Genomic DNA, 144,179 nt, shown 5'->3' with positions numbered 1-144,179 from the left:
TAAGATAGGCTATGACCATTAACTTAGTCATTACATTTAATGATGAGGATGTAAATTCTCAGTTAATACAAGCCGAGTACCAGAAAGGATTAAGGATTTTATACATGTATTAACTTATTACCCCATTTTACAGATGAGGAAACAGTCATAAAGCATAAAGTTATCCAGAGTCCCATATAGTGCATGACTGGTAGAGCAGAGCTTTGAACCCTGGCACTGTGAGGCCAGGGTCCATGTGTTTAAGTGTCATCCTGCTCTATTACTATGTGTAACCGAGTCCTGGGGGTGGATAGCCCACAGCCATCAACAGCCAAGCCCATTTCTTCTGTCATGTTTCACCAATTTTTTTTTTAATTTCAATGAACACAATATGATATTCTCTAAAACAGATTTTTACAAAGTGTCCTACCATACTGTGCCTTCCACGTAAGATAAGTGTTACAAAGAGTCCTTTGATTGTATCTGTATGAATAAAAGAAAGATTTTTATGATTTTCCTCAAAAGAACACAAACCCTTTAAACCGATTTAGATCTTCCCGGAAGAAGGTTGGCAACTACCAACAATCTTTCCTGAAACGATTCCTATCCTAAATACCCAAATAAGTCACTGTAAAAAGAGAAAAAAAAAAACTGTGGCTAGTTAAACTAGCCTATTTGAGTTGTCTTGAAAGGAAGTTAAGAGGTGGAAAATATAGACAATTTCTTTGTGTTCTCCACGTGGGGGCACAGTTAGTCCTTCACAGATCTTGGGACCAAGCTTCTTATTCTTAGGGAATGTGCCTGGATCAGGCAAAAGGAACACAGTAGCCAGAAATGAGAACACACAGCCAGAGCAGAAGACCCCACAGAGGCATCCACTCTATCTCCGGGGGGTTCGATGATGTCCATTACCAGCTCCCGAGTCCTTCTGTCCATCCTCTCAGGCCTGGAAGACCGTCCCCGGGGCTAACGTTGGTTATTGACATTGCCATTCTTGGTTTTTACAGAAGTTCTTGCCTAACAGCCATTTGCACAGAACAAGGATGAGGGTGTGTTTTTCTGTGACTGGAAGAATGTACATTCTGGGTCTCTTCTCCACACTCTAGGTCCCGGTCCTTCAGGAGAAAGCGCGGCGAGCTGACAGAGCGGGCGGGAGACCTCGCACAACGCTTACCTTCTAAAATAGGCAGAGTGACTAACTCCACAGCTCTTTCCCAGGTTGGGGTGGGAAATCTTTCCCAAGAAAGAGAAAGATAAGTAACACCAAAGGGAGGTAGCTGATTTCCAATCTAGAGCAAAGCCCTGGGGCAGAAGAAAGACCAAGGTCAGAGAAGTTCCCGTTCTCCTTTTCTCTCCCTCGCACTCTCTCCAGAGATAGTCAGAAACCCAGCGGCCATATCCACCTTTTCTTCCAAGTACCTGAGACAGAAACAGGAGTGAAACAAAGTGGGAGGTGTGTCAGAGATGACAAAGCCTCAGGAAGACTCCAAGACTCCAGGAGGAGAATTTATCTGCAACACGCTTATCTCAAGACCTGCTAAGCGATTTCCTGGCGGCCTTTTCTGGAGGATGTAGTTTTAGGTGATGCTCTCCCACCCCGCCCCAGCCACTCCCACCCCTGCAGCTCCTGCAGCCCCAGCAGGGCTCCTCGCTCAGGACGGCCTGCGAGAGCAGAATTCACGCTCCAGCTCCAACAGTAGATGTCAGCACTAACCTTGCTCATGGAATTGCAGCATCTGTTGCGGCATCAGCAGCATCCGCACCGTCCAGGGGCGTATATGTTCAATGGTAACATCTTAAGGACAGGAAATATCTAAAAGGTTATTTTTTCAAGAAAGTCGATAATTAGATGTTTACCTTAAAAAAAAAAAAGTTCAGTGTTTCCTCTTGGGAGAAAAAGTTTGGAGAATTTGCCCTCATTCGTGGAGACATGGGAGATGCAAATGGGAACCTTGCCTGCTTTTCTTGCTTATCAAAGTCCCAAATAAATCCATTTGTTATATTCCTGAAGAAAGTAGCAGACAAAGAAGTGAAAAAGAGAATAGTTTAAGAAGTGAAAAAGAAAATAGCTTAATTTTATTATATACAATTTATATCTCAGGATCTGACAGTTTTAATTATGCTTTTTTTTTTTTTTTAAACGTTGACTTTATTTTTTAGATCAGCTTTTGGTTCGTGGAAAAATTGAGAAGGTACAGAGATTCTGCCTCTCCTCCTGCTCAGATATGGCCCAGCTCCCTTCCTAGCAACATTCTGCACAGGAAAGGTACATTTGTTTTTTTTTGTTGTTTTGTTTTGTTTTGTTTTTTGTTTTTTGTTTTTAAATTTTTTATTTTTTATAAACATATATTTTTATCCCCAGGGGTACAGGTCTGTGAATCACCAGGTTTACACACTTCACAGCACTCACCAAAGCACATACCCTCCCCAATGTCCATAATCCCACCCCCCTTCTCCCAAACCCCCTCCCCCCAGCAACCCTCAGTTTGTTTTGTGAGATTAAGAGTCACTTATGGTTTGTCTCCCTCCCAATCCCATCTTGTTTCATTTATTGGACTTCTAAAGGTACATTTGTTTTAATGGATGAACTTAACATCAACATATCATTATTACCCAAAGGGTACAGAGTTCCCTCTTGCTGTTATACATTTTATGGGTTTTGACAAATATATAATGACACATATTCCCCATTACAGTATTGTGCAGAATAGTTTCACTGCCCTAAAAAAATCCCCCATGTTCCCCTTACTCATGCTTCCCTCCCCTAACCCTTTGTAACCTCTGATCCCTTTACTGTCTCCATAGTTTTGCCTTTTTCAGATTGTCATATGGTAGAAACCATACGGTCTCTACCTTTGCAGATTGGTCTCCCTCGCTTAGTAATATGCAGGTAAGTTTTCTCCACGTCTTTTCATGCCTTGATAGCTCTTTTCTTTTTAGCTCTGAACAATAGTCCATTGTCTGGAGGTATCACAGTTTGTCTATTCACCTAGTGAAGGACATTCGGCTTCCAAGTTTGGGCAATTGTGAATAATTACCCAATATTGGTATAAATATTTGTGTGCAGGTTTTTTTTCCCCTAAGATTTTATTCATTTATTTGACAGACAGAGATCACAAGTAGGCAGAGAGGCAGGTAGAGGGAGAGGGGGAAGCAAGCTCCCTGTGAACAGAGAGTCTGATGCGGGGCTTGATTCCAGGACCCTGAGATCATGACCTGAGCTGAAGGCAGATGCTTTAACTCACTGAGCCACCCAGACGCCCCTGTGTGCAGGCCTTTGTATGGGCATATGTTTCCAGCTTATTTGGGTATATAGCAAGGAGCATAATTGCTTGGTCATATATTAAGAATAGGCTTAGTTTTGTAAGAAAACTGAACTGACAAAAGTTTAGTTTTCCAAACTGTCTTCCAAAGTGACTGTACTATTTTGTATTCCTACTGCCAATGAATGAGACTTCCTGCTGTTCCTCATCTTCCCAGCATTCCTGTTGACAGTGTCTTGGATTGGGGCCATTCTCATAGGTATATGACAGCATCTCATTCTTGTTTGAGTTTGCCATTCCCTAGTAGTATAGGATGTCACCCATCTTCTCACATGCTTATGCATGTGGGGCTTTGTTCCAGTAAGTTGTGATTCTCTGTTTCTGCCCATGCAGCAGTTTGCCCTGTGATCTCATTTCTCTGACAGATCTAAGGAGAGTTGTTGGTTTTGAGTTTGTTCAGCCTTTTGCTTGTTAGATGGAGTGATGACTTCTAAGTCCTTAACATGCTGGACCAGAAACCAGAAGTCCTCGTTATGCTATTAAAGAATCTACTTTTCCCTTATTTGGGGTCTAGATTGTTAAGAATTATTTGCTCTGAAAGGCATTCTCACAAATACCAAGTTCTTCAGTTCCTTTATATTTTAGATCTTAGTAAACGGTGATTATAGACTAACAGGCTATTAATGGTGGAGATGATCTTAGAAACCATCCAGTCTACCCTTATGTTTTAGGTGAACAGATAAGTGAGGTCTAGAAAAATTGTTACTTGATCAAGAGCATTCCATGACTTAATCTCAGAGAATTGACTAATTAAGAAGTTACTGTTTCAGATTCTACTGCTTGATTACTTCATGCTCATTTCCCACCTTCACCCGAAGTTTACCAGGTATCCATCCTGCCCTCCGCGTGTCTCAAGGGATGGTGATCCCGTCCTCAAGGCAAATACTCTTTAGTCCAAGCCCAACCTGAAAATTCCATTTTCAAGGTGCCTGAGTGGGTTAAACATCCAACTCTTCATTTCGGCTCAGGTCCTGATCTCAGGGTTGTGAGATCAAGGCCCATATCGGGCTCCACACTGGGTGTGGAGCCTGCTTAAGATTCTCTCTCTCCCTCTGCACCCCCTCTACTTTTGAAAAAATGAAAAGAAAAAGATACCCCGTTTTATTTCCAATGCTCAGCTTAGGAATAAATATGGGATTCTCAGGACGTTAGGACATAGGGGAATCTACTTAAGGCTTTCTGGAACAGATTTATTTGTTCCTAGGAGGTAAAAGCAAAAGAAGATTGTTTCTTGGATGTTGCTACATCTGAATGTGAGGCCCAGAGTTTCTGCTGCCCTTTTGGGACTGTCGCAGGAGCTGGCTGGAAGGCACACATGGGCCCCACTAAAGAAGGTGGAACAGAGAGATGGAAGGAGCCAGATCTTGAAGAACATTAAGCTGCAAGACTTCCTGTTATGTTAAAATGTTAAACCACTTTATTGTTTAAATCTGTTTACATTGAGGTTTTATGTTACTTGCAGCCACAGTTAGCCTAATAGAAACAGTTGAATGCAAATTTCCTTATTTCCAAATTTATCTTAAATATATAATTTGCTGAAATTTAATAAAAACCGAATATGCTTCCACATAGGGTCTGGCCCACAACAGGCATATTCTCAGAGGAACCTAAGGACTGCCAAATTTCTATGTCGACAAGTTGTGACCATCATTCCCTGTGCTTTCAGGTCTGTGTGTTACAACATGATGAGACATTGCCCTAAGATAGTCCTGCCTATTTCAGATTGTTCAGGAGAATATTTTAAAAATCTGAGTTAAATGACTTGGATCCAGACAAGTTGTCACCATTCCATTATCTTGGATTCTGCTGCTTTACACACTTGTGCTCTTGCTGGGCTCTTGGGGGATCTGTATTTAAGACTCTGATAAACTGCTCTTCTCAGAGTTGTTTTTTTTTTTTTAATTCTCTAACATCAATGCTCTTTACTCCAACAAGTTCCGTAAATGATGGGTAGAGAGTCAGTGTGTCTAGACACCAAGGTCTGCGGAGACCAGTGGATCTCAACCCTGGCTGTACCCAGAATCAACTGGAGAGAATGTCAAACCCTGAAGCCCAGGCCAAAACCTTGAATGAAGTAAGAGGACCTCTGGGAGTGAGACCCAGGCATCAATGTCTTTTTTTTTTTTAATTAATTTTTTTAAAAAAATTTTGAAATAAAATAAAGCATACCAGGGCGACTGGGTGGCTCAGTGGGTTAAAGCCTCTGCCTTCAGCTCAGGTCATGATCCCAGGGTTCTGGGATCGAGCCCCGCATCCAGCTCTCTGCTTGCCGGGGAGCCTGCTTCCTCCTCCTCTCTCTCTCTTTGCCTGCTTCTCTGCCTGCTTGTGATCTCTGTCTGTCAGGTGGATGGATAAAATCTTTAAAAAAAATAACAAAGCATACCAAAAAGTTGCAGAATTAGCATAAAGAATTCCTGTTTACCATTAATCCAGACGCTCCACAGTATTTTTATCATTCCTTTCCTCTACCTCACTCTCTTCTTTCTGAATCTCTCTCAAATATACATACTTCCTTTACCTATGCTTTTTTTCTAAAACATTCAAAAGTTGAAGACATGACATCCTTCTTCAAAATATCTTAGTGTGTGTTTCTTAAGAACAAGGACACTCTCTTACATAATCACAGTACAATGATCAAAATCAAGAAATCCACAATGCTAACAATTATGTTATTGAATCTATAAGCCTCACTGGGACTTCTCCAAATGCCCCACTCATGTCGTTTTTCTGGTTCAGTTTCTGGTCTAGGATCCAGTTCAAGGTCACCATTGTATTTAGTTCCCATTTCTCTTTGGTCTCCTTTAAAACAGGTTTGCTCCTTATAGTTTTCATGACCTGAAAAATTTTTAACCAACACTCTAATTATTTTGCAAAATGTCACTCAGTTTGGGTTTTCTGGGTGTTTCCTTATGGCTACAATCAGGTTCTGCATTCCTGGCAGGAACACCCCAGGGGGATGCTATGCCCTCGGTACATCATTACTAGGAGGCAAGGGACAGCCATCTGTATTTTTTTAAATTCCCCCATGTGATTCCAATATGTGCCCGAGGTTGAGAACTACTTGTTTTGGCAAAATATATTTAGGGAGAGAGAGACTCTTACTTTACAAGCTGAAAATACTTTTCACAAGTGGGACCAGGAAGCAACCAGGACAGAATCCTCAAACTCTGCATGGGGCACATCAAACAAATAAGTCAAAGGGTGATGCTGATATGTCAGAAAGGTTGGTGACAAGGCTGCAGGAAAGATAAGGGATGAAGGAGCAATGAGCTGCCTTCACATTCTATCCAATTTCAGGGTGTTTCTTAAACTTCTGCTGAATATGGTACCTGCTTAAAATGAGCTCAAGTACAGATGGGTCTTTCCTTGGTCATCTAACCCTTCCCCACCGATAAAACCCCTTCTCTCCTCTGTGTCCCCACAGGACTCTGTTCTTTTCAGGTTGTACTTATCATACCTTCCCTTGTATTCAATGTATTTCTGTTTCCTCCACTAGATGCAAGTTTCCTGGTTGCAAAACTTTCCTCCTAACAATTTTATCTCCCTGTTCCATACAGATGATCATATATGATTAGGTATCTAAATGAGTGCTTGCTAAGACAGATTATATGAAATTGCTATCTCCCATTTTCTTTTCTTTTCAACTTTTAACAAGAAATTTGCTAAAATACTTGACTTGAAGGGAAAACTATTCAGGATTCATTTCTTTTAACATAATTTACCCCCGATTTAAATACAGATTGCCCTACATATAACAGCTACCTACAAAAAAGTTCTAAAATTGTCCTTGATTTGGGACATCTGGGTGGCCCAGTCAGTTAAGTGTCCAACTCTTGATTTTGGCTCAGGTCATGATGTCAGATTCGTGAGACTGAGCCCAATGTTGGGATCCACACTCAGTGGGGAGTCTGCTTGAGAGTCTCTGTCTCCCTCTCCACTGCCCCTCTGCCCCTCAAGCCCGCTCTCTCTCCCTCTCTAAAACAAATAAATATATCTTTTTTAAAAGATTATCTTTGATCTTAAAATGATAAGTGAAAAACATTAAAAATTTTTAATGGAAAATGGTATGCAAGGATTTTTTATGTTTTGGGATCTGTTGTGGTGGTTGTTGCTGCTGTTAAACTCTGAGGATAAAATTCCTTCCGGGCATATAAAGGTGAGAGCTGAATGAGTATGCCACATAGAGATAAAGGAGGTGATGTCACAGAACAAGCGCTTTTCCCACCCCATCTCTATTTGATATCTATCAAAACTTTGGCCATTTTTAAAAAAGCAATAAACTTGTGCTTATTTTATGCCCAGTAAAAGAACTGGATGGGAGAAAATGAGACAAGAGAGAAGACCATCCAGCAGTCAGGGGGATGTAGCAGAACCAAACTGCAGTTTCTCATTGAGAATGTCTTCTTAGTCTATGAACACAGAGTCCTAGAGTAAAGAAACAGTTTCCCTTTTTAGGAGATGCCTCCTGTTTGCTGCAGGAACAAATCAATTGTACCTTTGTCCTTCACATTCACCTGTGCAAGTGTATCTGTTTCACTGATTGGCTACTGTCCATTTGGAATCTGATCTGTCACATTGCCAAACTCTTGTCATTCACAATAGGCTTTCATTGGTTTATTCCATTTACTAAGTTGTGTGTACCTTGTAACCCTCAACTGTACCACAGAACCATCCTGCCCCACATCACCTTCAAGTTAATGCAAAGACAATTGAGAAGTCTAACAGTAGGCATTCATAGAGTTTCCCTCCCCTTGCTTGGGTTCATAGCAAGAACCCAGGATTATAGTGTTCAAATATCTGTAACTGGAAGCAGAAGAGGGGAGGTAAGATCATTCTCTTCCAGGGGTTGTTTCTTTCTTGTCTAAACCTCACCATTGACATGACAGTTATCTTTGTCCTCATGGTCCACGCAAGTTCAGTGGCTCTCTGTGGCTTCCATGTCATAGGATTTGATGGTAAAGCAAATTACGTCTCTGTATTGTCCTGGAGCCCAGAAGATATGAATTTGGCTCACAAATATTTTAGGGGCAAGCAAAGCTTTTTCAAAAAACAAAACAAAACAAAAAGAAAAGGGCAAAAACAATAACAACAACAACAACAAAACCCCCAAAGCCAAAAGACCATTTTGCATACCTGTAGCCAGGTCACGTGCTCTCTAGTTAGCCGCAGTTGCCACCACTCCTTACTGCGTATGCACATGCTTTACAATTGGCATTACCTTGATGATCCTGAAGACATTTGACTTCCAGTCCTTGGTCTTAGGCTTCACCCCCATCAGCTGTCCTGCTAATTCTCTGGGAGGCATCTCGAGGAGTCAGAGCTTGGTTACCTCTTCTCCTGGAAAGTGCAGACCCTTCTTATCTCCTTTTAGAGGTTGGGAAACCTTCTTATTTTCAAGGAAGTTTCCTTCTTCTAGTCACTCAGTTTCTTCCTACATTCTATCCTCATTCTTCTACCTCACTTCGTAGACCAACATCAGTTACCAGTTACCACTTCTGCATTTCTGCACACTGTTTCCCCCTTCTGTCTTCCATGTCCTGTCACACTCACTTCCATGTCCTGTCACACTCACTTCCCAAGGTAGTGGGATTTAATGCTGCCTTCCTCTTTGAATGTGAGGAAAAGAAAACAGTCACAAAGACCAGGAGAAAAAAACAATATTCCAAAATATGATTCCACTGCCCACATATAGTTATTCCAGGTTCCTATACTGTAGGGTAACAATAAAATGATTATTTTTGTCTCATAGAAGAACTTGCCCACCAATTTATATCTAATAAGTTAAATGGATGAGCAGTTTAAAAAGATAGAATACCTGGAAAATCCACTTAAAATTCAGTCAGCTTTTCCTATTTGTACACATTCATTTCTTTTCAACCTTCAGTAGATAAGACTCAAATTCTGCAGACCATAAATTTAAAACAGTGACCTTGGTTTAAGATAGCTAAACTGAAATTCTCATTAGTCTCTCTAATTCCTAACCAAATTCCTAACCAATACTTTATTTCCTAAGACACAGACTCCCCTTCCAAGGAAAAGCACCATATCATTTCAACTCACCAAACCACATTCCTACCTCTGTATATCTTGTTAGTTTGCATGTTTGGGGGAGACTTACTTACTCTCAACCATTTAAACAACTTATAAATTATACCTTCAACATTATTGCCAATGAACACTTTCTTCTGATTAACTAGAAGATTAGTAACTTAGATTACTTAGATTCCCACCCTGACCTCAGTCCACCTCAAGGTGCTGCTCCCCTAGATTGGAGCACCCTTTAATGATGTTCTGTTTTACTGTTAAGATTTCTTTGCATTCTCTGTGACTCCATCCACCACAACACTGTGTTCCAGAAAGTGGAGCAGGACACAGACACATGTTTAGTTTGCAGTGGTCCCAGGAACTGGGATGGGCAGATATAGCTCTAGCTAGGCTACCCACAGTCTTCAGCACTAAGATCGCTTGCTTTTAAACAATGATTGGGCTTTGGCAATGAATAAATCTTCACAATAGTTGGGATAGTTTCCTGGTTCCAGAAAGTGTAACAAAATACCACTTGAAGACTTACATATGCGGATAAGATTAATTCAAAGAAAGCTGACAAGTTTTACCATAACACACACCTTCATACAAGGCTCAGTCCCTCACTTCTTTGTGTTAATTAATATTTCTGCCTTCTTAGTCTCTGTTGCCAGGTTTACATTTTTTGCAATTTGGTCTACTCAGCTAAAGCTTGTGTCATGAGCAGGTGTAGCTAATTTGCTTTTACCTGCTTCTAAGTTCTTGAAAGTCAATCTTGACAAGATTCCTTTGCCATCACTCATTTTATAGCTAATTGATAGCCTGTCATTTATGGCCAATTATAACAGTTAATTAAGCTTCAGTAAGTTGATTCTTAAAAATCTTTTTCATTAGATGAAAAAGAACTCTATTTAGTAAAAGACACAATTTTTTCTCCTTTTCTTGATGTTGCAATTTTTTTAAATTTTTATTTAAATTTCAGTCAGTTAATGTACAATATCATATTAGTTTCAGGTGTAGACTATAGTGATTCAATGCTTTCATACAGATGGCCAACAGACACATGAAAAGATGTTCAACATCACTGATCTTCAGGGAAATGCAAATCAATACTACAATAAGCTATCACTTCACACTTGTCAGAATATCTAAAATCAACAACACAAGAAACCACAGGTGTTGGGGAGGATGTGGAGAAAGAGGAACCCTCTTGCACTGCTGGTGGGAATGCAAGCTGGTGCAGCCACTCTGGAAGACAGTATGGAGGTTCTTCAAAAAGTTAAGAATAGAACTACCTTATGAACGAGCAATTCTTACCCAAAGGGTAATGCTCGAAGGGATACAAGCACCCCAATGTTTATGGCAGCATTACTGATAATAGTCAAACTATGAAAACAGCCCAAGTGTTCATTCAACGATGAATGGGTAAAGACAATGTGGTATATATATACAATGGAACATTACACAACCATAAAAAGAATGAAACCTTGCCATCTGCAACAGTGTGGATAGAGCTAGAGAGTACTGTGCTAAGTGAAATAAATCAGTCAGAGAAAAACAAATCATAGAAGTTATTCCACTCTTATGTGGAATTTAAGAAACAAAACAAACAAGCAAAGGGAAAAAGAGAGAGAACAAACTGATGATTACCAGAGGGGAGGTGGTTGAGGGGGGTGGGTTAAATAAGTGATAAGGATTATTGACATCTTTCCTTCTTACTATCAGTAGTTTTATTTTAGAAGTTGCTGTGAAATAGCAAAGTTACCTATTTATTCTTTTCTGAAATTGCAAAGAACCATACTTTAAGAGAGTCCTTTTGGATCATTCTCAGATTAGTTATTCACAAATGTTCATTGTTCATATCATGGACCCCTACCAAACATCTAAGCAGGTCCTAACACAATAGTTGCTAACTTTGTAGGTCAGAAGATCATATATACAATTATAATAAAATATAAGATCTATTGAAGGGTAGGAAAACAAAGAACACATGCTGCCAAAGTTGGGCACTGAAGAAAAGTTTCACTCCTGCTGGGGAGGGACTGGTGGGTTTAGGGCAGACTTAGAGACAGAAGTAGAAGGAAGGGCAGACCTTGGCAGGGTGACCTAGGGTTGGGTAGAGAAGGCATGGCAGGCATCTAGAACAGAGTAGGCAAAGAAATGGAGGTGGATGAGTAGACCTGCTCAGAGAGAGCTTGGGAGATCTGAAGGTTGGAACGTTGGGAACGCATCATGACCTCAGTCATGAATGGAGCTGTGCTCCTGTCAAACAGTTGCTACTTCACTACATAAGCTATATGGAGTCAGTGGGAGTTTTTGAAAAGGAATAGGAGCAGATCTGTGCTCAGGGAAGCTTACTTGGATGATATAAATCACAAAGTTGGAGTTTTAGCAGGGTAGGACAAACTGTAACCCATGGGCTAAATCCAGCCTAACAGAGGCAAGAATGGCTTTTATGTTTTTTTAATGGTTGAAAGAAAAGCAATACAGAATAATATTTTGTGATACATGAAAATTATATGAAACTCAGATTTCTGTCTCCGTAAGTAAAGTGTCAGCAGAACACAGCAACACACCCTCATTTATGTATTATCCAAGAGGCTTCAGACTATAATCACAGAGTTGAGTAGTTGGACACAGACCATCTGGTTCACAGAGCCTAAAATATTTACTGTTTGGTCCTTTACAGAAAAAGTTTCTCAGTCCCTCTTCTAGAACTCTAGTTTAAAGAAAATGGACTTTGGACAACTAAATATTGCAGGGGAAAAAGTGTAAAACATGAAGAACTAATACTCATTTAGGCTTAATACCTGAAATTTGCTCACATTAAGACAGAACAAAGTATTTCTTATTATTCCTTCCTTCATTACTCACCCCATACTAATTAGTAACAATTAACCCCTGCAACTCCAAACTCCCAAGTGGAAAAGAAACAAATGAAAAATACATGTTTAGGGACGCCTGGGTGGCTCAGTTGGTTAAGCAGCTGCCTTCGGCTCAGGTCATGATCCCAGCGTCCTGGGATCGAGTCCCACATCGGGCTCCTTGCTCCGCAGGGAGCCTGCTTCTGACTCTGCCTTCCACTCTGTCTGCCTATGCTCGCTCTCCCTCACTCTCTCTCTGACAAATAAATAAATAAAATCTTTAAAAAAAAAAAAAAAGAAAAGAAAAATACATGTTTAGCTTGAATAGACACAGGCAAAAGAAAGCACTGTATCTCTTCTCCTTTGCAAAGCAAGACTAAGTCACACTCTAGCACTAGATCTTGTCTTGGGAAAGCCACAGAACTTTGTTCATTTCTGGTCTCTAAATTGAGTTAATGTAATCTCCCCTTCCTGCCTCACAGAAAATGAGATAACACAGAGGATAGTATTGTGTAAGTTTCACTCAACAAATACCAATCACCAACTATGGGTCAGACAATATTCCAGGCCCCGAGACACATGTATAGCAAAACAAAGATGCCTGCCTTCATGGGGCCTGCCTTCAGTCTTATGAAAACCTCAGTCTTACCATCATTTCTCCCATCTATCCCTGTCCCTCTGCACTGATAGTTCCTATGCTATGAAAAATTGTTATAATTATACTTCATCATAATGATCTTCTATTGAAGTATGCTTTATGCTCAATCCAATGGGTCATTCTCTGACACAATAGCTTTTCCCCCATTACCAGCTCTGAGTTGGAAGGAAACTCCTATAAAGTACTGTTGACATTCAGAGGGAAGAACTGAGCAGTCTTCTTACTCCTGGTGAGGATCAATCTAATTTGTCCAGATCTGTCCAAAGACTTTAGTCATGGTGCAAGAAGAATAAAGATTCTTCCCTAAGTGCAGATAATTTAAATTTCTCTTTGCCAATATCAAATATCCATGGAATGCTTTACAAAAACTCTGGGAATGATCCCAAAAGACATTTTCTAAGATTACAATGCAAAATAAGCTACCTAAACTGTCAATTGAAAGCAACTTAATGAAATTTATACACTAAAGATCACTCTGGTGAAGTCGGTCTTTAGATGTACTCCAAATTCTTAATTTGAAGACTATATTTATTTTATTTACTTTCTCAACTTATTTAAATATGAAAGTTTATCTTTCTTGTTTTGAAATGAACCTGAATTATCCCAGATAGAAATTCATCTCAAAAATATTTTATGCTTTTTTTCTAATAAGGACCTAGGGTAGCACAGTCCAGTAACATCCTCTGTGATGATAAAAAAATATTCTAAATATGTGACACTAGCCACATGTGTCTAATGAGCACTTAAAATATGTCAAGGAGATAGAAAAATCATATTTTAAATTTTATTTAATTTTAATGAATTTAGATGTAAAATTAGATAACCACCTGTGGTTAATGCCTACTGTTTTAGACACTGTGGACCCAGGGCTTCTAAACCCTAAGAGCCATGGATTCTAATTCTCCCTATTTAAATATTAAGTAAGAGTCCAAATGGCTACTACAGTGCTTACTACCTACATAGAAAAGGAGAACCATCAAAAGACATGCAGGGGTGCCTGGGTGGCTCAGTGGGTTAAGCTTCTACCTTCTGCTCAGGTCACGATCTCAGGGTACTGGGATTGAGCCCCGCATTGGGCTCTCTGCTCAGCAGGGAGCCTGCTTCCCCTTCTTCCTCTGCCTGCCTCTCGGCCTACTTGTGATCTCTCTGTGTATGTCAAATAAATAAATAAAATCTTAAAAAAAAAAAAAAGACATGTAGAGGAATCTTTGACTTCTCTTCTGCACCAGGCAGAGGTTGGGTAGAGAGACAGAAATTCTTTGTCTTTATTTGGCTTTATGGGGCCAAAGGGGAAAAGTGTTAAATAGCCACACACTAACATCTTCCTATGAATCTTAATATATAGTCTGTAAAATACAGAGAGAATTATAAGAAAGTACCTCTCTCTCTGATGTGATACAGATGCAAACAATTTCTCATTTTGCTCAGATGGGAGACTTTCCTCTACATCCTTTTCTTACTCCAAGCCAGAGTCTTATTCATTCATTGACCAGACATCAATTAAGCACATTGACTGTGCTTCTGTACAGCTAATCAAGTTATTAAATGCTGCAATCATCTGTGCAAATCTAGTAGGTTTATTGAATCAGCCAGTAGGGCAGAGACTATTGTTCCCCCAAGGACCCTTCATACCTTCTCTGGCTGGTTTTTCCTGCTCCCTGGTACAAATACCAGGGAGATTCCATAGCTTTTCTTGTCTCTCCCAGTCACAAGACCAAATACATTGACTAGGTTTGAAAAGTATCTTCCAGTTTAACTTTGAAATGTCCATCTTTTATCCAGTTTAAAGCCTCTGCCTCTCCATTTCAATCTTCCTTATCTGGTTGGGCAAGCTAAGGGGTTAGGAGACCCAGGTAGGCTTCTCCCTTCCTCTTTCTAGTCTCCTAACTCCTCACCCACACACTAGCACACTAGCTTTGGACCCCTTCAGGTTGGAGAATATGGGAAAAGAGAGAAATAACAGTGGGAGTCTATTCTAACTATACTAGTACAGTTATGATCTGGTATTAGTGCCCTGTGGGTGTGCCAGGTAATGATTGTGGATCTTGTGAGGCAACCTTGCCCCTACCCAATGCCCCCAGCATCATCCCAAAGGATCTCTAACCTACAGTTCTTCACCTTGGATAAAATGCCCCTTTGCTGGCCACTACCACCTCTGCCTCATGGGCCCCCAGGCAGCCCGTGTCTATGTTGGGTCACCTTGACCCTCCAGATCATCCATCCTCGTAGCCAGAGCATTCTCAAGATGATCCAGTAAGCCTCCTTCAGAAGGATTCATTCAGGTCCATGGAAAATATTCTGCACTTTGCTCCTGCAAAACAACTATCTCTTTGCTTCTTGGCAATTTCAGCCATAGACTCTTCCCTTAGAACCCTCACATGTGAGTCTCTATGTCCTTCAAACTCTATGAAACTCACATCAAGTCCTCCAAGTGGTTCTCTTGAAACCTATTCTTTGACCTGAGGTAGGAGAGTAACACTTCGACCCCGAAGGGATGTGTCCTACACACACAGCCCCTCTGAGAAAATGCAGACGCCCAGATTTTCAATCTCCTTGTCACTTAACATTTTATTATCAACTATAGATAGATATCTTGTAGCAACTGGGTTAGAGCTCCATGGCATTGACTGATACTTTCCAAATGAATTATTCAGTGACAATTACCAGGAGCTTTTGACTCAACGTGCATATCAGTAAAGATGTTTTGGCTGTAGCTAGTGATGTGCTGGAATGTGTTTAACAACCACATTTCCAGGGATGGAGACAATAACCTTAATTTGCAGCATTTGTCAATTTCTGGGTTGTAAATGGTTCCATCCTGCCCAGTTTCAAGCTAACAACATGACGTCCCCAAATACAGAGTTGACCAGAGATGCACACTGTTGGTTCTAGTGAGTCACAAATCAAACTGGCCCATGCTATAAGGGAAATATATTGACTTACATTATAGGAAATCTGGAGGTCTTGTAAGCATTAGGCCTTGCTTATTTATTGGTTCATGGAACTCGTAGAACACCCCAGTTCTTTTAGGCTCTCTGTGCTGCCATCAACAATGTTGGCTTGATTCTGAAGCCTTGCTCCCAACTCTTAATAGAGTCAACTCACTCTGAATCTGTTCTCAGTCTGAGCTTTGGAACTTTAACTTGGCATCAAAGACCTTCTAAGTAGATGATTTTTCCTTAGGATTTAATTTCTCCCTTCCTCTTTTATTCTCCATCTAATCTTCAGGTGAAAAACGAAACAAAACAAACAAACAAACAAACAAACAAAAAACCACATTATTCCAGATAATCTATAAGGTCCTATCAACTTTTAAAGAGTTACAACCTGCTCTTTAAACTTGTTTCCATCTATCCTGTTTCTTTGTACTCTTTTCCATGATGATCGAATCTTCTCACACATTTTCAATGAATATCCTCAGAATGATCAAGAACTCTCAAATAATGGTGCTCTAACTCTGAAATCCCTGCCTAACTCCAGGAACTACATTTACAAATGTCCAATCTACATTTTTACCTGGATATCCCAATGACTTCCAATTTAACTTACCTAATCCAAGTAAAATCATTTTTTCTTGTTCTTTCCAAGGAAACAAACAAAATAACCAAAACTTCCCTGAAAGTGCCAGTCACTGTTAAGGGTACCACTGTTCTCCCAGGTGTACAAATTGACTCACCTTTTGAGCATCGGGGATGATGCCCAGGCCAAAACCTGATTTAAGAAACTAGATGGCTGGGATTTTAATTCACTGAAAGAAGGAAGAGTGGAGGATAAAATGGGTTGTGATGGTGAGGGCAAGTGGAAAAGGAATAGAGCAACTGTGATGAGGTTAATTTGGGATATACTATATCTAAACTGTGATTTGGGATCTACTACATTTAAACCATGATTTAGTGTTCAAGGGAGTGTGTCTGGGAGATAATTATTCTTGTCGGTCTAGTATGGAGAAGAGATATCTGGGCTGGAGAGAAAGATGAGCTTGGTGACATTGAGGTGGTTGAGCCCACCCAGGGAGCAGACAGAATGAGAGAAGAAGAAAAGCTAGGCTGGACCATTGAGTGTGGTACTGAAGGGAAGACAGGGAAAAAAAAAATCCCGAGAAGTCAACTGAAAAGAAGCAGAGAGATCTAAAGAAAGCCAGGAAAATGGAATGTTATTTAAGTCAAAAGAATGTTCGAGGCAAAATTGTGGTCTAGAGAGTTATATCTGCTGAAATCTGACACAGGGTAAGAACTGAGAAGTGTTCTCTGGATTAGCGATGAAGAGCAAATAGGAGAGCTTCCACACAGATTTTTCAAGGAGTGCTTTGGGTGCATCAGCCAGAATGTGGTGAGTGGGAAGTGAGGATGTGGATGACCATTTGAGAAATGGCATCCAAAAAAGTGACAACTTTTTGGGAGGACGAATCAACAAATGCTCACTAAGTATCTATTATATGGCCCGACTGTGAAACAAGAAATAAGTTCAAGTGCTTGCTTGCAGAGAAGGATGCATTTGAAATGCAGCCTGAAGTTCACTGGCATTCTTGGGTGAAGACCTGTGAAGGGAACATCTAAAAGACCAGGAAGGTAACGAAGAATGGCATAACCACAGCAGATATGGGGACCTCTGAGGAGCTGGAGGAGATAGTGCAGTGTGCTTCGAGCTGAATTTTAGAAAAATTAACCGAGATTAATATAAGAGAGCAAAGAGAGGGGAAACCTGGAAACAGGAACTTTGGTTAAGAACATCCCTTCCATTAGCCCTTGCTGTTGCAACATCTTCAAGCCCATCCTGTTTGAAAAACAACCACCACCACCACCAGCAGCAATAATCATAAAAACACCTGCCAGCCACTGCACCTTTTTCCCCCCCCAGCTCTAGCCCTATCCCTTTCCTCTTCACAAGAAAACGTTTTTAAATGCTTTTTGCCCACACCTGCTGATCTCCTTAGAGTCCCTGTGAGTCAGAATTTCAAGGTCCTACTGTTGACCCCAGCCACATTTTAAGTTTTGTTTCCAGGTTTTCTTCCATGGAGGGAGGGAGAGAAGAAGGGGTGGCTGTGTGCCAGGCAGGCCTCTGTGTTGCGAGCAAGCAGTGCAATTCTCTTCACTCTCCTTGGCTTCTGCCTCTCCCCTCCACATCCTTTCTTCCCTTGGTTAATGTGTCACTGACCTTCCAGCCTCTGTCAGTCTTCCAGATATATGTTGGAACTTTTGTCCAATGCTTGTCTTTCTGTTCCCTTTGCTGTTATAAATTTATTCCTTTACTATGGGGTCTTAGGAGGACTCAGTTTTATTCTTGAAAATAGTCTAAAAGAAAAGATAAAAAGAAGAAAAAGAAAATTTCCCACCAGATTCCTCTTTGCCCAGATTAAAATGAATTTAATTCCAAAGAGAAGATTCCTAAATTATGGGTTACAGCAGGCTAAGCTGGCCCCTCCCTAGGGCCTTTGCCTCACCCTTCCCTCTAATTGAATGCTCTGACCTTCTCTTGCTTTGTTCTTTCTTCTCATTCAGGACTTTCCTCATAGGTCTCAACTTCAGAGAGCCCTTCCTTAATGATCAGCCTACCCCCTGCCCAGTCACTCTTCCATCACCTGTGTTTGTTGTCTTCAAAGCCATTACTACGATCAAACGATCTTCCAGGGATCTTGCCTCCCTTGGTCATGGTGAAATCCCAGGAGACTTAGAGCAGTGCCTTATCCCCAGTTAATGTGTAAGAAGTATCATCTCCATAATTTATTTATTGATGAGGTACATTCACAATGTTTGTAGTTTTTATATCTGAAATAACAATATCCTTTCCTGGAAAAGTAGCATAAAATGTCACTTAAATCATTAATTTTAGGTCCTAATTATGGTATATAACTCTTTGAAAGCTTCTATCATCATGCCACACTTCAATTCAAGGACTATTGAGTAATTCCCTATTAAGGGTGGATGTGGTAGAAGACAGAGAGAGGTGGGTGACCATCACAGAGTCTTGCTGATCATCTAACATGGTTCTATGTGCCATATGGTATCTGATGGAATGTTCTAATTGCCTACAAGACAACTTGACCACACAGCACTCTTCTTAAGTCAGTCTCCTAAGTTAACCATTTCTTTGCCTCCATTGTTGCTTCCATTATAAAATATTCCCTTTCTCCACAATTGCATCCTGGCCATCTTTCCTGCCCCAACTTAAAACTCCTTTCCCCAGATTCCAAGTCTCCCTTGTTATTCATCACCTTTGAATAGAGTATACAGTCTGTCACAGACCTTAACCTTTTATTGTTCACACTTTCCTGTTGTAAACCCTAACTCCCGGCTAGATTATAAACTCCAAGAGGAGCCTGCAGCCTGTGCTCCCTAAACGCTGATTGTCTAAGCACCACCTAACTAAGAGCCCTGGAACAGATCTGAAGCTCAAAATTATGTTCATGCAATAGAAAGGAAAGAGATCCTGAGAACTCTTCTAGAAAATTCTATTCTATTCTCCACTGAAGCTAGTAACACTCTTCACCATAGTCATAAACAACTCTTATACTATTAGAGACAAATATGTTCCATTTGGGATGATCTGTTGGCTCCGTGTATTTACCAACTCTCTCCTCTCCCCACCCTCCAATATCCTGTGTCTGTAACACCAGAATGATAGACTCTTTAAAAGGATTAAAGTGACAAGGTAGAGGAAGGGTAAGGAGAAAATGGGATGGATAGATTTTTTAAAATTTAAATTCAATTAATTAACATATAGTGTATTATTAGTTTCAGAAGTAGAGTCCAATGATCCATCAGTTGCATATAACACCCAGTGCTCCTTATATCACATACCTTCCTTAATGCCCATCACCCAGTTACCCCACCAGCCCACCCCAATTCCCTCCAGCAACCCTCAGTTTGTTTCCTATGGTTAACAGTCTCTTATGGTTTGTCTCCCTCTCGGATTTCATCTCATTTTATTTTTCCCTCCCTTCCCCTATGATCCTGTTTTGTTTCTTAAATTCAACATATGAGTGAGATCATATGATAATTGTCTTTCTCTGATTGACTTATTTGCTTAGCATAACACCCTCTAGTTTGGATGGACATTTTTTAATGTAGAGAAATGTGGAAATGTATTAATTTATCTGCTCTGTGCCTAGCTTCTGAAAAAGATTTTAGTGGGAAGAGAAATAAATGGCAATACTGCTTGTCTTTCACACTTGAGGCACTGAACCATGTGTGTTTGTGTGCGCGCGCGTGTGTGTGTGTGTTTAGTGGTGAAAAAGAAAGAATTTCAAAGTTGTTGGTGTCAGGATGCCAAAACATCCAGATGAAGAATTCAATCAACTGTGCAGATGTTACAAATACATAATGCCAAATATCCCAATCTGTGGAAACATCAAATGATGGGTTTTTTTCATTAAAAAAAAATATGTTGGCGGGGTATAGTTGCAGTCTGATTTGACAAGCTTAAAAGCCAAAATCACATTTACTATCCAAAGTTATCAGGCTGATACTCTGAAAAAGGTTTTTAGTGCCCCAAAGATTTATCTTCTCTTCTTTTAGGGTGCTCTTCAAGCAGGAATTATTTTTCTGACTTTTATTACTTATTTAACTTAATCAGAAGGGGAGCATAAATGATAAACAAAAATAGACAAATCCTCAGAAACTGCTATAGAAGTAAACACTGTATTTTTTAAGTGGTATACCTCAGAACAAATTTTTTTTAGAGATTTAAATAGTCCTAAGGAAAAAAATGTACAGGATATCGTGAATTATGATTTCTCATATCAACATGTTAAGTCATCATAACACAACCTCTATAAACTCCGATCTGGTATAGGAATGCTCTAATCTGGCCCCAACTATACAGATCCTCAAATATCTGACTCCATAGTCTCATATGTCATAGTTTCATAGTCCACCCTTGTTCTCCTACTCCAGCAACCTGATACAGGAGTTCCATTTAGAATTTTGCATATAGTTAATCCCACCCAGCTCCACACTCCAGTGACACTGGGTCGCTGCCCAGACTACAAGCCTTGTTGTCATCTGTCTTCCTTACTCCACCCCAAACTGCTCTTGCTTTTCTCTCTCTCCACCCAACCTCCCCACAGTCTCCTCCTACCCAAATACTTGATTATTTGGGAATAAGGGGGGCAAGGAACAAAGGTCCTTCACTTTCCGTTTTGGAAAAGCTAAGGTCCTCTTCCATCATACTACCATCAATACTTTTAAATTTTTTAATTAATTATTTTCATTAACATATAATGTATTATTTGCTATAGGGGTACAGGTCTGTGAATTGTCAGGCTTACACACTTCACAGCACTCACCATAGCACATACCATCCCCAATGTCTGTAACCCAACCACCCTCTGATATTTATTTTTTAAAAATGTGTTATATCACTATGATTAAATAGACAATCAAGTGTTATTACTAAGTCACCCATTACTATCTTAACCACATTGCTAATTTACTGATATTCTTAAAAATTTTTGTCTTGTAAAAATTTAATCCCAAACATTAAAAAAATCCTCAAGCTATTTTTACCTAAAACTATCTTTGAAATCACCCAGATGGCCTCTGAAAAATTACAAATATTGGTTCTTTCCGCTTATAAAAAGAGAGGTGCTGGAAATAACTGGGTCTGTTTAGGGAGTTGCATGGGAAAGTTTGTCTAATCAGAAGAGACACTCATTTCCATATTCACTTTGAATAGGGAAAATTTTATTAATATAAATTTATGAGACATTATATGCTTTATGGAACGCATACAGTGATTTTTCAGTATCTTCACTGTCCACAATATATTTCAACTTCCAGGGATAACTTTGCCCAAAACTCTAAGAAATAGTTGTGTTGCATTTTCCTGTTATTTATCAGTCTGAGTGTTGCTCCTCTTGATGACCTGAGGATGTTTGGCAACCTCACAGTGTTATCAGTCGTAATTCTAGTTATTGTTGCAAATTTTACGTGGCTGTAGCTTTACTCCTTTAACTTGAATGTAGCCCCTTCTAGATCAATCACTTTCATTGGGTATCTGCATCAGACCTAGGTATGGAGTTTTATAACAATATAGCTGTCTACACCTTATTCCAGACTGATTGAATCGCTTTTCTTGGTATCCTTGGCACATTATGATTCAGGATTATTGTATATTGTATCTTGAGATTCCCCCCCATGACAATTATGTTCATTTGTCTAAATCGATGTGACATTTATTGACTTCATTGAAAATGGACTTAGTTATTATATTTAAATATTTTATATGACAAAAAAATCTTAATTACCCTGCCATGTACCATAACCTAATCACAGAAGTGAGATCCGTCCTTCTCACAGGTCCTGGCCACACTCAGGGAGGGGATTATAGGGCCTGTACATTATAAGCAGGAATCTTAGGGGCCAACTTGGAATTACGCCCACTCCATCTCTCAATCCATCCTCATCGACATTTAAAGAGCAGAAATTCTTCTTCTTTAGTCCTTACGGTACAACTGGGAGTTTTAATTATTTATTTGGTATTTACTTCTTTTGGTAGCTTCCTATAATCGGAAGCTGGGAGAGGAATAAAAGTGAGGTCAGGCTTGTCCCCTTTGTCTCCTAGAGTACAGACACTCTCCTCTCTCTGCTGCTTCATCTCAGGCTCATCCGCAGGGTCTGCTTTCCTTCCCTTCAAGTGGATACCCTGTAGGGTTCCATCTCTACTCTCTTCACTCTGGACTCACTTTAACAGAATGATTTCATTGGGTGTTACACACGACTGATAAATTACAAAACACTACATCTGAAACTAATGATGTTCTATACGTTGCCTAATTGAATTTACATGAAAAAATTTTTTGAAAAAAAGAATGATTTAATCTATTGCCATTGTGCCAACGCCCATCCATGTGCTAATACTGCTTACAATTTTTATCTCTAGCTCAGCTGTTTCTCCTCTTTTAAACATAATTATTCTCATTTTCCTTCATTTAAGCCCAATTTGTTATCATGTGTGCATGTCAGAGATAAGAACCTGTACTTTTCCTGATATTTCTAAGTCTCGGTTTATTTTATTTTATTTTATTTTATTTTTAAGATTTTATTTATTTATTTGACAGACAGAGATCACAAGTAGGCAGAGAGGCAGGCAGAGAGAGAGGAAGGGAGGCAGGCTCCCCGCTGAGCAGAGAGCCCGACACGGGGCTTGATTCCAGGACCCTGAGATCATGGCCTGAGCTGAAGGCAGAGGCTTAACCCACTGAGTCACCCAGGTGCCCCAGTCTTGGTTTATTTTAAAATCTGTTTTATGTTACGATTGGTTTTATTAATGAAACTTTACAGTTTTAATATGTGTTAGCTCAGGACTGGCAAGTGGGAAAATATCAGCTGAAAGCCCTAGTGCAAATTCAAGGAGATCTTCACCATATTTACAAGTATTTATAAGTGGCCGTCAGGAAAGTCCTAATGGATAGGATAGCTAAGTGACATTTGCATGTGGACTATGTCATTCCTGGGAGCCTCTGGATCCTTCTCAATATGCTATGGCAAGTGTTTCCTATTGTGAATCAAAAGGTCTGAAATAAAAGGTATTTCACAGTAATTTACTATCAATATCATCATTATAACTACATTGTACACAGGTGCAATACATAAGAAACCATTTCTTCTGCGTTGAGAGAGGAGATAGATAGGGGAAGAGAGAAGCGGCAGGCAAGAATGGAAAGGTGAGTGTCAGTACCAAACAGAGGGCATGCAAGGTAGCAAGGGGAAGGGAACGCAGGGTTCCTTCCCCCTGCAACCTTTTGCCTGCTACCCTGCAGGATTTAGCTGGCCAAAGGAGTTGCAATGCAGAAAGGTGTTTAGCAGGCAGCCCTAAAATGCAGTGATTGCAGAACTAGAATTTTCGAACTGTTTGGAAAGAATGAGCTAATTGAGTGGTAGGGGAAGATAAGGAGAGGGGGTCAGGAAGAGACACAGAGAGTCAGAGACAGAGAAAGAAAGGCAGAGGGAGACACCCTCGGAAAGAGGCTCAGAGAACACTTTCCAGGCATAGCCTCTAACAGAGTTACACAAGACAGGAATCTGGTTCAACATTAGGATTCCTGGAATTAGAAAACCATAGGCCAATCAGGCCTTGTCAGAATGACAAGGTGAACTGGGGCTAGGGGTATGCGGGGCAGGCATTGATCTTCCCAGTTTGAGTTAAGTGCAAGATTTTGTCACCACATTTTGTCCAATGTACGGAAAAAGTGAAATAACCATGTTTAATAAAAAGCTTCAGATGCTAAACACAATATTTCTGTCACATGCGACACCATTCCAAGCAGACAGAGGGGACAGCAGAGGTCAAAGCCTCCCTCAGACTCTCAGAGCACCTTTACCGATGGAAGCTTCCACGAAGTTTCCCTCTGTGCAGGTCCTTCTAAGCTTGTCTGTAGTTGTGAAAATAGGCTTGTTAGACCTAACATGAACTGCTGCATCAGAAACCTAAGAAATGAGTTCTCACCTGCATGCAAAAAGTCCATTTTTGAGCGACAGTTTTGAGAAATATTGAATCGTCCTACTGAAACTGGTTTTGGAAGTGTTCTGGCTGTCCCCAGTCGCTAAGCTGGTCAGCACTGACGTTCCTTCCCCAGAATAAGGACAATAATGACAACAGGCAACATTTACTGAGCACTCCTTTCGTGGCAGGTGTTCTAATCGGTCCACACGGACAGTGCATTTAATTCTCACAGAGGCCCACACGCCAGGTTTCCTTTTCATCCCGGGAGCACAGACAGTAGAAAGCAAGAGACAGAGAGGCTGCGTGAGTTGCCTCAAGTTACACATGCGGCCACGAGGCTCTGTGTTGGCATTGCCGCCCATCGGCATCCTGCCTCATTTCCAGGTCTGGTTCGAAAACCAGTATCCTCTACAAAGTTTTTCTTGGCACCTCACTCTTCCTCCCAAGCCCAGGAGAATGAAGCAGCTCCTGTTCTGGGACCTTCCAACGCTTGTTCATGCCTGTGCCACCACTGCCTTTAGGCTCTTGGTGCCCCTAGCAGAGCACCTAGTGAGCACACAGCAGAGCTTTCTGCAGCTGTGAATGACCAAGGAAACTCCACACCTCTGACGAGGTAGACTTTCTCTCTCCTCAAACCACCACAACACTTAGCACCTCTCCTATACAGCTCACTTGAGCTCCTTTTCTACCATTTTACTCTCTCTTCTTGAGATCTTTCCACATTTTATAAATTCCTTCCTGCTAGGGGCCTTCTTTGATAAACAAGACACAAACTCTATATACAAGGACTCACCGAGAAAATATCTGTTGGAGTTGAATGCCGGGAACCACATCTACTCGTGTCAGAACATTTACAATTCTAAGGAGGTGTGTTTTTAAAAATCCATTCCTTCATTATATCCTCCAAGTCTGATTCTTTTTAAAAATATTTTGTTTATTTATTTGACAGAGATTGAGAGAGCACAAGGAAGGGGAGCGGCAGACCCAGAGAGAGGGAGAAGCAGACTCCCTGCAGAGTAGGGAGCCCCATGTGGGGCTCGATCTTAGGGCTTTAGGATCATGACCTGAGCTGAAGGCAGATGCTTAACCGACTGAGCCACCCAGGTCTGCCCCCACCCCCACCAAGTACCCTTCTTAACATCCCTGTGCTCTGCTTAGCTGGAAAATTACATGAATGTTATAATTCTGCCCCTTTCCATGATAGGCAGAGCCATGCTATTAGGTTCTATGGACATAAGAGTTTGGACATCTATCAATTAGGAGTAAACAACTCATCTCAAAGAGGGAAACTGGGAGCCCCAGAAAGTAGAAAGTACTGAGCAGCTCACTCTCCTGATAATAAGAGGCTAATAATTGCATGAGACTAAGGATGTAGGAAGCCCTAAGGAATGACAAGATGGAACCCTGACAGAGATAGGTAGACAGGGGTCTTCAAAGAGTGTGGCATCTAGGGAACCACTGGTCAGGAAAAACTCCCCTCCTTGCTTGGAGCTGTGGAAAACCCCACAACTGGCCATTTGGCCAAGGCAGAATGGACTGGGAGTCTTCAAATGCTAGACCTGTGGAACTGGCCAACTGGGTTTGCCAGAACCAGGCAGGCACGTTAGCCCGTATGAACGCCTATACTCTGTGAAGCTGGATATGGTTTGTCCCACAGAATTCCTTATGTGTAGCAGGGTTGATTGTTTACTCCATATTCTGGGATTTAGAATGAAGGCAGAGGTTGAAAGGATAGAATATGGTTGTTAATCTAAGGTGGTCTCAAAGATTGGGTTTAAAGAGAAGTCTATTGCCCTGTGTCTCTCGGGCCTTGCAAATTTCAGAGGAGATGAATGAGGCCAGCCCCTGAGGCCTTTAACACAGCCCCTGATTTGATTCCCCAGGAGAGCCCCAGGATACTCTCACTCAATCTTGCTCGCCTTTCTACCTGGCAGCCCCAGGCTTTGAGATTAGCACGTGAACAATGTCCTTTTTCCTTGGCTTCCTTCTAAATGCACTGGCTGTTGATGGGAAACCTATTCCTGATCATAAAACATAGCCAAAGAGTCAGCACTGGGCAATGCTTATTTCTCGTAGGATGTCTTTCTTGCAAGGTAGAATGACTGTCCTTGGATGCTAAAGAAATCTGTGAAAGAACTAGACATCCTGGGAGTAAGGAGCGTTTCCCAGACGGTCGAGTGAAAATTTAGCTATGGCACTTTGGCTTTCAGTGTGATGGTGGTCCTTGAAAGAAAAGAACATGTCTTTCCCCCACCCTGTCAAGTTTCTGACAGCCTGTGTCTACACTTCACGTTGGTTTTTCAGTGCTGTCATTTAAAAAAATGGATTAAAAATAGTTTATTCCAATTAATACATGCACATGGTCTGAAAAATCAAGCAGTTTTTCTAGTCAAAATCAGCAGCTGGTAACCCCACCTCTTTTCATCACACCCCTCCCCAATAACTTTTTTTTAAGACTTTATTTATTTATTTGACAGACAGATGACAAGCAGGCAGAGAGCCAGGCAGAGAGAGAGAGGAGGAAGCAGGCTCCCTGCTGAGCAGAGAGCCCCATGCAGGGTTCTATCCTAGGACCCTGAGATCATGACCTGAGCAGAAGGCAGAGACTTAACTCACTGAGCCACCCAGGCGCCCCTCCCCTCAATAACTTTCAATTTAACTGTTTCTTTTGGGGTTTCTTTTTGTGTTTTAAAACTGTGACTTCTCTATTTTGATTTTTTTCAACTTTGGCCAGTATTCACTGTTGAAATTATTTAAACGTCTTGGTGGTCTCATCCCCCTTAGCCACTTCTACCACTTCTCATACAGCTGTATCACACTTTCTAGAATTACATATCAGTTCATGATTACACCATCATAGCTATGTAAACATTGACCACTGCTGAGTCAAACAGTGTTGATATTTTCTTCCTTGTACAAACGGCTCTTTAGTTTTCTTTCCTTTTCCTGTAACTGCTCGTGTATCTATCCAACTGCTCCACGAGATCTGTACAATATTTAACAAATTAATGCCTACATCAGCTATTCATTGACTTCATTCCCCCCCACCTCCAGGTTTCTATCCCTGAGTCTTCTTCCTTTCTGCTCCAGTGGACAGGAATTACTTTCTTTCTTTTTTTAAAAATTCATTTATTTGTGAGTGAGAGAGTGAAAGAGAGAGAGAGAGAGAGAGCGTACAAGCTAGGGCAAAGAGACAGAAGGAGAAGCAGATTTGCATCTGAGTAGAGAGCCCAGTGGGAGGTGGACCCAGGACCTGGAGATCACAACACAAGCTGAAGGCAGACGCCCAACTGACTGAGCCACCCAGGTGTCCCAACACGAATTACTTTCTAGTCCTGAGTAGAGCTCTCCCCTCAGTCCTTCCCTTTGCTGTGTTCCTGTACTGGGCCCTGGGTTCCTGGGTCACATGACTTCTTTCTTCTTGGTTTATTTCTTCATTTTCCAAAGCATATTCTCTAGTACATTCCCCAGGAGGAGTGCATGGGTGGTGATTTTTCTTAATCTGAGCGTATGTGAAAGTGTCTTGCTGTCATACTTGATTGGTAGTTGGGCTGAGTATAGAACTTTTGACTTGAAGTCTTTTTCTCCCCCTCAGATTTTGAAGACATTGATTCCTGTATATGTTCAGGGTATTTAAAACTTCTCTAAGAATTACATACACACACACACACACATACACACATACATATGTGTACATGTATATAAAAATATATGTATCTAAAATAAAGTATATATTCTGGAGTCGTTAAATTTCAAGATGCCTTGAGATAAATTTTTTAAAAATCCATTTTTCAGAGTGTTCAGTGAAGTTTTGTTTTTTAAAAGGTTTTACTTATTTATTTGTCAGAGAGAGAGCACAAGTAAGGAGAGTGGCAGGCAGAGGGAGAATCAGACTCCCTGCCGAGCAGGGAGCCCAATGCAGGGCTCCATCCCACAACCCTGGGATCATGACCTGAGCTGAAGGGAGAGGCTTAACCTACTGAGCCACCCTGGAACCATGTTTTGTTTTGTTGGTTGTTTTTGTTTTTGCTTAATTCTGGAAGCTCATGTCCTTTAGCCATAGGAATTTTTCTTGCTATCCATATCCTCTGCTCATTTTTTCTAGAAAACTTATTGTTGATATTGCTGAGTTGCTCTCCAATTTAGTTATCTTATCTCTATTGGGTTACATCTCTTTATCTTTTGTCTTACTTTATGGGATAGTTCTGACAGCCTGTGTCTGTTTGATTTGGTTGTAATCATATTTGTATTTTCAGGGGCTCTTTCTTTATTTCCCCGGTAGCAGTTTGGTCTGCTATGAAGAGAATGGGATGTAAGAGGGGTTCCTGGGTGGCTCAATCAGTTGAGCATCTGACTCCTGATTTTGGCTCTGGTCATGATCTCAGGGTATTGGGATCAAGCCCCATGTCAGGCTCTGTGCTCAGCAGGGAGTCTGCTTGAGATTCTCTCTCCCTCTCCCTCTGCTCCTTCCCCAACTCATTCACTTTCTCTCTCTAAAATAAATAAATAAAATCTTGAAAAAAAAATGGGATGCAGCACTTTCCCTTATCTCTCTGAGGACACTAATAAAAATATTTTATTTTACCTTTTCTTTTTCCTCTTACATTGTATCTTTTCCCTCCAAGTTCATTTTTTGGTTTTTTTTCATTAGTGTCTCTCATTGGAGGCTTTCCATGGATGTTTGATAACCTGTAGCTGCCCCATTCACATTATTGTAACAGCCTTACTGAAAAGTACTTTATACACCACCCAATTCTCCCATTTAAAGCTAACACAGCAATGGTTTGCACTATTTTTACAGAGTTTTGCATCCATCACCACATTAAACTTGAGAACATTTTTATCACCCCAAAAAGAAACCCCACACCCATTAGTAGTCGTTTCCTATTTCCCCTCAATCAATCTTCTCTCCCTTGCTTCTTCTAACCTAGCTCTGGGAAGACACTCATTTATTCCCCATTTCTGTATATTTGTCCATTCTGGCCATTTCATATAAATGTAATCATAAAATATCTTTTATGACTGATCTCCTTCACTTACAATGTTTTCAAGATTCAACCATGTTGTAATAGGTATAGTATATTATTTTTATTTTTATTTTATTTTTTTTTAAAGATTATTTATTTATTTATTTGACAGAGAGAAATTACAAGTACACTGAGAGGCAGGCAGAGAGAGAGAGAAGGAAGCAGGCTCCCTGCTGAGCCGAGAGCCCGATGCGGGACTCGATCCCAGGACCCTGAGATCATGACCTGAGCCGAAGGCAGCGGCTTAACCCACTGAGCCACCCAGGCGCCCCTAGTATATTATTTTTAATTGCCACATAATATTCCATTGTATTGGATATACCATATTTTGTTTATCCATTCATACATTTGGGGACATTTACGCTGTTTCCGCTTTTTGACTATTATGAATACCTGGTGTGAACATTCATGTACAAGTTTTTATGTGGATATACGTTTTCATTTCTTTTCCATTTATGTCTAGGAGTGGAACTATTGGATCATATTATAACTCTAAGTGTAAGTTTTAAGATTTTATTTATTTATTTATTCTGATAGAGAACATGTAAGCAGAGGAAGCAGCAAGGAGAGGGGGAGAGAGAGTCTCAAGCAGACTCTGTGCTGAGTGTAGAGCCCAACTTGGGGCTTGATCTTAGTACCCTGAGACCACGACCTCAGCTGAAATCAAGAGCCGACACAACTGACTGAGCCACTCAGGCACCCCTCTAAATGTAACTTTTTATGAAACTGTCCGAAACATTTCCAAAGTCCTGTACTATTTTACATTCCTACCTGCAATGTACATATATGGGTTTCAGTTTCCCTACATCCTCATCAATAGTCGTTATCTGTCCTATTGATTATAGGAATCCTTGTGGGTATATAGTGGTAGCTCATGGTTTTGATTTGCATTTCTCTAGTAGCTGATGATATTAAGTAACTGTTCATGTGCTTATTGGCCATGTGTATATTATCTTTGAAGAAACGTATCTTCAGATTCTTTGACCATTTTTAATGGTAATTTGCCTTTTTAAATGTTGAGTTGTAAAATTATTTTTTATGTATCCCAGATGCAAGTCCCTTCTCAGATATATGACTTGCAAGTTTTCTCCCATTCTGTGGTTTATCTTTGCATTTTCTTGAGGCACAAAAGTATTTAATTTTAATGAAGTCCAATGTATCTATTTTTTTTTTCTTTTGTGGCTTGTGCTTTTGCTGTCTTATCTCAGAAGGCTTTGTCTAACCCATGGTCACAAAGATTTAGTCCTGTATTTTCTTCTAAGAGTTTGACAGTTTTAGTCCTCTATTTAAGTCTATGATGCATCTTGAGTTATCTTTTTGTATATGGTGTTTAGAAGAAGCCCAATTTCATTCTCTTGCATGTGAGCATTCAATTGTCCCAACACCATTTGCTGAAAAGACTTGTTTATCCATATTTAAGAGTGAAACACTCAAAGACTAACTGGAACTGCTGTAAATGGGAGGAGCTAATTGATGGAAGGCTTTCCTCTAGGGTTACTGGGCCATGACCTGGCCTTTTCCTGGAGTTCCCTAAAAAGATAGCATTCAAAGATGTGTCACTCTGACCCACTACTTTCCCCAGTTGCACGTGCTGCTTTCAGGTCTAGAACACCTCTTGCATAATTTCTACCAAAAAAAAAATTAGCCTATGGTCACTTGGGAAGAGGTGATGGATGGTGGGTAGCAGAAGGTTGACACCTGTCCAGTGTGAGTTAGAGGAGAAGATCTGCCTGTGTTTAACCATTTCAAATGCAGATTGCCAGCTTATTACCTGGATTTTAACCTTTTGCTATATCAACACCTTGGTGCCTTCAAGTCTTGAGACTTTTTATGAGTTTCAGTGGAGCAAATTGACTGATTCCTCATCAGTGGGCCTTTCAGTGGGCATGTGAATTTCAGCTTATTCCACTCTAAGTCACTCACTATGCCTCTTTGTAATGGCATCATCTGAAAAATCTATTGAAAGACTTTGCTGATGACTCATCTCCCTTTCTTGCTTTGGTCATTTATTATTCTAATGGTGTCCAGGAGCAAAGGAAGATAACAATGTGATAACAATGTCGTGTTTAAAAGGAAGTTTCTCTTCAGTTTGGACTGTGCACAGCTTTCGAAAGAATTTCATTTAAATCAGAATAGAGCTAATTTCAGTAGGAGTATCTGATTTTGTAAATGTGAATTTACAGTTAGAGAGACAGAGAATAATCTTTCTAAATTAGAGTCTATCGTCCATATTAGATGTCATTTCATTGACAAACTTCACCTCCCTTGATGACAGGCAACTTGTCTGTTTCCCCAGTAAGTCCTCAGAGACTAGTACAGTGTTCCGTACATAGGGAAGTCTCAATAAATGTTTTTTAAACAAATGGAAGGGTTAATGAGCAGTCATAGGACACTGATCAAAGTTTCACTTTGATTTTAATCAAAGTGATTTTGATCAAAGTGATTTTGTCAAAGCTTGACACTGATTTTGATCAATTTTTACATCCTGACTTGGGGGAGGTAGATGAAGTACATTAATTTCTCAACTATAGCTCCAAAGCTAAGCTCTATTTTACTCATAGGTGATGAGGCATAAGAATTTACTCCTAGTTCAAACAAATCTGACTTCAAAGCAAGTTAAACGTACTCTTAAATCAATCTTCCCACATCCTTTCTCCCACTAACTCCAGAAGACAAAGTGTCATTGTTCACCAATATGACTCAAACTGGATAAATAAATTCAGTCCATTTTGGTGGTTATAAGAGATAATCAAATTTCTAACAGGACATATTAGTATGTTACCTTGCTGTTTCAAAATTATGACTCTTTTTAAGCCTATTGAAATATATGAGAGGAAATGACTTTTTTTGAGATGAGCTTTGGTTTAGTCATATTGTGAAAATCCCAAGATATTAGGATTCATACCACCAGAACTTTTGTATATATTAATTTTTCTTGTATGAGGTGACAGAGACACCATGATAGTTGTAAATGAAGTATTTGAAGTTGAGGAAGCAAAAGAGAAATAGACAAACAGAACATTATAGTACTATGTGGTTATAAATTTATATGGTTTTACTCATCGTATTTTCCTACACCTTAATTTAATCTGTTAGTAAACTGTGAAAATTGAAAATGCAAAGTAGGAGGTGTTTGTGATTTAACTTCTAAAAGTGGTTAGTTTGCTGAGATAGTTTCAGATAACTTCAGATATAACACCTCTAAATTGTTAAGTTGATCTTAGCCCATTGCCTATGTCTCAGACTGCTATGTAGAAATTTCTCTAGGATTTCTGAAAGATGTTGTTGCTTGTCCTTTGAAGAATAGTTGAGACATGATTGGGAAAGGATATGTTCCCATTATTCTGAAGGAAAAAAAAAAAAAAAAAAAAAAACAGTAGAAGCAAAGTGTTTTCCTCCCCAAAGTGGGAGAGTTGTTTGATCTCAATCAAGTTCTCCTTAACAATTACTATCTGTTTTATTCTTGGGTTTTTTTGTTTGTTTGCTTGTTTTGGCTTAAATCTCCTCAGAGCTAGTGACACTTACTGGTTTTCTTCATTATTCCTTAGGTATTCAAAAATTACATGAACGGGGTGCCTGGGTGGCTCAGTGGGTTAAGCCGCTGCCTTCGGCTCAGGTCATGATCTCAGGGTCCTGGGATGGAGCCCCACATAGGGCTCTCTGCTCAGCAGGGAGCCTGCTTCCCTTCCTCTCTCTCTGCCTGCCTCTCTGCCTACTTGTGATCTCTGTCTGTCAAATAAATAAATAAAATCTTTAAAAAAAAAAACTTACATGAACATCACATTTGAAAATCTCAAATAATAATTTGAAATGTCATTTACGTTACTTACACTGGGGCTACGTAAACATTTTCCTGGTGGAACGAGATACTGAGCTTGGAGTTACAGAGAAGTGAAATATATTACTGTCATTTATATTTTCATAAAGAGAATCTTTCACAAGCTCTGGCCAATGAGTTCATTTTTAATTTTGTTTTTGAGTCTTTCATTTCTGCATTCATAGTCAGCTGCTGATGTTTCCTTTATATCACGTCCTTTTGTTTCTTCGAACCACTTTGTTGTAAATTGAATTTTTATGTCCTCCCCAAATTCATATGTTGAAACCTAATCCCCAGTGTGATGATATTTGGAGTTGGGGCTTTTCGGAGGTGACTTGGCCATGAGGGTGTAACCCACTTGCATGGGATTAGTGCCTTTATAAAGGGACCTCAGAAAGCCCTTACTTCTTCTGCCACATGAGGATGGTAGAAGAAGCTGCTAAGAACCAGGAAGTCTGCTCTCACCAGACACTGAATCTGCCAGCACTTTGATCTTGGACTTCTCAGTCTACAGAGGTGTGAGAAGTGAATGTTTGTTGTTCATAACCCAACCAGCCTATGGAATTCTGTGACAGCAGCCCAAACCGACTAAGATACACTTCATATTTTCTTGGTTTGTCTGTTTGAATAGCAATGAATGCTAGACTTTCTTCATTCTTGTATGTCCAACAACATCTTTATTTTGCCTGCCCACCTCATTACTATTTGTTTGGGTGCAGAAGTCTAAATCCAAAACTTCATAATTTACAAGCCATCATTCCATTGTTATATATAAAATATCCGATGTTAATATGATATAAGTATTCTGTAGCTAGTGATTTTTTTTTCTTTGAAGGATTTTAAGTTTTCTCTTTGTCCTGGAGTTCTAAAATTTCACAAGTAAGCACCTCAATACGTTAATTTTTAAGTTATTATTCTCGACTCTAACTAGGGTCTTTCAAGTCTTTCTTCAGCTCAGTATATTTTCTATTCTTGTTTCTTAATTATTTCCTTCCTCTTATTCATCCTGTTTGCTCCTTTTGGAATTCTAATTAGGTGGTTATTGGACTTCACAAATATGTTTTCCATGTTGTTAAACATCTCTTCTATGTTTTAAATAAGCAACAGGGAATATTTGTTGAAGAGCAAGGTCTCTGGGTCAGAGTCCCTGGATTCCACTTTCAGCTCTGTTGCCCCAGTAGCTGTGTGACTTTGGGCATGTTACTTAACTTCTCTGTAAATCATAATAGTTCTCAGCTCAGAGAGTTGTTATGAAAATTAAATATGTAACAATTAAAGCTCTTAGAACAGTTGGGCACATATTAGGGACTACCACTATTTCCCACTTCATTGGCTCTCTGTTCATATATGCTAAGAGTTCCTTGAATTTACCTTCTGTATCATCAACTCTTATTCAGACCATTTTTTTTTCATCCAAGCAATTGTATTTTTAATTGCAATAATATCTTTCCCATTTCCTGACTGCTCCATTTTCATAGCAGCCTGTTCTCATTTTAGGTGGCAAAAACTTATTTTTTTAAAGTTTTTGTTTAAATTCCAGGTAGTTAACTTACAGTGTCATATTGTTTCAGGTGTATGATATAGTGATTCAATACCTGCATACAACACCCAGTGCTCATCACAACAGGTGCCCTCCTTCAACCCCATCACCCATTCTCCCTCCACCTAAAAGTTTTTAATTCTAGTATAAATTGTTTTTTAAGGTGTAAGTTCTTGTCTGTCCACCAAGCCATCTCCTCGTCTCTAGGGTTAGTCTTTCTTCTGTTCCTCTTGTTTTTTCTCTTTCATGGTGTTGATTTTCTTTTCTTTTTTTTTTTTTAAGATTTTTATTTATCTATTTGATAGACAGAGAGAGATCACAAGGAGGCAGAGAGGCAGGGGGAAGCAGGCTCCCCGCTGAGCAGAGAGCCCGATGTGGGGCTCAATCCCAGGTCCCTGAGATCATGACCTGAGCCGAAGGCAGAGGCCCAAACCACTGAGCCACCCAGGTGCCCCGGTGTTGATTTTCTTTAAGTGCTTGGTGACTATTGATTACCTTTTTATGTTTATGAATACAGGTAAGTCCACATACTGAGCTTGGGTTTCCTTTGTAATTGTGTTCAATCTGGCTCCACATTGGTCAGAGTCCAAACAGTGGAACAAAAACAAAAAAAAACACTAGCTGCTTTAAACACTAATGTAGATCACATTTAATAGAGAGATTCTTTACAAGCTTGTTGGAAATTCTGAAGGAACAAAAGACAATAGAGTCAAGTTACTTTAAGATTAATAACTATAGGAAACTGTGACTATCTCTGAGGCAAAACTTTACCCAAAAGCCAGCTCTGATGTGCTGCTGAGGGTCCTGCTGTTGGAGTCCAGCTGCCTGAACAAGAACCCAGTTATTTGATCTAAGTGATTGGGACTGGGGTCTGCAAACTTAATGCCTTGGGGACGTGGTAAGCCCTGTAATGTGTGAAGCAACTGGGCTAGTGGGCATGGGACAGCAAGGGGTTAGGGACTGTAGCTAGCTGGAGAATACACGCCCAGTCCAAAGGCATTTGCATTAACTGCTACACAATATTATGTTATCTAACCAAACTGATTTTCAGCTAGATTCTATGTCTATTGGTTTCTACTCCCCCCAAAATTTTAAATATTTACGCTAAAGGGAAACTTATTTTCAGAATTCCCAAAGGCCTGATGCACCCACACAGAGTGAGTTTACTATTATCTGTGGAGCTGAATATTAACAACTTGTATCCTACTACATCATTTTGTTAGAATCCTGTATCGTAGTATGATTTGGGTCATCCTGGTGAAAACATTCAGTTGTTTTTTTTCGTTCAGCTCTTTTGAGGGTATAAGAAAACAATTCTGTTCCTTTTAATATTTTATAGTATGCTTTTTGCAGTCCTGTCTGACAAACATGAGCTGGAGTATCATTATGTCTTGGATGCCTTCCAGATATGAATATCACTTTTCAGACCATAAAAGGAGTGACAGGATACTTGGCAAATGAACTAGAACTTACTGAACCTCAGGACTGACTTGAAGCCGACTGAAACAGTGGAGAAAAGAAACCAAGGAAAAGAAAAGTGGACCTGTTATACAGTCATTGGAATTTTTTCCATAAATTATTAAGTTTATGGGGGAGAGACTCACACCAAGACCAAGGGATTCTCCCCAGCACTAGGAGAGATTAACATTGTGTCAAATGCACGCCATGCTCTGTACATTGTCATTTGTTTTTTCTCAAATCAATCACACAAGACAGGCATTTGAGCCCATGTTATGGATGGAAACTTGAGGCTTAGAGAACTTAAGCCCTCGGCCAAACAGCTATGAAGTGACAGTTCTGCTGTTTAAACATGAATCTGTTTTATTTCAACACTCGGGTTCTTTCCTCTACACCATATTATCTCTTCAGGAAGTCAGATGTTAGTGAGAAATTTAAGAAGACCGTGGGGAAGTTCTCAACAAAGGAGCATTTTTGAGAACTGTCAGTTTTCTTCTAACAATGTACTAAAAAAGCGTTACAGGTTTTAGACTACCACTCATTAATTTGCAAGCAGAGCAATAAGTGAGTAAACCTATTCCAAATTAATATCCACTTAGATAGCTGTTGAGCCAAGTCAGGCATTGACGATGACCCGGCGATCTTTGCCCCGTTCCACAAATAGAGCAGCGATGACTCATTTGCACAGAGTCAGTAATAAACCCACTGGCTCACACATGCACCCTGAACTGTGGTCCCCAGGGACTTAACGGGTCTCTGAATGTTGACAGTCAGCCACATCTAAAATCACAGCTAGGAATAGAAGAGGACTGAGAAATCAGATACTGCTCTTTACTTCCAGAAACCTCCTGGCACATTATGGAAAAACTGGAATAGGTTTGCAATAGGTAGCTGAAAGATTAAGTTTGGGGTTGGTGGAATTAACCAACCTGAAATGTAATTGTTCAAGAGGCTATTGATCCTGTGACTTGCAGTAAATAAGAGGCTCTTGAAAGCCTGGCAGCTGATGAACACTGTCTGGTTGTATTCCCTTTTAAGATCAACATGTTGATATGTTTATGAGCATATAATGGGCACTGCCTAATACCACTAATTGCCACTTAGCGTCAATCTTAGGCTTATTCTTTCTGTGGGCTTTATGATCCCTAAATTGGTTAATTAGGCCAGTATTGGCTGTGAAGGCAGTAAGTTATTGTTGCCTTTTGTGTCTACTCGTAAGAGACTAGAGAAGCCAATAATTACAACCCTATGGAGACCACACCTTGATTTTTCCTGTGCCACATCTTGTTTTGGAATTAGATACATCCGGAAAGCCCGTCATATCTGTTAATATTAACTCAAAAGGGCCTAAATAGTGTCCCAGCATCCTCTCTTCTTGCCTCTCTCTAATCCTGGGGTCCTCAAACTTTGGCACATGTCAGAACCATCTGCTAGGCTTGTTAAAGCACAGGTGGCTGGGTCCCACCCTGGGACTTCCTAGTGACTAAATCCAGGGGGAGGCCCCAAACTTCGCAGTTCTAGGAAGTTCCTAGGTGATGCTCAAGGGGCAATCCTTTAAGCACTACTGCCCTAACCAGGGAGTTCACAGCTGCCTTAGAACACAAAGACCTAGCCTTCTATCCAGAAGCCCATGATGAGACTCAACTCTTGGTAAAAAGCAACACTGAGGAAAAGCCAAACTCTGTTTCTCCCCTTAAGTGGGGGAAAGCCACAGTGATCCTCTACTTCAGTAATTCTCAAAGTACAGTTTCCTTACTGGAAGTCTGAGTACCACCTGGGAACTTGGGAGAAATGCAGATTCTGAGGCCCCACCCCAGACTGCCTGTCTCAGAAATTCTGGGGGTAAAGCCCAGTAATCTGTTTGATAAGCCGCCCCAGACACTGAAGTGGGACAGCTTCTGCTTCAAATCCATTCTCTACAAGGCAGTCCGAGTGACTTTTTTTTTTAATTGAATTTTTTAATTGTGATCACTGTAGATTCTTAGGCAATAGTAAGAAATCATATGGGGAGATGTTTTGTACACTTTGTCCAGCTCCCTTAGTAGTAACATTTTGCAAAACTACAGGATAGTGTCCCCTCCAGGATTTTAACATTGCTCTGATGTACCTATTTTATTCATATTTCAGCATTTTACTTGTAGTAGTGTGTGGTTAGTGAATGGACACACATGTGCCTATTAAGCTCCATACAGTTTTCTAATTAAAAACATTTTTTATTAACATACAATGTATTATTTGCCCCAGGGGTACAGGTCTGTGAATCATCAGTCTTACACAATTCACGGCACTCACCATAGCATATACCCTTCCCAGGGTCCATCACCCCGCCACCCTGTCCTTCTCCCCAACCCTCCAGCAACCCTCAGTTTGCTTCCTGAGATTAAGAGTCTCTTACAGTTTGTCTCCCTCCCAATCCCATCTTGTTTCATTTTTCCCTCCCTTCCCCCACAACCCCCTTGCCCTGCCTCTTAAATTCCTCAAATCAGAGAGATCATATGATAATTGTCTTTCTCTGATTGACTTATTTCTTAACTCCATACAGTTTTATTACCTGTGTCTGTTGATGCATACATCAACCATCTCAGACAAGTTCCAACACCACAGAGACCCCTCAGTTTGTCCTTTCTAACTGCATCCGCTTCCCTTTAGCACAGCCTACAACTGGCTTGTCCCTCACCCTCAGCAGCCTCCAATCTGGTCTCCATTCTTAAACTTTTGTCATTTCAAAAATGTTAGAGAACCAAAATCATATAGTAAGTAGCCTTTTGGGATTGGTTTTTTTTTTTTTTTTTTTTTTTTCACTCAACACATTTAGTTGTTGTGTGTCAATAGTTAGTTCTTTTTTTTATGGCTGAGTAGTTCTAGAGTAAGTATGCACCACAGTCTGTGGAATCATTCCTGTGGAAGGACATTTTAGATTGATTCCAGTTTTTTGGCTATAACCAATAAAGTGGCTATGGACATTCATGTAAAGATTTTTGTATAAGCATAAGTTTTCATTTCTCTTGGGGTAAGTACCTAAGAATATAGTTGCTAAGTGGTATGTAGTTGCATGTTTGGTTTTATGAAGAACTCCCAAACTGTTTTTCAGAGTGGTTCTACCAATTACATTCCCACAGCAAATTGTGAATGATGCAGTTTCTCAAGCATCCTCACCAACATTTGGTGTTCTCCTTATCTTTAGTTTTAACTCCTCTGTTAGGCATGGAGTAATAGCTCACCAGAGTTTTCATACACATGTCCCTAATAGCTAATGATATTGAACCTCTTCAGGGTGCTTATTTGCTATCTGTATATCCTCCCCAATAAAATGATGGTGCGTGTCTTTTGTCTATTTTCTAATTGCATTGATTTTTGTTGTTGCTGTTTTTCCTGTTTAATACCTATTAGTGGTTACCTCCTGCCCTTAGGAAAAAGTTTAAACTCTAATGTGGAAGAAAGTCCTCACTACCTCACTGTGAGGCCACTCTTCTCTGCATTTCAGCCAGACAGAGCTACTTTTAGTTCCTCTAAGATTTCTGGCTTTCTCTGTCTTCCCGCCTCTGGGACCATATTTTCCTACCTTCTTCTCCCCTTTGCTAATTCTCTCAGGTTCTAGCTGTTCTCTGAGGGTTCTCCTTCTATTTCACAACACTCGCATCTGTGCTCTCAAAGCACTTGTCACAAGGACATACTGTGCATCTTTCTCTGCTTTCCCATTTGTGAAGCTCCTTGAAGGCAAGAACTACTTATTCACTGCTGTCTTTCCTTGGCTTGTCAAAATGCCTGCCACCCCGTGTGGCCAGACCCAAGTCACTGACCCCCATCTGCGACCTACAGTGCTGCTCACAGGACCACCCCTCGGGAAAAGAAAACAAAATCTAACCAAAACATTAGCTCCAAAATGAACAACACCCTCGTCATCTCTGATCAACTTTCAAAACACTCTGAAGTTACAAAGCGGCCTTTATTATTGAGCAGTTGTGTGTGGCATGGTATTTTGGCAAAGTATTTTATAATGAGCTTGTTGATTGTTTCTCAAAACCCTGAAGAAGAAATGTTCGCCTCCTGTCAGAGACCAGGGAACGGAGCCCAGGTAGATCAGAAAACCACATCTGAAATCATATGGCAAACCATTAGCTCTCACCGCAAGTGGTTTCGTCTACTTGGCTTTGACCTTGATATGTACTGGGGAAATTCAAGAAACCCACAGAACACCCATAGGGGGTTATCCAATACAACTTTCTTTTTTGAACCATTAACAAAAGTTGAATGATGATTATTTTAAATGCCTGTTGAATGTATGAACTGAATAAATACAAGCCTACTTCTAAAATGTGGAGCTAGGGTTCCTGGCTAAAGAGGTAGGATTTTTATGAGTCATGCTTATCACTAGCTTACTGAATATTTTCTGGATTATGGACTAGGTTCCATAGATTAGTATAACCCTTCCTTTTAGCTTCCATAATATTGGAAGTAGAGAAAAATCTTTGCAAACAGCAGGAGTTAACTGTCTTTATTTTGCACAATTTAATCTGGATATCTTCTCTGCTAGTTGAGTGGATTTATAGAGAGCCATTGTAACCCACCCACATTCTCAGATGGACTTGAGCCCTCAATACTAGGCCCTCACAAAAGGAAGAAGGGCCTACTCAAAGGGAAGAGTGATCAATAAAGAAAATTCAGGAAGGCTGACCAACCCATCCCCCATGCGGCCTCCTCTCTAAGTTCTAAAGTAATAAATTTTGAGAGTCTACATAGTCTCCCTTGGGGTGGCCGTGTTTGGGCTGAATGTGATATTAGACTTCCCTGTCAGACCAAGGCTTGATTGCCACTGGATCTCCATCCTTGCCTTCTTGCCAGAGGGACAAGACACAAAGAATGGGTCTGTCTCAAAGTATCAGCCTACCAGTGAGCTAGGTATACCAGCAGCCCCAACTTGCTGTGGGTTCAAGTCTCAGACCACATCTACCCACTGGAGCAGGACCTGCTTCTCTCTGGTTGATTCGCCCCAGGACTATTGCTTCAGGAGCAGAAGTTTACTTCTGATAGACATCTTTTCTCCTAAATCCACTCAGAAGTATTAGAGACCTAAGTGCTTTTATCTTGATTATGAAGGTAACATTAACTGATGCTATTCAAGTATTTCTTCCACATGTGCTCACTGAGTGCTTCCTCTGTGCCAGGCACTGTATTTAGCGCTGAGGATAGAGTAACATAATCCCAACCTCTGCCCTCTGGAAGCTTACAGTCTAGCAGGGCAAGGGCCTCATATTAAATGGTCATGCAAGAGCATGACCAGCCTATGTATGCAACATTTATTTGTTCAAAGATACACACACACACAGAGCACCTTTTATATAAAACACTCTCTAGCAGTGCATTGAGTCTGTGTGTATTTCTCCCATGCTCAACCAGGGCCAGTTCAGCCACTGGAGTAACACCCACCATGCTGTAAAGACCCTCAGCCTGTACATGTTTCTGAGCAGAAACGCTGGGCAGCTTACATTCAGCTCACATGGAGCTGAATGCTGCCAACAACTTGAATGAGCTTGAAAGTGGATTCTTCCCCAGAGCTTCCAGGCACCTTTGACTTTGTAGTTCCCAGATGAGAAAACCAGCCAGACCTATTAGATTGCTGAGGAACCACGAATTCATAATTAGTGTTGTTTTAAGATGCTGAGTTTGTGATAATTTGTTACGGAAACAGAAAACTAACAGAGGGGTAAAGGCATGGACACTAATCAGGAAGTTATTGCAGAGTTGTGACTACAGGTTGGTGGGCTGGACCATACAACTGTATGAGAGAGATAAGAAATGGTCCGCTTCTACATATTTTAAAAGTAGAACCTGAATGAGTTGCTGATGTGCTGTATAATTGGGAAGAGCCGAGGGTGACTCTGGGGTTTGGTCTGAGCAAAGGTTGAGGAAGGCTGAGGTTTCCGCTTCGAGTTAACTGTGAATGGAGCAGTTTGCAAAGGTGAGTTTAGAGAGGTGGATAGGAAGTACATTATACAGAGTTTTCTGAGTTACGTTAAGAATTTTGAAAGAGAGTAGATCTCAAAGTTCTTGTCACAAGGGGAAAATTCTTTTTGTAACTGTATGAGTTGGATATTAGCTAACTTACTGTGATAATAATCATTTTGTAATATATGTATGTCAAGTCATTATGCTGTGTATTTACACATAACAGTGTATATACACTTATACATTTATACAATTATATTTCAATAAAACTAAAGAAAGAATTTCTAACATCATCTTAAAAAATAAAGTCATTGAATACTTCTAAGTAGACAAAGGCTAAAGCAGATCTGCATTTTAAAAAGAGCACTCAGGAGCCCTCACTATTTCTCCGTGGAGAAATAGATGTAGTCGGGTTTATCTACCCAATGTAAGTAGGTGATTTACACATTTAGGAAGACCAGCAAAGCTAGGGTCCTCCAAAGTGAGACCAAGGAGTGTCTCCTAGCTCATTAGAACAGAATTTCTCCAATGTTAAGTAATGAAATGAGACACCATTTCAACCAGGCAACCAGGACTGATTTAAGCTACTTTAATTACAATGTTACTAAAATATGTACTAAAACTAAACATAAACACTCTTATACAAATCATTGCTCTTATACCACATAAGACCAAATAAATTTACAAATTAAACATGGAGAAAAATATATCTCAAATTTGGAACATTAATACACTATTGCAAAAGACAATTGTTTTGCAGAAACTAAATTGCCAAGGCTTGACTTAATAGTTGAAAGATGAAGTCTGTGTCTTTTTGTTTTGTTTTGTTGTTTTAAGCAACAATACAAATGCAAATGCTTACTCTCTAATCTATTATAAAAAATGATGTTACTAACATCAAAGTTTTGCTTGCTAGTTCAAGGTAATCAGATGTCATGGTAGTCAACATTTGCCAATGAAAAATCTTCAAATGGCATTTTTAATGAGGCACAATTTGATAGTTCTGTGAAGTTTACATAATGGCATCAAGATGAGATAGCATTATAACATCTGTAACATCTTAGAAGTTTTCATTAACATGACATTAAAAAGTTTTGTTGAACATTTATCATTATATGTTTACCTCTCCACTTAATAACAATGAACTATTGCAAATAAATGCTTACAAAAGTGGAACTTGTGTAACACATCTGCTTATAACACCACACAATTCTTTCAATTTAGCATGCCTATGTGGAAGAAGACAAGGAGAAGAAAGTAAAATTGCAAAGCTTAGAAAGGAAGAAACAAAATTGAAATTACTTGCAAATGATGTGGTTTTGTGCAGAAACACTGCAAAAGATGCTTCAGAAAATTAGTAGAAATAACAAGAGAATTTATTTAGCAAATTGCTGGAAATAAAATCAAATAAATGTTGGCATGCATTTCACAGACCAGCAGTAGTTGAAAAATAAAATTAAACATCTGATTTTAAAATAATAGAAAAAAAGTATGTAGTAATAAAAATGATAACAGAGGCAAAAACTTCTTGGGTAAATGTATAAAACTTTACTAAATGATGTTTAAGGAGGCCTAGGTAAATGGGAAGATAGGCCATGTTTATTGATTGGAAAACAATGTTTAAAAAAGGTTGACTGTCTCTAAGTTGATTCAGTGAAAAAGTAGTCATATACCCAACAGGTTTTTCTTTTTTGAAAATTAATAAGCTGATTATAAATTTTGCATAATGCAAAAAGTCAAGAATAAGAGACTTTTGAAGGAAAAAAATAGGTGAGTTGACAAGTAGACATTGCTTACATAAAGTACTACCAAGCTAAAGTAATTAAGATAAGTTGTTGGTACAGGCAGAGAAAAATCCAGTCTTCCCAAATAGATGCCTTAACAAATGCACTATAGTACTGCAGGTCAGTAGGGAAATTATGATTTTTTTTTCAATAAATCATCCTGGGAAGTTGACCCTCCTTTCAGACAAAAACAAAGTTGAATGCCTTTCTCACACCAGAAATAAAAAATAATCAGGTAGACCAAATATCTAAATAAGAAAGCCAAAAATTATCAAACATTATGAAGATAATATCATAGACTATCTTTAGGGCTTTAAGGTCATAAATTATGAATGTTAGTCCTAAGTAAATAAAGGTAAACTATAAATTGTAAATAAAAGTTATGTTGTAGATATTATATAAGGCTCATTAACTGTAAATGATTGATGGATTTAATCACATTGAAGTTAAGAGTTTGTGTTCATCAAAAAACACTGCAAAGAATGAAATGACAAACCACACCCTGGGAGACAATATCGATGACACATCAATAAGAGGGGAGAGGCTAGAGTTTCCTCTCCAGAAGGATCTGCATAAAAGAAGTTGTGATCATTAGTAGCTCAAGGTCTTTGGGAAGGTGAGAGGAGCACTCAAGGAGAGACATGTTTTGGGTAACTATGGCAACACTTGTCCATAACACTTTCTGTGAATACAGAAAGGACAATGGCAAGCACAAAAACAGCCTTCAGGTGAAGTCTCCAGGGCGTCTAATGTCACCAGGGGGATTATTTCAGTGATGTCAAGGAAGCAGAGCCAATGTCCAGGAAAGAAGTCGAAGGTAAGGAAGATGAATGATTATGGGGCAGGAATTCCAGAGATCACAGGGGTTGGGTAGGAGGGTGGGGAGAAGCTCAGGGTTTGGTTTAACAGATAGGACAGAGAAAACAGCAACACGGGAAGGAGCCCTCAGTGGATGGTAGGTGACCAGAGATGCCTGCCTATGTTTCATGGGACCCACAGAAATTCAGATAGGAGGTGTAAAGGAGGAGGGGACCACCATGGTTTAGTAGGACTTGACTGTGTTCTGGAAGTAAGCTCACTGACAATAGTGGGAGGCTTGTGTGCCTTCACTGGCGATGGTAGGCATTGTGACCGGAGGATGTTTGGAAAAGATGCACAGCAAGAGTGAAGCTGGGGTCTCTCAGTGGCAGAGGGAGTGGGGTCAGCAGTGACCCAGATTATTCTTTCCAGGAATGGGTTTGTGCCATGTGTACTTTAAGGGTCCCCCAGGTCCAAGCTGATAACACTAGTCTTTTCCTTTTCCTCCTTCCCAGGGTGAGATAAACTCAACTTTTAAAATATCTCATGTAGATATTGGCAGTTGAGCCCTTTATATTGTTGAATATGAACATTTAAAGGTCTAAGCTAATGATATACTCTGGGTTAGTAGACCAGGGCTAACTAAGTAGAAACATTGGCTAGTTCTGTTATTTTAGGGGTATAGAACAGATCCTGGGGTAACGCCAGATAATATATGTCTTAATAAAAGAATTCTATTTTTCAGAGGCACATAATACTATGAAAGGCCTCTGAAAATAACTGGACAAGTGTGGTAGCCTTATTATATCAGCAGGGGTTTGTTGTTGTCAGCCACAAGGCAAATTTGGGTGGCTTTTGACAGAACAGAAATTTAGGAAAAGGAGCACGGATAGCTCCGGGACTCCCTGAAAGGGCCCGAGCAGAAGGGCCCTATACTGGCAGAGACCCACCCCTGCCAGGAGGGGGCAGCTTTTTCTTCTGCACAGAAAGGCCCCTCACAAGCTCGCTGAGGCTTTGGGTGGAGATGTCAGGGTAGAGTGACAGACCTAGAAAATGCCCCCATTCCAACAGAGGGCTGGTCTAAAGAAGCCGTCACTGCCACCTCCTTGAGTGCAGACTGGGGGTGATCAGGCAAGCACAGGCTCTGTCCACTGCACTGGACCGTGTCCAAGTCTCTCTGGTCCCCGGGTGGGAGACTCCCAAGCTGCTTTCAGCCCTTGCTCCCGAGGAGGTGAAAAAAGTCAGTCGCTGATTTATTTCTGCTTTAAGGATAAGCAATGTCTGAGTCGCCCAATCAGACTCCAAGGTGAGGACTTCTCCGGACGCAGGAATTGGGTTAGCACTTACTTGGTACTGTTTCCTTTACTTGGACTTCAACCTGGCATTCTAAAACACAGGGAGCCGTGGTGCCTCAATACAGTAGGGGGCTCTGGATCTCAGTACTGTTGATTCAACTGCATACCACAGCAAGGAGCATTTCAACCATAAGCCAACACGTCTTTGATCCCGGGTCCATTTAAGTCAATTTAGTAAACATTTATTATTTGTCTCTTATGTGAAACATAGGCAGTTTTTTTTTTTTTTAATTCAGCAACAAATCTTGTCTCTCCTTGTCTCTTTCTTCACACCTCATAACAGATTTAGCTGCCCCAGATAGATACCTCCTGTAAAAACAAATAAAATGCATGGAGGGATTTAGGCAAGATGTGCATAAAATAAACGAATCTGTTATTTAGAAAATATTAGTGAAAGACTTCTCTTTGTCACAACCCCTTGTTTTGTTATTCTTTAACATCTGAAGACCCTGATTTTTGTACAAGCACACAATAGCAAACTCTAAATATATTTGCAGGGGCGCCTGGGTGGCTCAGTCAGGTAAGCGTCTGCCTTCAGCTCAGATCATGGTCCCAGAGTCCTGGGATGGAGTTCCGCATCTGCTCGCTGCTTGGCAGGGAGTCTGCTTCTCCCTCTGTCTGCTGCCCCCCATCCCACACTGCCTGTGCATGGCTCTCTCTTTCTCTGACAAATAAATAAAATCTTAAAAAAAAAAAATTTGGAGATCCATAAACCTATGGATCAATGAAATAAAGCACTGCTTTCTGCAAGAGAAAAATGTTAGGAGATGCTTCTCTCTCTTTTTTTTTTTTAAGTTCTCTTTTCCAATATTTGGAAAATATATGCTCATAAAATAGTGAATGATATTAAGAAATGTATATGTAAGATTAAGAAAAAAGTTCCAAGGCACATAATTTACAAGACAATGACTAAGGTGTTACTGTTTAAATATGCTAGATAAAACTTGAGTCACTTTATTGGTAAAACACTCTTAAAACTGAACCAGGGCTATGGTGCCAATGCCCTAGGAAGGCAATGGTTCTGAGCTTGCCAAAGCCCAGGGGAGGAGGGCTGAGGGACTCTACAGAGAAGCACATTAAACTCTAATTAAGAACCTAATAAGGACACAGTTGTATTGCTTTTAATCTAAAGATCTATCCTGTCACTGAACAGTCCTGAAGACACAATTGGCTATTACCAGTACCAGTACTGTGGATTGAAGATAGTTTGCCAAAGGAGATCCTTGCTGGCAGAGTTAAAAGGAGAATGGTGATTAACAGAGTCTAAAGAAAAGGGATTTGCTTAAAGCGAATACGTGACATGCATGACCAGCTCAGAAATCAAGCTCGGGGCACCTGAGTTTGGAGACCTTCAAGCAAGAAGTATGCGTAGCTCTGTTTTTGTTTACATGTTCCCCCCTTTCCTGCAACCTTCTTCCTAATCTTCACCCTGGCTTTCAAGCCCCGTACATACCCAGCTCTAGCCCCTTTCTGAGCAAATGACCTTGTCTCCTACCTTTCAGGGAGAGGAGAACTCTCCCAGAGTCCCAACTTCTGCACTGACATAAAGAAGTATGTAATGATTTGTTTAATGTCTGTGCATCTCTCCTGCGGTACAGAAAGCTCCCTGAGATCGGGGATGGAACCTGTTCACCGGTGTCCCCTACGCGTACCAGCACATGGTCTCCCCGGGGTTCCGGAAGTATCTGTTGCATGAGGGCAGGAAACCACTTCCTTTCCCTCTTTGATCAGTTTTTGTTTTAAAACACAAAAGTTTTGTTTTTAACAGAATATATTGTCATGGGGAAAAAAAAATTCAGAATAGTACAGAATCGGATGGAAGGGAATTGAATTGTCCAAGTCGCCCTCTGTGTGGAAATTCCACTGGCTCCCTTCCTCACCTCCTTGTTGGCCTCCAAGCTCACCTTCCCCCTGCACCCAGATTTCATCCTCTTGCTGCGAGCTCCTTCTGGAAGCACTTCCCCTCCACGTGGACGAGTCAGGGAGGGGGCGCTTGGCAGGGCCTCTGCTCAAGGTGGCCAAGAGTTGCAACAGCTGAGGTTGAAAGCAATAGTGTCGCCAAGGGGAACAGTGGCTGCGTGCCCGATAAGCTAAATCCGTCATCAGACCTTAAGGGTAAGAGCAGGCTAAAGGAAATAAGAGGCTAAGTAAAAGGTCAGGGGAATCCAGCAGGAGGTCAAGAATGCACATGCAAGCCCAGACCAAGCGAGAGGGTACAGCGCCATATCGATGAATCAAGAAGGGATAACAAGAATGCATTTTTTTTTTTAAATTTTGGGGTGTTCCAGGGACTGATGAGGGCTGGACTGGCACTCTGATCCCTCTTTGGAACTTCAACCTATTAATTATCCTCTCTCTCCCTTGTACACTAATTCTAATTCCTTTCTCAGACTATAAATATGCTAACCCTCTTCACCTAAAAACAAACAAAAAGCTTCTCTCTCAACCCTGTCTCCTCTTCAACGTACCCCCACCCAGGCTCTCTTCTGCCAATTTCAGACGCATTTCTTTTTTTTTTTTTTTTTTAATTTTATTTATTTGACAGAGAGAGATCACAAGTAGGCAGAGAGATAGGCAGAGAGAGAGGAGGAAGCAGGCTCCCTGCCGAGCAGAGAGCCCGATGCGGAGCTCGATCCCAAGACCCTGGGATCATGACCTGAGCCTAAGGCAGAGGCTTTAACCTGCTGAGCCACCCAGGCGCCCCCTTAGACGCATTTCTTGAAAGAACCAACCCAAGCTCCGTGTCTGTGTTCCTCGCCCCTTACTCGCGGACTGGCTCGGTTGACTCTGCCTTCTGTCCCACCACTTCCCTGAAAACCGTCTCTGGCAAAGTCATCCTCGGCCTCCATATTGCTGTCATTAGATCCAGATTACATGGTCTTGTTTCCCTCTGAGCGGACTCTTTGGAGCTGTGACCGCCGCCTCCTCATTTGGCCTCTCTGACATACCCACCCCTCTGAGGGCTCTGCCGCTCTGTCTGTGGCTCACCCATTCCGGGGTGAGGCCCTACGTCTCCACTCACTTTTATCTACTGCTGCCTGTGGACCTCGGGTATCAGGAAGCAACCAGCTCTAGGTGTCTGCCCATTCTCAAGCGGTTAACATAGCAAAGCTGCCCAGGCACCATGTGTGGACACAAAACCCTGCTCACGGCTTCCTTTTCCTTATAAGAAAGCATGCTTTCCCATCTTTTTGTAATAGTATTATGGTTATAATTCATGGAACATTTGCTATTTGGGTATTCACTAATTTATACATTTGGTTATTTTTTTAAATTTTATTTATTTATTTGCCAGAGAAAGCGAGAATGGGCAAGTAGGCAGAACAGCAGGCAGAGATAAAGGGAGAAGCAGGCACCCCGCTGAGCAGAGAGCCGGATGTGGGACTCAATTCCAGGCCCCTGGGATCATGACCTGAGCCAAAGGCAGACGTTTAACTGCCTGAGCCACCCAGGTGCCCCTCAGTTATTTCTTTAGGCTGCAAATATTTACTGACTCTTACCTTGGTATAGGTGCTATGCAAGTGTAATCCTTAGTTATTACAACTCACTTAGAAGATAGCATATTGTCACTTTATTTTTTTTTAAGGTTTTATTTATTTATTTGACAGAGAGGCAGGCAGAGAGAGATGGGGGAAGCAGGCCCCCCACCGAGCAGGAAGCCCAATGTGGAACTTGATCCCAGGACCCTGAGATCTTGATCTGAGCTAAAAGCAGAGGCTTAACCCACTGAGCCAGGCAGGTGCCCTATATTGTCACTTTAGAAGCTGCAACTGAGGCTAGCAGTTGTCCTTCCTGACTGCCATCTAAGAGTTCTTAAGAAGTACACTAAGAATTTGGATCCACAGCTCTTTACATTTCCCTAAGGTACAAAAAAGTAAATCTAAAGCCCATTTTTCATTTTATGCCAGGAGCTTTCCCCTCATTGACCTTAGTACACAAGTGGTATCATTAGCTTATGGCCTGATGTTATTTTTGAAACAGAGAGGGAAAGATCATAGCAATGGAAACCCAGGAAGCTATAACATTGTTATCAGAACTACCCACCCACCCCCAACTTGTTTCCACATGATCCAGGAAAGACTATAAATCATGTAGCTTGAGATTCACGTATTTATTCATGTTTTCCAGTTCTTACAATATATCCATAAGGTATGGGGAGAGGTGGGAAGACCAATTTTAATCAAATAAATGAAAGAGTATATTTTTACACCTAAGAAAAGTCCCAGGACAAAAAGAGTACAGTTGAATACAAACTGATAGTAAAGAAACTTGACCCAGATTGGGAGGTCAAGGAAGCTTCCCTAAGGAAATAACATGTGAGTTAAGATCTAAGTGATGAATGGAAGTGAAGCCCATAAACGGGTGAGTGCTTCCTAAGGAGAGAACAGCACATGCAAAGGCTCTGGATAGAAGAAGAGGCATATTGCTTTCAAAACCTAGCAGTCAGGGCATACAGTGAGGGTAACAGAGGGTCCAAGAGGTAGCCTGGGCCAGACTATGCTGACCATGCTCTTTTTTATATTAAGACTCAGAGTCCAGTAGGATGAGGGGTCTTACCAGATTTGTGTTCTGAAAAATCTACTGCTGTGTGAAAAATCTGCCAGAGGGTCTCAGGAAGGATAGGGAAGAGTCAGGAGGCTATTGCCTTGGACTAGTGTGGTCACGGGGGAAGACGGAGAAGTTGAAGAGTTTAATATCTATTTGAGGAGGTAGAATTAGTAGGACATGCAGATAGATTTAAAGAAGTGCTGTAGTCTCGGGAGTTGGAGAGGACTAACTACACGAGTGATGGCACCATTTGCAAAGACAGAAAAAGCAGTTGGAGGAAATCATGGGTTTGGCGGGTTATGTTAAGATGGAAGGGTCTCTGGCACAACAAGGTGGGTTTTGGCTATACCAGTCTAGAATTTCAAAGAGAGACCTGGGTTGAAGATAGGAACTAAGGAGTCATCAGTGGAGTTGTAATCAAGCCATAGGCATGAATGAGACAAGTCGGGAAGAACTGGAGAGTGAGAGGAAGCCTTGGATAGAGACATCCAGAAAGCCATCATTGAAAGGACTCACTTTCTGATCATTTAAAAGAAGAACATGTTCTGAAGAAATTTAGCAACTTCTTAAGATAAAATTTCTCTTAAATAAATTTTGAAATATTAACATCAATAAGAAGATTAAAAAACAAAACAAAGAACCCTGCACCTCTCTGGCCCCAAATGAATCTGTAATGTTTTACTTATATTTTTAAAAAATTCCAAAGCATTCAAGGTAACAACATTGTTTAAGTCTAGGGGTGAATACATAGGTGCTTTTTATATGTCTTTGTAGATTCTGTTTGAGTGAAATATTTCATAATTAAACAAGTAGTAACAATAAAATGTTCCAGGAAATAGAGACTAAGTCAATGAAAATTCAGGCCAGAAAATTAAATACCAGAAGCAGTTAAGGGAAAAAAAAAAAAAAAAGGATTAGAGATATGGCCAAGGAGTCATTTGGCCCCAATATGAAAGATTTTGGCCCAGCCTAAGAAGATGTGCCCTGAAAGATTCTATTGATACATTTTCAGGAATTTCCAACATTATGGAGACCGTAACAAATAAAATCTTGGCTCTATTTATATTTCAAGATAATGAGAAGCAAGAAATTGGCCAATATTATTTGTTTTGGCTGCACATAAAAGTCATTCGCCTGGTTTAATGAATAGATGGTACTTTTGTGAGCCTTCTATACATAACATACTTAAAATTTGGAAGCAAGCTACGTCTGAAACAAGACTAGTGATCTACAAGTGATGTCTAATTGGCAATGACTTTGATAGTATAACAGGACAATGAAACCACCGTCTGCCTCCCCAGAACCACCAACTACCACAACCACCACTGTCTCTTCTTCTTCACTACCCCCAAGAGGAGGATTGTTGAAGCATATCACCTCTAAAAACTTACTCTGGCCCTTATATTAAGGGATATATGGCTCAACAATGGACCTTTTCTCACAGTACCTAGAAGAATACAAACTTCATAGTTTTGAGAAGCTAGGCTGGAGAGATGTGGAGATAATTAGAAAAAGAAAGGGCCATAGCTGTAGCTCACAAAAATGCTGTATGGAGTGCTATATCCAGCCCTGATTTTCCTACCAAACTGCAGGGCTGCCAACCCCATCTTGGACCATCCTGTTTGACTCATCCCTATGGTGTTCCTCTATTAGTAAGTAACTCAGACTTAAGGAAATGGTTAATGATGACCAGTCCCTTGGACTACATGCTGGGGAAAGGGAAGGGCTCTAGGATGAGGGCAATCCCTGGAGTACTGAAGGGACAGCTGTACTGTGAAGGCTTAAAGAAGGGATTCCTCCTGCATGGTTCATGGGTCTAAGGTAGAAGGTCTGTTACTCATGGCATGATGGCTATGAAAGTTTTCATTTCTTGAGGAATCTTTTGTCTTTTATCATGGTGAGGTTATAGATGCTTCCCCTTATAGGCTAATAGTTCCTTTTTATTCTTGACAAATTTCATCAAAATCTGATGAACCCACATAACTGTGTATGATGACATTATAGAGGGGATAAAAGGATAGGCTTCAAGTGCAAGGATTGCTTCACTTTTTGTAGTGGGTTGAATAGTGTCCTCCAATAACTCACGCCCCACCTGGGACTTTAGAATGTGATCTCATTTGGAATAAGCTTTTGCAGATGTAATTCAGGCAAAGATCTCTAGATTAGATTATCCTGGATAGGGTGTGCCCTAAATCCAGTGACTAGTAATGTCCTTTATAAAATACAGAAAGGAAGAAAGCCTAGAGATGAAGAGAATAAACCATGTGAAGACAGAGCCAGAGATTAAAGAGACCCATTAGCAGGAGCATTAAGGACTGCCTGTGGTTGTCAGAAGCTAGGAGAGAGGTGTGGAATTGATTCCAGAAGGAACCAACCCTGCCAAAACCTTGATGTCAGACCTCCAGGCTCCTGAACTGGGAAGAATAAATTTCTGTTGTTTTAAACTGCCCAGTTTGAGATAATTTGTTACAACAGCCCCAGCAAACTAACACATCTCTGCAAACACCCTATGAGGTTGGCAACATTTTTTTTTAGAGTGACTAGAATCCTTGAATTCGGGGCTGTGAAGAGCAGTAAAGTAGGCAGTGGCCTGCTACCGAGAGCTGAGGAGCAGAGTGGAACATGAGCAGTTCGAGTAGACTGCTTAGAAATCTATATACGTCCAGCGTGCCTGGGTGGCTCAGTAAGTTGAGCATCTGGCTCTTGATTTTGGCTCTGATCATTATGTCAGAGTTGTGGGGTTGAGCCCCAGGTCTGGCTCCAGGCTCTGCAGGGAGTCTGCTTGGGATTCTCTTTCTCTCTGCACCTCCTCTCCCATGCCCAATCTCTATTTCTCTCCTTTTGAGTAGATAAATAAAATCTTAAAAGTAGATAAATAAAAAGAAATGGACATAAATGTAACTGTACCACTTCCTCCCAAATGCTAGAAGGAGGTAATCTAAAGGAAGAGGAGAAAATTGATGCTTGAGTTCCATTAGAATTCCCCTACAGGTAGGGGGCGCCAGGGTGGCTCAGTGGGTTAAAGCCTCTGCCTTCAGCTCAGGTCCTGAATCAAGCCCCGCATGGGGCTCTCTGCTCAGCAGGGAGCCTGCTTCCTCCTCTCTCTCTCTCTCTCTGCCTATTTGTGATCTCTGTCTGTCAAATAAATAAATAAAATCTTAAAAGAAGAATTCCCCTACAGGTAAAGTGTCCCCAATGTCTATGTCCTCTTCTCTTCCTGTCTTCTTCTAATGACCTTCAGACTTCATGCACAGCAGAGCCACACATCTCACCCGTGTCCACATTCATGTTGTTCTGAAGATTACACATAACTTGGGATAAAGCAAGCTTCAATTCAATCAAGGTCATGCAAAACTTCTTGGGTATAGGCAGAGAATGAGCTATCAGGTAGAGTACTGTTTTTCTCACTTATAACAATATAACAGCTTTATTGAGATATAATTCACATATGCAATTCACTTCAAGTGTACAATTAAATGGTTTTAAGTATATTCATACACTTACACCAATTACCACAATCAACTCAAGAACGTTTTCCTCACCCCCCAAAGACATCTTGTACCCATTAGCAGTGACTCACACCTCCCCCCACCGCATCCTTAATCCCCACCCCCATCCACAACCAGTCCCTCACTTTCTCTCTTTCCTGGATGGGGGTGTCATGCATGTAGCCCCAAGAGTAGTTGGCAGCCATCCTTAAGAAGAAGGCAGCCTTCCAAGTCTGAAACAAGAAGAAATTGACAACCTGACTGGACCAATATCTAGTAATGAGATTGAAGCTGTGAATAAAAACCTCCCCAAAAAACAAGAGCCCGGACCTGACAAATTCCCTGAAGAATTCTACCAAACAGTCAAAGAAGAAATAATACCTATTCTGAAGCTGTTTCAAAAAATAGAAACAGAAGGAAAACTTTTAGACTCTTTTATGAATCCAACATTACCCTGATCCCCAAACCAGGCAAAGACCCATCAAAAAGGAAAACTGCAGACCAATATCCCTGATGAACATGGATGCCAAGATTCTCAACAAGATCCTAACTAATATTATCCCACAGTACATTAAAAAGATTATCCACCATGACCAGGTAAGGTTTATCTTTGGGAAGCAAGGGTGGTTAAACATTTGCAAATCAATCAATGTGATAGAACAAATCAATAAGAGAAGAGAGAAGAACACGTGTTCCTCTCAATTGATGTAGAAAAAGCATTTGACAAAATACAGCATCTGTTCCTGATTAAACCTCTTCAAAGTATAGGGATAGAGGGAACATTCCTCAGCTTCATAAAATCTATCTATGAAAAACCAAAAGCAAATATCATTCTCAATGGGGAAAAGTTGATAGCCTTCCCTCTGTGCTCAGGAACATGTCAAGGATGCTCACTCTCGCCACTGTTGTTCAACATAGTACTAGAAGTCCTACCAACAGCAATCAGACAACAAAAAGAAATAAAAGATATTCAAATTGGCAAAGAAGAGTTCAAACTCTCTCTCTTTGCAGATGACATGATACCTTATATGGAAAACCCAAAAGACTCCACCCCCAAATTACTAGAACTCATACAGCAATTCAGTAATGTGGCAGGATACAAAATCAAGGTACAGAAATCAGTCACTTTCTTTTATATTAACAATGAAAATATAGAAAGGGAAATTAGAAAATTGATTCCATTTACTATAGCACCAAGAACCATAAGATACCTTGGAATAAACCTAACCAAAAAAGGTAAAGGATCTATACTGGAGGACCTACAGAACACTCATGAAAGAAATTGAAGAAGACACAAAAAGGTGGAAAAGCATTCCATGCTCATGGATTGGAAGGATAAACATTGCTATAATGTCTATACTGCCTAGAGCAATCTACACTTTCAATGCCAACCCAATCAAAATTCCACTGGCATTTTTCAAAGTGCTGGAACAAACAATTGTAAAATTTGTTTGGAACCAGAAAAGCCCCCGAATTGCTAAGGAAATGTTGAAAAAGAAAAACAAAACTGGGAGCTTCACGGTTGCCTGATTTCAAGCTTTACTGCAAAGCTGTGATCACCAAGAGAGCATGATACTGGCACAAAAACAGACACATAGACCAGTGGAACAGGGTAGAGAGCCCAGATAATGGACCCACAAATCTATGGTCAAATAATCTTCGACAAAGCAGGAAAAAATATACAGTGGAAAAAAGACAGTCCCTTCAATAAATGGTGTTGGAAAAATTGGACAGCTATGTGTAGAAGAATGAAACTCAACCATTCTCTTACTCCATACACAAAGATAAACTTGAAATGAACAAAAGACCTCAAAATGAGGCAATAAATCTATCAAAATCCTAGAGAAGAACATAGGCAGCAACCTCTTCGACATCTACCACAGCAACTTCTTTCAAGATATTTCTCCAAAGACAAAGGAAACAAAAGCAAAAATGGACTTTTGGGACTTCATCAAAATCAAAATCTTCTGCACAGCAAAGGAAACAGTCAACAAAACAAAGAAACAACCCATGGAATGGGAGAAGATATTCACAAATGACACTACAGACAAAGGGCTGGTATCTAAGATCTATAAAGAATCCCTCAAACTCAACACCCAAAAAACAGATAATGATGTCAAAAAATGGGCAAAAAATATGAACAGACACTTCTCCAAAGAAGACATACAAATGGCTAACAGACACATGAAAAAATGTTCATCATTGTTAGCCATCAGGGAAATTCAAATCAAAATCTCATTGAGATACCACCTTACACCAGTTAGAATGTCCAAAATTAACAAGACAAGAAACAACAAGTGTTGCCTGCCTCTCTGCCTACTTATGATTTCTGTCTGTCAAATAAATAAAATCTAAAAAATGAATAAATAAATAAAATTAAGAGTGTTAGTTGCAAATGCAAATGTGAGAAAGTAATGGAATCAATGACATCCCTAAGAACAATAATTTTAAAATCTGGTGTTTACTGAGTATTTATTACATGCGGCACTATTTTATTCCATTTTCTGTATTGTCTGTCCAGCCTCACACAGTCTCATGAAGTATAGCATTACTCCCCCAGTTTTGCTAAGGGCAGCACAGAGAAGTACAATGGCTCACTCAGGGAGTGACCAGTGGAACCAGGGTGCAAGCCCAGGGGGACTCCCCAAAGCCACTCTGGTAGACAGTTGCTCACAATTCTAAGAATTCCATGTTTATCAGAATCTGGTAAGATGCTGAACTGGAAGATTCTTCCTAAACTAAATAAGTTGTATCTGATCTACCAACCAATGAAGGAAGAGTAGGTATAGAAAGTATTTGAAGATAGTTGGGGGGCGCCTGGGTGGCTCAGTGGGTTAAAGTCTCTGCCTTTGGCTTGGGTCATGATCCTGGAGTCCTGGGATCAAGCCCTGCATCGGGTTCTTTGCTCAGCCAAGAGCCTGCTTCCCTTTCTCTCTCTCTGCTTGCAAAATGTCTGCCTGCTTGTGATCTCTGTCAAATAAATAAATAAAAATATTTTTTAAAAGATAGTTGGATTCATAATATTAATATTAATGTAATATTAATTTAATACATAATATTAAAATGATAATATCGAAGACATAGTCATGAGATGAGAGAGGCAGTGATGAATTCTGGTGGCCTCTGCCATGTGAGCTCTGTAGTATGGGTCAGTCAAGCTCTTACCTCATAGGGCAGCATCAGCAAGCTGAACAGCATGGGAAGTGCTTGTCCTGGTGCCCAGCTCCTAGTAAACAGCCAATAAACAACCGTAAATATACACAAGATCTTGTTTCAGGAAGCTATTCAGTAAAATCAGCAGATTTGATGAAAGAATGTATAGGAAAAGCACTTTGGGAAAGGACATGGTGCTGTTCAGAGTCAGTCTCATTAATACACCTGATTAAGTTGCATTTACAAACTAGAAAATTTGTTTTCTGCTGGTGTTCATTCACATTATTCATCAGCAGAACCAAGTCTCTTTCTCTATCCCTCTCTCTTTTTTTAAAAATATTTTATTCTATTTTATTTTGAGAGAGAGAGAGACCATGAATGGGGATGGGCAGAGGGAGAGAGAATCCCAAGCAGGCTCCAGGCTACAATCACTAATTGTAGCAACCAGGTTTTCTCAGAAACAGTTCCACTGCCAAATCACTAAGAAACCAACTAATTACACCTGAACCATTTTAAATAAATCTGTCCAATGAAGACATATTTGGTAAGTGCCCCTCAAGAAGTAGGGTAAAAGTATTCCTCCAAATTAAACCCAAACTCTATGTTTTTGCAGAGAAATATTTGTTTTGTAAAACTCTGGTCTAATGGGAGTATTTCCTCTGGATTCCATGTCCCACTTTCATCTGTCAGCAAGACCATGCTGCCCCGAGTCCCCATCCTTCATGATTCTTTGAGATTCAGGTGTTATAGACTGCATGTATTTCCCCAAAATTCATCTGTTGAAGTCCTAACCCACAATGTGAAGATAATTATATCTGGGAGGTGATGAGGTCATAATAGTGGAAACCTCATAAATGGGATGAATGCTATTATAAAAGGGACCCCAGAGGGTTCACCAATTCTCTTTCTGCCATAAGAGATGACACAAGAAATTAGCAGTCTGCAGCCAGAAGGGAGATCTCCCCAGAACCCCACCACACTGGCACCTTGATCTCAGACTTTCAGTCACAGAAATAGATCTCTGTTGTTAACAAGCCACCAGGTCTGTGGCACTGAGAAACCAACGTTAAGGCATCAGGTTAGAGCACCTTTTCTCATTCCCTCTGCCTCCAGGTGCCAAGTTCCTTGTCTGGCTCTGGGTGGGTATCTTATGCTTAGCATGCCTCCGTCCCTCCACTACCATCTTGAAAACCCATTTCTGTCACCCCCATGAAATTGTGAGCTCGTTCCTCATGCTTGTACTGTGTAATAGTAGAGAAAAGAGAAGTGTTGAAGAAATGGTCATCAAATGAATAAAAAACTTCAACTTTTTCCTTTGCAAAAAGAAAAGCAACCAAGGGAATTACCTCATTGAGTTGAGTTGCCCAGATTCTTCCTTTTCTTCCTTTTCCACACATGTATTAGCATCATCATTACTACTTCCATGAACACAGTTATGCAGTAATTTGAAGTGATGGCTTGGAAATTCTATCTCAGGGTTTTTGAGGCATCATTCACCCCAAAGGGGTCCAGGCTCTAGGGTAGAGATGTTACTGAAAGAGCTGATCTCTAAATTTCTTGTCAGAAGCTACATAAGAGGAGAGAGAAATGGGAGAAATCCAGCAAACCATGGGATTCCGGTGGGTTTGTCAGGAGAGCCTAAAGAGTGCTCTGTGTTCAATGTCAGACAGGGTTATATTTGTACCACTCTTTTCCAGGGATCTCAGGTACTAGGAAGCTAAGGAGACCTCAAAGACACCCAGCCTGAGGCCAGGAAAGTAGAAACAGCTCTTTCTATCCTCCCTCCTCAGTCTTACCCCCAAGGCACCCCTGACCCAGGCTCTAACACTGGGGTCCCAGAGAGGAAGGGAGGGCAGCTCGCTCTCCCAGACACGACCTGGGGGGCCTCAGCTTCCTAAAGTGAAGGTTTTTCTCTCTCAACTTGAAACAGATCATAGCTGCACATGGGTCCCAATTCCTTTGTCAGTGTGAGTACTACTTACTATACTTATATGTGAGGTAGTAATATGCAGGAATGGAAAGCCACATTCCCCAGGACTTTAAATGAAATTTTAGTATTGGATCTTTGTATGTTTCCCATAGCAGTAAAAACAGATTTTCCAGAAGGACAAATTAAGTTAACAAAATACTAGCATTATAAGCACTTCCAATATTCTTACCCCTTCTCCTATCTCATGTAGAGGAAAAACAACACTAGCCTACAAACAATTTTTGCCTAAAGACCATAGGAACGAAAGGCAATACTCCTTGGTAGTTGTCTGAAAGCTTATTAAAAACAGGATATAATTATTTTCTCCCAAGCGTGGGTTCAGCTATCACTCTAGAAGCTGCCGGGTCTTAGCTCCTTCTCACCAAACCTGCCCCCCCACTCCGCGCCCTTTAGTCATTTCCTGCCAGTACCATGTGTGGGGAAGACTTTTATCACTGGAAGGCTGGAGACTGAGCTAGAGGAGGAGGCAGATGCTGGGACTGATGGGTTCTTCTTCCTGCCCATGGCCTAAGGAACAGAGAAGTACATTCTTTCCACCACTGACCCAGCCCCTCCAGGCACTAATGGATGCACAGGAATTCTGGGAGACCACACTGTGAGTGTGGGCTAGGAAATACTCTGAGCTTTTCCATGTGGCTTCTTGGACAGCTGTGGTGGAATGGGTGCCAGAGGAGGAAAGGAAGAACAACGTGTTGACTATGGAAGACCATAGTGATTGGTCTGTGGAAATGTGTGAGGTGTCACCTTTGGACATACTTGGAAATAAATGGGGCACTTTGAAAGGAGAGGAACTAGCTCCTTCTGTTATTTTGATAGGAGATTACGTATCTACGTATATATTAGATATGTGTACATATACACATAGCATGTAATATATATGTATAAGTGTGTACATGCACACACATGTACATGTAATATATTATGTAAATAATATAACACAGTATGTAACAAATGTTAATATATATTATAAATGATAATATAATACCATATATTATATTATATATTATACAATATATATATAATATAGTACTATTTAACCTCTATTAAATTTAGGCTTATATGTTGGTACAGACAACATTGCATCTTAGGATAAATAGGCAATAAATATCTGAGTGAAAAAACATAACTTTAAGATGCTAAAGTTCTGTCTAATGCCTTTATACATAGACGTGTAGAAAGAGAAAATGGATGACTTTATCCTTTTGCTTAATTACACATTTATTCATTTATTTATTTATGTATTTATTTATAAGATTTTATTTATTTATTTGACAGAGAGAGAGATCACAGGTAGGCAGAGAAGCAGGCAGAGAGAGAGGGGGAAACGGGCCCCCAGCTGAGCAGAGAGCCCGATACGGGGCTTGATCCCAGGACCCTGAGATCATGACCTGAGCCGAACGCAGAGGCTTAACCCACTGAGCCACCCAAGCACCCCTTTAATTACACATTTAAAAAATTTGTTATTTATTCCAATTCCCAACACTAATTACTGATAAAATAATTTAAAAAAAAACACCTCCAGAATGGCATTGTTTTAACTAATGTCTACTTGTGTACTTAGTTATGCACAGTTCTTTGCATTCTTTTTTAAATTCCTTTTTGTTATTAAAATGGGCAAAAGTTTTCCCCATTTACTGGCTGTGTAAACTGGCCCAATCTTATTGGTTATATAAAGCAGCTGCTTTTCATAAGTGAAACTAGAAATGATGGTTTTCTTTTTTTTTTTTTTTTTTTAAGATTTTATTTATTTCTTGGAGAGAAAGAAAGAGCACAAGCAGGGGGACTGACAGAGGGAGAAGCAGGCTGCCCGCTGAGCAGGGAGAGCCCGATGCGGGCCTCAACCCTGGAACTCTAGGATCATGACCTAAGCTGGAGGCAGATCCTCAACAGACTGAGCCATGCAGGTGCCCCCAAATGGGGTTTTTTACAACTACTCAGGGTTCAGTTTTCTTATAATCATTCTCTTGTACCATGAAAAGATGGGTCTCTAGAGTTCAGGGACATGGCTTTCTTCCAGCTATTAGGGTGCTGTGGTCATCCTCCTCTGCATCTCAGCCTTCCCAGCAATGCCAGGCTGTCAAGTGCTGCCTTCTTCAGCCTTATACCTCTCTTTACTCATGGTGGCCCTTTGACTTCTATCTGCAGAAGCCCATTCAACTCAGTTTGGAGGAATCTCATATTCAGAGACTCCACCTCGAGTCACTGCTGTACCCAGAGTTCACAGCAAATTGCTACATTTTGCCTCCCATCTTAATTCTTCTTTGGGAATCCACCTTGGACCCCGGTCTCTTTGGAGGACTGGTGTCCTGCCCCCAATTCCAAGTGCTGTAACTAGGGTCCTTCTGCTGAGAGAATCCATGACAAAAGTATTTCCTGAATCTCCTACATCAAGGTCTCCCTCCACCCTCCCCATAGCACCCCCTAGAATTTCCTCCTCAGCCACTCCCCTTGCGCAGACACCACGCTCCCCTCCATTATGGTGAGTTGTCACCAGACCCTGTAGGTACTATATTTGGCCACCTGGACCTGTCACCTTCCTACACGGCCCTCATCTGTCTCCTCAGTCAGTGAACCTGGTCAAGATGTTCTCAATAGGAGCAAGAACCGCTTGAGGAATACTTTTAATATGGACTAAACTTGTTAAAATTAGATTCCTGCTCATTCCTGAGATTCTGATTCAACAGGCCTGGGGTAGGATTTGGGAATTTTCCACAAGCACCCTGGAGAATTCTTATTCAAGTAGCCATCCAAGGGACACTGCTTGCAAACTATTGATTTGGCCCCAAGGCCCATCCTGCTGAAGTTCATGGACCAGGATTCTGGAGCAAGCAGCATCCATGTAACACATATGAACACCCAAACAAAATGAATCCCATCTGTTTGGGACCTACGTCACTGTTTGACATTGAGCTATGGTGTCAGGAAAGGGCGAGAGCTGGACTTCCAAATAGACATGCCCCAACCTGGTATAATTTCAGGCGTTTCAGGACATCATGAAATTTTCAAACTTGGCCATACATGAAAATGACCTGGGGTAGGTGGTTAAACTCTATAGAGGCAAAGGCCAACATTACTGAATCAGCTTCTCCAGAATGCAGTCTGAGAGTTTCTATTTTACCCTCTGCTCTGCATCAATCTGGTGTAAACCTCCACATAGGCCTGTCAGTAATCTGGCACTATAGGGACAGAGCACCTTCCTTCTGGGTATCTGAAATTTCAATGTAGAGGGTCTAGGTCCTTTGGCCTAAAGATTGTTTTATTATTCTGTTAATAGTAAACATCATTAAGGAAGAAGCCTGCTTGAAGTGCCAGAGAAAATAATTAACATTAAACACTACCTTGCTGCTTTTGGGAAGGTACAGAGATATGGTCCTACCATGTCCCAACTGGAACCACGAGGCTGCTTACTTCATATTCCTCTGGATGACCTCCTCTGCACCGGTCACCACCCAGTGCCGACAAGGACTCTGTTTTCAATAATTACTCTTGCATGTATGACCCCCTCCACTAGATTGCACATTTAAAAAAAACTGAGAATGTCTAATTTGTCTCTCTTGTATCTTAGACATTATCTAGCATAAAAATAGTCAGTAAATTGTTGCTTAATACATAGAAGATAGTACTTTAAACCCTCACACCTCAAAGCCAGGGAGTTTATCAGGCCTTGCTTCTGAGGAGGCTTTGATATGGAGAAGGATGAGAATGGGAGGGCACTGTCCCTTCCAATTCCGCACCCCCATCCCCTGCCACGGACACACGCCACCTTTCATGGGGCCAGAGAAAGTGGAAGATATATTAGACAGATGCCAAACATTCATTTTCAGAGCCAAGGCCAGTTCCAGAAAGGGTGATACCTCTCCCATTTCAAGATACCTCTTAGGCTGCCCTAACAGCTCTCTCTAGGGCCTGCTTTGCAAGCAAGCTGAGGAGGCAACTCTGTAGGTTTGGGTTCCTAAAGGGAGTTCCTAAAGGCCTACTTGCCTTACACATTCAGGTGCTGATATTTAAATAAGAGCAGGTCTATAAGCAGATTTGGTTTGAAGAGGCTATTTGGAAATTATAGTTGGAAACCAAATGTCATAATCATGATGACAGACTTACCTACGCAGTCACCTTTGGTAGGATTCTCCCTTTATGTTATAAGTTAAATTGCTAGCATAAAAATTGGTTACACTGAAAAACATAAAACTCTTATGCATCTAGAAGTCAATCACAAGAGAAAACCTGGAAAGACCATAAATACACGGAAGTTAAATAACAAGCTATGAAACAATGAATGGGTCAACCAGGAAATAAAAGAAGAAATAAAAAATACACATGGAAACAAGTGAAAATGACAACACAATGGCCTCAAACCTCTGGGATGCAGTAAAAGTGGTTCTAAGAGGGAGACTCACAGCCATACAGGCCTCCCTCAAAAAGCAAGAAAAATCTCAAATGAACAACCTAACCTTGCACCTATAGGAGCTAGAAAAAGAACAGCAAACAAAAATGTAAAACCAGCAGAAGGAAAGAAATGATGAAGATTAGAAATGATGAAGATTAGAGCAGAAATAAATGATACAGAAAGAAAAAAAACAATAGAACAGGTCAATGAAACCAGGAGGTTGTTCTTTGAAAAAAAAAAATCAATAAAATTGATAAACTTCTAGCCAGGTTAATCAAGAAAAAAAGAGAAAGGATTCATATAAATAAAGTTACAAGTGATGGCATGGATGCGGAGAAAGGGAGACCCTCTTACACTGTTTGTGGGAATGTAACCTGATGCAGCTACTCCGGAAAACAGTATGGAGGTTCCTCAAAAACTTGAAAATAGAGTTATCCTATGACCCAACACCCCTGGGCATTTACCCAATGAATACAAGAACATTTGTTCAAAGAGATACATGTACTCCTCTGTTTATCACAGCATTGTTTACAACAGCTAAGATATGGAAGCAGTCCAGGTGGCCATCGGTTGATGAATGTCTGAAGAAGTGGGGTGTGTGTGTTTATGCACATGTGTGTGTCATGGAATATTAGTCATCCATAAAAAAAGAATGAAATCTTGTCATTTGCAATAATATGGATAGAGAGAGAGAGGACGATCCCAAGCAAAATAAGTCAGAGAAAGAAAATACCCTATGATTTCACTAATATGTGGAATTAAAGAAACAAGACAAATAAACAAAGGGAAAAAATAAGAGAAGGAAAGACAAATCAAGAAACAGACTCTTAATTATAGAGAATAAACTGATGGTTACCAGAGTGGAGGTGGGCGGGAGGATGGGTTAAACAGGTGGTGGGGATTACGGAGTAAAAAACAAAACAGAATAAAACAAACAAACAAAAAAAACCCCACAAAACCCAGAACATGGGATTGAGGTGTGACTTTGTCCTTTACACATTAAATATTGCAGAATATTGCAACATGTCTTTCCTAACGTACTACATGCTGCAATATGTCAACATAAGTTTAAGAAAAAATGCGGGGACTGACTGTAAATTTCACTTCCAAACTGACTTTACCATTTTTGTTTGTTCAAGATTTAAAGGAACCTCTGGATCATGGACCATAGCTTTCTCTAAATGGAGGTACCCCCATGCCCCATTTTTGGGGCTAATTCCTTACTGACTCACTCAGATAGCCCTTTAGTTTACAGTCAGGCTTTTTAAAAGAACCAGAAATTTTTTATTTTTTTAATATTTTTTTGCTCTTGAGCTCTCGATGGCAAGTTGGACTAACAGATGCCTCCCTCTCCCACCTCAATCATCACCAGACGATCCAGAATGAAAAAGATTCCATCAGGCTGGATCATTCCTTCCAGACAGCAAAGGGAGCAGCCTTGACAACTAATACACAATGATTCCCATTGCAATGTGGTTGGTCTAAAGCAGTACAGAAAATTAATTGAAAGCACAGTATTCAGGTGGGATGAGCTCTATGATCCTTAAAGAATCAAGCAAAAGATTAAGTAACTCTGGTTATCTCTAGGTGGGTAAAGCATGTTCTGCAAGATGTGCTGATTCACAGGGGACCTAGAAATAGACCAGTCAGTTCATGGCTCTTACTGGCAGGGAGACAGAACAGAATCCCACATTTACCACATTTTCGACATAGGAGCTTGTCCGCCTCTGGAGAGGAGTCCTTCTTGCAACCTGAAATGGATCTGCACCTCTCTTATCTCAGGAGCAACAGCTCAAATGCTGGCATGGGCTGCCCATGGGCACATGACTATGCCAAAGTCATGACTGTCTTAAGAAACAAAACTCTCCTCATGCTGATTCTTGTATCATGGTCTCAAGGAAGTCTTTCCCTGGACCCAGTGGATTGTTCCTTCACTACAGTCTTTGTCATTTTCTATTTATTTGTGTCACACTTTGATGAAAATATTTTCTCTTGCCACATTATAAACTCCACAAGGACAGGGATCATGTCTGTTTTGCTCATAGTTCTGTCCCTAGCACCTAACACTGAGGGGCACCCACTAAGTGTCAATTAAGTCAGAAGGTGAGTAGCTATGGACAGGACTGGGTTTTCTGAGGGAGGAGATGGGGTTACCAGATTTGAATGGAGAGGCTAGCTGTGGGTAGGCAAAGTCCAGAGGGGAGGAATGTCTCAAGTGAAGACAGTGTTCAAGAGGTTTTCTGTCAGAGCCATCCTTTGTACACTCAAATTAGTCCCATTTTCAACCTTCAAACTCTCACTTTGGAATACCCTTCTGAGATGTGCCTCACTCTTCAGAATTTTAACACATCTACATAGTCCTGTGTTTGTGGGCAGTTGAGGACTGACGGGGTGGGAATGCTACAGAAGAGAAGGGCCCCGAGCTCCTATTTTGCTGAGACCCTCAACAAAGAAGGGGCTGGAAGAATGCTTCCACTCTGGGAAGAACAGAAGGCAGACTCCACCCTGGTCAGTGGCTGGAATGACACAGAAGATGATCTCAGTTAGACTCAACTTCTCCAAGGTCCCATATAGGATAGGAATATCTCCCGCAGTAACACCAGTTATAATTTTAAGACCAATAAGTGCCAAAGTCATCTTCACAGTAGTGTTTTAATCTGAAATGTTTTTGTTTGGTAAAAAGTCCATTTTTTATTATTCAACTTTTTAACTTCTTGAAAAACAGAGAAACATCATTGATGTGCCCATCCATTCTTTTATTTATTCAGCAAATATGTCTTGACAAAACAGCAACAGAACTCACAGTCTCAAGAGAACCCATGCCAACAAGGAGAAAGAATGAAGTAATGCTCTACCCTTGGGACCGCTGGAGGCTAGAGCCAAACGTAAAAGTGAGCACATATTTCTGTCCTCTTTCACACCACCTCTCCTACATTTGAAGACTAGAAGTTAAATGCTTTCATGGAACTTAGCAAGTTTTGTTTTGTTCTATTTTAGATTGAGTCTTCTGAAAATTAAGAAGTAGATTAATAATTGTTTCCTGTCCTCCATCTCTTCAGAAGGCAAATAGGAAACTGGAGTTTTGTGGTGATGGCAAGGGAATAAAGAACACTCAGAAGCTATTCATTTGTAGAGTGTAGATCACACAAGATGCAAGGGTCAAACAGTCTGTCTCTTGTACTAAGGATGAGGAAACAGGCCCAGGGGACCTGAATAAAGTTCTGGGGTGGTTATAAGAATTTTTCACCAACAAATGATGTGACTATTACCAGCATTTTCCATTTTGTGTGTGTGTGTGTGTGTGTGTGTGTGTTTTAAAGATTTATTTATTGGTCAGAGAGAGAGAGAGCACAAGCAGGGGGAGCAGCAGGCAGAGGGAGAAGCAGACTCCCCACTGGGCAAGGAGCCTGATGTTGGACTTGATCCCAAGACATTGGGATCATGATCTGAACCAAAGGCAGCCACTTACACAACTGAGCCACCCAGGCATTCCAACATTTTCTATTTGAAAAGGGTATGTGGTGGGGCGCCTGGGTGGCTCAGTGGGTTAAAGCCTCTGCTTTCGGCTCAGTTCATGATCCCGGGGTCCTGGGATCGAGCCCCGCATCGGGCTCTCTGCTCAGCCAGGGAGCCTGCTTCCTCCTCTCTATCTGCCTGCCTCTCTGCCTACTTGTGATCTTTGTCTGTCAAATAAATAAAAATAAAATCTTTAAAAAAAAAAAAAGAAAAGGGTATATGGTGCAAGTGACTTAATTAAAGTTTTTTAAACAACTCTGTGAGGGGCACCTAGGTGGCTCAGTCCTTAAGTGTCTGCCTTCAGGTCAGGTCATGATCCCAGAGTCCTGGGATCGAGCCCTGCATCAGGTTCCCTGCTCAGAGGGGAGCCTGCTTCATCCTCTCCCACTCCCTCTGTTTATGTTCCCACTCTTACTGTGTCTCTCTCTGACAAATCAATCAATCAATAAAAACAAAAAACCCAACTCTGTGAATAGGTACAACAATTATCCCCAAATAACGGATGAGGAAACTGAAGTATAGAGAGGCCGATCATTTGCCTAATTATTGTGTAACTACTAAGTAGTTATTAGCTGGTAAGTGAATTCAGAGCTGGAGTTCAAATAAAGGACATCTGGTTCTAGAAATTCGAAACCAAGTGTTTCATTTCTCATTTTCTGTCTCCTATACATTTGGAGTTCGTACATAAATTTTTGTACATAAGAATGTACATGTTTAAGGAGAATGTGGTAATTCTCCTTAAACATGTCTGGTTTTGGCTGATAAGTCTTTTCATTTGATTTTTCCTGATAAAGAAAATATGAAGTTAAGACTGACATGAATTAGTTTTTAACTCTCGGAGGAATGTCACATGGGGTAAAATTTGCTTTTAGACTACCTTGATATCATTTTCCGAAAGCCGCCATGCTATTGTGTTACCTGGCGATGTCAAATCAATGTCAGTCCCTGTTCAAACACCAGTTGTGCAAAGCACGTCAGAGTAGCTGGTGGCCTGGCAGATTTCATCACTGTCTCTCTGGGCACCAAAACTACAGCTGGACACCTAATCGTGTGCCTCATGACTTACGAAAAAATAAATAGAGAGAAGATACAGATTATCCTTAGGAATAAATCACAGATCATTTCATTTAATAACTCAGGAATAGAAAGTGTTTGTTACAGTACGCAAATCATAGAGCTTTCTTCATTCACTCACTCACTCATTGGCTATGGGTACTGAGTTCCTAGTGTCAGATGCTATGGCAAATGCTGGGAACACAGATCAGAATAACAGAGACTGGCTGTTGAGGGACCCAGAGTCTAACGGGGGCCAAACAATGTATTATGATCTATTTCTTGAGCCCAGTTTAATCATGGGACGGAATGAGAAGAGTTTGGAATCCCATCTACCTGAGTCCCAATTCAATTCCCACCTCTTGCAAGCCACAGAACTCGGTCCCTATTATCTCATCTGAAAAGCAAGGGTAAAAACATCCATCTCCCAGGGTGGTTGTTAAGTACTAAATTCCGTGTCCAAAACATGCTGGTTCTCTTTTTCCAGCCTTCATTGAACTCTCCACCTCCACCCCACGTCCCCAGCCTACCAAGAAAAAAGATAACTGGAGTTGGGAAGGGTTTCATTCACTTCAGTGGTGATATGTGAGCTGAGACTAGAAAGATGAGCAAAAGGTGAAGTTGACAGGCAGAGTCAGTGGCAAGGGCTTCCAGAAAGTGGACAGAATACACTCAAAGGCATGAAGGCATGGAAGACCATGGTGTTGGGAAGCCAGGGGGAAGTGAGCAGTTTAGAAGATGGGTTGTATAGATGGCTATAGTTGATTTGTGCCACGAGTGTCGAGTTGGAAAAGGAAGGTGTTGTGTTTGGTGACTATGACTGTTCAGGTGACTGCATGTAATGCCATTTTCAGACCAGAGAGACGGGAGCTAACGTCCTTGGGGCTGGTGTTGAATGCTGACCACACAGGGCACATTTTCTTCTCTGAGCTATCCATGTGCGACATGTGGGCTCTGCTCTCCCTTTTCACCCCCTGGAGGGGGCCCCAGAGCTTAGCCCCTGGCATCCCAATATTGGAAATGAGGCTCTCCTGAGAGCCTAGATCTATTCTGATATTTTGTTTTGAGAACTGGTTGCTAGTTGTTTTGTCATGTGTGAAACTGAGATGGTGAGTGATCTATTCAGCTATCTTTTTCCTAGTACCAGTAAGAAATTGCAGCCCATTTATAGAACATAACACTAAAATTCAACCATAAATACAATTCCTGGTATTACTCAGTTTCTCACATAAATCAAGCTCAAATTCATAGAAAATAGTCATTATACTGACATTAGAATTCATGCAATTATGATAGATAATTGCTTTGATAGTGATTACTTTAAAAATCATAATTTTATGGCTAAGCAGGCTATTCAGTGTTGGCTACATTATAGGCAGGAAAACACTTACCAGTATTAAAAGAGAAAATGCTCACAAGAAAAGGAAGGTGAGCTGTGGGAGATACTGAACTTGAAGCTAATGGTTCATGCTCCAGTCTGCCAATTATTAGTTCTGTGTCTCTGGATAAACCACCTAACCCCCCTGAACCTTTGTTTTCTTTCTCATTAAATAGGGAGAAGAATAATATTACGGCTAACTTATTTTAGTATCCGGTGCCATAATACATGTTCAGGTATTTTATAGCCTAAAGCATTTTAACCAATTTTAATAATTATTAGTTGGAAAAATAATCCTTGTTAAAAGTTTACTATCAAAGAAAAATATTTATATGAAGTCTACTAAAATCACTGCCATCAAACTTCTCAACAATAGTCCATAAACCAAGGAATTTGATAGCACTGTCTTGTGGCCTTAAATAATAATTCTGTTCTAATTCCTTCATCAGACATTCATTTATGCTAAAATCTGGTAATGGGTATATTCTGGATCATCAGCTCTGGGAGATGTTCCTCCAAAATGGGCTCACAGTCGTGGAGAAATACTTCATGCTCCTTAGGGAGATTGATTAAAACTTCTGAGGAATCCCATAAGAACTTTCGACAAAATGTTTTCCAAACTTCCTGGAACACAGAGCTCTGTTTTCAAGTATTAGCTTTGGTTCAAAAGACTATTTGGGGGGAATATTTTTCCATATAGACTTTTCTTAAAGAGAAAAGTATTCATGACAACACTAATAACCATTCCTAGGTTAATGTGCTTTTAGAAAAGAGACCTTTTGTGTGCTCATATAATTTTGTGTTAATATATGTGCTAATGTGTTAATACAATTTTAGAGCAGACAGCTTCGATCAAGCCAGCTTTGTCAAGATGGTAGTAAATGCTATCTGCTCTATAAATTTTTTTCTCAATTGCAAACATTTCATTTTCCTCCATCACTAGGTGAGTTTTTAGGCCATCTGAAAATAACTTCAGTCAGGAAAACAATATATTAAGAAATGCGCTCCATTTTTCAGAAGGAGAAAATGAGTCACAGAGAACTTAGTGATTGGGCCAAGGTCACATAGCTCGAGAGTGGTAGCTCTGAGATTCAGACTTAAGCTAACACCTCCGGAGCCAGTGAATGATCTGATGGTAAATCAAATGTGTTTTACACTGTGGTCCTGCAGATGTATTCATGTTGCTGATTAGGGCTTCTTCTCATCATCTCAAAGACTGGTTTAAGCAGATCTTTGAAGATTGGGTAGATTCATCAGAGCTGTCAGCAGCTCAGGTTTGGGCTGTAGCAGAGAAAATAAAGGGCTGTCAGTTGCCTCATACCATGGAGACGTGGTTTTGAGCTCTTCTTTAACTCTAATGGGCAGTAGCTGCAAAAGATGATACACTTGAACTTTGTCCGCCACTTCACTGATTCACAGATGAATGCGTCTCATTTTAGCTCAACACACACCTGATAGCAACAGTTTATATAGATGACTAACCCACTGGGCTCCAGCAAATTAGGCAAAGAAACACTGTTTTTTAATCTTTTCTGTACTAGGATATAGATGCCAAGAACTGATTGAACAGATCATTAAAGAGTTGAGCAGTTGCACAGTTAACTAGTATCTGTCTTGAATTGCATGACGTCATCTTCATTTGTTTTTTTCTGAAATAGCTTTTCATTTTAGAAACCTGAGTTTTGTCTTTAATAAATGTTAGGTTAGGCAGAGAGGAATACACATCTGTCTTGATCTCTCACTAATCGTCTCTCAATCCTACTAATTTTGACACTTCAGTAGCTTTGTAAAATATACTTATGTTCATTAAATAAGAATCAATGGGAAGTGTGAGCACAAAAATAATCTAGTTTCAGCAAGTTTAAAGGGACTTGAAAATCATTCAGATGTATTCTAATTTCTTGGAATGGAAACTTCTTGTTATGACAAACTATGCAGGTATACAGTAATTGGTCAGGAGGGAGTAATCTGCTTTCATAAAACAGGTATTTTTTATTTTTTATGTTTTTAAGGATTTATGTATTTTATAGAGAGAGATTGTGAGAGCACAGGTGTATAAGCAGACGGAGGGGCAGAGAGAGAGGGAGAGAGAGAATCTTCAAGGAGACGCCCCGTTGAGCCTAGAGCCCTAGGTCGGGCTCATCCCAAGACCTGAGCTGAAAGCAAGGGCCAGCCACTCAACTGACTGAGCCACACAGATGCCCCCAAACAAGTACTATTTAAATACTGATTTTTATTCATATTTAGGCTCCAAAATGGAAACCCCAGTGAAGGTATTTATTGCATCATCCTTCTGTTGAATTTGCATTGTTGGAGGTTTTAGTACAGTTTGATGTGTATATATGTACATATGCATATGTGTATATTAATGTTGTTTCTTGAGTGTTCTTGATCATCATACATTATCTGGGTAATTCTTATCGTTCTATTTTTTGATGTGCTAAGGTGAGGCTGGTGTTTTAGTCAATGGGAACTCTAAGTAAGAGAAGATGGTTCTAGGCTTTCATGGAATGATCAAACAGTGAGACTTACCCTTCTGAATACAGTGATACTGACCACCCAGAGTTCAGAAAGCAATTCCTGAACTGTGGCATCAGTTCTCCTTTGGAGAATATTTTTCCCCCAAAGAATGACAAATGAGTATTAAAATAAACAGAGGGTTGTGAACATATTTGTTACACAGGCCTTTTTGAAACAAGAATTTTGCTTAAATCAGAAAATAGTTTTAATATAAACAGTTTTCCTTAAAGTGGTAGGTTAAAGCTTTTAATAAACAGAATAAAAAATTACAGTGCTATTTATTGTATCCTAATTCTTTCTCCATATGTACTGGGAATAATGTTTAAATTGAAGTCTCAGAAAAAAACATTGCCAAAGATCCCCACTCATGGTTAAATGCTACCAACTTATCCCCAACTTCACTGATCATAAAGTGACTTTAACTGTGTTTTTCATTTGTACCCCTTCCTCAATTTCTTTTCCTCCTTGATATCAAGTTCGTGTTTGATAACCCTAAACCTGGAGGCAGTTTAGAATCACCTACCAGAAAGACTTTTTTACTGACTTAGAAGTGAAGATCAACACCTATCCCCGCATATAGGGCAGATTCAACAAAGACCACATTGACATGAAGAGACTTAATTATAGAACCAATAACCAACCAAACAAGGAAAACCCCAACTTACACCAAGATCCTCTCTGTTGTCGGCTCCCAGGCTTGGCTCTAGCGGGACAGCTGGACAACTCAGCCCACCTGGGAGGATGCTTTTGTTTACATCTCAGGTTGCCGCCCAACGATTGGTGGCTGGGCTGGAAGGGAGGGTCCGCAGGAAATGCGACACTGAGGATGCTGCCCCCTATCACATGATGGAAATTTCCACTCTTCGGAAAGGCGAAAAGAAAAGAAAGGAGGGTCTCTCAATCCACCCTTTTCCGATACTTTCCCTGGATCTCAGTCGCAGAGGTAGAAGGCGGCACAGGTGAGTGAAACTTTTCTATTTTCTGCTAGGCTTAGAGACTTGTCAGTGTGCAAACTTGTGGCTGGATCCCAGCTCGGACTGGAGTTTGTGCGCTCCTGTGTGCGTGTGTGCACAGGGACACGCACACGTGTGCCGTCTGGTCTCTCAACCATCTGGGGCTTAGGTTAGGTATTGCAGCTTTTTGTAATTTATTTGTTGATTGACCCTTATTCTTCCTGTGATTTCACAAAGGATCGCGCTTTGGGTGGGTTATTGCAGACTAATGACCGGGTTGACTAGAAATTAAGGAAACCAGGGCATACGGGGTTAAGGGGACTGACTCTCTTTGCAAGAGAAGTGGCTGTGCCAAGGTAGCCCATTCCCGGGAGCGCTACTCAGCTACCCCTGTCCCCGGTCCCAGATTCCCTAGGCACTTGGATTTCCAGTTAGGTGTCCCGGGACCGCCTTCCACAGCCCTGGCGGGGCCACCAACCTAGCTCGAGTCAGCTTGGGATCTGGATAGGAAAGTGCTACCCAAGTTGCGGGCCCATGTCCTTAGGGCGGGGACATTGGGTGCTGGACCTAAAATAGACCCGCTGTCCCTGACAGCTGGGCTGCCTGCCCGGCCAGCACGGTTCCCTGGGTGGGGGGCTGCGGGCCTGGGAGTCCCCAGAGAGTCTCCTTCAACAGAGGAGGAAGGTGAAAGCTGCGCTGGGTCTGGGGGCCGTGGCGGGGGGTGGTGGGAACCCTGAGTCCGAAGTTCCAAGAGAGGCGTCCAGCGCCGTGGGACTGGAAAGCCTGGAGCGCGCTGGAGAGAAGGCAGGGGAAGTGCAGAAACGCGGAGAGGGAAAGGCCAGTGGAGACGAGGGGACGGAGAGGGGACATCAGAGAGAGGAGAGAAGCCCAAGGAGGTGGGGAGAAGGCAAGGAGGGGTAAGAGGCTAGAGCGGGAGTGCGTGAGAGTCTGAGGGAAATGGAGATAAGAGAATGAATGAAAGAAGTGAAGAAAGAAGGGAGCCTGGACGTAGGGAGCCCCTTGCGGGGTTCGAGGGGAGGTGGGAGCCCGTGGGAGTCCGGAGAGGGGAGAGAGGTGAGCGTGGGCACCAGCGGGCCCGGCCCTGGGAGCCGCTCAGGGAGTGGCTCCTCGCTGGCCGTGGCACGGGTGGGCGCTGCACCCTGGCCACGGGCAGGGGTGGAGGCGCCAGGGTTGGGGCGGTGGCGCCGGGGTGTGGAGTACGCCCCGCGGGCTCTCAGCTCCTGTTAGTGATCCAGCAGGGAGAGTGGGGGAGTGCCCTGCCTGGACCGACAGCCCAGGAGATGCGCACCCGCCTTTCGACTTGGTTAGAGGAAAAGGATGAATTAAACTGGGAAGCCCAACCTGGGAGGCTTGGTCAGTGGTGTGCCAGTGTTGTGTACCGGGCAGTGAGGGGGCAGTAGGTGGGACCTTGAGAGGCTTGGTGAGGACCGGGAGATCCGGAGCCACAGTTCTAAGCACAAGTGTTTAGATACCTGGGCCTGGCCGAACAGGAGGATCTTGATGTCAATTTCTCAGTACAAAACTGCATCTCTACCGGTCTCAGGAGCATCTTAGATCCTGAGAAAAGAGACAGAGCGGTAGCTGCGGCCCTGGAGGTGTAAGCGGACCCCCTCGGAGGGCAGGTCCTACCCACACCTTTTCCGTCCGCCCCTCCACCGCCTTTGCCCCCTCCGCCCCCAACTTCTAGCCCAGCTTTCTTTGTTATGCACTTCTGAGTGACCCAGCTGTCTCACCCTTCAGGGAGGGAGGGAGCCTAGAGGGTCCATCTCCCAATTTCCTGGATTGTTATGTTCATATTTACTTGCTTCCAGGCAGCACAGACCGAGTCGTTTTGACTGAATTGTCTTACGTTATGAAAAGAACTTGCGACACCTAGATCACGATTTCCAGGGCCTGGTGGCCAGGGCTCTGGTTTGGGTTTGTTTGGTTATAGCCTTTTATAGACCTTAACTTTGGGGAGAGGTGGGGTTTGGGACATGAGCCCCACTGCAAACTGTCCTTCAAGAGTAGGGGCGCCTGGATGGCTCAGTGGGTTAAAACCTCTGCCTTCAGCTCAGGTCATGATCTCAGGGTCCTGGGATGGAGCCCCACATAGGGCTCTTTGCTCAGCGAGGAGCCTGCTTCCTCCTCTCCCTCTCTCTCTCTCTCTCTCTCTGCCTGCCTCTCTGCCTACTTGTGATCTCTGTCAAATAAATAAATAAAATCTTAAAAAAAAAGAAGAGTATGGAGATTGGGGGACTCTCACCTGGAATGTGTGCACGCACGTGTGTAACACAGCTTCTCGGATGCTAATAAATGAATCTACAGAAAGTCCATGGTGTGGGTGGAGCTGGTGAGGACAGAGAAACTGAGGGAGAGCAGGTGGACTCTTCAATGCCATGTGTTCAGAGACTGAAAGCTCTCACTGGGCTGATTCTATCACAAAACTTTAAGAAGCAGAGAGATTCGTGTAAGGGGGTAGATCATTCTCAAGGCCGCTGGGCTGGATGAGCTCTTCTGGCTGAGTATGCATTACTAGGCACTCAAGGAGGCTAGTCTGTTCTAGGTAAATGAGCACAGTGGCTCACACATATATATCAATTACCGTATTTCTTTTATGTTAAATCTTCATTAACAGCCTTATGCTATAGACTCTATTATTATATTCATTTAAAGAGCAGGACGGAGACATACACAGTCTGGACAACACAGAACCTCTTCGGAAGTCCTATGGGGTCATTCATTATTCATTCATTATTCTTAAATCCAAATGAACAATTATAGGAGCAGAACTGAAAGGTGACTTTTAGGGACCCAAAGCTGACCATTTGGCCCGTTACAGACTAATCCAATACTAAGAAAGCCAAGACAGGATCATACAGCTGTAGACTGAATCCTTGCGGCTCCAGAACTAGTTTTTTTTCAATAAGTGACATTTGAGAAATGTATAGTATGGTAAATGGTTACCTCTCGGTTTATCAAATGCTGAGGCCAAGCATAATAATTACAGCAGCTTTGGACTTCTGTGTTAAATGTTTTTCTGCTTTCGTGTCATTGTCATTGTTTATTTCCTCAGTGTTTTTCAGGAGTTGATTCCTCTATCTTTCCTCCTCACCTTTGTACTGACTTACTCATATTTTCTAACTATTTTTTTAAAAACTTAAACCTTAGTTTGTTTGTTTTTTTTTTAATTTTTACATATCCAAAGCAATGATTTCTATTAAAAAAAATAACAAAAGTTAATGGGATCTATGGCCACTTAGATATTTTTTGATATTCATCAAAATAATTTAGTTTTTTAAATAATATGCTTCATGTATCACCAAGCCATCTTACAAGCCACCACTGCCTTGATGACATCCTGTAGGAAGGGTAAGGGTTGGAAGTAGGGGAAAGAAAAGAGAAAGGAAAGAACTTTCTAAAAGCCAGATTTTTAGCTAAGCCCTTTACAAATGTGACTCCCATTTAATCTTCACACAAACCTCCATGCTATAGATGTTTGCTATCTCTATTCTATTTTACACTGGAGGAAATTGAAGCCCATGGAAATTGAGGAAAGAGCCAAGGATCACCCAGTAGTAAATGACAGTGCTTGCATCAGAACTAAGTCCCTTCTATGCCAGAGTTCCTGCTTCCAATAAAGCTGGCAGAAAGAAAGTCAACAAGGAAAACAAAAACTTAAGGAGGAAAGAGGCTTACGACGATGTTACCCAACAGGGAAGGATGTGCACGATGGGAGAGATGGAATTGCCAAATGTCTTTCGTGTGACTGCTAATCTTCCCCTGGTCTTCCTTCTACTATTTTTGTAATGACCTAATTCCATTCATTCATTCCACAAACAATCACTGACTATCATTATCTTCCAGGAACCCTGGTAGGGAGTCTCTTTATATTCCTGTTTCCCTAACACCTACCGCAGTCCTGGGCAAATACTAGGTGCCCAAGAAATGGTTGTTGAAGAAATGAATTAGTCTAGGGGAAGGAAAGAATAAGCAAGCAAACAGGCATACTGACAGCATGTTGAGAGCCAGGAAGAATTCAGGCTTGAGCATGCCTCCACTGAAGCTGGATCAGGAAAGGGTCAGAGAACATTTCAAGACTAGGTAATGAAGCAGAAATAAAAGGTAGTAGGAGAGAGAATTCCCAACAGAGACTGGCCTTCTGAAGGGAGAAAGGAGAAAGTGGAAGCCACTCTGGGAACTTAGGAGGGAGGAGGCTGGGAGGAAGGTGTGGTCTGTGATGTCCTAGCTCATCCTCTCAGCAAGGGTCCCAAAGTTCTGCCTGCCCTTGAAATTTCAGAAGCTAACTGTGTTAACAAGGGACAAAACGACTGAATACGGGAATCAGCAACACATTTTATTATTTTATCATTATATTATGCTCCTATAATACTGAACTATAGTGTTTTAGACTCCTTGTAATGTTTTAAACACTGCGTTTAAATGGAAAGACTTGACTTTGTTGTCCTCCTTATGAGAAAATCAAATTACTTTTCTGGCTCTCAAAGGGATAGTCTATTTTAACTAAGGTACAACCTACACAATAACAAAAAAATATTTCCAAACAAATGCTTTTGTGTGTTTTTCTCGTTGGGGAGGGCTAACTGGGGAGGATTTCTCTCCTTACTTTAGTTTTTAGTGCCTTGATTTATTTTAGTGTGGTACACAAGAGTTGGAAAGGAAAAATGTGGTTAAAAAAAAATAACATGAGATAGGGCATGGAGTGACAGTAATATTGGCAACCTCCTAGCTCCAAAGTAGATGTTTATGCCAGTTAAGATTCTGGCTTTTGATAGCGGACTTGGAAAACACAACTCCCAGGGTCTCTTGTTTCTTTAGGGATCTTTCATAACAACCTCTCATCCCTGGCTCAGAGGTCTGCATGTCTCTGCACCATTTCCACGCTTAAAAAATACTCGCAGTCAAACTGTTATTTGGAAGGGAATTCAAAGGGTAAATGAAATCCACAAATAATCCAAAACCTAATTTCAGTTAATACATTAAATCCTCCACTTTTTCTCATTATATCCTTAGGCAAGTATATTAATCTTTTTGAGCCTCAATCTCTTTGGCTACAAAATGAGATCATAATAGCACCCACCTCATGGGATTGTTATGAGGATTAAATGAGTTAACACATGTAAAATGCTTAAACGAATGCCTGATTCATAGTGAGCACTCAGTGTAGGACAGACATTACTGTTTAATGATATTACTCTGCTACCCAGAGAAGTATTTGAAATGTTAGCAAATGTCTATACTAGATGTTCCCTGACAGTGTGTTTTCCTCTGTCATAACTAAAATGAAGGAAACAGAAGAGAGGAAATGGAAAGAGGGATAAAGAATACACAGGACAGTCCAGCCCAGAATAACGTCATTCCCTGTATAATAATAAGGTTGAAATGTTCCCTTATTTCCTGTTGGCTATTTGCCCCTATTTCTCCTGATAAATCTAGTGTGCATCCATTATTAAAATGAACATCATCTCCAGTTCCCTTGTTTTCTCTCCTCCTTGCCTCTTCTGGTCATTCTTGTCTCTGTGGGGCCTCCCATGGCACTCGGCACAAACAGCTACCCATCCGTCTTGGCTGAATGAAGGAAGGAAGGAGAATGACCCTCTTGTGTTTTTTACAATAGTACTTATTCTTCAGGGAAGCATGTTTTCCCTGAAATATGAAAGGCCTCTGCAAAGTGAATGTATGCACTGCCGACAGTCTATATAAATATTGTTTAATTAAATTGTTTATTCAGTGTGTGTTACTGCACACAATTAAGCATGTGGGCTGGGGAAGTGGGGTGTGTGGAAAGGAATGCCTGTGCCATCACACAGTGGGGTTTCCTGGATTCGGCTCTTGGCTGCTTCCAACTCTGGCTCTCTCACTTCCTACCTGAGTGATGCAGAGAGAGCTAGTGTCTTAGCCCAACTGTTTCCTTCTCTTCACCTATAAAATGAGGGAAACACTTCCTATTTCATGAGGCTTTTAGGAAGGTAAAATAAAATTATGTATGGCACATGGTGAGCATTGGGGTGTTTTTTAAACAGTTAAAAGAAATCCTGGTTTTCCAATTAGATGGACTGCTATTACCTACCTTATAGATGAACATAATGGCTCTGTGCAATAAGCCCTCCAAAATATCCCTCTTCCTAGGGCTACTACTGCAACCCTTTACTTCCATTGTTCCCAGTCCTGACTTGTCTTTACCATTTTTGGGGCCCACTAAAAGTCTTATTGATTCTACCTTACATTTCAGGGTAACTTCCTCCCCACCCACCCCGTGTTTGTCCTGTCATTTTGCCTTGCGTCATTTGCGCCTTTTTACACTGCATACTCCTAGGACAAGGACTTTGCTCTTTGTTTTGGAGTAATTTTATAACCCTGGGTACACTCGGGGTACTATAAAAATGTTAAAGAAGGAAAAGAAAGGAAAAAAAAAAAAAAGTTGTAATCCCCCAAGAGGCAACTTTGGCCGACAGCTGGTCCGGCGTCGGGGTGTTTGCAGTGTCAGTACGGGCACCTTCCTGCAGCATCTCCAGCGGTGGCTGGGGGCTCACCAGGGACACGCATCCTGCCCCGCCGTCCTCGGGTGCGTGCGGGCGGCGGCGGGAGTCAGAGTTGCGTTGCCGCGCCAGGGAGGACCGCGGACAGCCGCCGTCTGGGGGACAGGCACCGTTCCCAAGCTTGCCTGCTTTCGCTGGGACTGCGCTAGAGAAACCAGGCGAGCGAGTGAGATGAACCCGGAAAGAGAAGTAGAGAGCAACTGAGAAAGGAGGGAAGGGGGAGGGCAGCCCGTTCCGTGTTAAGGAAGATTTCCTGCCTGCAACGTGGGGCTATACTCATGCTGTGGTCTTATTTTCTGCACTTTCTCCAGATGGAAGGAATGTGGTCCATAGACACAAAATGTTTTTATAAACTGTATGATCGGACTGATCTTGACTGTGAAAGTGAACTAACTAAAAGCATTCTTGTTCCCACGCGGGCTTTGTGAGTGCTTGAAAAGCAATCAGATGGTTCAGGGCACTGCATACACGGGGTGGTTTTATTACAGACCCGAGAACACACATCATCCCTATATTATTTCTTTTGGGTTTCTGAAGCAATTTTCTAGAAGGAGCACACTTAAAAAAAATTTCAGACACTTTTTTGGCATGTGTCACTATGCTATATTTAATTATACTTGCTGTACAGAGGGATCCATGCTTTGGTGGACTTACACATATTTAACGTTTTATTTTGAAGTAATACAGTCACAGGAAGTTGTAAAGGTCACACAGAGAGGCCCCATATATGTTTGACCCAGTTTCCTCCAATGGTTACATCCAACGTAATTTTCATATAAGATCAAAACCAGGAAATTGATGTTGGTGCAACATATGTGCTCAAAACGGATGCCTAGCTTCCACATCATTTTTTCACATGCACAGATTTGTGCAGCTGCCACCATGACCAAGATACAGAACTTCCATCACCCGGAAGTTCTCCCTTGTGCGAATCCTCTACAAGCAAACTCGCCTCCTTCTCCCTTCCCTGGTCAATGAGGTATTTTCTGTCCCTATATTTTAATTGTTTTGTGAATGTTAAGTAACAAAATCATATTATCTGTGATCTTTTTGAGGTTGATTTCTCCCCCCCCCCCCCATTGGGCGTAACATTCTTGAGATCCGTTCAAGTTGTTGTATCAATAGTTGGGTCCTTTTTATTGCTGCATATTATTCCAGTTGCATCGCCATATTTAATGGTGAGGTTTTTTTTTTTTTCAATCGATATCTTTGTCTAGATCTTCAGTCAGGTGCTAAGGGTACTCGGTAAAAGTGTGAGGACAAAATTTGGATGTTTTCGACTTCAAAATGATATTTGTGTGTGATAGGGCAAAGGGAGGAATAAACTACATTTTAATTCAAAAGAGACACCACTGGAGTAGTGGAAAGGAAAAAAGGAAAGTGGCAGAGCAAAGTATGTAGTTAGACCGTTAAGATAGAAAACCTGGCACTTTTTAAGATTTCCACACCAATAGGATAATCTATTCTGTGGTTTTTATCTTTAGTTAGGACCACTCAGATTTCCTGAAGCTAATTTTAAAAATGCTTCTGCAGTAGGAATCCCTGCCAGTCTGTGCTCAGTCACATAGCTGATAACTCAGGGCCCCGGTTGGAAATGACCATGAGTGGTTCTCCAGTTTGACAAGGGGTCACCAGAGTAAAAATAACATCTTTAGCCCCCCTCCTCCCCCCCGCAGGGGAAACCATCAAGGGTCCTGAGACTGTCAATGTTCTATTCTGGTCACGGGCGCCACCCACCGGTGGGAGGAGCATCTCCCAGAGTTCACTTAAGTCAGGTTTTAAAAGGAGGACATGACTTTCCACCGGAACACCCACAAGCAAAGGCTGTAGCTCACTAAGGGAAATGCCACACTTCTGAACAGTACCTAGAAGAGTTTGGCTCAATGCCTCCCTTCAGCCAGTACCTGTGGGAGAGCTCTTGCCTGACTCTGTCCTCCCCACACAAAGGAGAGAACAAATGGCCAATGCCACTGGAAAGTATAAATACCCCTTTATGTTTTTAGATTTTCACTCTTTGGGCTTTTGGATACATAGTATCAATTCACAAAATAACAGAATTTTCAGTCTAGAGCCTTGACTAGATCCAAGTTGAGCTGAAGGCATTGCGTTGAGTCGCGGTTTTAATGATTTCTGTTACCAGAAAAATAGTCCTTATTCCAGACTTCGCCGGTAGATGGAGGGTAGGGAGGGGATGCTGGTTTCAAAGATGAAACACATATGGCGCTGTCATAACTCTAATCATTTATAACTCTTTTTATAGGCAAATCTGCTTTCCCGAGTCTTTCCAAATGGAAGAGAATCTTTGTACTGTTTGTGTAATTTATTTTATTTTTGTGTAAATGTTAGACACCTCACATAGCTTTGCAGGCTGTTCTTGTGGATTGTATCTCTGGTATGTGGCCCCTAAGGTCCCCCAGCTTGGGACAGGCAGGGAACGTGGCTCTGCAATCTTTAGGAAGTGAACACTTCCACCTAAGTCAGGAGACTGACCAAAAGGTATGCTGAATTTTGTTTACCTCTTATATTATGCTATTTACTTATTTAACTAATAACGACACCCATTCCAAGATGTGATATGAAATGCAGACACAGGCTATGGTTCCCAATATTACAGGCTTTGTTTTTTGATTGAAGGGGTAACTGGTGGTGGTGGTGGTGGTGTGTGTGTGGGGGGGTGCTATTTGTTTCTTAAACTTTTTCTTTAAAAACAAAAAAAAATAGAATTTCTCTGAAAGAAAAAATAGAAATGCTTCATGTACTATATCAATGTAGACAAAAACCAACCAGCTATACAATTCCTTTCAAACAACTTTGTCATACTATAGCAGTATCCACCCTTTGAAGAATGACACCATATATAATGTTTTACATTACTCTTTACACCAGAATTCCAGAAAGTTCAAACTCCTCAACCTGGCAGTCAAGGTGAATCTTAGCCAGACTCTACAAAGACATCCCATGTGAGCTAAAGTAGACTCTAGTTGTTTGGGTAAAACTGGGGCCAAACTTCTCATCCCATTTCTCTTGCCTGGAATCACCTTCCTCTCTCTCTGGAGTCATACTATTCTTCTTCCATGATACCTGTTCTGTTTGCCCCAGCTCCCACACTGAGCTCTCCTGCTCAGTTCCATGTCTTGAAGACAGTATCCTGTTATGAATAGTGTCCAACAAAAAGTAGGTACCCAGTGGTGATGGAAAGCTGTTAGGGAGCTGGGCTCTGCAGTTTGATGTGTGGCTGTACATCCTGGCTTACTCACTTATTTATCAGGTTTCCTCTTTGAGCAAATTACTCAATCCTCTTGAGCATCAGAGGAGTTACAAGCCTCACTTGTAAAATGGGGATAATAATACTACTTACCCAAAGGTGAGGGTGTTACTAATTTAGCATAGGGCTTAGCATAGGGCTGGCTGTCACATATATGATTATTACTAATGAGAACATTAAAAAAATGAGACTTCAGACTTAAAAATTAACAGACTTATGGTCAGAGTGGAGGTTTTAGACTAGAAAACTTGATTGTTTGGGCTTCTCTGTGTCTCTTAACCATAACTGCGGTCATCAGAAGGGACAGGGTCCCTCTATGCCTATCTACACAGGAGACAATCTCTAATCCCACCCACGAAGATGGGACGCAGACAGATTGAAGCAGAAAGATTCTTTCCTCCTTAGATCTAACAAAACTATGTGTGGCTTGGCACATATTTTATTTTTGATAAACAGTAATCAAATGATGAATTAATTTCTGTGAAGAAGGGAACACATCCTAGATATTGGCTTCAGAGAGTCATTAAAATAGTTTCATGACGAGTCATTTGTCCGTGAAGCTATTACAGATCCAATCGGTAGCCTTAGGAAAGTGAAAAGTTCAATAAATTAACTGGTGGTTTGATCTGCATAATACCAAATTAGTAGGTTTTCTGATACTTCCCTACAAATTGGTTGGTATTTCACTGAAGCATAGCTTCATTCCAATCAAAGGCAGAAGCATTAGTGCTCTCTTGCTTACACTGATGTCTAAACAAACCCTTTTTGTGTTTTAAAGTACAGATCTAAAAATGATGTGTTTAGACCACAGTATGTGATTACAAACAGAACAACAGTTCTTTAAATAAATTGCAAAGTAGATCGGATTTGGGTTGGGTGGGGCAGATAGTCACATATAGATTCTGATTTTATACTATTCCTGGGGCCCTACATTCAGTAATTACTCTTTGTTAAGTGAGTGGACCTCTCTGTGTATAAGTATTCCAGAATAATAACCCCAACCTCTAAGATGTCCTCCAAAAATCACGGAGGGATACATGCACACATGGATATTCATAAATTTCACAGACACAGAAGAGAAAAATTCTGCTTACAAGTCTCATTTGTCTAGCTAAGGATTGAGAAAAACTGTTACATAATTAGAGAGTGTGGTGTTCTGGTTAAGAGGAGATTATACCTGCCATGGATGGATAATTTTCAAAGAATAAGAATGCAGCAAGATCCATTTTAAAATTCAAATTTTATTGAAAATGATTTAATGTTTTAGTGTGCCTTAGGCTTACTCTATTGTTAACTTCATCTATCAAAACACAAAGATGCTAGGTAATAGAAATTTCTGGTTGGTTGAAGGAATTTATAGTGGGTTTTTATAGCCATTTATAGTGGCTCAGTGGGTTAAGCCGCTGCCTTCAGCTCGGGTCATGATCTCGGGGTCCTGGGATCGAGTCCCGCATCGGGCTCTCTGCTCAGCGGGGAGCCTGCTTCCTCCTCCTCTCTCTCTGCCTGCCTCTCTGCCTACTTGTAATCTCTCTCTGTCAAATAAATAAATAAAATCTTTAAAAAAAAAAGAATAATACATGTAGAAGCTCTAAACTAGGAAACTTAAACCTTCTTAATATGGAACATTTCTAATGTATTCCAAAGTTGCGTGTAGAACAAGAACACTCTGTCTTCACAAAACTTCAACAACTACTGATACTTGTCTGTTCTATTTCATCCTCATGCATACCTTTCCTCCTTGCTACCCTTACCACAACCATTACTACATTATTTCCAAGCAAATTCAAGTCATCATATAATTTGACCCATGTAGGATTCAGTATCTATCTCACAAAGATAAGTCTTAAAGAAATCAAATTATCACACCTTAAATGAACCATTTTCTTAATATCGAATATCTAGGCCATGTTCACATAGGCCTGATTGTCTCAAATGGGGTTCACACACTCATTGATTGATGCAGAATCAAAGAGACTTAAGAGACATAAGTTCAACCAAGCCTCATCTCTCTTTTTCATTCTTGCAAATTATTGGATGGGGAAACCAAGTCACTTGTCCTATAAAATTTCCCATATTCTCAATTTTGTTGATTTAAAATGTCATCCTCAAGCTTCAATAGTCTGCCTTCTTAAAATCTAACCCTTATAAAATTGCTTCTCTTTTAAAGAACAATTATACTTTGTCATTTCTTTGCCTGTTTCCTTGAGGATTTTCCAGCCTACCTTTTGCTCAGTTTTGCCCAAATATCCTTCTTTTTTTTTTAAAGATTTTTATTTATATATTTGACAGGCAGAGATCACAAGTAGGCAGAGAGGCAGGCAGAGAGAGAGGAGGAAGCAGGCTCCCTGCTGAGCAGAGAGCCCGATGGGGGCTCGATCCCAGGACCCTGGGATCATGACCTGAGCTGAAGGCAGAGGCTTTAACCCGCTGAGCCACCCAGGCGCCCCTCAAATATCCTTCTTTTTAATACCCATGACTTACCTAACACTCCCTCCTAATAGAACCTGGCCAACCAGAAATGCCCTTTGGTCAGGTTTCAAAATGTGTACCGGCCTCCTCCCCCCAGTGCTTACTCAGCTTTCTCTAAATTGTCTCAAGACATCCCCAATAGGGTACCCGTGTGGCTCAGAAGGTTAAGCGGTTAAGCGTCTGCTTTTGGCTCAGGTCATGATCTTGGGGTCCTGGGGTAGAGTCCCACATTGGGCTCCCAGCTCAGTGGGGGAGTCTGCTTCTCCCTCTGCCCCCACCCCCAGCTTGTGCTCACATGCACACATTCTCTCTCTCTTACACTCACACACAAATAAATAAAATCTTTAAAAAAAAAAAAAAGACATCACCAGTAATCAGTAGGTTGTCTTGATTTTAAAAATTGTGTCACATGACTACTAGTACTTTTTGATTGCTGACATACACAGATATATTTAGTAGGAAATTATATACTTGGGATTTACTTTAAAAATAATGGGGGAGGGAGAGGGGTGGTGTGGATTTAAGACTGGCCATGGTTGGTAATTGCTCAAGCTAAATAATGCATCTGTCGGGTTACACTGTATTATTCTACTTTTATTTGTATACATATGAAATTTTCTGTAATAAGAAATAGAAATGAATTATGGTATTTCACCTAAGCTAAATAATGAAACATTTCATTTTAGGGCTGATGTTGGAACAGCTTTGCTAAAGATCATCAGAAAATCGTGCCTAAGGAACAAGATACTCGTTTTTCCTATTCCCTAAGTCTGGTTTGCCTAAAACCAAGTCAGCTTCAAAGTAAAATAAAATCACCATATAGATATATTTAAATAAAAGAGGGACGTGGTTTGGAATGATTGAAAATACGACTCAGGGAGAGGTGCTCCCTAGGTTTGTGATTTGTCTGAGCTGCCCTTCTTAAGATACTGGCATGGCAGAAGTCATGGACATGACCCTGTACTCTCCTAATTGCTGACCAAAGACTCCCAGAAGAGGAGGGACATAAATTACTTGATTAACCTGTAAGAAAGAGATTCTAGAATTATGAAGATCACACTTCTAGCTCTCCCTGCTACTATACCAGAAGAACGTACAGGTCCTGTCTCCCAAGATGAAAGTCAAAGACAGACATTTTCAGAGACCTTCCAGCTTTTAACTTTAGTCCAGTCGCTCTTTGTTTTGTTCAACTGTTGAAAAATAAGGGAATTTAACACTTACGCTTACATTAGCCGTATAAACCAGGGAATGCTTTTTAACGGACATATAGCCTTCATTAATAATTTTGTTGTTTCATTAGCATCGTACTAAATGATTCATAATGGTAGTTTTTAACTGTGATCAGCCATGCACCTGCAAAAGTCACGTATGGAGCTGCTTCATGACATCTTTTCCAAACTCATGTGAACTTAATACCAAGCAGTACGTACAAAGTCCCAGTCAGCCCACTTGAGGATAATAGAGGGGAAAAGAGTAAGAACTGAGGCTGAAAATGGAAAGGAAAGAAAAATGGATGCACAGTCAGAAGAACTGCTTTTGTGTGAAGGCTTGGAACACCTCAGGGGATCTTAGGGCTTAGGGTCAATCCTGTTGGGTACTTGCTTCAAGGGGAGGGAGATCCAAGCAGTTTGTGCCTTGGGATGTAGTTTTTATGTCCCAGGTTAGAAACACCTGCTTTGAGAGACAGAGGAATAGGCTTGAGAAACATCTACTCATCTAGGCCTAGTAGGTTAATGAAGGCTTTCAGAAGTTTCTCCATCTCAAGCATCTACATTCCTCTTGTTCCTGGGCCCACACTGGGAGATAGCAAGCGGGAGACAATGCCTCTAATCCATAAGCTCAAAAAAGCATTAAACATTTTATGGAAATACGGTCATACGCTAAGAATGTGTCCCAATAGATGTGTATTTATGTACAACAAAGGAGTACGAGTTTGCAATTGTTGGAACTCTGGGAGAGATTCTAAAGACATTTTAGTCAGCAAAAAGTGAAAAATCTTAATTTAATTGTCTTTATTATTACCAATTTAAAATATGTAATAACATCATTGGTAATATTTTCACTTTTATGAGTGAAATAAAATTTTACAGATTTACACAGGCTTGGCCCCAACCCCATAAACTATGTTTTCTCCATAAGCTCCATAAGCTATTAAGTTACCCAACCTGGAATTCTCCTGTCATTTAAGAATTTGATCCTCTCAACTGGTGAAAAGTTATTCTATACCAAGATCCCCCAGGTCCTCTGAGCTGTTACTTCCTACATAGTTACTTAAAAAAAAAAATTAATCAGAATTAAAATAAAAAAACTGTTTGGTGCCCCTTTGTAATTCCTTCAGTAAAACTATTATATATGTATATATTTCTGAGCTTGTAGATTTATAAGCATTTTAAGTTCTGCCAACAATTTAGAAAAACAATTCTATAGCCTATATAAGTACATTTTTATTGTTCTTTTATTCTCTACCAAAATTAATTGAGAAAAATAAATTAGGACAGTATACTTTTGAATAGAGAAAGTAAGGAAATAGGTATGACAGACTGCAAATTCCATGGGATTTCGGTCACCAAATACACTAATTGAGGCCACAGAAGCCTGAGTCAGTTAGCCTTCTGACATATAAAGTATAAATAATCTTCTCACAATAACCAAGGAAGAAATGTTTTAAATTTGCTCTTTAGAAATTAGTATAGAGTGTTTGGGGGTTCTTTTTCAATTCTTTGGGGTTCACTTTTCACAAATAAACTCCAAACTTACATAGAAAATATCAGACAAAATAAAAATAAGGCGCATTTCCATATTATGTTTTTAATAAAATGATAGTCATTAACCCCAATTTTCACATTGCTAGGGTTGTGTCTTCTCTGCCAGAGTCACTATTATGTACATCTAACATATTTTTGAATGTTCCTTTAATAAAAAATAACTTCTCCTTATCTTAGAAGCACATCTATGATTTGTGTTGCAGTGGTTGTCAAGGCAAGTCTGCATATTTTATTAAAGACCAGACCAGAATAAACAGACATTGCAGCAGACCCCGTTACTACTGGAGGCATCAAGACTTTGTAGCCATTTCTCTTACAGATATCTGTTTTCTCAGCGTGTCTACATGTGAAAAGTGAACTGTGTGACAAGTTCACACAAGAGAACAAATGCTAATGCCCAAGTGGCTGAATGTTTCAAGGGGCCCTAAAACAGGAAATAAAAGGAAAGACGTTTCTTCTGGAGATCTGTGGATATTATAAATAATAGAAGTTTGGAAGCCGCAATAGGCCTCGAAATTAAACTTGCCATTTGGTTTTCAGGCAAGAATACCAACTAAAATTTTTGAATTATGGTTTTGTTGGTATATGATAGTTATTCTTCAAAAAGAATGTCCTGCTTAAGAGTAGGTTCTCATAGAAGCACCTGGGTGGCTCTGTCAGTTAGGCATCTGCCTTTAGCCCAGGGCACGATCTCAGGGTCCTGGGATCAAGCCCTGCATGGTGGCGGGGGGGGGGGGGGTGTCTCTGCTCAGTGGGGGGTCTGCTTCTCCTTCTCATTCTCCCTCCGTGCTCTCTCTTTCTTTTTCAAATAAATAAATAAAATCTTAAAAAAAAAAAAGAGTAGGTTCTCATAAAAATTTTAAGAACCTAGGCTATTTTATGTGGTTCATGGATTTAAAAATATACAACCAGCAACAACAATAAGTAATATTTACTTCGCTCTTACTATATCCCAGGCCCTGTTCTAAGCTCTTTACATGTCATTATCTTATAGAAAAGTAAACAAAGAATACACATGCCTTCTTTAATAAGCTACTGGTCTGTGCAAAAATAAGGAAGGAAGGAACTAAAAAATAAAAAGAGGTCTTAATTTACCCATCTACTTATGACATAAAGTGAGGACCATTTCCATAGGACTCATAGAGCTATTGAGAATGAGATAGACCCTCTAACAACGAAGGGCCCTTGAAAAATAATTTTCTGCCCAAATCTGGTTAATACAGATGTACTCTTATGTATCAATTATGTCAATTCTCAATTGATTTCAGTGACCACAACAGAGGATAACGAATTGTGATTAGGTGAGCTAATGGGATGCTTTAAAAAAAAATCATTTCTTAAACATTTTAGGTGAAAACTCACATGCCACAAAGCCAGGTGATCTCATCTATTTCTGCATACTAAAAACGAATCATTTGGGTATATCCAAACATTTATGATGATGTCTATAATAAAAACTGAGTGCTTTTATTTGCTGAAATCCCAGGAAAAAGAATAAACACAGCTCTCCGTTTTTCACTCCAGCTGGAATGATTTAGCTAACTGAGGTCATCATAAGGAGATTTCTCTAAGACATTCGAAAATGCGTTTCATCTTTTTGCCACATAGTTCTCAATCCTTGTATTAGTATAATAAAAATAAGCTGTATTGGATATTTAAGAAATATTTAAATAATGTTTCTTATGATCCAAAACATGACCAGAACACACCAAGTAAACTCTTAGGGAGGCTTCCAGCAGCTCCCTGTGGCCTCATTCTCTCTCCTATTTCATAGTGTAGCTCTTGCTGCTATTGTTTCTTTTCTTTATCCGGCTTTGGTACAGGAAAACCTGGGTTTTGCCCCAGGAAAACCAGCCTATACATTGGACAATGACAAATTCAGCAGACTAGCTGTGGTTATTCTACCACCAAATAGCAGAACTGATTTTTTTTTTTTTTAACTACATTTGCCTTATAAAATTCAAAGTGGGTTGTTGAGACCATGAATCTTAGTAGTCTGGGTAGGTACCAAGCCAAAAGACGTCTATACTTGTTTGATAAATACACTCCAGTATTACTCTGTTTTGGAGGACGACAGGGACTTGTGCATATGAACATATTCAATGAGATCAGCTTAGTATGTCAGCGACTGGAAGACCAACTCTTTAAAAGGGGAAGAGGTGGAAAGAAAATAAAATACGAGAGTGTACATCACCCTAGCTTTCATCAGCGGTTACACTTACTCACATTTATACCCATTCCACCCGATGGCTAAAAAAAAAAAAAACTGGCATGTTTTTCAGCTAGTTTAAAAATATTTTATAAGAATGTTAAAGATTTTAATCAATTCTTTTTAATTTCTAAAAAGCATTCTGTTGGAAAACATCTGCATGTATGTTTCCTCATGTCTATATCACAAAGAATGAATTGAACTGAAATTAACCAAGGATTTGACTGCACAGTCTTTTAAACTTCAATTCAGATTCTATACAATCGTATCCAGGTTAACCTCAAATTAATGAGAAGTAGCATCTAGGCATGCTTGTAAGACTTCTTTGTATGTAAGAGACATAAAGATGGAAGTTACGGGGTTCTGTTTGCTCAAGAAGCTGCCTTGGAGAGGCAGTCATCCGTTCCTGTTGCCCTCTTATTCATCCACGGATTGATAATGATGAAAAGCGTCTTGGAAGTGAATTAAGTGATGACAATTAGACCAGAACTGGGACTGGCCAGCCTGAGAAGGAGTACTAAAATGCCCAACAATCTCAAATCCTAGAGTGTAAGCAACATGCAAGTCACTTGCTTTTTGGCATTTGGAAAATGTGTTCTTGATATATCTTTGAGTCTTGACATTTTGTCAGTCTCACCAAAAAGAAAAAATAAACCAAAGCAAAGCCAAACCAACCCCCCAGCCCCCCTGAAATCTACAAGTATATTTACACGTTTGAACACTGGGTCTGAGGACAGGTCCAGGGATGTGTACCATGGTGCTGATCAACTTCACAGGTTGGTTAATGTTAAACAAACACATTGCAAATCATGTCTTCTTACGAGCTTGTTTTCTGAGATTCCATGGGTCAGGGTCAAAACCTGCCGTTTTCTAGTTTTTCTACAGTGCTAATCAATAGTTTAACAAATGGAATAACGGTCTGATTAAACAGTGACAGGACGCTTCCAAAGCAACTGTGCTGAAACTATTTCACGATCAGTTTTGCTAATATCAAATCACTCTTATAAATGAACAGCAAAAAAACCCAAACCAAAACAAAACAAAAATCAAAACAAAACAAAGAAAAACCCCACATGTACCTTTTACATTTATAATGATTAAACATCCATTATCTCAGTGACAGCTCATAGTTAGCTGGTATAATGACTTTTGTTAGACCAGTTTTAAAGAGAAAATTGAGTTCCAGAATATTTACATGACTTACTCAATGAAGATCTATTAAGTAGGTGCCATGCTAGGTTTTGAAGTTAGAGACAATCTTTAAATATGCAGATGCTTACATAACACTTACTATGTGCCTCTTCTAAATTGTCTACAAATATTAATTTCATTATTCCTCAGAACAGCAGTGTACGGTTATTGGAATAACCTTACATTTATTACCTCCAGTTAATAACCTATAGTTATTACCAGTTATTACCTCCTCTTTATTGATGAGAAGCTTGACACACAGAAATGGCAAATAGCTCGCTCCTGAGTTGGACAGCTGATGAATGATGGGAATTGGATTTAAGTCTAAGCATTCAAGCCCTACAACCTATATTCTCTGACCTTGTGCTGTGCTGTGCTGAATAAGGCACAGTGTCTGCTCCCAAGGACTTCAAAGTCCAAAAGGGCAGATGTGTAGACAATTGTGTCGGTACAGCTTGTCGGAAGCAGTACGAAGGAAAGATCAACTAAAACTTGTCTAAAGGTTCTCAGCTGACAAGCAGCAGAATGAGAATCAGATTAGAATCCATGAGTTTGGAATCCAGAGTGAATGTGGTCTCCATTTCATAGGGCAAGCCTGTATTTGATAAGAGTTTGGAATGGCAGTGAGCAAACAATGCACTTACAGAACACAGCCTAGGAACCACAGGATAAAGGCTGGACTTCTCTGAATAGGAAAAAAGAAAGTGCTGTGGTTCCTAACAGATACAAGTGTAGACTAGATACAGGTATACAGACCTCCCTTTCATCTGAGTAACATAGAATGCATGCGTGCGTAATCCTTATAACACATCATAGATACGTAGATACCAGCAGAACTCTGAAGTGTATCAAGTCAACTGTAAAGTACCAGTTATTCTAAGGCTCATAGTCAATCAGAAAAATAAAACAAAACAAAAAACAAAAAACAGAGTCCATTGTTCTCAAAAGCGAAAGGAAAGCCTAAAGACATGGAAACAGAGATGAGCATCCTTCTGGGCATATAAGAGATGTTCAGTGTTGACTGCTGATTAACTGCTTGATTGACTTACTGATAACGGGAAAGAGATCAGACGAGATCGAGATCGGGTGCCTTCAGGGTGGTATGGCTGTAGACATAACAGGAAAAAGAAAGAAAAAAAAAAGACTAGAGACAATGCATTCTCTGTTGTTCACCTTTTAACTTTGGTGAAAATTGTGATGAGAATTAATTAAACTGAAACATGCAGAAGTGGGATTTGATGTCAGCATATCAATTTTTATGTCTAACAGGTCTCTCCCGGATTGCCATTTTGGTATTTCTCTGACTACCATAGAAGTGCAGCTACCTACTGCTTATCTTTCTAAGTTTTGTGGTCCAGGCAGTGGCCAAAAGGAGCTCCCCAGGAAGAAATAACTATTTAGCCAGTTTGAACTCGAGTTGTGTTTACAAGCGTGTTCATGGCACATGAACCTGGTACATATCCCTGGACCTGTCTCAGAGCCAATGTTTAAACACGCAAACTATAACAGAAATGGACTATCTCACAGCATTATGAAAAAAATATCTATGTCCATTTTTCTTGACAACATTTTGAGATCTATTTGTGTACCTTCTGCTGGTGGGGGGAAAAAACCAATCCTTCCTTTCAGAACAAACTGGACATGTGTAATTTTGTTGGGGCTCTAAATAACTCATAAGTGCCTATTCAGAACCAACGAGTTTTTAAGAGAGTTGATTGTTGCTGGTCAAGCACCCAAACTATTCTCATTAAAAATAGACATTTGGCTAGTGGCTAATATCCAGGATTGATTAACAGTTGTTGCAAAACCTAGGAGAGGAACTCTTTGTTTTTGTTGCTTTTGTTTTTAATAAATGATTACTGTTTCTCTCATAGGGAAAGTAATCTATAATTTTTAAAGGTTAGCTGCAAACATAGGTGAGGGAAAAAAAAAAAGATTACCCACATTTCCACAATCAAGAAATAACTGCTTATTCATATTTTGATAGATATACTTTCAGGCATTTTCCCTCTGCATATGTTAGTATATATTACATGTCCATAATTTTTAAAACATAGGGATCGTATTACTAGTAGATTTTGTATCTTGCTTTTAGAACTTTTATAATTTCCCTGTGCCTTTATTATTCCTTGAATATTCTTTGAGCACATGACTGGTAATTCTGCTTTATATTCTAAGCAGGCAGCTCGTTATAAGGAGCTAATGTGTATAGTATGACCAATCATTCTACCATCTCGCCATTGGCTCTGAGCAGAAGAAGGAAGTACCTACTGCAGGATTGGTCAGTTGAAATAATTATTACAATGTTGCTTGTTAAAACTTCATATGTAAGTTCCAAAGAAAGGTTTTGGATGCATAGATCCAACCAGTGTCCTTAATAGAGATTTTCATTAATTCAACATTTATACAGTACCCATTATAACCCAAGCAGACGCTAAAATTAATCAAGGGAAACAAGCAAAAGAGACTGTTTACAACGAATCTAAATTGGCTGTCTAGAATCCTCGAATCCATCCCCAAACCTCCTATACCGCCAGACCCAATATCTCTTATCTGCTGCTGTCCGGCTAAGTAAGGTCAAGACATTTACTTTAATGGAGTCAATATTTAAGGAAAGATTGATGCACTAACTTGACACCCAGCCCTCCAGGATCCTCACTCAAGCAAACTATAAAGTATAAAAAGCTCAGGTCGTCTTACTGCACTGGGCATTGCTAACCCCTGTAGCAAAGGATGGTACTTCTGTCTGCAGGTGGCCCATGAAGAGCTCTGACTAGTGCAGCCCTGCCCTAGAGTTGCTTACAGTCCAGCCAGAGAAATGAACATTCCTGGCAGAAACCTATGCCTTTCATTTACTGCACAGCCCTGACTTAGGAAATCCTCTGTGTTCCCTAAGAGCAGGTACATTAAGAATTGTCTGAGTCACAGCTCGAGATACAGTTGGGAGTCCCAATGCAAGCAAGAGGGCACCAGTGTTACAATCTCCAATCACTGATGAAATTACAAAATCAAAATGTATAGAATTTGCTCTGCTAGAGAATTCATTTTTACAGGAAAGGGATTGATGGGTCTATGAAAAAGAGCAATGGAAATTAACATGCCATGGCCCCCAAAGAATGTAAGCTTTAAACCATCCCTTGCTATTCATTAGAAAGACAATCCCTCCAACTACCATTGTGTTAATACTGCATTCCGTACAAAGAGATTAAGAAGGTGATTTATCTGGGTGTGTTGTTATCATTATAGTTACACATCTCCTTCCTTCCCAGTTCTGTTTACTCAAGCGGGCATTGCAAAGGGTAGGAATCATTCTTTAGAACCAACTTTTAGAAGCTCTAATTTAACATTTAGAATTTCGTTGTATTATTTAAGTTGTAATCAGCCATAAGCCTCATAGACCTTGTTATTCTTCTTTATCCTAATAGATATGTAAGAGCAGAGGCCTGGAATGAACTTCTGATACATTTTTTTCTCTGCATCATATCAATGAGGAATCAAGACCTAAAACTGGACAAGAATTTGAGTTGCTTCAAAGGCAAATGGCAGAGAACAGGATATCGATGACATGAGCTGTCTTCTAACTTTTTTTTTCTTTCTGTCATCTGAGGCTAAAAGGAATTTTCTATTTAGCTCTGTAGCAAAGTCAGTTAGTTTGTCAATCTGCACCAAACTTGTTTGCTAATTTTGCAACATAGTAGTTGACAATTCAAACATTTCCAGAATGCACCATTGTAAACTGTGAAGGTGTTTTCGGCTGGGTTGAAGAGAGGGGCATGCCATCAACTAAGCAATTCCTCAGAATTCAGGGGTCATTACATTTTTTTCTTGACCAGGGAGGTTTTTAGAGCAGAAAAGCCAGGCCTCTCCCAGGGGCCTGGGCTGGGAAGCCCTTTGGAGCCTCGTTTTTGAGAGTGTCCTGAATGTAGACTTTTTTGAAGGTATCTTCAAATGAGGCCATTGAAAGTCATTTGGATTGTGTGTGCATTTAAGTGTTAATTTGCTAAATAGCCACGTTGACAATGTACTACACTTTAGTAACCCTGTAGTGGATTTAAGTTGATTTTTAAATACATTCGGAGCCTCAAAAAAAAATGGAGGTGGCCTAAGATTCCACGGATATCTGAGAGGCTGTTCTGATAGAGAATTAGAAAGTATTAATCTTTACTTCTGTCTACAGTTACTTTGACATTTGGCTCTTCAGAGTAATATTCAGTTTTGTCTTCTTTTATTCTGTATTTTTTATTCTGTAAATTAAGGTTGACAATTACATAACCATGAAAAGAGATACCAATAGCAATACCTAAGCTTTCATTCTTCTACAAATGAAACAAAGACTACAATAGCACAGGGATAGAAGTACTCAACTCACCTTCAGGAGAACACAAAATTCTGCTATTGGAATAGTTTAAGAAGATTTCTGTACCATTTCAGAATGGATTTTTTTTTCCTTTCTTGCATCTATCCATATTAAAAGAGATAAACTAAAGATTTTGGAGTGTGAAAGCATGACATCAAAAAAGATCACAAATTCTCTTCAGCACTATAAGCCTGAAAATTAAAATCCAGAGGGTAAATCCTATGTCAAAAAGAAGTAATCAAGATCTTGTTTCTAACTGCAGTTGTGCTAGTACCTTTCATTTTGGGGAATGGCTTAGTAGATCAGATAGACATTTTCCTACAATATGATAAGAAATAGTTGGATTGATGTGTCTGTATTTGGAAGCACTAATATTGACTGTAGGATGACAGACATAGGGTCTTGGGACTTGATCTACTTGAATAGATTTTGAGTTTATGAAGCTAAAGGCTGAAAATGCTGAAACGTAACTTTTCTTGGGGCACCTGTGTGGTTCAGTCAGTTAAGGATCCAACTCCTGATTTCAGCTCAGGTCATGATCTCAGGGTCCTGAGATCAAGCCCCGCAATGGGCTCCATGCCAGACAGGGAGTCTGCTTGAGATTCTCTCTATCCCTCTCCTCCCCCGCCCCCAATTCAGCGTGCATGAGCACGCGCTCTCTCTCTCTCACTCACTCTCTCTCAAATAATTTGTTTAAAAGTAACTCTTCCTGAAAAACAAGGCATCAGAAAAAGAATGTAGTATAAAAAAGTTAAAGAGAAAGAGAAGAAAAAGGTAGGGGACTTAAAGAGAAATTGAAGTAAAGGCAAAGAAAAGGAAGTAAATGCAGATACAGACACAATACAAAATTATTAAAAATTAGGTAATTTGGTTTCTTCGTCATTACGGTTTCAACCCGTCATTTTCCAGTTTGGTATAACCAGATCCTATTACCAAGTACTATTTTGTCTCATGACTAGTGTTAGAAATTTGGGTGCAGTCCTGATGAGTACAAGAGGTTATCTTTCCCAGTGTCATTGCAAAATGCCATGATGGTCTGGCTAAGGCATTTTTTTTTTTTTTTAATTGTTGACTCATTTTGCCTTGATCCAGCTGGAACTTTCTCTTTGAAGACATCATGAAAGGTAGAAATTTTAAACAAGATGATCAAGGATTTTAAAGATGAGCAAGAAAAATGTTAATTCAGTGCACAGGTATGATCTGGATTTATTTCAAGCCAACAGTTTGGTACTTCCCATAGATAACATATTAGGATATACACTCTTTTAAGACCTTCTCTGCACTGTTTGAAAATGACAACCACAGATGGATGGAAAGGATGCTGAAGTGGAGGAGTATCACTATATAGTCTTTTTCAGTACCTGAAGGAAAATGAAGGTCTCATTGCAAGTTTCTTGTTTTTCATAGAATAGTCACATAAAATTCATGGCCTGTATTGTGAACCAGTGAAAGTGATAAATGGAAACAGTACCCAAAGAGTCAAACTACCACTGACCTCAATTTAAATCCTTTCCATCTGCCTTTTCATTTGCCTGAGAATAACAGAAATCACCCAAACCAAACTATCATTCAGCCTCCTCATTGCCCTCCGTGTCTCTATCTCTATCTCCATCCAATCTTCCTCCCTGCTTGCCTTCCTTCCCTGCTGACTTTATGATTTTTTTTTTCCAGAAGATTTCAAGAGATCCTTATCACTAAAATTCTGTGCTTTGTAGACTTAATGGCTTTTACAGTCTGGACTATTCCATTCTATTCTACTTTTCCTTCTTAAAGTCTCCGCTACAACCAGACTGGTTCTCACTCTTGCCAGAATGTGCTTTAGCCTATCTACAATGTTCACCCAGGAGGACTTTCCCTTTTCTCTCTACCTATTGGGATCTCATGTGAACTTTTAAGTGCCCCCCCAAAGGTCCGTGGGTACCCTCATGCCTTCTTGGATGGCCTCTGCCCCAGGGGACTCTTCATCTTCTGGAGTCCTGGAGAATATTGTACAAATCTGCTGACGTTAACTGTGTTATAGTCTGGGAAGTCAGGTATCCCTTTATGTGGACATATCTTACCCTCTGGGCCTCCTTTCCCTGCCCTCCAACCCATGAATCTGTTCCTGGTGGTACTTATATGAATTCCTCATATGGAGGATCAGTTAGAGTGTTTGTCATCTCCCTGTTCAGACTGGCTTCAATATTCACTACCTACATATTTTTCATTTTATTCTTGTTTGTAAGTTGGGACATATTCTGGCTCATCACTTCTTTCTACAGTGGTCCTGGAACCAAATCAGAGACTAAATGAATATGTTGCATTTGCCATGCTTTAAAAATCAAAAGAGCATAGACATATTATCAAGTGTATATGAAAATACATCATGTATGAATTTAAGAAACATGCAGAACATTAAATGATAGTGTTAAATATGTATTTTCCTTATGAATGGAAACTTAAAATGAGTTCTGTCAAGACCAGACTACACATTTTTTCATTAATTAACATAGCTAAACATAACAAAAATCGAGGGATAAAAATAGACAACAAAGTTCCTAAGCCATTTTAATTCAGCTACTTTTGTCAAATTAATTTTCAAGGTATATATTTGATTTTTAAGGGAATATTAGGAAAGTTTGTGATAAGAATTTTGCAATTAGAATAGTTTCAAAGGAAATACAAGATACTTCATAGAAGTCTTTTAAGTGTGCTCTTTATTTTAATCTAATACTATAATTTAGTATATTTGAAGAGGATCTGAATTATAAATGAAATCTAAACTTGAAATTTTAAGAGAGGTAAAACTTGAGGTACTTAGACATTTATCTCTATCCTTTTTTATATGAAGATATCATAGTATGAAATTCACATATTTGAATCCTTTTTTTTTTTTTTTCAGTTGATCCACTATGAAATGGAATTTTACTAGAAGAGAGGTATTTAATCTTCTAAGAATCAGTGCAGGTTTTTGTTCATTTCATCTGTTAGCTTTGCAAAAAAAAAAAAAGGAAATCTTAAGTTGGACAGATCACAGTTAAATGATGGAAGTAATTTGAAAAGGAACTTTTTAAATTTTTCTGAAATTAAGATTAATATATTTGTTAAAATTTTTCTTAGACCATAATAGTTTTCATCCAATAAAAGACAAATCTACAGAGTAATTTTGAAAAATAAAGAACAAGTTATATAAGCAAATATACCATATATAAGTTAATAGCCCAAATGGGCACATTTGAAAAGAAAATAAGAAATGGGTAACTGGACAATTTACTTAATATTTAATGCCTTGCCTCAGCTTAAGAATTTCTTACTCAAAGAACAATGTTTACTTGCGTTTTTATGGAAATTAGGAGTTGACTCACCTGTTGTAATCCAGCATTTCTTCTGATTGGTCATCAGATTGTTCCCTCATGTCATAAATATTTAAAAGGCAGAGGACCCTTAATTCTGGATTGATTTTTAATCTTTTTCTCACCTCACTTTGGTAAGTGCAACGGATGCATTTTGGTAACAGAATAAATTATATGCCAATACATTTTAACTCCTTCTCTGATGTTGGAAAGCCACGTAGATTTCTTTGAAAAGTACGAAATGTTCGTTAAGAAATTCTTTAAAAACTCCAAACAGCGTTTTGCTTACTCAGCACCGCGCCTTGGGAATGGTAAGAGTGGCGGACAGAACCGACGATGTTCAGTCTTGTAGTGCCTTGAGGGGTTGGTGCCATTTGTGTCTATCATCCTATAAAATCTCCTCTGAATAAGCCAGCAATTCAAAGAAAAATAACTCTTCTCCTCTATAATTAATATTTTCTATGTATTCTTATTATAATTTCATTAAACAATTTGACTCCCTAACAATCATTGTTACTGTATTATTATACTTGGCCTTCGGTTCATAAATCTAGAAATGTTAATTTTCTAAAAGTTTTATCAACCAACCTGTAACATCTTGATACGGAATGATACCAATCAAGATTAAACTTTCAGTAAGTGGAGTATTTTGCTGTATAGAAGCCAAAATTCTAAAAACAAATAGAAATTGGTGTAACCGATGTTTAATCCACATGTACAACAGTAAACTGAGTTAGCTTCTCTTTTTTTGTTTTTTGAAGAGCTGACGCAAGTTGGACAGAGGGAGGTGTTGGGGCGAGGTGGTGGTGGTGTGATTGGCTTGTCTCATTCACGCCCACTGGTCTTTAAATCATTGTCTAGATCCCCAAAGGTTCATATACGTCTACACTGTTACAGGGGTCTGCCATTCCAAACAATTCCAGAAAGATTGCACAGGACTGGATAAATAATTAAGGTAAAGCTCTTTTTACATGAATAGTTGCGGAGTTAAAATGATGCTTCTTTCTTCTTTTTATGGTGTAGAGTATTTATTTTTTACAGGTTAAATATTTGCATTTTTTCTCATTTTAAAAAAAAGGTAACTTCAGTATAATGTCAGACATTGAAATTATTTACCTAGGTCTTAATTGCAGCTTTATTTTGCAGATAATTTTAGGTTTGGGCATAAAATTAGGACAGTGGATAATAGGAAAGGGAAATATAGCAAAAAAAAATGGTAGATAATAAGTATTTAGTTATTTACATCTCCTGGTTAATCATTGAATAAAGAGTGGACATAATTTGTCTTAAAAAATATGGAAGGTTTTGGAAGTACATTCTCAATACTACAACATTAAAGAATTTTTTAATCTTGAAAACAAAAACACCCACAAAAACTAACCAAAGGAGGAATATCCCATGACTACAGCAGATATGAATGGCTAAGAGATTGGGCTGCACCATTATCAAATGAAAAAGAAAAAAGAGTTGTGACTTGCCTTTTTATCTTATATGTCCCTTTTAATGGAGGAGTATTTTTAGAGTAAACTTACTAGAAGAAACCAGGAAATTGAAGAGAATAAAAACATAGCTTTAGATTTGGAAGGGTTAAAATCAGTTATCTAAAAATAGAGCTGTACTCCTCAAATTTATCAATTAGATGGAGGAGAATTCTTGGTGGATTTGAGTATCCCCATGTTTTGGGTATCTTACAGAGCGTATAGTTATGGTTTAACTAAATGCCCAGCTGATAGCAGAGAGTCCTTCCTGACTCAGTGAAAAAAATATTTAGACAGAGGATATATTTCACAGTCATGGACAGTTGGCTGAAAGTTTGATTTTTGACACACTAAAGAAATGTAGGTGTGTTTTCTAGAAAAGACTACTGTATGGTCTACAGGCCAAGATCCTCCAGTTCGTCAGATTTATATTTAGGTAATGTTTTAGGGTTTTCTTGAACATCTTCATTTTCCTACTCTTAAGAAGTATGTCAGCAAGATTCAAGCACTGAGAAGTATAGTTTTATGGACTAAACTTTCGAGTTTTCTATAACTGTTATACTGGATGCTTTGTAGGTTACTAAAGTTCTTATTTTTAATACATGAGTTACTTTAGAGAAAATAAAATGATTTATTAAAAAAAAAAAAGTACCTCTAGAGGTGGCCCCATATCTATTATACAGAATGTAGACATTTTAGAATTTACTGCATCCACAATTCAGGTTCTTAAATGCCATGCTTTAATACATGAAGCATGAAGAGTTCACTATGATAATATCATACATGGTATATATATTTCTGAATTTCTAGAAGCTACTGATTGGGAAGATAGGAACTGAAATTTATGCACAAATTTAAGATATTTCTTATTGTTTAAGATGACTAGAGAATCTAGGTTGCTTTCTAAAAACAGAGCTAGAAATATTATTTTGCTTATATTTTATTTTAGCCTTTATATTATATTTTATTATCTTTTAGCCTTTATACCTTTATACCTCATCCAATGGCTGCTGGAACTCTTATATTAGCAAGCATTTAATATTCTTAGCAAAAGGAAAAGTTCTCAACATAGGGTTATTTTTTTAACTCTTCTGGTTCTCCCTACGTATTATTTCTAAGCTATGTCTGAGTAGAGGAAAGGAATGGAAATGCTAGAAGAGGAGCCCCAGCAATAGGAAGTAGTCAAGTAAATACAGTTTTGCTGTCATTAGCTGTTTCTTTTCTAAGCTGTATCTCAGACTGAATGATATTGAATTTTTTTTATGGACATTTCTGGAAGCTAATTTCTGTGAAAAATCATGCCACAAACTAACAAGACATCTGACTCAATATTCAACTAGAATGACATTGTTGGGGAAATTGTTCAAAAGAATTTAATATAAAGGTGATAATAGATTGACTTCATCGTTAAAGCTGTATTCATTTACCTAAGGTACATTTAGAATGTGGATTTAAGTCAGTTCCTTGGATGCAAAGATCATTTAGCTTTTAGAAGTTGTATGACCGGCTACTTCCCACTTGCTCAACCAGAAGGTAAATGACATGGGAGGCAATCTGCTAACTAAGGCTAGATTTCAGAGTAGATTCATCAGGAATAGGTAGGCATAAACGACGAGACAGACTGGGATGGTGGGAAATGCCCTGCCAATGTCAGCTTCCTCTTCACATTCGCTTATCAGGTAAAATAAATGTTTGCAGTCACTAGGGAAGGTCATAACTTTTGCCTCTTGACTCAAGGACAGCTTTGTTTTCCAGATTTGAGGTCTTTCTTTGAAGTTGAACTACCTAAGTAAAATAGAAGTCTGCTTTGCTGAGAATCTCCCATGCTATGTTTCTTGGGTACCTATTCAAAAAAGAAGACACAATTTTTAATAACAAATTTGGCTACAATTTAGGACGTTTAGATAGCTCTCAATAAATATGAAGAAACAAAGCCTTCTGACAGTAAGAGTATTCTAAATACCTCTGTTTCAAGTTCTAATTTTTTATTTTCATGAATAAGTAAATTGAAGCAACAGTGCAGATGACCAGAGCACTGAAGAAGTCTTTGTATCACACAGAAACTTCACTTCATTGAAAAGCTAGACTACAGAAAATTCTGTCGGATCAAATTTGCTTTTTCTTTTAGAATAATTTTGAACATTCTTTGTGCAGCAAGAATGTGGAACATTCTTTGTGAGACATTCTTTGTTCTTTTTTCTGGTAGCCAGAGGGAAACGCTTCTATTTCATTTTGAAATATTAACTTTTTAAGGTATAACAAGAATGCATTCTTGTATCTATAAAGGAGACCATATATAGATGCAATGATCTTAGTAGAATATGACACCAAGCATTATGCCACTGTGCCGGGAACATATAGAATCTACAAACCCAGCACTCTTCCCACCTTCATGAAGCTCTCTGCCTAGTAGAAGAGACCGGTATTTATCAAATAATCACATAATTTAAAACAGAAATGCGGGGCGCCTGGGTGGTTCAGTGGGTTAAGCTGCTGCCTTCGGCTCAGGTCATGATCTCAGGGTCCTGGGATCGAGTCCCGCATCGGGCTCTCTGCTCAGCAGGGAGCCTGCTTCCTTCTCTCTCTCTCTCTGCCTGCCTCTCAGTGTACTTGTAATTTCTCTCTGTCAAATAAATAAATAAAATCTTTAAAAATAAATAAATAAAAAAAAATTAAAAAAAAAAAAAAAAACAGAAATGCAAAGTGTGAAAAGGATGTGAAGGAGAGGAGAATATGGTACCAGAGCATATAATGGGGGATCTAGTTTGGTAGGGGGCCTTTCTGACCATTTGGCATTTAAAGATTTTTAGGGCTTTTTTGTTTTGTTTTTTGTTTTGTTTTTTGTTTTGTTTTGTTTTGTTTTGTTTTTACTTTGGGAGACACTTGGGCTTAAGAATGTGGAGAAGAACCTTCCAGGCAGAACAGCCTGTTACAATGTCCCGAGGTGGCAAGGAGAAATGAAAACAGCTCAGGGTATCCAGTGAATTAGGGGAGGTGTGGTTCAACATGGGCCCAAAGAGCTGTGTGTGGGGGTTAAAGTATGTAGAGACAGATAGAACCTTAGAATATACTAGGAACTTGGACTTTGTTCTACAAAGTGATGAAAAAAATCATTTCAGGGCCTTTAGCCGATAGTCCTTTGGAATAACATTGGTCATGGAGAGAGCAGTGAATGAATTATTTTTAAACATTGAAAGAAAGATTGATAGGACTTGATGACAGATTGGATGTGGGTAGGAGAGATTCAGGATCGAGAATGAGAGGTGTCAATATCTATAGCCAGACTCCTCCCATGAGCAATTGGGTTAATGAAGTGTTGCCTACTGAGATGGAGAGCAGTAGAAGAATCTCTGCCTATGAAAATTTTATTCTCTCATAATGTTACATATCATGTATCACATATTACACATAATAAATTTTTTCAATCGAGGTGTATGCCAACATCATTCTTCCTAACCTACCCATGCAAAGATTCATTGATTGTTCATTAAGTAGTTATTTAGAGAGAAAAAGTAAATAAAACTGTAAATTATGTTATAATAGAATAGTTTGTTCAAAATCTGTTTTTTTTTTTAACCTAGCAGTTCATCTGGTGCAGGGATTTTGCCTCTTTTTCTTTTTTAAAAAATTTTATTTATTTATTTATTTATTATTTATCAGAGAGTGTACGAGCAGGAGGTGGGGCCAGAGGGAGAGGGAGGGAGAGAATCTCAAGCAAACTCTATGCTGAGAACAGAGCCCGACCTGGGGCTTAGTCCCACGATCCGGAGATCATGACCTGAGCTGAAACCAAGAGTGAGATGTTGAACCGACTGAGCCACCTGGTGACCCATGGGATTCTGTCTTAATCATGCTTTCTCTTTCATAGTTTCTGGCTCATACTCCATTTTCAATATTTGTTGAATGAATAAATGCCATCTGTAAAATACTTCCACCCTGAAGTATAACCATGTTAATAAATTTTAAAATTATGATATGGTCTGAATGTTTCAAGGTATGTACTTTATGCTGCAGGCAAAAGGTGCAGAATGTCTAGTTGCTCATAATGTTTTAATTCTTTTTCAATTTTGTTTTAGCTGTTGTTTCCTTAAAATAGGTCAATAATAGAATCTTCAGAGCTAAAGATATAAGCTATGAAAATGTGTTCCAGCTTTTATGAGAAGATGCCCTTGCCCAGGGCTAAAATTAGGATTTGGGGCCAAGACCTTAAATCACTGTTTCATATTTCATGGGCTATGTCATGTCATAGTCAAAAGAGAATGTAATGTTTTATACCATTCTATAAATGCCATGAGATTAGGTCTCACTTTCCTTATTTGGGAAGGGTACCTACGTTGCTTACATTTTTTTTGTGAGTTTTGAGAATTGTAAAGTCCTCTTTTAAAAAAATTATAGATATGTATATAAAATACTATGTATGTTTATATGCAGATAAAGACAGCAATTAAATTCTGATTATTGAAAGAAGATTTTTTTGGGGGGATGCTGTGTGGCTCAGTCAGTTAATCATCTGACTTCAGCTCAGGTCTTGATTTTGGTGTTCTGAGACCAGCCCCACATTGGGCTCCCCGTTCAGCATGGAGTCTGCTTCTCCCTCTTCCTCTGCTCCCCCACCCCCAACTTGTGCTGTCTTTCTTTCTCTCTCTCAAATAAATAAACAAAATCTTTAAAATATACATATTTTAAAAAGAATGCCCAACTTTACAAAAGGCACTCGGGCCTCCACAGCAGACAAAGAGGGGTTACAAGCAGGAATGGAAGCTCCACCCAAGAAGAAAATACGTGACAGCATTTTTGCTCCCATAGAAACCTGTCCGAGGGGCACCTGGGTGGCTCATTTCTTAAGCATCTGCTTACGGCTCAGGGTTCTGGGATCGAGCCCAACATCGGGCTCCCTGCTCAACAGGAAGCCTGCTTCTCCCTTTCCCACTCGCCCTGCTTATATTTCGCCTCCCGCTGTCTCTCTCTCTCTCTGCCAAATACATAAATAAAATCTTAAAAAAAAAAAAAAAAAAAAGACAGAAAGAAACCTGTCCAAGAGCACCTGCTGCATCCGGGAGTGGCATTCTCCAGGATGCTCCACACATAGACACTTACAGAGAAGCCACTTCTGGGACCTACAAGAGAGCAACCCATTAATGAAATGGGGCTGTAAGATTGAAGAGAAACCCCGAATACTACCTGTCTCAGTGAACCCCAATACTCTTCATTCATAAAGATGAACAGACAATTTAGGATCACTAAGAATTTATGGAAAACCTGAAAGCAAGAGAAGGACCAAGATGAACAAACAGAATTAATCCCAGAAAAAAGACAGTTTACAGAACAAAAAGAGCTTCTGAAAACGTCCAGTCAATGTCCTTAGAAAGATTGGAGAAAACACTGCCACCATGAAACAAACAAAAAAGGTAGGATGCAAAAAGAAGAAGATGAAGACCAAACTATTACAAATGAAAAACATGATTGTGTAAAATTAGTGGACAGGGTGAAAAATAAAATAGATACAGCTTAAAAGTAAACAGTGTTATTCAATGGAATAGTATTCTGCCATTAAAAACGAAGGAAATCTTGCCATTTGCAGCGACATGGATGGAGCTACAAGAGTATTCTGCTAAATGAGATAAGTCACTCCAAGAAAGACACATATCCTATGATTTCATTCATTGTCGGATTTAAAAAAGAAAACAAGAAAAATGGGATAAAAAGAGCGAGAGGCAAACCAAGAAACAGACTCTCAACTATAGAGAACAAACTGGTGGTTATGGATGGGAGGCTGGGGGAAATAGGGGATGGGGCTGAAGGAGAACAATTGTCCTGAAGACCACTGGGTGATCTATGGAAGTGCTGAATCATTATATTATATGCCTGAAAGTAATATTATACTGTATGTTATCTCACTGGAGTTTAAATAAAAACTTAAAAAACAAAGTAAACTGTGTTTTTCTACTCTACTCAGTACTTCATCAAACAAAGTTTAAGGGCAAAGCTTTTATCCACCATGAAACAACACAGAAATTTTGTTTACACGCATGGACACATTGTGTGAAAAGAGTTATTCGAGGTGGATTTCAGCACAATGCAAAATGAATGGAAGAAAGAAGATGGAATGGCGTTCAGAAGACACTGGCAGCTGAGTGAGACCCAGAGGATGGAGAAGGAAACCATTCAGAAAGTGAAAGGATGGGACATTCACTTGCAAAGTTTTACTAACAGAGGACTTCTAGGTCATTTATTATGTATTTATTATCATTTATTATCCCTTGGCTCTTTGGAACATTCCATTCACACAATCATAATGTTGTCAATGCTGATTGTGGGCGTTTAGTGTTCAGAAACAACCTACAGAAAATCGTGAGAGATTTCATTGTTTTACAGAATGGTAGGAAAGTATTTATGAAACTCAACATTGTTTAAGTCTTTCATTAAAACAATCAGGAGCTTGTGAGAAGGACAGATAGAAGGAAGTGTGCTAATCTCCTCATTTGTCATGTGTACAAGTCTAGAATTGATAAACCATGTCAGAGAGGTTTTAGTGAATAATTTAAATTTAGAATAACTAACTTTAAATAAGGAACTAAAATAGAAATGATCATTCAGAGTTCCTCTTCTTAGGGGAAGCTGGTCTGTGTGATGGATAGGAGAAACTTCTTTACTCATTTAATATAAGTTTCTATTTTTTCTCTAACCATATGCTTATCTTCTATCCCCTCTGTGGGCTTTTATATTTTTTCTCTTTAGCTTTATCATATTAATGAGTATATTCATTTTTATTCCTTCTGCTTGTAATACTATATGCTTTTTTAAAAAGATCCTGGGAGCTACTATCTTTTTATTGGTTCTGGACAGTTTTCTGTCATTATGTCTTTCTATTTTGCTTTTCCCTGACCTCATACTTTTCTCATAATAGGAAGTTAAGTGGGGTATATTAGATTTCTTATTCTTGCTTCCCCTACCATGTCCCTCAACTTCATATTTGTCTTTTTAACCTATTTATGATATAATTTGAGTGATTTCCATGGATCTATGTTTCAGTTTTGACTCTCCCTTCAGCTGAGTTCTCTTTATTTCCATGACTATATTTTTTTTTTGTTTAGAATTCCTTTTTTGGCTCTTTTTCAAACCAGCCTGATCATCTTCTACAATGTTCTTATTTTGTGGATGTTATTTCTTATTTTGAATCTTTCTATTAGTTTTTATTATATAGTGTTAAAGTCCCTTTTAGATTGCTTTGCTAGCTCCAGTTACTCCGGTATGAATCTTCTTTCTCACTCTCTCTGATGCTCACCCTGAGTTCCCATGTATGTTCTGTGGCTTTTGTACTTAGGGGTTGTGAACTTGGCAGGCAAGTGTGAGCTGCCTGCTACAGATGTGCTGCCCAGGTGCCAGATTGTAGAGGTGGGCTCCTCGCTCAGCGGGGAATCTGCCCCTCCCTTTGTCCCTCCCCCTACTTGTGCGCTTTCTCCTTCACTCTCAGTGCATGCTCTCTCTCTCTCTCTTGTGAAAATAAATAAATAAAATCTTAATTAAAAAAAAAAAAGTTAACTTGTGCTGGGATCCAATGAATTAAAGGCAGAACAGAACCTAAAAGCTGAGTCTCTTTGCTGTTAAAATGCATTTTAATTTTATATGGATGGTGACAGATACTTATTCAGAGATAAACCTATACTTCCTTTTGGTACGTTCTTAGCGTTGGCTTCCTGATCCAAGTGCCTGGAAAGCAGCTCCCTTAGTGTTTTTACCCTGTGTTGCATGTTATCAGGCATTCTGGGGATGGGAATTCTCTCATACCCAATTAGCAAATTCAAGCAGTAATTTTCTTATCTTACTGCTAGTAGAGACACTTTTAGAGTCTGCCTTGTCAGGTCTTTGTCAACAATTTACTTTTGTCTTCTTTTCTTTTAAGCAGTTGGCTTGCAAACAGGAAAGCTTCTTGAAGTTGGATGCCAGCTCTTACTGTTTTTTCTTCCCATAGTGACTAGCAAAGCACCTGCCATGTTCACCTACACAGGCTCTCTGTAAACATCCGCTGATGTAGCAATTTATTCAATGACTTTCCTTCTTTGATTTTCTGTTTTTATATTCAGTAAAGGAAATTTGCCAGATATAAATTCATAGGACATTTTCAGGAGTATACTTTCTTTCTATGTTTCTGTAGAGATCCTACACAATGTAGGTGATTCATAGTCATTTATCTAATTTAAAGAAAATCATGATTTATATCATGTTCTGCTTGCAGATAAGAGTGTTCTGAACACCAACCTAAAGTGGAGGAGCCTGAGGCTGAAGGTGCAGTGTACTGTTTACACTGAAGGAGCTGGTGTGTGGACAAGAGACGCTGGCAGCTCAAATGGACCCCATGGAGCTGAGAAATGTCAACACTGAGCCGGAGGACGAGAGCATCAGTGGAGAAAGTGCTCAAGATAGCTACACCGGGATGGGAAATTTAGACAAGGCAGCAATGAGCAGGTATGGGATTAAAAAATGACCAGGTCCCATGGAAAAATGTCAGGTTTACAGATGTGCAAAACAAGATTTTTGTCAGGAGGAACTGAATGCATTACCTAATTGCAAGATAACCATGACATTGATGTTCACACATCAACTCTCTGATCCTGAAGTTCATTATTATATCATTACTATATGTGACTCTGTTTTAGACTGTATGTGACTAATTTAGAATTGAGGTTATAGTATTCTTTTCCCCACTAATATAGAACATTTGAAGTTATCTTAACCTATCACTCCTTTCACCTTTTGGACTATTGTCCTCTTCCTTTGACTGCCTCCTCAGTGTTGCGGCATCTCCAGAATTCTGTAGGGAGTCTTTGGTCCCTAAAATGGACCTGTGACCAAGTTCATTGACAACTCTCCACGGTTCCACTCACTGAGTGTGCACCATGTCTTCAGCCTGATAGACTTCTCAACTTCATTTCAGGTCACTCTACCCAACTGTCTACCACATATCTCTGCAGGGTGCCTTGTGTGTCTGAATTGCCTCATTTATAAAGTCAGACTTGTGAGGTCTAATATTGAACTCCTATATTTCTTTTCAAAATCTCCTCCTCCTCCAGTAATCATCATTATGGTAAAAGTCGCCACTGTCCTATACATCTCAGTGAGTAGACCCTATCAATCTCAAATCATCCCTTCCCCCAACCACACATCCAGTGTGTTTGATTATATCTGGTTGGTTCTATCTCAAATCCACCCTCTTCTCTGTACCCATTCTGCTGCCATCTAACTCTAGGATCGCATCCTCTGTCACCTATAAAACTTCTCTTTTGTCTCCCTCTTTTACATTTTGCTCACCTTCAACTGCTCTTCACATCCCTGCAAAAGTAATCTTTTACAATTGCAAAGTGACTTGGGTTCCATCCCTTAGTAAAGACTCCCCATTAGCTATAAGACAAAGATTGGGCCCTACATTGCTTGGCATGTAAGGCTCTTCATGACCTATCCCTGACCTGGCTCTCCTGTCCATCTCTTGCTCTGCTCCCTTTTTGTAGGAAAGCCTTGTTGGGCCACTCCCAGCTTCCTGCACCTTCACTCATCCTGCTCCACCTGTCTGGAATGCCATCTTTTTGTGTCACCCACCCACCTTCCCCTTTGTCTGTTGATACCATTCATCCTCCAAGATATAGTTCAAAAGTGGAACTCCTATAGAGCCTTCCCTCAGGTGGAAGTGACCACAGCCTCCCTTGTGTGCCCTCTCTCCATCATTCCACAACAACAGGCTACTGGCTTCTGTGGACCCAGCACATAACATACTGCCTGGAACATAGTAGGTGCACAACAGCCATTTGATAAAGGAAATTCATTTCTCACAAAATGGCATATAACACAAAAGATGCATGACTTCAGATATTTAAAAGGAATTGTTTGACCAGCTCAAGGCCTGAAGTAGAGAATATGACCCTCAAACAAGGACATCTCATTTCATTTCACAACATTCAGGAAAGACCATCAGGAGGAAGCCCTGTTCTTCCTCCATGGAGCCATACTGTTGGTTTGTAAGCCGATGGACTAGAGATGATGGAGAAGTAACTCGTGGCATTTTCTCGGTTGAGCCACTCTTGAGAAGTTACAGGGTGGCAGAACTCAGGGCTTTGGGATCTGCAGAGTGGTTGCCTGAGTTGCAAGAAGATATTTATCTTCTCGTGAGCTTCAGTGAAAAATGCAGAACCTACTTGCCAATGGACCAACTCTGGGGGTCTCTTGTTCCGAAGGAGGCCCAGAGATATGAACCCTGCAAAGGTGACCGAGCAGAGGGGGCATCATCCTGAGAATAGTCCTATAAGAGCCACTCGATTTTGGTCCTCTAAAAGCCACAGTGGAAAGATGGGAATGCTTTTGTTAAGCTTCGTACAATGTGCTCTGGACTCCTTACAGTGACTTAGCTTTTAACTCCTGACTCAGACCCAGGTCATCATTTTGCAATTTTATAATCACTTTAAGAAGATGGGTTTTGCTTATATTTGGTTGGGATTGATCCCTTCAATGTAAATTGTTGGGAAATTGAACATAATTCATTTATTTGGAATCATTATACTTATGTTCTCAATACATGCTGGATTCGGTATCAAAACATTTAAGACATTCAAAACATTTCTCATATATTTTATCCAATCTTGTCATGCTTTATGATTGTAATTCATCTCATGCCAAAATAAAAACATGTGAATGCCTCAAGAAAGAAAAATCTATTTACTTCCACACTTTAAATTTTAAAAACTACTCACGGACTAAAGGATTCTAATTTATTGACTGAGGTAAAAAAAAAAAAAAAAAAATAGAATGCTGGCATTCCAGAGTTTAAATCCAGGTGACACTTTTGCTTTCTAATCCTTAGGCCTGTTTTAGGCTCCATTTCATCTTATATTGTCTGTTTCCAAATATGAACATTATGTACCAATCTCCACATAGGAAGTCTATTAACTACAGACTATTAGAATAAAGCACAAAAAGGGAACAGGGAGTAAAGGGGTTCATGCAGGGATGGGAAAAAAACACCAACAGACATTATGCTTCCTAAGAGAAAGAGGAGAATGCTGGGAGATGTTCCTAATTTACAGCCAGTGGATATCTAGAAACGCACATCAAACTTAGTAACGTTGTCTGCTGGTTCTACCTGTACTTGACATTCTTCTCCTTTACTCTCCCAAAGTAACCCTGTTATCTCTCTTTCTCACAAGATATTTTCAGGATTAGCTTCTGTTATAAAGGGTAATTTGTACAAATCTCCTATAATTACTAGTCAAGCCTTTTGGACATGTGGTTGGACTAGATTTGTCTCCTCAAATCCCCGGCAAATAATCCCAGGATCTGTACAGGACAGCTGTATGTGGAGACCAGCCTCTGCCCAGGTAGACCACAATCACAGTTTTCGTAAATGGTGACGGTGGAAAGCCCTGCTTCCTTCCAAGTATATCTTCAGAGTCATGAAAAACTGTGCACTCACACACAAAAACAACCAAACACAACACAGAGCTAACAGTGAACTACATTCTAGCAAGGAATATGTGACTACACAGGTGGAGCCAAGAAAAGAGGAAAACACTAATTATGGAGTCCTGCCTGGGACTGCAAGGTGCCATGGAAGACCCTAGACTTGGAGCTTGGTGGGTGTGGGCATGTTATTTCCATTTTCTGAGGCAGGGTCACCTCTTCTGTAGAGCAGGGACATGAAAGTTCCTCTCGTAGAGATATTTGAACGTTCAATGAGATGAGGATCCTGTGCCTAGGCGCTTAATATTTATTGAATTAATATAATCATCTGATTTTGGTGTGGTAGTAGTGGAGAAAACACAGTCACTGCTCTGTACTTTCTCTTTGGGAGGGCTCAAAATGAAAACAAAATTAGCTGTGACTATTCTTTTTTTTTTTTTTTTTTTTTTCACAGTTCACGTGGGAAGAAAAAATGTGTTTTAAAAAATTATTTTCTTCCTTCATAACTTCTCTCCTTCCCAAATCTATTCAGGAAAGGAGCCCAGCTCCTTTCTGCAAAGAAAAAAAAAATTTTTAAGTGCTTTGTTTTTCCTCCCAGATTCAGTGACTTAGATCACCGGAAACATAACTATAATTCAGAGCATTTACTTAGATGTTTTTCCTTCATTTTCTTTTTTTATGTGCATCCAGTCAATTTACTAATGAAGATGCTGAAAGTCAGAAATTCCTGACGAATGGATTTTTAGGAGAAAAGAAGCTGGCCAATTATGATGATGAACATGTAAGTGAATCTCTGCTTTGGGGCAGTAAACAGGACTTGAGGGTGCCTGATCTACCTAGGTCTCTGTCGGAAAACAATGTGACTGAAATTTTCCAAGCCTTGATCAGCACATTCTCTGTTTATTCAGGCCCTTACTGGAATAAGGACTTGTTTTTCCTGTTCACCATATGGCTACATAAATCATTTATGAAATTCATTTGTTTTTTGGAGAAATCATTCTAACCCAAATGTAATCTGCAATCAGACATGCTTTCCCTTCTTTACGATACCCAACCGGTATTTTCTATTTTTTTCCCCAAGACCCCTGCTGAAACCAAGCATTCCTTTGAAAATTATGTGCTTTTATGGAAGCAAAAGCTTTTATTCACTGTGATTTTTATCTTACTCTTCATTTTTAAACCATAAGCTCCTCCAGTAAAGATAATGTGAGAATAAAAATAATTTGAAAAGGGTTCATCCTTTGGCAAATATTTGCTTAAAATACATGCTTTTTTCTTGAAGCATCCTGGAACCACCTCCTTTGGAATGTCTTCATTCAACCTGAGTAATGCCATCATGGGCAGTGGAATCTTGGGCCTGTCCTATGCCATGGCCAACACGGGGATCATACTTTTTATGTAAGTATATCTGGTTCAAAGCCCATGTATGCCTAGTGTTTTTTTAATTAATGATCTCAAGTTTGATCTTTGTGAACAGGAATGATCTGAGAAAGTATTAACATATTCTCTGGCTTCTAGATAAAACAACAACCTGAGGACTAATCAGAGCAGACTAATCATGGTGCTTGTTCAACCAGCTGCCCCTAAACACCTCACAGAAAATATATGTGCTCAACCACCCAAAGTACTGGAGCAGCCCTACTAGTTCAAAGGAAGAATTTTACAAAGTGATTCTCTGTAAAAAGACCTTTCCCAGAAGCAGATACAACTATATGACACTGTGAGGGAAAAGATCCCATCCCAAACCAGGCTTACAGAGTCCTGCATGCCCTGGTCCCATCTTGTGCCCCATATCCTACCCCCCCTAGATGCCTGATACAATGAGCACACTGGCTTTCTCTCCATCCCAGAAGGTTCCATATTCCCCTCTCACCACAGGACCTTTGCACATGGTCTTTTTCCTTTCTTCTTCATCTAGTTGACTTCTCATAGCACAGCTCACCCTTACCCAAGTTATGCCATTGTTGACCTCCATGACTGGGACAAATACTTATTATATACACCCCACAACTTTAATTCTTTAGTGCAGTTGTTCGATTTATTTGGTTAGTATCTCTCTCCCTTGCTAGACTATAATCTCCAGGGGATTGAGCCCCTGTCTGTTTTCACTCACCACATGTCTGTATCCCCGAGACTAGTACAGTGCTTGGAACAGAAATATTTATAGACAGGCCCGAGTTTATTCCTAAACCTAGGTACTTGGTCAAATGCTGCCTAAGGGCAGCAGCATCACAACCTGGGCGATGGATACCACATTGTCTGTGACAAATAGCCACAGATGTTCATGTGCATTACGTACAGCCTGGTATTTTCTTAGACACAGTTGGCAGCCATGAAATTCTTCACAGGAATATAGTCTAATATTAGGCAACTGTGTGAATGCAGATCACCATCCCTAATACAATGTTAGAGCGTTAAATAGCTGTCTAAGAATGCAATGCTTATGTTATAAATATATGCCATTTATGTTTTGAGCATCACTTATGATTAGATAATCACACAGCTATTTGAGGGCTAAGGATCAGGCAGAACTATAAATATTTATATTGTGTTACTGCTCTGATCTGTTTTGGGTATAATATTTTTTAGCTGGATGGATTTTTATATCAATGTCACTTTTGAAACAAAGTCATTTTTTAATCCTCTGATTCTTAATGGCTTAGAGATGTATTCATACACACAATTGTATACTTTTGTCATAGGCCCTATCTCTAAGACAGACTGCCTTCTCTTTATTCATTATACATACCATTACAATTAGGCAGTTATCATCGATGACTGAGGAATAGAAAGAAGAGACTCTTCCGCTGACCTTAGGCCTAGGGCCACAAGATGATTTTCATGGGAGGATATTCCACTTTTAAAACCGAGGCCCTCATTTCAGGCCTAAACATTTAACAGATTATACTGTCCAGAGCAATTACATTGTTGGATATTGGAAGGTGTATATCCAAGGAGCACAGATTGAATTTGGTTATCCCCCTTAATTCACAGCAAGTGACACAGGATTTCATTGGTTTTACTTTTAGCATTCCCTGCCAAAGGAAGTATGGTTTTAGAACACAGGGAATGCTCATTATTTTTCTAGGAAACAAAATTCTGTAATCCAAATCTCATCTTAGGTGAGTTCACAGGTGTATGGAAACTTACATAAGTAAGTAATTGATTAGACAGTTCTGATAAATGTATTTTGTGGAAAATAAGAGCACAAGATAGCTAGTGTAGTTTTAAAAATGTGTAACTCATGGCCAAATGCACATTTGCAACATTGACTTCATCAGGAATTACTAAAGAATTAGATCAATTGTGGGGAAAATGTTTAATGTGTTCTGGTCATGTGAAACAAAGAATAAGGGGTTTTTTGGTTTGGGTTTTTTTTTTTTTTATGATGTCAGGTAATTTTAGTATTATTTCTTTATTTATTATATAGATGCTTTTATCTATGCTCTTGTTTTTGTTTTCCAATTCTTGTTTTTGGAGAAACAATGATCACTATATGCATAAGGAATTCATACATGCCTGTGGACATGTAGAGGGTCCTGATCCAGAAATGATTCTTTCTGACCACAACACAAAAAGACATTTTTCTGAGCCCTATCCTTCCTTTTTTCTGTTTGCTCTGTTATATAGGCAACCCCCTGACCTCTGGCTCACACAGTATCTTATTGTCTCATGTGCAGGATCAGTAGTGATGCAGGTTAGACTCTGTGTGCTCTGGCTTTTGTATTTCTAGATTTTACATTAAAGGTTAGCCAGCTTGTCAAGTAGCCCTTCAATTATAAATGTTGCTGAGAATAGCACACAAATACGATGGACATATATTCATAAGCTGAACATGTAGATAAAGTATTTGCTAATTCTCCTATACATTTAGCGTCTGAGTATGAACCAGATTCTACTAGTGGGTAACACTAAAAAAAAAAAAAAAAAAAAAAGCGAAGAACTTCTGGTGGTATGTTTTAGTACATAAAATAGAGTGACTTCCAAATAATTTCTCAGCTTCCCCCAATTCCACATACTTTTGGAAAGTTAATGGCTGAAAGGACCAGTGTGATAATTTATGATAATATCTAACACGAGTGTGTCTTATTTATTATAGAAATTTACTGTCTACTCTCCCTTTCCAGAATCATGCTGCTTGCTGTAGCAATATTATCACTCTACTCAGTTCACCTTTTATTAAAGACCGCCAAGGAAGGAGGTAAGCTACCCCTCAAGTCCAAGATGTTCTACTTTGAACTTTGTTGAAGGCTAATTCAGTCTATTGCACTCTAACTACAGGAGGATTTTAGTCAATTTCACATTTCATTTTCTTCTGACCCCAATGGCATGGCTTCTCAATGTTTTTAGTAATTTGGGGCAGCTAAGAGAAGTGAAAGGCAACTGGCTCAGGTTCAAGCCAAATAGGAAAAAGGAGTCTTGATGGATGACAGAAGTAACAGTTCTGACTCGCTGCACAGAGCTAAGATGAATGAAGCCATTGCTTCTTGTCTGCAGAACATTTAACTTGTTTTGTATTGGCTTCTAAGATTGCATATTTGGGGCTTATAATTTCTATGTGTGTTTATGTACACCTTTGAGACTCTAGTGTACAATTATAGAAATAGTTTAGTCATTAAAACAATACTTTCAAGAGGTTGTTTTTTGTTTCTTTTATTTTTTATTATAGGGTCTTTAATTTACGAAAAACTAGGGGAAAAGGCATTTGGATGGCCTGGAAAAATCGGAGCTTTTGTTTCCATTACAATGCAGAACATTGGAGGTAAGAGCATATAATGTTCGCTACTACTTAACTTTCTAAAGAATGTTCAATAAACCAGAAAACTCTTACAGCAATGAACAAGCACTTTAAATACAGAAAAACAACTGTTTTATATTCAGAAATTTTAAAAATAAGGATTGTTAAGTAGATTTGCTGTCCTTCTTTAATTAAAAATAATATCTAAGAAAATATTATATAGGATCCCACTAAATGAATTCTAGAAGTAAAATAGAAAGTAAAAACTTTCTTGATTTCAAAGGCTATTATGGCTTTCATTTAAATTTACAAGATTAAAACATTAGTGCTTATTTCTGTCATCGCCAGAACAGTTGATATTTCATACATATGACTGAGTCTATTTCATAAACCTGAAAATTAAGTATCTGAGAGGCATAGCCAAATATGAGGGGTCCTTGAGGAAGCCTGCGCAGAGCCAGACTATTGGAGTGTGTCCCGAGAAGTTGTGCAAAAGGTAAAATCTGGCTAGGTAGACATCAGGAGCATTATATTAAAACCACAAATTCCTTGGCTCTACAAATTCTTATAATACCAGAGTAGAACCTAAGAATATGTATTTTTAATAGTGTTCCAGGTCATATGTTTGCCCATCAGCTTCACCAGCCCTATGGAGTCTTTGACCCTCAGAAGGCATCCAGACCCTTGATTTCTATGTCCTACTGCCTACGTCCTCTTAGGTGACCTGGAATCTATCATCACACAGTGCTGCTTACTTCCTCACTTCCTCTCCAGTCCCCAAACCTGCCATTTTATTCTTTTCTTCTTTCTTTCCTCAATGAACAATACCAGCAGCATCCATTTTCTTGAGCTGAACATCATAGGTGTCATCCTATAACCTCTCTCTCCCTCCTTAACCCTGAACATCCAATCAGATACCAGCTCCTGTCCATTCTGGTTTTTTACCTGCCTTGAGATGTTCTCTCTTTCCAGCTCTCCATCACAGTTCAGGTGGTCACTGTTTCTGCTCAGACTCTTGCAGTAGCCTTCTAACTGGGTTTCCTACCTTGAGTTTCTCCTGCTCCTATCTCCGATTTATCTTCCAAGTTCACTTTCTCAGATGCAAATCTAGTCTTGCTTCTCACATGCATAAAATTCTTCAGCATGACCTTGTTATTTTCAGGATAAAACTTAAACTCCTTGGCCCACCATAAGGGTCTTCATCTTTCTTCTGCCTACCTTTTGGATAACTTTCCTACCACCCCCCTACCTACCTATCTAGCTAGCTATCTTCTATATGTCCTGTCATACCATAACAAACATATTCAGTTCCCCTACTCTTGGAGTCCCCCAGCCCAAATCCCCCCCACACACACAAATTTTCTTTCTGTTTGCTCCCATGACCCATTGCTTCTCTAGACTAGTACATATTAGTCCCTCTGGATTCCCTTGGCCCTGTTTGTATGTATCAGACATGACACTGATTTTCTAAAATATTTTAAAGCACTTGAGTAGAGAATAGACTTTGGGAGTCTGGTGCACCTAAATTTGAGTCTGTTTTTGTCACTGTCTGTGACTTTACTTGTCTAATTTTTCCATCTATGAAAATGAGAGTAATATTTCATCTCACAGGGTCATTGTGAGGGTGAAATCAGATAACATATAGCCCATAATAAGGGTTCAGTACACTCTTTCCTCCCTCGTTCTCGGATTCAATGTCTCTGGAGCCTTCCTGAATATTTTTTAAATGGGCATTTTTATGATTATAAGACAAATATATGCTAATTATGAAAAATTAAAACATTACATAAATATATTAATTATAAAGAAATGTTTATATAACTCACTCTTAGAAATAACTACTCCAAGGTTTTCCTTTATGCAAAATTTAATAAATATATTGTTACTGATAAAATTAAATCATCTTATAATACTGATTTGAAGCTTCATTTTTTTACTTGACAATATGCCTTGAATGTATTTGCATATTATTCTTTTAAATGGCTTTTGAATTTTCCATTGCGCAAATGTACCATAATGGGCTTACTGAATCCCTTATTGATGTTGGATTGTTTCCAATTTTTCACTATGACAAATAATTGCTGCAATAAATAAATTTGCACAGAGATCTTGCAAGGAAGTGACCCTTCTTAAATAAAATCATTGGAGTTATCTAGGATTTCTGGGATAAGGCAATTCTCTTAATAAGTTTTATCCAACTAAACCTGCTCCTACTAATGTATGGTTGGTAAGCAGCTAAATAAAGTCCAGGCATTTCTTAATGATTTGTATTTATTTCTTTTCATATCTGTGTATATTGAGACTATTTTGACAGCAATTCCCTGGATTGTTTTGGGGCCACAAGCCATCCCCCACCAAATAGATTGCTTTACATTTGGTTCAGATTTTCAGACTTTTCAAGACTTAAAACGTCAGGCATTTCATAAGATCACCTCATAGTTGATCTGGTTTACTTGTTTGGATAACTGAAATAACTGGGCAAGCACATATTTAGCCCTAAACCCAATGAGCTAAGGGGCAACAATACTGTCTTTTGCTCACAGTGTAGCTACCATTATGCTTCTAAATAATGACATAAACGATAAAATGGTCTCTCAGTCAAGATGCACACCCATGGAGGAAGTGTGGCTTTAAGGGAATAAAACAAAATTTCATCTACCATTCCTGAAAATGCTCTCACTTTGGTTATTCTATGTGATTAGTAGTTATATTAGCCTAAGGGAAATCACTTGTATTTCTGTATTTAGCAACTCCACATTTAGAATGTTTAATTTTCTCAATCCCCTGAAAAATTAACATTTACCACAGATGTTTCAACATTAGCAGAATAATGTTGACATTACCCAGACAGGTCTGGATCATTCTAAATTTTCAAAGACCAAACACATTAACAGTGGTGACATCACTGAAAGTCAGCAATTAACAGCTCTAAAATTGAAGGGTACCTCACTGAGCCAGTTAATCAGAAATATCTCCTCTGTTTGCGCTCTGTAAGATTTAGCTTTAGCCAAGGTCTTTGTAAAGATTAACCAAATAGTATTTACAGAAGACACATCAGGTATTGTAAAAATCATTTCATTTCACAATAGAGAAGAAACACTGGCCAGAAGTCAGGATCTTATATTTTGCTTGTGGTCTGTTGTTCTCAATCTGTGAGATCTTGGACATGTCAAGGAAGCTTTCAAACCTTTATATCCTCACCTGTGGAATGAAAATAACCTACACCTTGTTGTCTTACATGGCTTTTCAGCTGCTCAAATGGAGTAATCTGTAGGACTGACCAATGTAGGAAATCAATATCACCATTATTACTTTTGTTGGAGGTTAAAGAAATCCTTTGAAACTATTAATAGTACAATTTGCAACTTAACAAAATCTGCTTTCACATGTCTGTGAGCAAAAATTCACCAGAAAGGTGTATGATACACTTAGACATTGCAATGCAAAACTCATCAATCTTATTTTTAATTTAAATTAATAAAATGAAATTTATTTTTACTTTCTGGACCCTGTGTCAAATTAGCATTATATTTCATGGCATGGATGGACTTGGGAAAGAGATGTTGCCTCAAGCCCTACAACTTTAGGCAACATTATATGTTATGAGTATGTATACATATGCATTTTTCCAGGGAGAGGGTTTATAGATTATACCGACAGATTTTCAGAAGAGTACCTGATAACACATCATTCATCACATTTATCACATATCCTATCACTTATGTAGATGCTCAAGAACATTTACCATACTCTTTAATTTCTTATTAGGGAAAGGGAGACTGAGATATAGAGAAAGCAAATCCATTGACCAAGGTGGGAGAACCTATCATCACTTACATTCTTTGTCAATCCAGTCAGCCTCCAGTTGAGATGATCTGTCCTCTGAAGAGTGGGTGCCCCTCAGGGAGGTTACAGAGGACTAGACTAGCACCCCCTTGGGAACTTCCCTCTTTACTCTGGCCTAGGCCTTTTGTGGCCAGACCCCTGCCCAAATGATGGACACTAAAACAAGCACTCCGTATAGGCCATGATGACTTACAGCTAATTAGGGGGAAACTTTGAAAGAGCAATGTCACTGAAAACCTCAGAGCTGGATTAAAAACAGAATCACCATTGATACTGTTAGCAAAGGTCCATGTGCAAGAGTCGGAGGGCCAAATATCTATTTTGGAAAAGAACTTGGAAGCTGTACAAAACACACTGGGTGGCTTTTCTTTCTGTCTGGGGGATTAGGTGCTCATCTTACCAGAAGACTGAATGTCCCAAATGCCAGGACTTCTCACAACTTGCCTATGACTTTAGTGCTATGTACACCACTAAGCTGTCACGTTTTCCATTTTAGCGATGTCAAGCTACCTCTTTATCATTAAATATGAACTACCTGAAGTAATCAGAGCATTCATGGGACTTGAAGAAAATACTGGGTATGTCTTATGTCTTATGTTCTCTCTGTAACATCTGTTGACTCATTCTACTTGGTCTATTCTGATCCTGATTCTTCCTTCCTTCCTTTTTTTCTTTTTCTTTTTTTTTTTCTTTTAGAGAGATGGGGAGAGATGAGGGAGAGAGAATCTTAAGCAGGCTCACGGTCAGCATGGAGCCTGAAGCGGGGTTCAGTCTCACAATGTGGAGATCATGAGTCAAGTGTTGCACGTTTAACAAACTGAGCCACCCAGGTGCATCCTAATAGCCTTGCCACTCTTTCTCTTTCAGAGAATGGTACCTCAATGGCAACTACCTCGTCATATTTGTGTCTCTTGGAATCATTCTTCCACTTTCTCTTCTTAAAAATTTAGGTAAAGTCATTTTCAGTTTTTATTTTCATTTCATATTCTAATAGGTAATCCAATTGTAGATACAATATTCACCTTCCAGAATTTCTCTGCTAACTTTTAGGTTACCTTGGTTATACCAGTGGATTTTCTCTTACCTGCATGGTGTTTTTTGTCAGTGTGGTAAGTGATTTATTGACATGATCCCTGTAGGTCAGTGAAAATGAGACACCTAGTACCTAAATTAGTGTCCTCATTTTTCTCAAGCACTTAACTAGCATGAAATGCTTCTTGCATCACAAGCCATTTTCTTGTATTCTAAATTGGAATGAGGAAAGGGACAGTCATGAGTTTAAAAATAGTTGAGTTAGAATGCCAAGGCCATGGCTGGTAGTATGTTCAAAGCACACAGGATGTATATTTGGACAAAAGGAATCCTTCAAGCAGTAATGTGACAACTGACCATTTAGAAAGGTGAAGGAAGAAGTGAAGAGTCCCTTAAGAGAAATGAGTAGGCTATAGAATTACCCACATCTACATCAACCTGCCATTTTCTGCTGCACATTCCACCCATGAAAAGAGGGCAAACCCAGTGGAATTAAAGAAGAAATCCTTCTCCCCAGTGCCCCCACTCTGCACCAAAAGGGAGATTTTTTTTTTTCTTTTTATAATATCATGGATGCCAAGTTGTATACAGCATTTCCCTAAGAAAACAAAGGAGGAGAGGAGAATTTTTGATAACTCATTTTTATATTAGTTTGAAGAACTAAGAGAGAAGAAATCTAGTAAGGCAATGATCACCTTTCTCACAGAAGAATATTAATGACGCTTAGGATGGATTCATGCAAAATACGGTCCTGTTGACTCTCAGGAGCAACCATTGTTCCAACTCTTTCCTTAGAGCAGAAGCTGGAGGGAGTCTCCATTGTCCATTAGTCTAAAAGGAGTCCTCAGCAGAGACCCCTCACCTCTACCCCATAAGCCACATATATGGATTTTGTTTCATTATTTTCCTCAAAAGTCTGATTTTTTTTTTTTTCTTTTAATGCCTGGGCCTAGGTGATTTACAAGAAATTTCAAATACCCTGCCCTCTGCCTGTTCTGGATCACAATGTTGGAAACCTGACATTCAACAATACACTTCCAGTGCACGTGGTAATGCTGCCTAACAACTCCGAGAGTAGTGGGGTGAACTTCATGATGGATTATACCCACCAGAATCCTGCAGGGCTAGATGAGAACCAGGCCAAGGGTTCTCTTCATGGCAGTGGAGTAGAGTATGAAGCACACAGTGATGACAAGTGCCAACCCAAATACTTTGTATTCAACTCCCGGGTGAGTGATAAGCCTAATATTACAGCCAAATCTCTGTTTCATGAGGGGAGATGGTTTGGGATCATCCTCTGTGTTGGAAGGCTACATCGGCATTGTTATCTTTATTTTTCAGACAGCCTACGCGATTCCTATTCTAGCATTTGCTTTTGTGTGCCACCCCGAGGTCCTGCCCATCTACAGCGAACTTAAAGAGTAAGGCAGCCCTCATGTTAGCATGCTAATTTGTTTTGAAAATGTGCTCATATGTTCAAAGGTTTTTTATAAGGTCCTCAAGGTCATGATCTCGGGGTCGTGAGATGGAGCCCTGCATCGGGCTCTACCCTCGGCAGGGTGTCGGCTGGAGATTCTTTCCCTCCCTCTCTTTCTCCGCCTGCCCTGCTCGTGTTTTCTCTTTCTCTCTCTCTCTCCCAAATAAATACCTGTAAGATAGAAAGAAAGAAAGAAAGAAAGAAAGAAAGAAAGAAAGAAAGAAAGAAACAATGAGTAAAATGGAGACAAATCCTCAGCTCTCAAAGACAAATCGAAACAAGCTAGGTTTCCTGCACTAGAAATGTGGTTTTATAAAAGCAACACAAGCATACAGTCTTTCACTATTTTTTAAAAGTTTTAATTATGAAAAGAGATACTTCACAAGTTAAAAAACAAAACAAAACCCACAAAGCTTGGTGTTTCCTTTTCAGTCGGTCCCGGAGGAAGATGCAAACAGTGTCAAATATTTCCATCACGGGGATGCTTGTCATGTACCTGCTTGCTGCCCTCTTTGGTTACCTAACCTTCTATGGTAGGTCACCCTGTCAAAGTCATTCTCTTTGTGCAAATCCTAGTTGGGCTGATCTTTAACCTGGGTAGGTGTAATTCTTTTAACCGCCTTCTCCAAGCGGCATGATCTCTAGTACACATAATCATTTAACCGGCTATGTGAGTCTTGTCATTTGACCTAAGAAAATGGGACCTGAACCAGCCTAGTTAACAGGATACAACCACTTGTGAATTCATGCATATTTTATGAAAACCAGCCTTCATATTTAAATTATTTTCCCTAAGGGATAGATTGTATTTCTTTGACTTGACTCCCTAGGCCATCTCGAGCTAGAAACAATGATGGTGAGTCCAATTGTATATTGGAAAACTCTCTTGGTAGAATAACTAACTACCCAACAAGTGGTAGGAAAAGTACAAAGTCCTGGAGTTGGAATCTGCTTTTTGTTTACCAGGCAAGTGGAATCTGGAGGCTTGGAGCGTTTGGCAAGTTTTCTGGCTCATCTCATTCTCTTCTGTTATAGTGAATGGTTTCCCAAGAAAAGAAGACATGACAATTCCCAGCAATCTGGAAATGTACTACCAGAAACAAAGAAAAGCAACTATGGACACTTTAGATTATGTCTAAAAACAATTTCTCTATGGCATCTTAATGGACACAAAAGCCCTATAGATATATTTCAGGGATTCTAACATTGGCCTATTGTCATGAATCAGTGTTAGCAACATAAAACTATTTTTTACATAAACCTCTTTAACTTTTTAGTTTAGTTTTCTTTTTTCTGACTCAGTAAATCAAATTGATTGCAAGACAAATTGTGGAGGAAAAGACTGGGGAGGGGGTACCATTTACTTGTTTTTTTTTTTTTAATTCCATTTGACTAATATTCCACTATTAACCAAGCACTCACTTTGGATTGGACATGAGCTCTTTGTTAGATTGTGAATTTAAAAAATCAGATTAATACCAGGGAATCTATTTTTACCCCCCTCTGTCTGCTTTGGACGGGAGTAAGGAGAAAAAAAAAAATCAAACTACATCTGATTCTATAAACATCTCCACGTCATTTGTATCTGGAATTCTGAAAGAATACATTTTCTTGGTGGGTGACATCTTAATCTTAGATCAATATTAATTAGGAGACCCAGTAAAAATCATGCTAATTCATCCTTGCATGTTCCTTATACTGACTCTAATGAGTTTCATAAGACAAGCAAAAGCTTGAAACATCCCCAGAAGTCAGTGTATCCGTGTCATAACTGTTAAACTTAAAAAAAAAGTTAGAGTTCATTTGTCATAAGGTTTCCATACTAGGTTCAGAGAAGCTGCATCAAAGCTCATGGGCAGGTAGGAGTGGAGGCGGTGGCAGGATGTGAGGGACAGGCTGGTGGGGCTTGGCTCTTTCATCCCCTTCAACGGAGCACCTCAGCTTGTCACCTCTTTTGCGAGGTTTCTATGCAGTAGAGATAGACTTATTATGAAGCAAATGAGCTAGAGAGGCACCCTTCATAACTGGATTCTAGCTTCTGTTTTATAAACTTCAGGGTTCCCTTGTTCATTGAAGAAAGGTCACACAACTAATAAGCTCAGAGATATGATTAAAACAGAGGGGTCTAGATTCCCGTACCTGGGTTTGGTTTTTGTTTTTATACATTATACTGTCTTCCCTTTGCAAAATGTTACTGTTGGTATTGACAGCACCAAGCGAACCCATTCTCTTCTTCCTCTTTGTAGGAGAAGTTGAAGACGAATTACTACACGCTTATAGCAAAGTATACACATTCGACACCCCTCTCCTCATGGTACGCCTGGCAGTCCTTGTGGCGGTGACACTAACGGTGCCTATTGTTCTGTTCCCAGTAAGTACATGAAACTTTGGTGGAAGAATCCTGCTGAACCTCCTAGATTAGTACATATGTTCTGATTTGATGTGGATTTCATCAATTGCAATGCCTGAAGACGTCATTTTTATACAGCACTTTGGAACCATTTAAAATGGACAATTTAATATGTAAATACAACAAATATTTAGACGTTAAGCACTTATAAAATATTAGGAGGGGATCACCAAGTGTATTTCTTTATTTATTTTCCAGCTTTGTTGAGGTCAAAACTTATTATTAGTTTCAAATTCAAAAAACAGATCTGAGTTTCGATCTTATGGGTTAGTAGAAATGAGTAGGCGTTTGTAGAACTTATGAAAGTTGAAAGCCAAAACCACATTACTTTTCAATTCATTGCATTTTCACCAGTTCTGATGGTATTTAATTCCCCCCCTCCCCCAGTGGGTTCTGCTGCAGTAACATTCAAAGTCTCCTTCATTTGATTCCTTGAAGACCAATGAGAAGGGGAATCCTCTTAAGTAAATTACATGCTAGAAATAAATTTCTTGAAAAATAATTATATTACCAATCATACATCTTTTCTACAATCCCCCAAACTGATCCACGTCCTCTGTGAGACTCCTGCTGGAATTACCTCTTCTTGGCATTTGCCTTTGGCGTCACTTGTGAGATCACAGGGCAGGGCTGGTTGAAGAGATTTGGGCTGCATGAGTTAAAACCACCACCTATGGATAAACACGGGTCTGCATTCTCCTGCCAACTCTTCTCCTTTCATAAACACTGAATTTACTCATTCATTTTAGGGGGAAAAATAAGCGACCTAGTAACCAGCGCCATCCTGTACAGAATGTTCCATGTAGGGCCCAGCATATGAGAACTACTCCTCTAATGACACTGTGGTCACTTTAAATGCAGCCTGTGTGCTGAAATATTTTTTGACACATTCCTTTTTCATGAGTGCATGAAATCGGATCCTTATTGCCAGGAGGGCTAATATTTTACTCTTAAATAATATCTCGCCTCTCATGTGTCTGAAAGTATTTCCAATGACATGCATACAGCTTTAGCCTAAAATCAGCTCCATCAGGAGAACAAAGCAGAAGACAGCTGTAGACAGAAAGTATACCATAGGGTAAAATTTCTAAGCAAACAGTGACTGAGGAAATAATGTTGAAAGACCTTTTTGTGTGTAAAGATATCACCAACTAAGTTTTGGCACTCAGTAGGCACTCCCATCATTATTGAATCAAAGTAATGTATAAAAGAAATCTGTTATGTGCTTCTGTAAGTGCCCTAAATATAGCACTTTCATGTTGTGGTCTCAGGAGATTAATGGACTTGGCCATGGTCATGAAGCTAGTCAGTCACAGTTGACCAATGCAGTGCTCCCATCAGGACACTGATGGCTAGGGTTGAGATAATGGGAAGTGGAAGTCAGCCTTTCATATACTGATGGTCATTTCACCTCAACATTTGAAATCTAGATCTCTCCATAAAAGTTCTTTCTCTCATGACAGATAAGGCACTGGTATAAGTCTGACTATCAGGTACAGTAGTAGGTGGGAAACATCTCCCATGAGATGGCCCTTAGGATCAAAACAGACTATGAGAACCAAATTTTCAAAAAATAACTGTTATCCTTAAGTAAGAACTTTAACCCAACATTAACATTTATGAAATGCTTTGCACATAATTCTGTCTTTTTTTTGTTTTTAAGATTTTATTTATTTGACAGAGAATGATCACAAGTAGGCAGAGAGGCAGACAGAGAGAGAGAGAGAGAGAGGAGGAAGCAGGCCCCCGCCTAGCAGAGAGCCCGATGCGGGACTCAATCCCAGGACCCTGAGATCATGACCTGAGCCGAAGGCAGAGGCTTAACCCACTGAGCCACCCAGGCGCCCCCATAGTTCTGTCTTTGACCTTCCAATGTTACACTGAGATCATCTGTGTAAGTGCCCACCTTCTCCCCTGGGTTACAAGTCCTGGAGGTTAGGGATGTGCACAGTGACTGGCTCAGGAGCTCAGCAGTGGTTGCCAAGAAAAATGGTCTCCAAAGGAATCTTGCCTTTTCATATAAACTTCCTTTTCCAGCAAAAGCAGAGGCTGTTCCACTTGTTGACATTTGCCATAAACTTCATTTGGGTGAGGATCTGGGCTAAATGATCTAAGCCTCCATGGATATGATGGAGGGCATAAAAGTGAACATGGAGGGAAAAAAAAAAAAAGAAAGAAAGAAAGCCAGCCTCCTTGTCCCAGTTAAACCCACAAGGCTACTTTCAGACACTTTCCCCCTAAAGTGCAAGAAGTTGGTGGTGTATTTGTTCCTTGTGATTTACAGCCACGACTTTCAACATGTCAAATGCAGTTATGTGTGGCAGTGTTCTCCTGAGGGTTTCTTCAAATCATGAAACTCTTGACCAATAAGAAATTTATTTACTTTGCTTTGATATACCCACATACAAATCATAAAAACAAATAAAACCTAGTCTATTAGGATTAAAATCTCTCAATTTTAGGAACAATTTTATATTTTACTTCTTTCAACAAATGACAAGTGGGCTCTTTTTCTTCGGAGCCCAAGAAGAGACAACGGGGTGTTTCTGTACTTGGATGTTTGGATGGATTTTCCTTAGATTATTCCATTTATTATCTTAGTTTTCTCCAGTTAGGTCAGTTTTTTCCTTCTTAATTGAAGACCCATATTGAGTGCAAAAATGATTATCAAACAAATGAATAAATGAAGTGAATTGCTTTTTCACTAGTGTCCCAACCTTTCTGCTTCTCATGTTGGGGTGGTGGTGGTATGGGCAGGGCTGTCCATTATGGGACTGCACCTCCTTCACAAAGACTATGAACATCATTTTCAGCTTATACTTCCCTTTATGTTCTCAAGTTCACACATCACCATGAAAAACAGAAAACCAGATAATCCTAATGAGTTTATCAGGAACACAGACTCACATTCCATTTGCCACACCTTAAAAAAAAAAAAAAAAAGATCATATTTCAGATTCTCTAGCTACTTCTATTCTATTTTATGATAGTAAAATCTTTCTTTTCACAGTTGCTGCCTTCAGAACCCCTGTTAGAGATAGGCATAGAAATATGGTGACTATTGCTGTGAACTGGAATAGAGTCATGATCCACAGATATTTCCAACACCCTTATCCCAAGCAGTCTTAAAAGTGAAACTGTGATTCACTTCTAAACAATAGTCTTGATTTTTTTTTTTGAGAGTTCAGACCTAATACAGGTCTCCACTTTCTACTCTGCCTCTCAGTGGGTCCCCAGATTGGAATATGGCACCCCCTCACACACTCCCTATTCCAAATATGCTCTCTGGAAATAACAGATTTTTTTTTTTTTCCTAGAGCTTCCAAGTACCTTTCTAGAATCATTCTGGGTCAGAGGCCATGGCCGTTGCTAGGGACTTCCCTCCTCCCTCCACCCTGGCACCTGACCCACATTTCCAGGTTCTTATCAGTTTGTGTCAGTAGAGAAAAGGCGCTTAGATAAGTGGAACAACAGGCATTGCACTGTGGGTAAGAGGCCAGCCCCCCTTGCTCCTGAGGCTCCTGACCGTAGGTAAACAGACTGTGGAGGATGCATTGATCCAGGCTCACCTCTCAAGGCTGCATTTTAACATAGAAGGACCAGCAAGTTTCCTTCTATTCTTTTCCACCCCACCCCCCCCCCCACCAGATGCAACCTGCGACCACCCAGTGTGCCCTCTTATCCTTCTAGGAATGCACTGGCAGCTCCAAATACCTTCAGTTCTATTGGGGATTTTCTTCTTTCTTTGCCGTGAGAAGCCAGCTTTCCCCTTGTTCCAACCATGAATCCTGTAAGACTTCTGTACTCTTACATTATCAGTCCCCACCCTAGTCTTCCCGGGAGCCAAGAGACAGTAGGAAACCGAATTTACAGTCAGGGACCCTGTACCTACAGGTTTACCTGTAACCTATAGGTTTACCTCTAACTCAGCCTCTTAAGTAAATAGTATTATTTTAACAAAAGACAAAAAAAGCACATATGTATGACCTCTGCCTGAAAATAACCTGCATGCTACTTGTTCGTTCTGTATGTTTAGCATTCTGAGACAAATAAGTCCTGAAGCCATGTGGCTATACCATAGAAAGCTCATTTTTAAGCCTAATGAGACCAGTTTGGACAAGACTGAATAAGCACGAATTGTGGATCATAATGTAGAATTTATGGGCAGCTGGGGAAAATGTTCTCAAACCATTTGCTTTCTTCAGCCTACTTTTCAGAGCGAGTTTCATAATTTTCACTAATCCAATTTTTAAAATCCTTTACAAAGTCACTCTTAAACCGTTTCCAGAGACTATCTGGTCTGCCATTCTGGAAATGAAATTGCTTTTGAAACCTAAACAGATGGCTTTAATTTTTGGTGCAGTGGTATGAAAGGAATGTCCCATTAGACACTACAAGCAATTCGGCTGGAAGTTTTTGTCGTGCATGCATGTGTTTCTAAATGCATTTTACATTTTCTCTCTCAAATGAGATCCCATCTCTCCACCAGCAAGAGACTTCAGAAGAAACATTTTAAGTGAAAAATCAACCCCAGCATTTCTAAAAATGTGAAGTCCTAGCTTCACTGACGTGCTCACTTATTGAAAAGCCAATAGAATAATTCCCCTAAGTAAAAAGTGTCCTCTAAAAGATTCCAGCGATGAGTATTTTCTACTCTGTTGAGCTGTTCAAACATGCAGGGCATTCCCTCTAGCCAAAAGGATCTTTTTATCCGGGGTTACAGCACAGTAACTTAAAAGGCTGCTGCAAATGGAGTCTCTCTTGACCCCTCACCTACTTACTGTAGCCTCCAAAATAGGGCTGAAGTCAGTCAAGGCTCCTGAAGGGAGGGAAGGGATTTGTCCCATTCAGTTTAATTCAACGTGTATTGAGTGCCTGCTGTGTGCAAGACACCAAACTATAAACTTTGAAGAATGTTAAAATTATTAGGCCCTATTCTTTGCCTTGCATTTATAATCTATAATTGGGAAGGGGGGAGGCAGAAGGGAAAAATGAGAGAGGAGCAAATACAAAGAGTATCATATTTTTAAAAACATTGTGTGGCAAAAGTGTTAAATACAATGCCAAATTAAAAAGATTTGTAAAAATTCTATTGACGAGCAGTATATAAATCAATTCAGTGCCTGTGCTTAATACTTAATCCAGTCTAACAGATGCATTTAGAAATCGAAAAGGTTTTTACCGTGTCCCTAAATTCTATGCCTTACCTGTTATTTTATCTCTTTCTGAGATTTTTAAAAAAGATTTTATTTATTTATTTGAGAGAGAGAGAGCATGAGAGGGGAGAGGTCAGAGGGAGAAGCAGATTCCCTGTTGAGCAGGACATCTGATGTAGGACTTGATCCCAGGACTCCAAGATCATGACCTGAGATGAAAGCAGCTGCTTAAACAACTGAGCCACCCAGGTGCCCCATCTTTCTGAGATTTTTAAGAAAAAAGTCTGAAAGCTGAGGAAGTGAGCACAAGGAAAACACTCTCTCAAACAAATGTCAGCATCAAAGTTGCACAATAGTATCAATGGACTTAATAACCGACCTGTACACTTAAAAATGGGTAAGATGGCAAATATGTATATTTTACCACAATAATGAAATTTTGAAAGATAAATCAGCATCGGGATCATTTTAGGGAGAAAAAGAAAAGAAACACAGAAGATGCTTTAGAGGGACAAACATATTTGAAATTGTAGATGAAAATCAACTTTGGACTTTCTTTTTGCAGATTCGTACATCAGTGACCACACTCTTATTTCCCAAAAGACCCTTCAGTTGGATAAGACATTTCTTGATTGCAGCCATGCTTCTTGCACTGAATAATGTTTTGGTGATCCTTGTACCAACAATAAAATACATCTTTGGATTCATAGGTAAGTTTGAGAAAAGCTTTTATTTCATCAACTCAAGTTGATAGCTCCTTAAAGGGCAGACAGGGAGCTGGTGGATGGGAGTCAAGGATCCCTGGTCCCATCTTAGGCTTATGGGATGCCTATTAGCACAGCCAGTCTCCAGCTGGTCACCTTCCCTTCCTCTCAGGTGACTCGAAGTTATTCATAGGATGAGAAAAAAACTTTAGAGGCCATGTAATCCAGCTGCATTTTCTGAGAGATGAGGAAATGGAGCCCCATAAAAGTCAAGTCATATAAAGCTTCTCTACCCTCCCCCCCATCCAAAAGTTGAATGTTCCTAGGAAGCCTTTTGTAAGCCTAAAAGGTGTAAAGCAAAGAAGCAATTACTATTTGTTTATATGGAAAATTTTTTGAGCATCCCAGACCACCCTTCCACCCCCAAAATCACCTTCTTGGGCTTTTCTGATACCGGAGGAGACTATTGGTAACAAATGCAGAAAATAAATTGAGAGAAAACACAGATATTCAGACATAATTCAAAAGCTAAGGCAGCTTAATGTCGAGATGGAGGGTAGCTCCCAGGGAAGGAACCTGGTGATGCCACTCTCACTGCTCAGGGTACACTGCCTCTCTTCATGCTTGCTGCACAACAAAGTCTGAATGCTATTTTCATTTTTTGCCTTTTTTTCAGAAAGACAAAAATCCTCTTCAGGGTTCTTTCCATTAGCAAAAATGGGTACTAATGTAGGTCTTCCTGAAAACCAAAGGGGCGTAACGTGAACTTTCAAAATTGGGGAATACCTGTGACTTGCAGGAGATCCAGGCTTTGGATTTAGGTCTTAAAGCTGCATCAGACAGTAAGGAAGATAGATTTTACCTACAGGATGCTTTTTCAGCTCTGCGAGCATCAGCTGAGCATTGCCAGCGGTCTCCGGAAGTAGAGGAAGCTGGCCTTTCAAAGCATATTCTCTTAACTGGGTAGCCTATTAATTTAGTTTTCATCTCCTGATTCGAGGGATGATTCAAATTTTAAAGACAATATAAGATTTTTTAAAAATTAGGTGTAAACAACTTGAAGAGTTAGAAGTGGATGGGAAGGGTATGTGATGAGCTCAGCTTTCTTAGTATGTGTTTGCATTATCAATTTCCTTTGAATTTTAACAGGCAGCCTTTTATTGTTAATTGTATATTATGTGCACTTAGGATGCAACTGTGAGGTGAGGTATATTTAAAATTTTCTTGATAAACAGATCTTTGAATAAGCAACCAAGACAAGATGATGGTACCTTTAATGCTAAGATTAGGGTGGGGGTAGAGCTGGTTTCTTTGAAGTGCATGACCTTGGGTCTCTGCCTTGGCAATTAAGACATTGACCTGTCCTGTGCCTCTATCCCCAGGGGCTTCTTCTGCCACTATGCTGATCTTCATCCTTCCAGCAGTGTTTTATCTTAAACTTGTCAAGAAAGAACCCCTTAGGTCACCGCAAAAGGTTGGGGTAAGTAAGGCTTTCAATTTCCCCCATTTTTAAGTTGCTCTTCCACTACTTAAAGCAGAAAAAACACAATTCCAAAAAACGGATGAAGGAGAACCAAAAATCAGATGGGCTGGAACTCTAGTGGAGAGAATGGGGGGGGGGGTGAATTTCTGGTACTGAGATGCTTCCAGATCTTTTCCCTTCATATTAAGTATCTTGTGCTGAGTCCTTCCTACCTGTTGAACACTCATGGGGTTTTCCCACAGACATGCATGTGTACCAATTCCACCACCAAGACTGCAGCACTATCTATGGGAAATTATGTGGGAAGAAAATGGGCTCCCTGGTGGTGTTAGAAAATAATTTAAACATTTCAGTCATATCTGTTAGGTTTGTGAGGCCAAAAGAAAAGATGTTGCTCTGTTTCCCCCTCCATAGTACCTTGGTGTAGATAGAGATCCAGAACAGAATCATTCCTTTTCCAGTTAACCTTTTAAGATAGAAGATATAATTTTTTTAAACTAGAGCATATTTCTTTCCTAAAATGATGGTATAGAAACATGCCAGAAAGAATTGTTTTTCCAGTAATTAAATATTATCAATGACTATTTAATGAAGTCTTCCACGTAAGGCTTAAAACCAATGCCCCTTAGTGAGTTACGCTGAATTTTGCCCAAGAGCCATTCAACCCTCAGGACTGTTCAGGGACTTCACGACAATCTGGCATCAAAAACTCCTCTCATCAGCTTACCCCTGAATTCCTACCCTCTTTAGTCCATCTTCCTTGGACTTTTAGGGCAGTGTGAACTTGGCAGATTACTTGTCCTGTTTGTGACCCATTCTGAGTTTAACCAGATGTAAGAACGAGTGAAAGAGTCTCCTACATCCTTTCTAGTGAAAAAAAATTTTTTAACTGTTGCTTCCTTATATTTAAAATGAAGACATTGATTTAAATGGTAATATAGAAGACCTCTTCAAGCGTGTGTGTGTGTATATGTGTGTTCCCACACATACTTTGCCTTTTTTTTTAAAGGAATATGAAATTTGTTTTCAAATTTTTTTAGGGTTTTAGGGTTTTGTTCTTATTTGTTTGTTTTATAAAATTTAATCCTATCCTATATACTATGATACACCCATCTAGGACCTGCCCTTTTTCACCTAAAGTATTGTGAGCACCCCCAATGTCATTAAATCTTTTTCTGTCACTTGATTTTTAATGATTACAGGCTATTCTATCATTTCGATGTACCAAGTCAACCATTTCTCTGTTTTGAGGATTTGGGTTAAAGCTCACCCTCTTTCTCCAACTCAAGTTCTAAACTCACTGAGCCGCTAGGCACAGCCAACTGAGCTATAAGGATGAGACAAATCAATATGCAATAAGCCTTAGTTATAAACAACATACAAAGAGCAAGCTGTGCTAAAGATGGTTTCTGTGTGTCCTAACCAGTTCTCTCTGATCGACAGGCTTTAATTTTCCTTGTGCTTGGAATCATCTTCATGATTGGAAGCATGGCACTCATTATAATTGACTGGATTTACAATCCCCCAAATTCCAAGCATCACTAACCCAAGGAAAAAAATACTTTTTCCATTGGAAATGGCTGCAAATTATGCTGCAAAAGACATTGAGTTCTGTTGATTGGAATGTTATTCACAGGAAATAACAGGAAGATTCCAAAGATGTCTAGAGTAACATCACCAGGCACCTGAGGAAGAGAAAAAACATCGTTTTTGTCAAGAATGGCTGTTTATGTGTTTAAAACCTGTGGTGCATGTTGCTACCCATGTTCTCCTAGAGCAGTGTAAGAGGATGTATTTTTGCTGTTATGCAAGCAGAGTAAGGGTAGCTGCAGGTAATGGTCCTCAGATAATACCCACCCCCAAATTACCAAATACTTGTATTTTTGGAACATCAAACAGAAATGCCCAGGAGGCAAAGCTATCTAACTGTTTAATGCCTTTCTGCAATCCAACACCCAATATTCTGGGTTTACTGAATAACAGAGGCAGAAGGCAGGTCTTATAACTGTCCCTGTAAAGTACATGAATGATCAGACAGCAGGCTACACAACACGTTACTCTCAACAGTAAGGAATATCTTGCCCATTTTGTTCTTGACATTGAATTCGTAACTTCTTCATCCAATAGATTTTTGGTAAATGTTAAAACATCTTACTAAACACAGACATACCTTGTTTTATTCTGCTTGACTTTATTGTGTTCAGATACTGAGGGTTTGCGGGGGGGTTGTTTGTTTTTTAGGGAGGATTGTTGTTCTTTTTTTTTTTTTTAACAAATTGGTTTGCAGCAACCTTGCATGGAGCATCATTTTCCCAACGGCATCTGCTCCCTGTGTGTCTCTGTGTCACATTTTGGTAATTCTCACAGTATTTCAAACTTTTTCATTATTATGTTTGTGATGGTGATCTGTGATCAGTGATTAAGACTTGCTGAAAGCTCAGATATGGTTAGCATTTTTTAGCAATAAAATATTTTAATTAAGGTATGTGCTTTTTTTTAGACAGAATAGGTTTGCACACTTCATAGACTATAATGTAAACATAACTTTTGTAGGTACTGGGAAACCAAAAAAAAAAAAAAATCCATTTGACTTGCTTTCTTGTAATATTTGCGGTGGTCTGGAACCAAACCTGCAATGTCCGAGATATGCCTGCATGTCTTAGGACCTGTCCCAGTAAGGTATATACATGAATGATGAGACACCAGGCTAGAACACCTTATTATCCACACTAAAGGAATGTTTTGCCCATTCTTTTTGTGACATTGAATGAGTGCCTTCTTCGTTTGATATTTTTTTTTATAAACGTTAAAACATCTAATTAAACAGAGAGAGGGGCTTTATTTAAATGATAGAGCAACAACAAAAATAATTCTTATTGCTAAACTGCCTGATCTGGAAGCATTTGTTTTTCAATACTATTCCTAGTCCTCTTGTCATGCTTGTCATTGAACAATGCTCTCCCTCTCGTCTTCCATTGTCATCCAGAAGTTTTAGATAGACCACGATTCATGTGGACCTACATTACCCAGTATTGTTTGATACATTTTTATTTGATAAACATTCAGTGCAGGAAACTGTGATTGCTATATGTTTATGTATATAATCTTATTCCGTAGTCATCAGAATTTTAATGTATGGTACATTTGACTTTTATTTTTTACATGTGTAGTTTTCTCTCTTCACAGTCAAAATGTTTATACTATTGAGGGTGAGGGCAGGGAATTAAGTTGATGGGCTCAAAAAATCCATTTGTACGTATCTGTCTATTGGGGATTTTAAATTTGAAACCTAAGTTATACATAGTTCAGGAATGCTCGCCAATGTTTACAATAATAACACAATCATTCACAAGAAAATAAGTTCCTTGTTTGCAAGTAATTATCAGTGCTAAGGTTGTTCTTTTAACTGAGCATGTCTAAAATAGGATTTAGTTCATTTTGGCTTGCACAGGAGTCTGCTGACATTCATTTGTCATTTAACACAATGTTAAATGGCTCTCCATAAAAATAGGAGTGCTAACACTACAGAGAAATGCGAACTATTATTCTTGCTCACTTCTGCAACACACTTACATGAAATGGATTTAAAAACTAACACTCACTGCCTAGAATTTCTGGAGTTTGCCACCCTTTTTTCCCCCCAAGTCAGTAGCAAGAACATTTATTGTATATTTTTGTATTTTAGTAAAGCCAAATATGAAATACAAGTATCATAGCAGTATAATATTAAATCATATTTCAATAGTTGCTTTGGAATGTGCCTTAAGAAAATACACATTTGTTTTATGTATCATTTCTAGAGGCATAATACTGTCAAATGGTGCACTTTGTTATGGAAATTGAACATTACTAAAAACTATCATAATTTTATGTCATTATTATTGGAGAATACTTGCCAAATAGAATCTTTAAGATTGGTTTCCATTTATGTTCACCTAAAGAGTGTATCAAAATGGAAAGTGGGAAAAGATACCTTCTGAGTGTTAAAAAAAAGAAGTTTTAATCTGATTGTATTTAAATGTAAATATCAAAGATTAATTCAAAAAAATTGGGAAAGTATAAAATCTATATATATTTTGAATGCTTTACACCTTTTATATGACTAACTTGAAAATATCAACCTCTGCAATTACACAGATATTCAAGAGCAATACTAGAGTGCCAAATAATGAAGTACCATTTTTCTTCTCATGGCCATTTTCAAGATTAGAACTTACACAGACTGCAGGGCAGACTTACATATGCTATATTGTACTGGATAATTTAACCCCATTTATGAACAGATGAAAATTTTATTTTCTTATTTCATTTATAAGATGGTTCAATGTATTGGGAGGCTTTTTTTTTTTATTACAGAAAGTGTATATTGGTATAATAAATGAACTTTTCAAATGACCATGATTTGATTTTCTGTTGTTGAAGGCTTTAAATTATTTGTATATGAAAATCATTTTAAGTCTTTAAAAAGACTTAAGATGTATGGTCTTTTGTCTACTGGCATATGTTCCATTTTCATTGTACTCTTGACATGTAACTAACCTTTATAGCTGTCGAAGAAAAATAGTCACCATCTTCTTCTGGCAAAATACACAACTAATCCTCAATCACTTTCATTTAGGTCATCACATACCTACCTGTAGCATGGATGTGGGAAAATGTGGCTCTTTATGGTTAATTAGAGAGAATTCATTTGTGATGGAAAAAGAATAGAAGAAATATGAAAGTAGTCAAATAAAGACATGGAAGACATGGAAGAAGGAAAGCAACATGAGAGGATTGGGTCGAAACCAACAGGTGGTGGGACTCACAGGACCTGTGTGCTAAGTTGTGTGCTTGACTTTCTAAGAAAGTTCCAAATAGTTCTCCAAAGCCTTTCTTCCATTTTCATTTTCACCAAGAAGATATACGGGCTCCAGGTGTTTCACAGCTTTGCCAACGCCAGGCATTGTACTTTATAGCCTTTACAGTGGGTGGGAAATGGTTCCTTTTTTGTGATTTTCATTTCTGTTTCCCTGGTGACTAGTGTTGGAAATTTTCCATGTGTTTCATGGCCATTCAGGTTTCTTTTTGTGAAGAGTCTGTTCCAATCTTTCACCCATTTTAAGAATTAAGAGGTTGTTTGTCTTTTTATTGTGGATCTGTCAGTTCTTTATATATTCTGGACACACATCCTTTGTGAGATGGCAAATATATTTTCTCAGTCTATGACATGCCTATTCATTTGCCAAAAGGTGTCTTAATTCTGTCTTTCTGGGGCTGTGTCTTTGTAGCCTGCAGCTCTGCAATTTCTGTCTTACTGAGATAAAATTAATTAGGATCGTGTTATTATTAATGTTTAGATTTTCAAATGCAGAGAATAAGTCTTCTTTTTCTCTTTCTTGGGGTGGGGAGTAGGTAGTAGGTTTCCTTGCCTGGTAGTGAGCTTTATTGAATATATGCAAATAGAGTTCTTATTTTATATGTTACAGGTAATTGTCTAAAAATAACTTTTGCTAAGTCACTCTGTCTCTTGGTTAGGAGACCCACTACCACTTAGATAGGCCCAGGACCTCAAAAATCCTTTGTGGCCACTTGTAATCAACATCATTAGTTTCCTCAGCTCTTGTTACAGGCACACACAGATGAAACGGAAGAAATCTCTTCATGTGGCTCTAATTCACCAGCTTGGAAGTTGTATCATTTGCTTTTTACTCTGTTTTCATCCATGTGTGAAGCAGATTTGCATGTACTCTTGTGACCATCTTTTCCCAAGAAAATATTGGGTACTAATTATTCAATAAACCGTATTGAAGAAACTGATTGGGGAAAAAAAAAGTCAGTTTAGAGCTTTTCTTCATACCACACAGCAAAGTGGAGAAATGCAATAAGAAAGGCAATACATAAGCAACAGCATTTCAGGAAGAATGACATGACAGCTGCCTGAGGAAGTAAGACACAGTAAAGGAAATAAGAAGGCCAACGATGGGATTATATAGCAGTGCATTAAAGAGCAATTAACAAAACATCACCTCCTATAAAATACAGACCAAGATATCCTTAATGTATGAAGAGGTAAAAACCAATAAGGGAACTACTAAGAATCTAATAGAAGATGGTCAATGGATAGGAAATCACTGAAGAAAAATAAATAAATTGTTTGATCTCACTAGGTGTCAAAGACATGCAAGTAGAAACACAAGTACAATTGTTTTGTCTGATGTATTACTAAAAGAAAAAAAGTTAATCCGTTGTGCTGGTGAGTGTGTGGAGCTGAACACTTATTCAGCACTGGTGGCAGAAATCATGGCTCAGCTTCCCCGGAAAGCTGGCAACACTTAAAGATCCCGAAGGATGTTTGTATTAGGTGGAACTGCCCCCCCCCCCCAAGATCTAATCAAATGAGCCCTTAAAATCAGAGAACTTTCTTCACCTGAAGTCAGAAGGAGTCAAAGCATTAGAGGGACTCAAACTGCCAATGCTGGCTTAAAGACAGAAGAGACCACGTGGAAACAGAAGGAAAGGAGTTTTGCCAACAACTTTAATGAGCCAAAAAAATGGTTCTCTTCCTGGGCCTCCAGCTAGGAGCCCAGGGCACCAACACTTCGATCTAAAGCTTGAGACACCTTAAGGAGAGTACTTAGACTTCTGACTCCAGACTTCTGACCTCCAGATTTGTGGAGTCATGAGGGAGTGCTGTTTTAAGCTGCTAAATTGATAACAATTTGTTGTAGCAACAGGAAAGTAGGAAATACAATGTTCATGGCTTTTGATCCACTAACTTTTCTAAGACTCTGTTCTTAGGAAGAAATCAGATAAGTGAATTCACTTCTGTCTACTAAAGTATTCTATCACCATATAATGAGGTACATTTTTGAAGCATTCCAAAAGTCCAAAACTGGAATGATTGAATAAATTCTAGGACCTTCATAGGCTGAAATAGGCCTAGTCATTAAAAATGTTTTTGAATGGGGAATGTCTGTGTGGTTCAGTGTGTTGTGCGTCTGCCTTCAGCTCAGGTCATGATCCTGGGGTCCTGGGATCGAGGCCCCTGTCAGGCTCCCAGCTCAGTGGGGAGACTGCTTCTCCCTCTGCCTGCTGCTTCCCCTGCTTTTGTGCTCTCTCTGACAAATAAATAAAAATCTTTAAAAAAAAGTTTTTGAACAATCACCAATAAAATGAAAAATTATGGCGTAATATTAAAGTGGAAAAAAAAGAATAAATGCTTTATTATACCAGTTTTACATATTAAAAATGCATGGAATAGAAACAGGAAAAAAGGAAATAAACATAATGATAAAAATAAATGTCATAGGTAGTAAGATTGTGATGTCAATCTTCATCCTCCAATATTTCTGTTATTTTCTAAATTTTCTACAGAGATTATATATTCCTTTTTTAACTATAAAAAAAGTAGACCTTTTTCTCTCAATTTATATTTTCTGGAAAAACTAAGATATGCTGCCAATTTCTACCCATTTTTAGATTTTCAGCTGAGTCTAAAGGCAGAATTGGATGAGAGTACAATTCACAATTAGGAAACAGTCATTAATGACTAGAGCAGACATTGAAAGGATGGGGCAGCACATCTCCAGAGATGGGGCATGCAAAGGACTTAAAAAAGAATGGTGTAGCATAGCCAATAGACCAGGATGTCAGATACATGGTTTGGGGAAGCCACTTAATTTTACTGAGCTTCAGGTTTTTTTCTTCATTTCTCTTGGTATAATCTCTGTGTGATACAATTCCTAAGATGATTTAGCTTGAAATCATTGGAATTCAGAAAGCCCTTATAGCATAGTTGTAACTCTAGTACAAATGCTTGATAGTCATAAGTCAGGGATCATCAGAGATCTCATTATTCTACATGCCTTTATCTTATTTTTGTCATATATAAACCAGGTATTGCTTTTATGGTTAAAACACTGCAGGTGCAGTTTCTTTGCACAACTTGAGTATTGGTATCTCTTACAGAGAGCATTTAGGGGGTCTCAGGCTAATTCAGGTAAGAGAGAAAAATACGTTTTGTGTTTTTCGAGATATGTGTCATCTTCAGTTTTAGAGATTTTAACAACTAGTTTTTAATGATCAAAATCCTGTTGAGAAGAAATTTTCTTATCGTCTGTCTCTTTTTTCGGATATCTGTGTTCTTAGCATTAAATAAATATAAACAACTTTTGAAAAAAAAGAAGAAGCATACCTTGCAGCAATGATTTCTGCAGCTTGGTCTTAGAAGTGAGTTAGATTAGGTCAGTTGCTTCTGGGGAATACTCCTCCCTGCCACTCAGGCTGAATAATTTAAAGGACAAGCATGCAGTGAAAACCATGCATCAAATACCATCCTAGGCATGAGAATACAGAGTAGTCCTTGTCTTTAAGGAGCTTACAGTATAGAGAGGGGGCACATGTATACAAATATTTATAATATAAAATGGTAAATGGCCTGCCATATACCCGGGATTCTATGGAACCTCTAAGGAGAATGAATGCCCAAATCAAGTTTGGGGAAAGAGAGTAGTCAGATTTCTGGCAGCAGATGCCCATTAAGTTGAATCCCAAAGGACACACTGAAGTTGTAAGACAAAAAGACAGAGAAAGAGAGCAGCACACACAAAACACAATTTCTCCTATGACTTCCCACTCCACACATACAGACACATACATGCATACACCTCCCACTTACTCTGTATTAGATTCCTTTTGCTGCTATAACAAATTACCACACACTTAGTAACTTTAAAGAATAAATTATTATAAAGAAAAATATATAAAGATTAAAACTTAATAAATAAATCTTATACGCAGCTTGAGCAGGGATCAGTGCAAGCCCCAGAAAAATCATAAAAACCAAGGAAAACAACAAAGATCCTTAAAATTAAGCTGATGAGTACTACAACCCCAAAGTAGTCCAAGACCTGTGTGCCAAATCTAAACAGAGTGACTGCTTGCTACAATGAGATATTTTAATGGAATGTCAGATATGCACTTGAAACACACCCACCATACCAAAAACAAAGAAAATGACAATTTGAATAAGATAATCACCTGATATGAACACTGGGATGAATCAGATGTTCAGATTACCTAGCAAGAATTTTAAAGGAGCCATCCTAAAAATGCTTCAATAATCAATTATTGATTATAGATTATAAATTCTGTTGAACCATATGAAAAAAATAGAACATCCCAGCAAAGAAACAGAAGTTTATAAGAAGAGAACCAACTGGAAATTATAAACTGAAAAATATAATATATATAAAAATATAATAATAAAAATATAATATAAATTTAAAGAAAAACTCATTGGATGTGCTCAGTAGAATGGAGATGGAGAATTAGAATCAGCATACCTGAGTAAGTATCAATAGAATTCATCTAATTTGAACCAAAAAAAAAAAAAAAAAGGAAAGAAATTAGGGGGGACAAAAAAAGAAAAGAATAGAACAGAACTGGGCTATGCACCTGTGTGACAAAAACAAAGTCAACATTTGTATTATGAGAGTCTCAGAAGGAAAAGAGATGGATTAAAGCTAAAAGACAATTTAAAGAAATAATGGCAGAGAACTTCAAAATTTGGTGAGAGATACCAAGCTACACACTTAAAAAACTCAGTGAGTTCTCAAAAACAAAACCTAAAGAAATCTGCCCAAATAATCATCAAAATTTCTGAGAACAAGATAAAAAATCTTGAAAGCATCCTGTGAGAAACACATTACCTATACGGAACACTCATTTGGATGTCTAAGCTTTGCTTACCAAAACACATGGAGATCACAAAGAACCAGCACAACATTTTTCAAGTGCTGGAAGAAAAGTTCCAACAGTAAACTCTATATCCGGCAAAACTATCTTTCAGGAATAAAGGGGAAATAACATTCTCAGAGAAAGGAAAACTAAGTGAATGGTTGCAGGCCTACCTGTAAAGATGCTCTAAAGAACATTCTTCAAACAGAAAATGATAAAGAAAAAAAAAACAAAAAACAAAAAGATTCAACTGTTAGAAAATCAGGAGAGAACAAAGGAAAGTCCAGAAATATGGGTACACACAATAGACAACCTTTTTCTTCCTGAACTTCATAAATAACATTTTCTGATTGAAACAGAAATTATCATCACCTAATATTCAAGGCAATGATTTTTTTTTAAGTGAAGAAGGTAAAAGGGACTTATAGAACTGAGGTTTTCCCAGTTTTCTCTGGGTGGTAAAATGCTGATACCAGTAGACTATGTACCTCATATTTGTATCTTACAATACCCAGAGCAACTGCTACAAAAACTATACAAAGAGATACACTGAGAAACACCATAACTAAAGGTGAATTTCTCGAAAAATTTTAACCCACTGGAAGTCAAGAGAAACAGAGGAATGAGAACAAGAAAAAACAAAGAAGCAATCATAAAATGGCAGACTTAAGCAATAACATCAATAATTACATCAAATGTAAATGGTATAAGTATACCAATAAAAAAATTAAAAGAATAAATAAAAATCATGACCTAACTGTATACTGAATAAGAAACTCACTTCAAATTCATTGACACAGGTAGGTTAGAAGTAAAAGGGTATAAAAGATATACATGCAAAAAAAAAAAAAAAATTGAAAAGTGGGCATAGCTATATTCGCATTGGATAAAGTAGACTTTAGAGAAAAGAAAATATTGGAGACATTAAGGTGTTCTTTGATCCTTTTATTAGGTACCTGACAGGGGTGATCCAGCAGGAAAACATACTAATTCTAAATTTGCACACACACAGAATAGCAGAGCCTCAAAAGACATTACCTTCTCCATGCCTTTTATCTTTTGAAGGAAAAATCAAGCGGAGAAAGATGAATCAATAATTACAGTTGCAGACTTCTACACCCATCTCTCAGAACCTGATAGAACTATTAGAAAATCAGCAAAGATACAGAACATCTGAGCAATACACTCAACCAAAAGGTTCTAACTGAAATATATAGAATGTTCCACCTGGAAGAACACAGTAGAGTTTTTGTTTTGTTTTGTTTTGTTTTGTTTTGTTTTTGTTTTGTTTTGTTTTGCTTTTGTTTTGTTTTGTTTTGTTTTGTTTTTCAAGCATGCAGGGAACACTTACCAAGATAGATCATGATCTATCTATCTATCTTGGCATGATCCTCAGTTAGAGATAATTGAAATCATAGGGAAGATGTTTGTTGACCATAATGGAATCAACTAGAAACCAATAGCAGAAAGGTATGGAAATTGAAGAATACACTTCTACACAATCTGTGGGCCAAAGCAAAAGCATTAAAGGAAAATGGAGT

At 39.5% G+C, this 144,179-nt stretch overlaps 1 protein-coding gene and 2 long non-coding RNA genes across 6 annotated transcripts; 2 read left to right on the top strand and 1 right to left on the bottom strand.

The window, feature by feature from the left end:
• Nucleotides 1–46,175: 46,175 nt before the first annotated feature.
• On the bottom strand, nucleotides 46,176–72,774 carry LOC309869639. Of its 2 annotated transcripts, XR_014314300.1 has the most exons (5): nucleotides 72,714–72,762; nucleotides 58,551–58,771; nucleotides 57,217–57,277; nucleotides 47,896–48,141; nucleotides 46,176–46,324 (listed from the first exon to the last, which is right to left on the bottom strand). It is a non-coding gene; the product is annotated as an uncharacterized lncRNA (long non-coding RNA). The 2 variants fall into 2 exon arrangements; XR_014314299.1 differs by lacking the exon at nucleotides 47,896–48,141 and having other exon boundaries at nucleotides 72,714–72,774.
• Nucleotides 58,105–67,054, top strand: LOC309869638. The gene is made up of 3 exons (XR_014314298.1): nucleotides 58,105–58,282; nucleotides 66,350–66,472; nucleotides 66,579–67,054. It is a non-coding gene; the product is annotated as an uncharacterized lncRNA (long non-coding RNA).
• A 90-nt stretch (nucleotides 72,775–72,864) lies between the features above and the next one.
• On the top strand, nucleotides 72,865–137,314 carry SLC38A4 (solute carrier family 38 member 4). 3 transcript variants are annotated; one of them, XM_082741069.1, is made up of 16 exons: nucleotides 72,865–73,007; nucleotides 108,864–109,093; nucleotides 112,763–112,853; nucleotides 113,355–113,470; nucleotides 116,200–116,273; nucleotides 116,742–116,834; nucleotides 121,153–121,234; nucleotides 121,524–121,606; nucleotides 121,707–121,765; nucleotides 122,642–122,917; nucleotides 123,030–123,109; nucleotides 123,598–123,698; nucleotides 125,412–125,536; nucleotides 131,297–131,441; nucleotides 132,818–132,915; nucleotides 134,362–137,314. In XM_082741069.1, the coding sequence occupies exons 2-16, from the start codon at nucleotides 108,975–108,977 to the stop codon at nucleotides 134,461–134,463; spliced, it is 1,644 nt and encodes a 547-aa protein (XP_082597195.1). In that variant the 5' UTR covers nucleotides 72,865–73,007; nucleotides 108,864–108,974; the 3' UTR covers nucleotides 134,464–137,314. The 3 variants fall into 3 exon arrangements, with proteins under 3 accessions (XP_082597195.1, XP_082597196.1, XP_082597194.1); XM_082741070.1 differs by lacking the exon at nucleotides 72,865–73,007 and adding an exon at nucleotides 79,446–79,719; XM_082741068.1 differs by lacking the exon at nucleotides 72,865–73,007 and adding an exon at nucleotides 100,011–100,104.
• The last annotated feature ends 6,865 nt before the right edge of the window (nucleotides 137,315–144,179 follow it).

This window comes from Mustela nivalis, assembly GCF_964662115.1.
Source record: "Mustela nivalis genome assembly, chromosome: 7".
Taxonomy (NCBI): Eukaryota; Metazoa; Chordata; class Mammalia; order Carnivora; family Mustelidae; genus Mustela; species Mustela nivalis.
Note: the sequence above shows the minus strand (reverse complement) of the source record. Positions and strands in the feature narration are given on the sequence as shown.

Bases quoted from the DNA above. Each gene is read 5' to 3' on its own strand.
- SLC38A4 (XM_082741069.1), top strand. From the start codon at position 108,975: ATGGACCCCATGGAGCTGAGAAATGTCAACACTGAGCCGGAGGACGAG. The intron at 116,274-116,741 runs GTAAGCTACCCC...TTTTTATTATAG, and splicing joins AAAGACCGCCAAGGAAGGAG to GGTCTTTAATTTACGAAAAA. The intron at 132,916-134,361 runs GTAAGTAAGGCT...TCTGATCGACAG, and splicing joins GGTCACCGCAAAAGGTTGGG to GCTTTAATTTTCCTTGTGCT.